Source organism: Oryza sativa, chromosome 3 (genome assembly GCF_034140825.1).
Source record: "Oryza sativa Japonica Group chromosome 3, ASM3414082v1".
Classification (NCBI taxonomy): Eukaryota; Viridiplantae; Streptophyta; class Magnoliopsida; order Poales; family Poaceae; genus Oryza; species Oryza sativa.
This window is the reverse complement of record NC_089037.1, coordinates 15,943,278-16,083,781: the sequence shown is the minus strand read 5'-3', so window position 1 is coordinate 16,083,781 and position 140,504 is coordinate 15,943,278. Positions and strand designations below refer to the sequence as shown.

General features: G+C 41.3%; 13 protein-coding genes and 2 pseudogenes across 17 annotated transcripts in view; 6 read left to right on the top strand and 9 right to left on the bottom strand.

The window, feature by feature from the left end:
* Window positions 1-1,005, top strand: part of LOC112938241 (putative cyclin-D2-3) — a 2,331-nt gene extending 1,326 nt beyond the window's left edge. The window contains exons 4-6 of the mRNA XM_026023908.2: window positions 1-136; window positions 248-375; window positions 461-1,005. The exon at window positions 1-136 is cut by the window's left edge and continues 66 nt beyond it. Coding sequence (XP_025879693.1) covers window positions 1-136; window positions 248-375; window positions 461-682 — 486 coding nt within the window. The 3' untranslated portion in view covers window positions 683-1,005. The remainder of the gene's footprint in view (window positions 137-247; window positions 376-460) is intronic.
* Window positions 1,006-10,719: 9,714 nt separating this feature from the next.
* On the top strand, window positions 10,720-12,652 carry LOC136355634 (protein FAR1-RELATED SEQUENCE 5-like). The gene is made up of 6 exons (XM_066308464.1): window positions 10,720-11,098; window positions 11,356-11,546; window positions 11,671-11,971; window positions 12,042-12,232; window positions 12,377-12,427; window positions 12,506-12,652. Exons 1-6 carry the CDS (start codon window positions 10,720-10,722, stop codon window positions 12,650-12,652), a joined length of 1,260 nt encoding a protein of 419 aa, XP_066164561.1.
* Window positions 12,653-41,826: 29,174 nt separating this feature from the next.
* Window positions 41,827-45,517, top strand: LOC4333025 (transcription factor bHLH144). The gene is made up of 4 exons (XM_015776301.3): window positions 41,827-42,111; window positions 43,078-43,456; window positions 43,542-43,689; window positions 43,782-45,517. The coding sequence occupies exon 4, from the start codon at window positions 43,809-43,811 to the stop codon at window positions 44,754-44,756; it is 948 nt and encodes a 315-aa protein (XP_015631787.1). The 5' UTR covers window positions 41,827-42,111; window positions 43,078-43,456; window positions 43,542-43,689; window positions 43,782-43,808; the 3' UTR covers window positions 44,757-45,517.
* A 6,816-nt stretch (window positions 45,518-52,333) lies between these two features.
* Window positions 52,334-57,507, bottom strand: LOC4333024 (phospholipase D alpha 1). Its single transcript, XM_015773393.3, has 4 exons — window positions 57,301-57,507; window positions 55,429-55,494; window positions 53,417-55,319; window positions 52,334-52,977 (listed from the first exon to the last, which is right to left on the bottom strand). Exons 1-4 carry the CDS (start codon window positions 57,394-57,396, stop codon window positions 52,487-52,489), a joined length of 2,556 nt encoding a protein of 851 aa, XP_015628879.1. The 5' UTR covers window positions 57,397-57,507; the 3' UTR covers window positions 52,334-52,486.
* A 3,896-nt stretch (window positions 57,508-61,403) lies between these two features.
* LOC107280375 (E3 ubiquitin-protein ligase Os03g0188200-like) lies at window positions 61,404-62,997 on the bottom strand. Its single transcript, XM_015774544.3, has one exon. The coding sequence runs from the start codon at window positions 62,889-62,891 to the stop codon at window positions 61,638-61,640; it is 1,254 nt and encodes a 417-aa protein (XP_015630030.2). The 5' UTR covers window positions 62,892-62,997; the 3' UTR covers window positions 61,404-61,637.
* A 2,453-nt stretch (window positions 62,998-65,450) lies between these two features.
* On the bottom strand, window positions 65,451-69,265 carry LOC4333022 (cysteine protease ATG4A-like). Of its 2 annotated transcripts, NM_001417803.1 has the most exons (10): window positions 69,116-69,265; window positions 68,640-68,833; window positions 68,268-68,557; window positions 68,101-68,186; window positions 67,960-68,010; window positions 67,444-67,829; window positions 66,936-67,074; window positions 66,239-66,294; window positions 66,052-66,122; window positions 65,451-65,958 (listed from the first exon to the last, which is right to left on the bottom strand). In NM_001417803.1, the coding sequence occupies exons 3-10, from the start codon at window positions 68,437-68,439 to the stop codon at window positions 65,753-65,755; spliced, it is 1,167 nt and encodes a 388-aa protein (NP_001404732.1). In that variant the 5' UTR covers window positions 68,440-68,557; window positions 68,640-68,833; window positions 69,116-69,265; the 3' UTR covers window positions 65,451-65,752. The 2 variants fall into 2 exon arrangements, with proteins under 2 accessions (NP_001404732.1, NP_001404731.1); NM_001417802.1 differs by having other exon boundaries at window positions 68,268-68,833; window positions 69,116-69,242.
* Window positions 69,266-69,616: 351 nt separating this feature from the next.
* On the top strand, window positions 69,617-72,255 carry LOC4333021 (uncharacterized; annotated as a pseudogene).
* A 1,098-nt stretch (window positions 72,256-73,353) lies between these two features.
* LOC136355633 (protein FAR1-RELATED SEQUENCE 5-like) lies at window positions 73,354-76,903 on the bottom strand (annotated as a pseudogene).
* Window positions 76,904-79,049: 2,146 nt separating this feature from the next.
* On the bottom strand, window positions 79,050-82,212 carry LOC4333020 (uric acid degradation bifunctional protein TTL). Of its 3 annotated transcripts, none has more exons than XM_015775047.3 (6): window positions 81,997-82,212; window positions 81,805-81,878; window positions 81,159-81,216; window positions 80,974-81,075; window positions 80,506-80,665; window positions 79,050-79,694 (listed from the first exon to the last, which is right to left on the bottom strand). In XM_015775047.3, exons 1-6 carry the CDS (start codon window positions 82,141-82,143, stop codon window positions 79,231-79,233), a joined length of 1,005 nt encoding a protein of 334 aa, XP_015630533.1. In that variant the 5' UTR covers window positions 82,144-82,212; the 3' UTR covers window positions 79,050-79,230. The 3 variants fall into 3 exon arrangements, with proteins under 3 accessions (XP_015630533.1, XP_015630534.1, XP_015630535.1); XM_015775048.3 differs by having other exon boundaries at window positions 79,050-79,634; XM_015775049.3 differs by having other exon boundaries at window positions 79,050-79,619.
* Window positions 82,213-82,970: 758 nt separating this feature from the next.
* Window positions 82,971-85,507, bottom strand: LOC4333019 (histone H3.3). Its single transcript, XM_015775051.3, has 5 exons — window positions 85,415-85,507; window positions 83,913-83,984; window positions 83,751-83,827; window positions 83,569-83,659; window positions 82,971-83,471 (listed from the first exon to the last, which is right to left on the bottom strand). The coding sequence occupies exons 2-5, from the start codon at window positions 83,982-83,984 to the stop codon at window positions 83,301-83,303; spliced, it is 411 nt and encodes a 136-aa protein (XP_015630537.1). The 5' UTR covers window positions 85,415-85,507; the 3' UTR covers window positions 82,971-83,300.
* Window positions 85,508-88,593: 3,086 nt separating this feature from the next.
* LOC4333018 (cytochrome c oxidase subunit 6b-1) lies at window positions 88,594-93,244 on the bottom strand. The gene is made up of 5 exons (XM_015775050.3): window positions 93,120-93,244; window positions 90,493-90,747; window positions 90,336-90,418; window positions 90,137-90,218; window positions 88,594-88,949 (listed from the first exon to the last, which is right to left on the bottom strand). The coding sequence occupies exons 1-5, from the start codon at window positions 93,153-93,155 to the stop codon at window positions 88,896-88,898; spliced, it is 510 nt and encodes a 169-aa protein (XP_015630536.1). The 5' UTR covers window positions 93,156-93,244; the 3' UTR covers window positions 88,594-88,895.
* A 5,531-nt stretch (window positions 93,245-98,775) lies between these two features.
* Window positions 98,776-103,132, top strand: LOC4333017 (serine/threonine-protein kinase SAPK1-like). Of its 2 annotated transcripts, none has more exons than NM_001402168.1 (9): window positions 98,776-99,149; window positions 100,126-100,200; window positions 101,268-101,369; window positions 101,453-101,506; window positions 101,591-101,683; window positions 101,791-101,883; window positions 101,987-102,091; window positions 102,195-102,293; window positions 102,417-103,132. In NM_001402168.1, the coding sequence occupies exons 1-9, from the start codon at window positions 99,030-99,032 to the stop codon at window positions 102,702-102,704; spliced, it is 1,029 nt and encodes a 342-aa protein (NP_001389097.1). In that variant the 5' UTR covers window positions 98,776-99,029; the 3' UTR covers window positions 102,705-103,132. The 2 variants fall into 2 exon arrangements, with proteins under 2 accessions (NP_001389097.1, XP_015633076.1); XM_015777590.3 differs by having other exon boundaries at window positions 98,814-99,149; window positions 101,299-101,369; window positions 102,417-102,911.
* Window positions 103,133-106,714: 3,582 nt separating this feature from the next.
* LOC4333016 (small ribosomal subunit protein eS6) lies at window positions 106,715-109,000 on the top strand. The gene is made up of 6 exons (XM_015774891.3): window positions 106,715-106,769; window positions 106,893-106,957; window positions 107,716-107,773; window positions 107,860-107,968; window positions 108,064-108,336; window positions 108,570-109,000. The coding sequence occupies exons 1-6, from the start codon at window positions 106,764-106,766 to the stop codon at window positions 108,794-108,796; spliced, it is 738 nt and encodes a 245-aa protein (XP_015630377.1). The 5' UTR covers window positions 106,715-106,763; the 3' UTR covers window positions 108,797-109,000.
* Window positions 109,001-109,800: 800 nt separating this feature from the next.
* LOC4333015 (lysine-specific demethylase JMJ21) lies at window positions 109,801-117,014 on the bottom strand. The gene is made up of 16 exons (XM_015774890.3): window positions 116,778-117,014; window positions 115,856-115,963; window positions 115,661-115,716; window positions 115,444-115,586; window positions 115,132-115,329; window positions 114,859-115,058; window positions 114,275-114,374; window positions 113,609-114,190; window positions 113,403-113,525; window positions 112,851-112,931; window positions 112,464-112,771; window positions 112,143-112,382; window positions 111,614-111,698; window positions 111,353-111,530; window positions 110,732-110,906; window positions 109,801-110,133 (listed from the first exon to the last, which is right to left on the bottom strand). The coding sequence occupies exons 1-16, from the start codon at window positions 116,903-116,905 to the stop codon at window positions 109,977-109,979; spliced, it is 2,862 nt and encodes a 953-aa protein (XP_015630376.1). The 5' UTR covers window positions 116,906-117,014; the 3' UTR covers window positions 109,801-109,976.
* Window positions 117,015-122,487: 5,473 nt separating this feature from the next.
* Window positions 122,488-127,411, bottom strand: LOC4333014 (phospho-2-dehydro-3-deoxyheptonate aldolase 1, chloroplastic-like). The gene is made up of 5 exons (NM_001402167.1): window positions 126,715-127,411; window positions 126,327-126,604; window positions 124,891-125,167; window positions 124,554-124,799; window positions 122,488-123,106 (listed from the first exon to the last, which is right to left on the bottom strand). The coding sequence occupies exons 1-5, from the start codon at window positions 127,297-127,299 to the stop codon at window positions 122,825-122,827; spliced, it is 1,668 nt and encodes a 555-aa protein (NP_001389096.1). The 5' UTR covers window positions 127,300-127,411; the 3' UTR covers window positions 122,488-122,824.
* Window positions 127,412-140,504: the final 13,093 nt, after the last annotated feature.

The window sequence follows — 140,504 nt, the reverse complement described above, 5'->3', positions numbered from 1 at the left end:
ACTCTGAAATGGAGAATGCAAGCTGTGACCCCTTTCACTTACATTGGTCACTTCTTGGACAAGATCAATGAGGGAAATCGGATAACCAGTGAACTGATATCTCGATGCACCGAGATCATACTCAGCACCATGAAAGGTACCATCGAATTTAATTTCTTTTGATGATAACTTACTCATCTGCATTGCTAGTTCCAGTATCAAGCACCAGCTGATTTGATTGGACTGTCTTGTGCATTTTGATTTGCAGCAACTGTGTTCCTGAGATTCAGACCTTCTGAGATTGCCACAGCTGTAGCTCTATCTGTAGTTGCTGACGGAGGCCGCGTTCTTGACTTTGGCGGTGTTCTTGAATCTTCTAAACTCCCTGTAGATAAGGTGTGGATCCTCTTAGCAGAAGAATCACATCATGTAATTTCCTTTCCATTGTTTTCTGAGAAATGAACCTGCATTTTTTTTGCAGGACAATGTGGGGAGATGCCATCAAGCAATGCAAGAGATGGCATTGGTGATGCAAAACAGCACTGCAAGTCCATCTGGTGTGTTGGACACATCATGTTTCACCTCTAAGAGTGATGATGACTACTCAATCCCAGGAACATCACCACAAGTCGATAACAACAACAACCAGGCCTGTACTCCTGCTTCCAAAAGGGCAAGGGTAGAGGAAGCACCAATGTCATAAGATCACACACATAAGGCATACAGGATTGATATTCTCTTTATCGTTTTGCCGAATTCGGCACTTAGGCATAATTTAAAAAGAAACAATAGGCATGGTAACTAGAAAAGAACCATATTTCTTCTTCAATCCTTTTTTCTTTTATGAAAAACAGTAAGAGAGATTCGATACAATTATGCTTTCTCTTTCTTTTAATACAGTCTTCTCCTGCAAAAGTGATATACAGAAAATCAGAGAAAAGTGCATCCATTTGCTTGTTCTTTGACTATATGGAAAATCAGACTCTTGTTTCAAAAAAGAAAGGGGAAAATCAGACTTGGCCTCTATGTGTAACTGTGTTCATCCCATGTATCTCCTCCATCTCATTACCCTTTTTTCCCTTTTACTGAGTTGACTCTTGTCAGGCTTTCCTATGCTTCCATCCATCACTACATGAAAAGGAGAGAGTCAATCTACACATCTGGGGTGTGGCATTGCACATCAAAACAGAAGGATACTGCTTTGCTATACCTGGCCCCATGTCAGTGCTTCTTGAGGTTTTTGTACCATGATAACTATGCATCAATCTGCAAGCAGTGAAGAGCCCATGAAACTCTAACCTTCTGACTGCACACACTGTAGTATGTGCAGAAAGTTCCAACAGTTACAATGCTAGTAGCTAGCTAGTAGCCTCGACGAATCACCTCGTATTGATAGACGCAGCAATCGATGAATCTACCTTACATGCCTCCTGCCACTGAATTTATATCGAGCACATTTCAAATTCAGTCACAGGCAGCACATGGTGAGGCCTTCAGCAATGGAACAGTGCAGCAGGAGTTACTGAAGATGCACATCAGGGTTAACCTTGTACTACCATTTGGTTCAGGAAATATAAATACATCTTGTACTAGGATAGCATAGGATGTGCTACTGCTATCTCCTGAGTCCTGTGATCATGGTCAATGCTCGAGGTCGACACAGAGTCTGCTCTGCTCACACACTGGATCTTGAGAACACGATCTTCAGTAAACAGTAGTAGAGATGAGAATGGTCACAGACATTTCTGATCGCGTCATTTCTGTATAAGTGATATCATTTCCGACCGTTTCCCTTTTTAATGAGTATAAACTTTGATTTTTTTCCTTAATTTCTTTAGTGTCGTATTGATGTTGACGTTGGATATTTCACTCCGTCCTAAAATATAGTAACCTACAACTGGATGGTATATCCAGATTCGTTGTGCTACGATATGACCAATCCAGTACTAGATTGCCATATTTTAAGACGAAGTAAGTACTCCCTCCGTCCCAAAATATAACAACTTGTAGCCTTCAGGATTTGTTCTAAAATATAACAACTTTTTCATCAGCATTCTCTTCCCAACCAATCATAACCCTCCACCATTTACTTTTCCTACTTACCTCCACTACTCATCCAATCACAACTCTCCACCACTCACTTCTACCTACTTTCTTAATAACCGTGTCCAACTCTAAAACTTTTTATATTCTAGGAAGAAAAGAGTAGTTTAAGTCATAAATGTGGTCAATTACCGACCGACCGCACCTTATTTTCGAAGAGATGCTATCGATTTCAGATGTTTTCATCCCTAGACAGTATTACAGGTGAGAAGGGGCCTGCAGGAGTGCAGGCTACAGCTATAGCTCCTTTTGCTACAGTATTATCAAGTACAGGGTAACCTTAGTGCAGTCCAGAAAGCTGAGATGGCTCAGTGTCAGTTTGATGATGGCTACCTGACTGAGCTCCATTTCATCTCATGCAGGGGAGTGTGTGTCCCTGCAAAGTGGGCCCAGGTTAGACGTCACTTCATGTTTCTCATGAACTCCTGATATTACCATGCAGGGACCAAAACCTGACCATCCAAATGGAATTGAATACAAACATCAAGAACCCTGAAATTTGGAGGTTCCATTTGTCATAATGGACACAAGTGGCTAGCTACTAGCTAGATTGCCTCTTGAACTTTTCTTTGCTTCCCACGATGTCAAATGAGGTATATACCTCCTTACTACTGGTAATTAATGGCGAGAGGTAAAAAGAAATATAGTGATTGAATTTAATTTATGACTGGTAATGGCGAGACTTTTCATATCTCTGAGAGGCATAGAGAGGTATATATTACCTCCTGACAAACACATATGCTTATAAATCTGCCAAAAAATGAAGAAAATCAAGATAATATGCAAAAATGAGTTTTCCGTCCTATTCCATTATATGAGATTAGTTCTTTTACCTCTTCCTTCGTAGAGAGGTACTGTATAATTATGAGAATGTATATATCTCTTCAAGTATGGAAGAAAACCTTTGTTCATATGGAGTATATATATAGTCTCCATACATAAACAAACATTATGAAATACTCCACTAGTCTACCTTGTAGCATTCAATTTCTTTAGGCTGTGTTTAGTTTATGAAATTGGGGAGAAATTTGGGGAAAGTTGGTAGTTTGGAAAAAAAGTTGGGAGTTTATATGAGTAGGAAAGTTTTGGATGTGATGTGATGTGTTGGAAAGTTAGAAGTTTGGGGAAAGTTTGGTGTGAACTAAACATGGCCTTAGTATTGGTGTTCCATATATACTCTCTCCGTCCCATAATATAAGCATGTGTTTGGTTTCGGGACTAGGTGAGATGGGATGAAACCATTCCTGATTTTGGGGTTGGGATGATTCCATTTACGTGTTTGGTTTGTAGGATGGGACAATCCCAATTTTTTGTTTGGTTGAAGGGATGAGCTAGAGATGGGATGGGCGCCGTTTGCTATCACCGTCAGCGAGAAAGAGGAGAGCGAGCGGAGGTGCGACGATGGCTGGCGGCGAGGAGGAGAAGCGGCGCAATATTGTGAGCAGGCGGACGAACAGAGGAGGAGCACGGATGGGCGAGCAGGGGTGCGGTTGGAGGAGCAGGCCGGCGGCGAGTAGGCAGAGGACGTGGATCCGCCTCCACCGCCCCCCACCGCTAGATCCGCCGTCGCCGTCGCTGAGCCCCCCGCAGTCGCCGTCGCTGAGCCCCCGCCGGTCGCTGTCGTCCAGTCCCCCGCGGTCACCGAGCCGAGCCCCCTCACGGCCGCGGTCGCCGTCGCCGAGTCAAGCCCCCCGCGGTCGCTACAGCAGAAACAGGATGTAGAGACGGCTTTCTTCTCTTGTAGAGACGGTTTTGCCCGTCTCTAGGTGTACTAGAGATGGCCCTGTGAACCGTCTCTGAGGCGTTGCCATTGCTCCCGTCTCAATAAACAAGAGACGGTTTTGCTAGCCGTGTCTACCAGGTAGAGTCGGTCCATAGAGACGGAAAAACCGTCTCTACACATATTTTCCATATTTTGTAGAAATATCATAATAAACACACTAGACACGGGTTCAGACCGTCTCTACAGATAAATTTCTTAGATATAGAAACAAACCTCCTCAATTCTGGCATCCACAATTTTATTTGGAGAACATCAGACTGCATCACACTTTAGCATTATAAATAAAAAAACAGGGAGGGACTTGTCGAAAAATCACACATTTCATTCACTGAATGGTAATTTACATCTTACATGAAAAGATGAACTTCTGGAAAAAAAATGTACAATTTCAGCTACAATATCATAAACAAATACATAACTTGGACTTCTCCATCTAATTGAAATATACTCTCTATTGCTACAGATTGATTGAACTGTTATTTCGTTAATCATCATCTTCATGCACCCTAAGGTCCTGAGTTCAAATCTCCTATGGAGTGAATTTCAGATTGGGTTGTTTGCGGGGCTAAGTTCCCTACTTCAATGGCCGTATATATCTGGTTGGATGTAGAGGCCGGGTAAAAAATACCCTTCTCTAAAAAAAATATAAAAAATCATCTTCATGCACCCGTTAATCATCATCTTCACACAAGAACCTGCTATACAATGTAACTTTACAATGTGAAAAAAAATAAATAGTGAAAGTGGACTAGAGTAGAGATTGTGAAGGAAGCTATTGATAAAATATTCTGTCAACAAAATAATGACAAGACTTACCGCGCAAAACAACATGGGATGGACTATGAAACATGTGAATAATAGATCAAGTTAACTCCATGGTTTATCTGAACATCTGAAACTGAAAGTAGATCACTCGATCAGAGTTTGTGAGAGAATCTATGAAAAAAAAATTATGTCATACAAGAAGCACCATGGATGCAAAGGAATATGCCTTTCAATCATCAAGTATATCACGGAGTTTCCAGGTTCAGCTTGTAGTGAAGTCTACAAAAGAAATCGTCTTTTGATCTGCTAAGGAAAAGCAAAAGAATAGTGAAACATGATTAATAATGTCCTGCATTGGATATATAGTGAAACAAAATATATATTGACAACAAGTGCAGAGTTGATATCATTTCTCATGATAAGGCAACATGTAAGTTAGCAATCATATATGCATAATATTTTATTGGGAATTAATCAACCTCACCTTGCTAGTAGTAACATGGAGGTGCTTCAGCAGTAACTGAAGTTCTTGAGAATTGATATTCGCATATGTGTCAAATAGCAGCAAAAGCCGTCCCTCTAGCTAGTCTGCTAACAGAAACCCTGCATTAAGGTAGGAAGCATATGAAAGCAATCAAAGTCAATATATATCTGTGTATATCTGTTGTGCCCTTTTTGAACTTCAGAAATTAAGGGATTCAGTTCATTTTCCAGAAACTAGATTTACATTGAATGCAGTAATGTTGACAACTTTGAACAACATACCTAACTTAAGAACAATGGCCTCTAACCACAGTCCCAATGAATGCAAATTAAAACTACCAAAGCACACCAAACCATATGTTCATCACGAATCGTCCTAAACCAATGTATACCTGTGTGGATTCTCAATAGAAAGGGAGAACAATGAAATTACCTTTTCTTTGATGAAGCTGTGCAACTCGATTTGATTCCTCACGGCAGGTCAATCCCTTGGTCATCCTAGCACTTTCAATCAGCCAATCAGGGGATCATACTCTGAATCAGCCAAAAATCAGAGTCTCATCCCTCCACAAATCTACTCCCCACGTGTTCATCTACCTAGCGACTCGCAAGATCTGAACTGCGCCGTGGTGGCTGCAATGGAGTGGCAGCGCAGTGGCGATAGGCAGCAACGGCCAGAAAGGAGAAGCGAGGGTGTAGGACTGGAGCGGCAGTGGTCAGCGGTGGCGCACGATGGTGGTGGAGGAGGCACGCCGGCGATCTGGGGCGGGCGCACGGCGGCGTGCGACTCCGTCGAGGGTTTCGATAGACCAACGATTGTACCGAGCAGTTCCAAAAATAAATAGTGATTATCCGATTAATTAATAATTTTAAAGGATATTATGATGGTGGGTGCAGTTAAGTGGGGAGGTAGCCATGGTTTATCTCTCCGTCTCTTTTATCCGACTCTAGGTGAGGGGGGATTTCTCGCACATACGTTGGGATAGTTTAGTAGCAACGGTTTGATGACCCGTAGTATTTTAGTCGTCTCTAGTTGCCTGTTTTGCTGTAGGCGATCGCCGTCGTCGAGCCTCCACGGTCGTCGTCGCCGAGCCCCCCGCAGTCGCCGAGCCGAGTCCCTGCGGCCACGGTCGTCGTCGCCGTCGCCGAGCCCGCCGCGGCCGCCATCGCCGAGCCCGCTGCGGTCGCCGTCGACGTCGCTGAGCCCGCCGCGGCCACGGTCGCTGTCGTCGAGCCCGCCGGTGTCTACCGCTGCTCCTAAGGGCGAGTAGGGCGAGCGCGCAGGCTGGCCTCGAGCTCGAGCGGGTCACGCCGTTCGCTCGTCCCAACTGGGACCAGTTCGTCCGCCAGAATTTGCCGGATCGGTTGGTCCCGGATCTGAGAGGAATATTCCTCTCCAGGGACCAACCCATCCCACTCACCCCTCAACCAAACAACCTTAAAAGTGGGTTCGTCCTATCCCATCCCATTCCATCCTTGCAACCAAATGCACCCTAAGGGATTTTGAGTTTTTACTTGTACTGTTTGGTCATTCGTCTTATTCAAAAAAATTTAGAATTATTATTTATTTTTTTGTGACTTACTTTATTATCCAAAGTACTTTAAGCACAACTTTTTATTTTTTTATATCTGCATATTTTTTTTAATAAAACGAGTGGTCAAACATTGCAAGCAAAAACTCAAAATCACTTATATTATGGGACGGAGGAATTGTCATATGAGCTAGCTCTTTTGTACCTAGCTACATGTGGCAAATACTGGATGCGTGGTTGATGTGGGGCTACCAGCTAGCTAGCGAGATCTGGTCAGACTGTCGAATTAATCACTCCATGGTTAATCTAGTGATGGTTAATAATGTGTTTCAATATATTCTTGGGGCAAGTTAATTAATTAGTACAATAGATTTGTACTTGCATTTGCTGATCGTACAGTAATTAATAACGATTCCTGAGTTTGTACTTGCACATGACATTAAGCACTGGGAATGACCTATTTTCTGCATCCACACATGTGCTCATCTTCTTCGATCTCTTCATTCTATATGAACGAATATACAAGGATTTCTGGACCGACTTAATTAGATAGAATATCAAAATGATGTTTTTTAAGAGGAAAATGATAATCGATCCTTTTGAACTTATTACCTTGTCTTGTTTTCTATCTCAATGTCATTTGGCAGTTGGCACCACCGTTTAGAGTCCATTCCAGAAGAAAGCTTCATATTGGCATGACTAGCTAGGATTTTTTTTATCATTTACTAGTAGTTTTGTATCACGTATTCTTTCCATCCCAAAATAAACCAATCTAAATTGAGATAGGATGTAACCTAATTCAATAAATATTGTACTAGCGTACATTTTAGGGAGGGAGTAGATGTTGGAAACATTAGTTTGTCACTTTGTATGCACTTCAAGAAAACAAAAGGTATTTAGTCAATAGTACTATGCAGAGCACATGCGCTACTCCAGCTAGCAAGCTCATATATATAATCCTATATGCATTTCATAATATTATTTCAGAAGGCTTGTAGAGATCTGATATATACCAGGTCATCTGTAGTTTACTACAAGTGCTGGTTTGTCGGGCATTCGATTCTTGGGTCAAAGACAATATTATTACTGCATACTACTACCTTCGTCCCTAAATATAGCTATTTTTAAGTAAAAGTACCACGTCCCAAAATAAAGTTATTTTTTCATCTACCCTCTACTCTCAACCAAACAGAATCATTCTAGTCACCTACTTTCTCATCTCCACCAATCATATATGACCCGGATGCGGCTTGCCTGCTCCCAGTGCGTGCTCCCATCCGTGCTCCCGTATACGTGGCACAATCCTAGCGTTTCCCTACCTTTTCTCTTTGGCCCACAACCATATCAGGTGAATCCCATCATTAACGGTAAGTAATTAACAATATATCACGGTGTTTTGGAGGGAAAATTATTTCTAGTTCGCGCCAACAAAACTAGTGATATCTGTTTCAACAGAAGCATCACCCGAGGCAAATTTCTCTCGCACATCTTCACATGATTATACGCGATCAAGCCACCGATATCCACACCAAAATTTAAAGCAATGGATGAGACTCTAAATGATCCAGCAGAAACCCAAAAGGTAAACATATGATGCTCATGTTCTTTGTGATTCTTGATTTTAACTTCCGATCAACCCTGTTTATGAGAAAAATATCTCTCTACTAATGGATTCATCTACAAAGTACATGAATAATGTTCGGCTGCTCATTTTTTTATTCTCTGCTTGTCTTCTCGAATCATTACAACAATTATTTGATATCTCCCATGGTAGAAATGAAATGTGGAGAAGAGTGTGGGTTGTAAACACTGGTGGAGAAACCATCTTTGGTCGGTCGCCCGAAATCCACAATAGTCTCGGTTCCACTAAAAACCGGGACTAAAGATGATCTTTAGTCCCGGTTGGTGGCTACAGCGGGCATATTTAGTCCCAGTTGGTAACACCAACCGGGACTAAAGATCCTATCTTTAGTCCCGGTTGGTAACACCAACCGGGACTAAAGATGATCTTTACTCCCGGTTGATAATATCAACCGGGAATAAAGCGTACGCACCAGCCCACGCACAAGCGCATGCGTAGCCCATCCTTATCTCTTTTTCTTCTCCTTCCTTATCTTCATCCTCTCCCCTTCCTCTTCTCTCACCCCCTCTCCTCCTCCCCTCCCCCTCTTCCTCTTGCAGAGGCAGCCGACGGCGGCGGGATGGGGGATGGGCGCGGGCTGGCAGCGGCCGGCCGGCGGTGGCGGGATGGAGGCGGCCGGGCGCGGGTTGGCGGCAGCCAGGTGCGGGCTGGGGCTGGCGGCGGCCGGCTGGCGGCGGCGGGATTGCGGCCGGGCGCGGGCCAGCGGGATGGAGGACGGGCGGCGGTGGCCCGGCGTGGGCCGGCGGGATGGAGGCCGGTCGCCGGCAGCCTCGCCCTCCCCTCCTCTAGATCCGGCCAGAGGGGAAGCGGCGGGATGGAGGACGGCCGGCGGCGGCCCGGCGCGGGCCGGCGGGATGGAGGCCGGTCGCCGGCGGCCTCGCCCTCCCCTCCCCCAGATCCGGCCGGAGGGGAAGCGGCGAGATGGGTGGCCGGCCGGCGGCGGGATGGGAGGCCGGCCGGTGAGTCGATTTTTTTTTGATTTTTTTAAATTTGTGGTTTGGATGTTTTGATCTGTGAATGAATCTATGAATCGATATTGTGAATGAATCTGTGATGTTGTGAATGAGTATGTGACTCGATGTTGTCAATGAACCTTTGAATCAATATTGTGAATATATTTGTGATGTTGTGAATGAATATGTGAATGGATATTGTGAATGAATTTGTGGTGAATTTGTGAATCGTGCTGTGGAGTTGTGATGTGGATTTGGGGTTTGATTTGATGATATGCATACCACTCGATTCGGGAGAAAATAAAAAAGAAAAAAGGACTAGCTGATGGACTGCCGCTACCCTCTCTTTAGTCCCGGTTGATGACACCAACCGGGACTAAATCTTTAGTCCCGGTTGGTGTCATCAACCGGGACTAAAGATCGATCTTTAGTCCCGGTTTTTTCACCCGGGACTAAAGATAGCGATCTTTAGTCCCGGATTGGTAGTCCCGGTTTGAAAACCGGGACTATAGGGGGGTTACGAACCGGGACTAAAAAGCACTTCTCCACCAGTGAAACTCTGAAGTTGAAACCTGCAATGCAATCAGATCTTATTGTCAGAAACCAATATATAGTGTGTAAAGTATTAATGCAAAACTTTATTTATTAAATTTGTAGTAGTTGGCTGATTGACCAATTTCCTTCCTATTATGCCTACTTTTCGCAAAATTAGGGCATTCAGGAAACTATAGATACATAAAATATAGGTCCCGTTCAAGAACATTTACCGAATATAGGTATGCAATTTTCATCTGAACAAGAAGCTTATGACTTTTATAACAAGTATGCTTTCAAGATGGGTTTTAGCATCAGAAGAGGCAATCGACACTTGGTAAAAAACTCTTCTACAATACAACAACGGACATTTTTTTGTTCCCGTCAAGGTATTGACTAAACAAACTTGTTTTCATTACATTCATTCAGGGATAAAATAAACCAGTTGTGTATATAATAAACAGGAACACGTGCTGAGGATAAAAGAGAGGAGACATTCAGTTACAGCAGGCTTGAAACTCGATGCAATTGTGAAGCACGTATGAAGATAACTCTTAGAAATGGATTCTATTGTGTTTATGAATTTGTAGCCACACATAGCCACATCCTTGCTCCTCGAGATCAGGCCCACTATTTAAGATCCCAAAGGAAAGTCACAGAAGCACAGATTGCAAATGCTGAACTTGTAAAATCGGTTGGCATTTCAAACAAAAAAACCATTGATCTTATGGCCAAAGAAGTAGATGGACTTCACAACCTTGGATTTACTCGTGAAGATATGAAAAATCGTTTATATTCGAAGAGATCACGAGAGCAAAGGAAGGCGACATAGGCAGGGTGCTAGAATATATGGAGAGGAAGGCATCAGATGATGTCGGGTTTTTTTATTCTATTCAAGTTGATGATGATGATTTGATAACTAATATTTTCTAGGCTGACTAAAAAATGATCACTGATTATGCAACTTTTAGTGATGTTGTTTGTTTTGACACAACATACAGGAAACTTGATGATGGGCGTCCATTTGGTTTAATTGTTGGGGTAAATAATCACAAGAAAACCATTGTTTTTGGTGCTTCACTTCTCTATGATGAGACTGCTGAAAGTTTTGCTTGGCTTTTTAAGACATTTCTAAATGTCATGTCAGGAAAGCAGCCACAGACCATTTTGACTGATGAAGATGCAGCAATGGCTAAGGCAATCAAGTTGGTCCTTACTAAAGCACACCACAGGATTTGTGTTTGGCATATGAACCAAAATGCATGCAAGCACCTTGCTGGAGTGGTGAAAGATTATAAGAAGTTCAATGCTGCATTCCAGCACTGTACCTATGATATTGAAGAGGAAGATGAATTTTTGAATGCATGGCATGCAATGCTCAATATGTTTGAATTACAGGACAATAAATGGCTCGAAAGACTATTTGACAAAAGAGAGCATTGGGCACTAGTGTATGGAAGAAATACTTTTTCCGCTGACATGAGTAGTACCCAGAGGAGTGAAAGCATGAACAATGAATTGAAAGTAGTATTAAGTATGACATGCTAACATTCTTTGAGCATTTTGATCTATTGGTGGCAGATAAAAGATTAGAGGAGGTGAAGTGTGACTTCAAAGCAACCCAAACTACTCCCAAATTGAAGGCAGAACTAAATATATTGAGGCATGCATCAAGAGTTTATACTGCAGCAATGTTCAAGATTTTCCAGGATCAAGTGCTACAGACATTGAATTGCGACATATTCTTTTGTGCTAGTAGCGATGCAGAGAAGGTTTATAAAATAAAAGTTAATGGCAAGCATCATGAGCATGTTGTCAAATTTTTCGCACCAGAAGTAAAACTGCAGTTGCAAGAAGTTTGAATTTGCTGGAATTCTTTGCTCTCATTCGTTAAAGGTGCTTGATATTAATAACGTAAAGTATATCCCTGAACATTATATCATGAAAAGATGGACAATTGATGCAAAAGCTCTACAGATTACAAGGAATTGTAACCTGCAGGAAGATTCAAAAACAATTTTGTCTAACCGCTACAAGGAGTTATGCAGAATGTTTGTTCAAATAGCTGCACGAGCTGCAAACTCAAAAGAGTCCTACTTTATGGCTGCTAATTGTGCAGAGAAATTAGCACAGGATGTGGAAAAATGCTTACAAATTAGATCTGATCCAGATATGGATGACTTGCCTACTTCACAAGGTGTGTATCACAATTTTGCATAGCAAAGTATTTGAAAACTTAAGTTGATATTTCAGTTTCTTAAATGCAGATGCAACTGTTCACGCTAGTATAATTCCAAAACAAAACGAAGAGGTTGTTAAACCAAGAGGTATAAAGGTCAAGCCAAAGACTATTTTAGGATCAAGAAGACATGTTAGTGGTTTAGATAAATCAAAAAGAAGGAGAACAAAGAACAAAGTTCAATCTGTACCAGAAGCACATCACATTGACACACTGACGGTATAATAAACTTATTTAATTATTTCAAAACAACGTTGTTACTGAATTTTGTTCTCTTGCTTATAGGACTCTTCGAAGAATTAAACGGACCATATTCATACATCTTTGTCACAATACAACTCAATGTTAAATGCTTCTCTGCAGCCAATAGCAACCACTTCTATTCGAATGCCTGAACAATATGATAACTTCATGGTATGGAAAAAGTTATTTTTTGTCTTTTTTACTTTTGATATTTTATTGTTGCTGAACTTTGTTGCATTTTTTGTATAGGGTCATTTTCAGGTCCCAATGACGCAACCTTACATGTTTTGGCCACATTACAATTCAGTCCCAAGTGCTTCACCGCAGCCATTCGTTGATATAACTGCTCTGATGACTGAACAAAATAAAGGCTTGCAGCAACAGAAGCCATTTTAATGCATAGTTATCCATAGTTATGTCTCGTCTTAAATGTACAAGCACAATATTTTTTCAATTTTGAGGAAAATATGAAAGCATGGATTTAAAACCATGTTTGTTCCTTATCTAATAAAGCATACATTTTGCATTACTGGAGCACATATCAGTGCCTTCAATGGGGAAAAAAAGCCCTCATTTGCTTTTTATCTTATCAAGAGTGAATCATTTTGTGCTAATTGAAAAGGCTCAGTTGTTTTAGATCAAATCATGCTGCTAAGGACCCCTGCTTGATTGCAGTCATTTACTTAGGAAATTCTACAGTGCATAGATGTTACCTCAGAGCTTCGAAGTGCTGTCTAATTGGTTCTTGCACATTCTGGTGTACTGCTCCCTTTCAGACCTATCAGCAACGATGTCTTCAGCCAGCACGGTCGCACGTGGATGCGCCACCACTCGTCGCTCCGCAGCTTCCTCCTGCCCAGCCCTCACTGCAGCCCCGCCCCGCCGGCTCTGCTCGCTTGTTTCTGGTCGCCGGCAGCCGGCTAGGCAGCTACACTTCGCCACTGCTGCCAGGATAAAGAAATCTGGAAGAGGAAGCAGCTGGAAGCGGTGGAGTGTTAAATGCCTGTTTTTTTTCGGTTTGATGGAACGGGGGTCACAGGATTCTCTAAATCTTCTTCCTGGTTGTGGGCCAAGGGGAAAAGGCAGGGAAACGCTAGGATTGTGCCACGTATACGGGAGCACGGATGGGAGCACGCCCTAGGAGCAGGCAAGCCGCGTCCATATAACCCTCATCCAATCATCTCTACCTATTTTCTTAATACTCGTGCCTACATTCAAAACAAACATCAAAGCATATCTGGTTTTACAATTTTTTAAATCAAAATTTACCATGATATTGATGCTTGAAAATATAGGGAATAATAAACATCTTTCTTTTATATTAGAGCATCTAAACTAAGCCCCAAAATAATTTTTGGGTGAAGGGAGAAAAATCAAGGTCCAACACGACTCCTATTAAACCCCCAAAATAGGAAGGCACCCAAATCCCCCTCACTAGCCTGCAATCCTAGGGGCTCTACATCAACCCTCATCTCATTTTTTTTTGGCGCAGGTGAAAATTCCCGCGCTTCTCTTGTCGTTATCGCGTCCTCACTATGCCGCCACCGCCCTTCTCCTTTGTCGTGCCACCTGTCGTTGTCCGACTATCTTAACATTCATATTTGTTGAATATGTTATTTTTTAAATTATATATTGCTTGTGAACTTGCATATGTGTGACTGTGGAAATTAAATTTTTTTTATGCATTTTGCAATGTTGAAAATTTTGAACCTAAATTTAAATTGTGGTCTACAAAATTGTAAATTTGAATATGGTTGAATTTTACGTGTTCGGAATATTTATGTTTGAATTATTCTGGTGTTAAACTAGGTATAATTATAGTGTGTAACTATGTATACTGAAATAGAAGAGAAAGAGAAATGAGGCATGAGAAATTGGGGTTGTTGCTGAAGTTTAAGTCAATTTTTGGATCCTTAGAAGATGGGGCAGTTCCCCATTAGGCCTCTAGGGGCTTTACAATATGAGCTATTACTGGATATGCTCTTAGAAGCACTAGCTAACTAACTCAAGAGCACTCAAGAGATAAGATATGTGTTTCTTCAGTCTACAAGATATTCCTTCTGATCATAAATATTTAACGATTAAGATAATATATGGTTCACGTTTTAAAATTTTGAGCATTATTGGTTAACTTTGTGCATATTTTTCTTTAAAAATATTATCATAATAGCATGAACTTGTTGGATTTTATAATGTTATTCTAATACTAACTAATCAAATCAATATTGTCTTAAATCTCAAATATCTATGACCGGTCGGACTAAGCGAATTAAGAAATTAAGACATGTCCGATCGAACGAAGATATCTGTATTATCTTATTATTACTCCCTCCGTCCTAGAATAGAATATAAGTATTTTTAGAGTTGGACACGGTTATTAAGAAAATAGGTAGAATTAAATAGGGGAGAGTTATAATTGGATGAGAAATGGAGGTATGTAGGAAAGTTTTGAATGGTGTAGGATTGTAATTGGTTGAGAAGAGAATATTGATAGAGATGTTGTTATATTTTTAGACAAATTCTATATGTTTGTCGGTTATATGGGCCCGGGGGTACGCACAATAGAGGAAAGTAACATTCCCACCTAGCCACGTGGCCGTGTGGCCTGGCCTCTCCCCGCCCCCTCGGGGGGCGATCAGGTAGCGCTGAGGTGGCTAGGAGGCCTCGGGGTGCCACGTCACGCCCCTCGGGTCCCCTGGCGCGTGCTGCCCCGAGGCCCACGTCTGGCCACCACATGGCAGGGAGAGTGGGCGGAGCAGGATGCGCTGCTCAGCGCCTTCAATGCGCGGCGCCCCAACCGTCCCTCACCGCATTTAATGCGGCGTGGGCGGCCGTGCGGCGCACCCCGATTGACCCATGTCAATCGGGCTTGACCAGTCTGTGACCGGTCCCTAGCAATTGGACGGGTGGCAGTGCCCCCACGTCTCGCCCTGTGTCAAGCGGAGTGGGGGCAAGTATGCCCTGTCCCATCGGCACGCTGCCAAGTGCGCCGCTTGCGCATGGTGAGTCCACCAAAGTCTTCATACATTTATGAAGGAATGACAGGGATGTCCCCCGTATCATGTGGAGGACAATGCATGGCCCCATCTGGGTGCGAGCAATTGCTTTGCTTTCGGTTGAAGCAAAGAATGTCGATCTGAGCAGGGCCATGTGGGCCCCCCTCCTGTGGAGGGGGAGGTATGAACGGTGCATGTGGTATCCCCTTGAACTATAAAAGGAGGAATGTCACCACCGAGAATAAGGACGACTCTCAATAGCTTGAGCTCTAGAGGAGGAACAGTTAGGTTTCCCCGGGTGCTCAAGATTTCTTGTAAGAATTCATCATAATCCCACACACAGAAGTAGGATATTATGCTTCTCAGCGGCCCGAACCTGTATAATCCCCGACCTCGCACACAGATTCACAGCGATCTAGTAGTTAGACCACAAGCGGAAGTAGACTCGTGATCATCGCGCCATATCCTCTAGCTGAACTCATAAAGGGGGGTCTCACGACCACCCACTAGAGAGGATCACTTCTCGACAATGCTAGAGCTGTTATATTTTAGAACTGAGGGGAACCTTTGATCGATTTGGGGACCTGACTTGTTAATTATCAAGAAGTAATTAAATAAATATCGAGTGCATATTTAGCTAACTGTAAGCATTTAGCTTGTTCTGAAGTGGTCAGAATGTGCTGTACGATCTGAACCTTTGTTAATTGGTAACTACACACGATCGAGTCGTTTTCTGGGGGTCAATATATAGTTAGTGACCACGAATAAATCGCTTATGGTACCTGTTAATTAGGATGTCCAGATCAGTCACACAGATTTAGTTTAGTCATTGCTTAATTCAGTGCGCATCTCAATGCTGATCAATATTCCACACACACAGAGTGAGAGAGAGAGAGAGAGAGATTGATTTCAGTTTCATGGTGGCTAATCTAAATCCTACATATATTTATAATTTTATAAATGGCAATCACGTTGCTACACCCGATAATTTTGTGATGCATAGCAGCATTGTATTAGATGTTGAAGATAAAAAAAGGGTTAGTTAAGAAACCACTCGGAATGCAAGCTAGATCTCTACACGAAATTTAGAAACTTATTACTCCCTCTGTCTTTTCATTTGATGTTGGCAGTGGCGGACCCTCTCTTGTGGCATGGTATGGCAGCTGCCATAGCTATGCCACAGCCAAACTAAGTAGCATATCTGGACATTTAGATGATTAATTGACTATTTGGTTTGGTAGAAACTCTATTTATTTGATTACTTGGATGTAAGGGATATGGTATAACTGTCTTGTGTCTCTAAAAATGAATGAATTGTCTAATAAAAAAAGTAACCCGTATAAGTGCAACCTCTAGTTTACTGCATTCTTTTTCTTAAGCATAACCGTTGATTGGACTGACCGTCCGATGCTCTAACCAAAAGGCACAACAGGAAGCAACAGCGGAAAAAAAATTAAAACAAGAGTAAGCACACATCTGTAAAATGGGGAACACATTGTGAAAATTATTTCACTCGTCAAACTTACATAAAAAATTCAGGATTATAGCTTTGTTAATTGTGTGTAGTGCTATATTTTCTAGCTAATAAGTGTAAATATAGTGTGATTTATGTATAAACAAATTTTAGCTTATTTGTTGAAATTACAATGTTGTTCGATATAGCACGTTAATCCGCCATAGCTAAATTTTAACGCTAGGTCCGCCACTGGATGTTGGTTTATTAAAATATAAACTATAACCAACGTTATATTAAAAAAAATGAATGGAGAAACACCTTGGTTGCCGGGTGAGCGTGAATTATTTTGATTTTACGATCCTGTTATGGGTTGAGTTACTAATGATTTTACGTTTTATAAATGTCACCGGGAGGTAGAGCGCTACATGTCATAATATTGACAATATTCTAATAATATCTTTGAAACTGGACAAAAAGCATATGTATTAGTTGATTTTGTTTGGTTTGCCATCGCTCTTTTAACTTTACCAAATTTTGATAAATAAGGAATGAACCAGAAGTATCCTAAACATTGCTACCCTACTAAGTTTATATCTTGTGAGGAATCGAGTGGGCTCCTATTGGGCCTGCACATCAATTCACACATGATGGCCCAAGCAAATCCAAGGAGAGAGATACAAAAGCAAACAACATCAGCTCTTCCAGGAGGATCGAACATTTCAACCGGCAGCGACGGCGACGGCGACGGCAACCTGGGCGGCCGGTGGCACCCCTTGTCGATCTCTTCTCCTTCTCCTCCTCTTCCTTCTTGAGTTACTAGCAACTTGTATCCCCCATTTTATTCATTTTTCGTTCCACCAAATACTTGAGTGTCAAGGTGATATGGTTGCTAATTGAATTGGAGCAAAGGGTGCTAACATATCTTTAGAAGTTTTCACTCTTTAAGAATATGCCAAAAATTGACAAGACTTGGATCATGCCATTATAAATTTATAAGTTTGGAAAAATACGCTTACTATTTACGAAATTAGAAACATGCCATTATAATTTAATAGGTCTTCGAGATGTACTACCGCTTACCCCTTTGTCATAAACTCTAAATTTTTCTGATCAAAATGTGCTCGTCTTCTTCCTCTTTCCATTTCTCACTCTCCTCTCACCCCTCGTCTCTCTTTTGGCGCCTCCCCTTCGAATCCTGGATCACCGCCCCCCACCCGACGCTCTCCGGCGAGGAGGTTGAATTCACCGAAGTCAACGACAGCATGATGCGTGTTGCCAACACCGTCGTCACACACCCAGAGGAGGAGGCGACACATGAAGCCATGAGCGGAGAGGCCAGTGCCGCCGCCCACCGCGAGGTGTCAGATTAGGGACGGGGTTCCCGCGACTGGGGTCTCACGACTAGGGTCTCGCGGGCCTCCTCTTGCCGTGCTCCATCCAGGTCTATCCATTGCACCGCCGCCTACCATAGATCGGGTTTCGAGGCGATGGGGGTGATAGGAGAGAAAGAGAAAGGAAAAGGAAGGAAAGGATGGAAGAACAGGATGGTAATTTGGTCAGAAAAGAATTTCAGCGAAGGGTGGTATATCTCGAAGGCACGTTAAGTTGTAATGACATGCTTACAATTTCATGAATAGTAACCTGCAAATTTATAATGTCATGGATCCAATGAACCCTTAAGGGAACATATCCCAAAACTATCAAACAATAATAATGGCTAAGTATGCCAAAGTTTGGTGGTGTCAAATTTTGATAGGGTTAGAATGAAAAAAAAATCAAACAAATTCTCTAAATCATGTAAAAAAAGGAGTTGCTAGGGTTGTGAGGTGTCTGATTTATTTATGGGTAACTTTTAGCGCTACCAAATTTAGTACGAAATTATTGATGGGTAACTTTTAGCGCTACCAAATTTAGTAGGACAAATTTTCTACTACTTCTATCTACTTCCTCCGTTTCACAGTGTAAGTCATTCTAGCATTTTCCACATTCATTTTGATGGTAATGAATCTAAATAGATATATATGTCTAGATTCATTAACATCAATATAAATGTGGGAAATGCTAGAATGATTTGCATTGTGAAACGGAGGGAGTAAGAGATAGCGTTGACAAAAATTGGCACAAAACCAATCATCAAGAGATCACACTATTTTAAAGCAGCGTTGAATTGTAGGGCGTAATTTGGCACCAAACCAAACAAATTTGGATATATAGACATTGTTGGGCTCGAACTGCTTGCTGCGTTGGGCTGGCCCTCGTGGATGCATGTGGCCGTGTCCAGTTAGCACGCTGCGGCTGTTCACGGCGTCCACTTCCACCGGGAGTACGCATTTGATTTGGGAATAAGTTCATCTAAGGTCTCTTAACTTGTCAACGAATCCAATTTTCGTCCTCCAACCAGAAAACCAAATATAATTGGTCCCTCAACTGCCACGTCAGATGAAGACCGAGTCAATTTAGCCACGTAGGCGCTACATCAGTAAAAACCGCCCTCCAAACCGCCATCGGATCTATATTGCACCGGTTTTGATAGTTGAGGGACCAATTGTATCTGGTTTTCTGGTTGAAGACGAAAATCGGATTCGTTGACAAGGGACCTCGAATGAACTTATTCCTTTGATTTGGTGGGCTGCAACAATTTATTCTGAGCCCATTAAGGGCCTTATTAGTAGAACGGTAGCCCATTTAATTTCTCGGCAGTTATTATTTATGGTCCAGGACCTGCCAAAATTAAGAGGAAATGAACTGCTCAAACAAAACTTAAGAAGAAGCCCGGGTACTAGGACCGGTGTGGCGGTGTATGAATGCAAACTACGAAAATGAGTTACCCCTCCTTTCGAAAATATACTCCCTCCGTTTCACAATGTAAGTCACTAGCATTTTTCACATTCATATTGATGTTAATAAATCTAAATAAATATATATGTCTAAATTCATTAACATCAATATGTATATGTGAAATGATAGAATGACTTACATTGTGAAACGGAGGAAGTAGTAATCAAACTAGTAAAATATGTGATATATTTAGTACGTAGTACTATATATTTTAATGTGATCACAATGTTTACGTATGTGTTATGTACACTTGTTTTTATGGAAGGGGCATATCCTCTCCCTACCTTGGCAGGGAGTAAAATAAACTTTTTTACTAGCAAATATGCTCGTGCATTGTAATGGGTGAATATCTAACAAATATGGATGGTTAAGATTGCTTGTGTACTTATAACACATAGGCACAAAATCTTAAATATGTACATGCCTCGCAAATATACCTAAATTTTATACCGCTTTGCAAATTAAATGGATGTGATGTTCAAAAAAAAAAAACTGGTTACCGAAAGAGATTTCGTGTGCGATGGATGACTAATGAAATTTTTTACCAGAAGCCTTACTTATTATTTTTTTTTAGGTTCTTCATGTTGGTTCCATTTACTTAGAAATAAATTAGAATGCACATACAAAATTTACAACAATTTTATATCTTAAAATGATGGCTTAAAGTGATTAAAAGTTAGCTCTGTAAATATAAATTTTTTTTGGCCAAAAAAATAGAGGGAAATGAATAAGACTTGAAAGCTGGTGGTGGCCCAAAACAGCATGCGTTGGCCCGATAATGCACGAGGCTCGGTTGGTGCGGCCCGTTAGGCGAGGAGGCCCTTCATCGCGCACGGAGGAGCACATGGCCCGTAGCACGTGCGGGCAGCCGAGCAGGCAGTGGGCGAGCGCGGGCACCAGATGTGGGTGAGCACGTGTGGCCTCGTTACCACCCGCAGGCCCATTAGCTTGTGTCGTTGGATCATAATCAATGGCTAGGATTGCTTGCGGCGGTGTGAGTTTGCGTGATTGATGGCGTCTGTAGGATCTTGATCGAATGATTGAGATTTTGTGAGCTTGGGACAACGTCCCCTTGCTGAAAAACCCTAACCCTAGGCCATTTCTCTCCTTTTTCCCAATTCCTCTGGCGTGAGCGAGGGAGCCGACGGCAGTGGTGATTTGGCAGAGTGGCGACGACAACGTGCCCATGCGCGATGGGCTTAGGCCACGCACGACTCAGGAGAAGGTCAAGCCGGCGGTGCGCCGCAAGTCAACATCCCCAAGTCTACTGTGTCGAGTGCCCATGGGCTAAGGTTGGCGATCCGCTCCCTGTTGATGCGAAAAACACAAATTTTGGCGTTAACACTCCCCCGCCATGGTTCCTCTCCTCGGTGCGGCTGAAACTATAGCCGAGGCGAGCCTCGGTCTCACATGGCCAACTTAGGCAGGCGCGGCACTGGTCGATATGGCAAAGTAAGATATGTACACGGGGGAGCTGAAGCCGCCCGCACCCACTTGCATGAAGACGGAGGAGGTGCTCAGAGATGCACACGACGACGGAGTTCATGCCTCGCATGGCTGTCTCTGATGATCCATAAGTCCCAATCCGATAAGCAAAGGTCCTAATTGCTTCGGGATTTGATCAATTTGGTGTTTTTCGGTTAGGGATTAATTGATTTGGGAGTTTAGGGTTCTTGATTTTGGGGAAAATGAAAGGCAAGCAACGGCGACGGTAGTGACCTCAGCATGTTATCGATTTGAGAAGTTAGTTTCTTTTATTGGGATAGGGACATGAATGATTCACATCTTTTCAATTTGATTCAATTCTTAGATATGATGATCTTGGTGATTTAGGCATCGATCTAGCTAGGCATGCTGTGCGCATTGATTTGAGCACCAATACATGATTTGGATAGTTCAGGCTAGAATTTATCTTCTTCCTATTTTGAATAGATACAGATCAAGGCTTAGGAAACTTTGGCGATGCGATCCTTTTTCAAGGTTGGTTGGGCCTTTTGGATTTGTGTGATTTTTTTTCCTTTTTCCATTTTTTTCCTTTTTGTTTAGGTTTTCTAAGTAGTGATTACCCGATGCAGAGCTCAGAACAAACGCGGAGGGCAATGGCGAATCCCAATCAAACCGGTTAGACAAGATGGCAAACATGCAAACGATCGAAAACCAGAAAGTTGCGTGTATGAGCAAAGAGCCGAACTGCGGACGAAAAATTTCATCGGAAGCCTTACGTATTTTTGTATTACGTATATAGAAGATATAAAGCTGCCTCGTCCGTCACTGGGCTAGAGCTATTAAAGTATTTTTTGCGGGGCGGACGAAGGCGCGAGTGCACGTACAAAGCTCGTAGGACTGTATAGCAGCAATCGATCGATCGATCGATCGAGCTCATGATATCAAAGCATCCACCCTATGCAATCTCTCGCTCGTGCGGCCGCCCACGAACACCGCCTACACCTACATGCATATGCACGCACCGCGCCTCATGTATATTTGCCTCCGCGCGCGCCGGCCCATGAATCCCCCCATGATCGACAGCCACTCCACTACATGGTGTTGCCTGCCTAGCTAGTTTCTTGTCGGTCTCTCTGCCTCTCTTCTCCGATCGATCTGACCTCGATTATATACCCTACGTATATGTATGCTTATTTTTCTTCTCTGTTAATTAATTCACAATAAATTATGATTACCTCTCTGTTATTGGTGGTGCCATGTCAGCATTTGCGATGATGGGGTAAAGGAATTACTCCCTCCTTACCAAATTAATCATCATATAAGTTTATGCACCAAAACTAAAAATAATTTAAATCACATCAATCAAGACACCATGCACATATTCTCCAACAATGCATGTATCGATAAAAACACCATGCCAATTACACCATACCATGTACACATTCTCTCATGCTGTATTAATTGTATTATGATGAAATCCGTATCTATACAGTTATATTATGATCAATTTAAGAAACTTGATTAAAGGAGGGAGTGATGAAGTAAAAAATAAAATGAGTTTTTATGTTAACTAGAAAAGAAGCCCGTGCAGATGCACGGGCAATTTATTTATTGTTTATAAAAAGAATACTAAAAGAAGTCATGTATCACTATATTCACTATAAGAACCCTAGATTAACATATAATCGTAAAAGAGAAAATATTTATACTGTTAAATAGATCATAGACTTTATATAATAAATGAAAATGGCTATCGTATTCAAACAGAATCACTTATTATATGTAAACTCGCCTATCACCATCCTTCGCAAACATAATATGGGCTTTGAGTTTTTTCTTTTATTATACATCTAATTCACCTATGTATGTTTATGGGTAATATACGAAGGAATAATTTATATTGTTGAAATTATTTGTGCTAATTGCTAACGCTATTTTCATGAGAACAACATAATTAAAAAAAGGATATAATGTGGTTCCGTATGACATTTCCAATTGTACATATGTATATATATATTTTCTAGTCAATAGTAATCTCTCGTACGCACTTACTTTTTCCCTTTTTCTGAACAAATATTTTTCTCTCATATGGAGTAGGGTGTGTGTATATGTATACATGGGGTGGGTATGTACACATTTATATGAGCGCCTATGATTGCCTTTACAGTATTTTTTAAAAGAAATCCTTTCAAGAAAATTGGTGGGATGGCGTGAAGCGGCGCCATAGCGGTGTTGCTTCTTTGACAACATCGCCAGGAGTGGTTGCTACATACATGCATAATTTGAAGAAAACCTTATGGCTATAAAGAAACAAACATAAAACTACCAAGATGAGACAGATTGTAAGCACTCTTCGTTTTTTCTTCTTTTCGATATCTCTTGTGTACATATGTATATAGGGATAGATTAGCTGATTTTTTGGAGCAAGGGATTAGAATAGATCTAATCTAAGGGTTGAAAATCATGGATTGATCGGATTAAGTGTAAATTGATGACCAGATGTTTTGCCTTTTCTTATACTTTTTTTATTTATTAGAGCGTCACATAGCATCTTAGGAGTGTTTGTAGGAGTGTAGGAATGCTATTACTCATACTCACAATCTATTTGTAATTAACTATTATTTGATATGGTTTGGTGGCACTATCTATTTACTTAGGCTGAGTTTGGCAATGAGAGTTCCCAACTCTCCTCCCTCATTTTCCGCATGCACATTTTTCAAATGGCTAAACGGTGTATTTTTTTTTGCAAAAAAAGAAAATCTATAGGAAAGTTGCTTTTGAAAAATTAATTATATTGATCCATTTTCAAGTTTTTTTGCTACTACTTAATTAATCATGCGCTAATGAGCTACTCCGTTTTCCATGCCAGCGGAGAACATTCCCAACTCTAACAAATGAAAAGCAGCCTTAGTATCGTCCTTTATCCTCTGTGCTTCATGACAAATGTTTTCATTGGATGTCAGCTAATTATTAGACACACTGTGCATAGATACCATGTAAGCAATATGACTTGGCAATTGGCGGATAGTGGTTTGTATATAGAACTTATATACATAACGATAAATTAGTGGGGACATTTGGTTGATATATTAGGATATTCTTTATTGACAAATTATATATTGTATACTACATATTAAGTGTTTTAGTACATAAGTAATAAATTTATGCTTAAGTTCTAAAATGCTTATCCGATTGGCTACTCACTTAGTTATCGTGACTACGTTTACCGAATTGCTAAATTGTGCGTATTTGCAAAATATTTTCTATACATTTTTTTTCAAAATCAAATAAATTCACTTTTGAGTTTATAATATTTAATACTTAATATTGTGCTAATGATTTATGTCGATTTGTGTGCCCTGGACATGCTCAACCAATGAGCAAGATGGAACGAAGGCTAAGTAGGAGATAAAGAAAATCAATATGGTGTCAAAAGAATATATTTGTTCTTTAATTTTCCAATAATATATGAATAAAGAAAACACAAAATACATGAAAAGTATATTTATGATAAATTTAGAAGTGTCATATATATATATATATATATATATATATATATATATATATATATATATATATATATATATATATATATATATATATATATATATATATATATATATATATATATATATATATGTGTGTGTGTGTGTGTGTGTGTGTGTGTGTGTGTGTGTGTGTGTGTGTGTGTGTGTGTGTGTGTGTATTTTTAATTGTTGGAGTTATTTTTTATTTTCGAAGATATAGGTCTAATTTAGTTATTATATAATCTACATTTTTCAATTCATTTATTTTTTCATGGATTTTTCGATGACATGCGTCTAATTAGAATACAACTCGAAATAACATATTCCCTCTATCCTAAAATGTAATAATTTTTAGCAGTGAATCGGGACTAATGCTTGTTCAGAATCATAGTTAAAAGTTACTATATTTTGGAACTGATGTAGTACATGTTTACACCTTAAAGCATAACACCCAACTTATATGCGTATTATTATTCAGTATGGTTTTAGTACATTTTTATTGTTTCATTGTTATTTGGTTGTCACGCAAATGGCAAAAGACAGTGGTACATATATGTTTAAAGTTAGAAGAGTGTTTTCTTATACGTGGATTTAATGGTTTCACCGGTATAATATTATGGTTCTACTGATTTAAATGGAAATTAATGGGTATTTTTTTCTTTGTAATATTTTTTTATAAATTTAAAATATTAGCTAGAAAATAGGAAGGTGAGAGAGAGGATTATTGGAGCATGGAGGTACGTGCCTATGTGGGGCGACGCTAATGGGCGATCGATTGTTTGGAGTGATCGATCCCCATCCCCCTATACGCTCCTCTCCTCCTTCCTCCTCCCCTTCTTCTTTTCCTACTACACCATAAAAAAATAAAAAAACAAAGTTAGAAAAAAATATGTATAGAAATACTATATATAAAAAAATATTTGAACTTAAATTCGAATTTGAAATGGGTATGTAAACTTTTGACTTATAAACTTTGGGTCTATAAATTTTAGGTGTATAGAAATACTATATATATATATATATATATATAATATTTGAATTCAAATTCAAATTTGAATCGGGTATATAAACTTTTGGCTTATAAACTTTGGGTCTCTAATCTTTAGGTGTATAAACTTTAGATGGGTAAACTTGAGGTGTATAAATTCACTAAAATAGGAAAGTAACGCGGTGCTAAAAACGGAAGCCAGCCACATGGGGATGGGGAGGGTGATCACCCAGGGCGATCGATCACCAACAGAATTTTCGGCCTATGTGCGTGCATGGGGTGTTTGGAGGGATTAATCTGCTTTTCATCTAATCTAAATAAAAAGAAAAAAAAGATGTGCAGATGTGCAACCGGGAGAACATAAGTACGTACATACGTTTATTTTTCTTTTTTGGCAGGAATACTATGCACATACTTAATCGGCAGTTTTTGATAGATATTTTTCTGGAATACTTACGTGTATTTTTAAGCGGATTTGCTAGTTTATTGTCGACAGTAAACGAGGGGAAAAACTGTCGAATTTTTGACTGTTGGATTCGCCTCAAGATTAGTGCTGGCCAAGATTAGTGCTGGCACGTTCGTGTAAAAAATCCATGTGATAACTAAATTTGTGTGCTGCATGGGGTTCGAACCCAGGACCTCAATCCCACTAGCTATGCGTGGTAGCCACTTCATCTCATTAAAGTTTTCTAAAAAGTTTGCAAGTTATAGTTAGTTATACTCCAGTTACACCCTAGTTACATTGTAGTTACACCCTAGTTACATTGTAACTATATTGTTATCTCTATATAAATTATATATAAAGTTGCATATATTATTTGAATACATATATACAAGTTATTATTATTATTATAGTATATAGTTCTAGTGAAATTATATACTGTAGTTAGATTTAAAAGTTTTCCCCTCAAAAAACTGTTTCCCCTCAAAAAAACTCGACAGTTTTTTAGCTAATCCCATTTTTAAGTAGGTATAAATGTATATAATCTAATTTATTTATATGAAATAATGGGTCCACCAATTTAAGTGAAAATCGACAGCAGGTATAGATCTAATCTAACGGTATAAAATAACGGGTCCACCAATTTAAATGAAAATTGATGGTGAGATTTGACTGTGCCACATGGCAGCCTAAAAACATTTGTAGAAGTGCCACATGGCGGTTTGAGAGCGTTTGTAGGAAGTTTAATAGACTTTTAATATATAATAGATTAGCTCCTAGCTAGCTAGCTAGTAGTGCTCACTAGTCACTACTGCCTCGATTGATCGATCGCTTTAAGGTTAGGTGTGGTGACTTCGCTTTGCTTGTGGGGTTGCATAAGTATCATATTATCATGTATATAATATATTGCTTGCCGCATCCACGCAGCAATGGAGTGCGCATGGCATCGAGCACCAATGCACATATATGCTTACTTGGCATGTAGGAGTATGTATACATGCATGGATGGATGACCCGCACGACACCCTCTTTCCTTTTGTCACCTATCAAATTATTGTCCATCTCGATGCCTTTACGTGTACATATCATGTTAGTGTTTTTGGCTTTTCTTTCTTTCTTTCTTTCTTCTTTTATCTCCAGCAAGCGTTCATGCTTTGCATGCAATTCCACGGAGGCATCCATGCACATCTCCATGTCTGGCCTGCATGCCTTTTGCTTCTTTGCTTTGATTTTTGTGAGGAATGAGTTAGGTGCAAGCTCAAATTTCAGTCGCTCATGGACGGTCTAGTCTGCTGGGACTCTGGGGTGGAACTAAAAGCCCGTTTTGTTGGCTTGGTTTAAAATTGTTCTGATTGATCTAGTTTTTCGTTTAAAGTTAAATTTATTTTATTTTGAAAGAAAATTGTTTTTACCCTGGCTTAGCTCGGCTCGGCTTGTTGGCTAATTAACAAAAAAAAAGTCTCAAATGATTGAGAAAAATATAACCAATCATAAATATAATCGGCATCGGCATAACATGATTCAGTGATTATGCAGTTGCATAAGAATTGGAAAGCATGCACAGGAAACATCTGTAGCAAATAAATTTAGGTAACACTTTACATTTATTTGAGTATGATGCTACAATCCTCTAAATTAGCAAGGAACTGTACACGAGTGTTGCAGGTTAAATATTGTACTGTGGCATTTTATTACAGCAGGTCATCAATATTTATTTTTAAGATAAGGAACGTGAATTATGATGAGGATATCACTCCTTCAAATACACACTACTTCTCAAGATGTTTTGCAATGTCCAACCACTATAGCTTGCGTCCGATAATTAAATTTACAGGTGAGCTCGTTCCTAAGTATTTCTTTATGTGCTTTTAAGGATAGATTGTTACCTAATGATTTAATTGTGATTAGAAACTACGGAGATGACCATGGAGCACTTGGAGAGAGGCTAGGAGATGGACAAGGACGTCATGAACGTTCAAGTCAAGAAGGAGGTTAAACTCATATCAAGTTCGAGTTCATCTGGGGCGTCAGGAGCCATCCACACTAAATTCGCCGTCCAGGTTGCATTCGGACTCCGATTTCGACATTCTACATATGTATGAAAAGTTAACGAGACTACTTTTCCAAGGTCCCACGTAAAAATTTCTTCTGAGTCAACGGGAATCTTCGAAACAAGAAAGCATTCAAAATCTGTCTGGGTGCTGAGTTGCTGTCTTTGGGCCCGTTGGGCCGTGTATCGTGTCAGAGTCCAATAGGGATGCATCAGGGGTCCAAGGTCGACCCTAGAACCTATATATTCAGTAGTCGTCATTGAGTTAGGGTTGGGTTTTGCTTAGATTATTTTTGTCATCGCAGTTTTGCCGCTAGATCAGTCTGTAGAACCCTAATTTCGAGTTCTTGATTAATCATTCAATTGTAAATGAGTTGTTGTATTTCATATTCTTGCTTGTGTTTTTTGATTCACACGCAAGGATTAGCCTTCTTGGTGAGGTCAATCAGATTTCGGCACGGTTGATAACCAGAGAGACGTGGTGCTGCTATTGCAGGGTTCGAATTGTGTTGATCAGAAGTCAGATCGTGTGTGTCAAGTTTCCACCAAATTAATAGTTATCTTCACCTGGCGGGAGATCGGCCATCCCGTTGTCACCAAATTGCATCCCCAGCCTCTGCATATATAGGATGTACACAACCAAAGTTCATGGATGACGATTGATCCAAGCGTGTGTTTCAGATAGCCACACTATCTTATTTCTAACACGATATCATGGACCATGTATAGTGCCAAGTTGGTGTATATATATATATATATATATATATATATATATATATATATATATATATATATATATATATATATATATATATATATATATATATATATATATATATATGAATTTGGCCTACAATAATTATTTTTTCATCGAGAACAAAACCATTAATTGGAACAAAGCCAAATTGAGCAATATCTAATACATAAACACCCATTGAAAAAAGTAGTTATATTTGTAGCGTCATATTTTTTTTAACAAAAAAATAGTTAAAATGTTTTTACATTGTAAATTGTCTACACTTGTATTGTATTTACACCGTAAATTTTAAAATTTACATTGTAAATTAGAATTATGATTAAAATTAATTTATTACCTACTTAAAAGAGGAGATATGAGATATAAAAACATAGTTATATATAGAGGAGAGAACAATTGTATAGAAAAACAAGTGACTGAAATTAAGTGAAAAATTTGGTGCCATAATTTTAGCAATTCTGAAACAAATATAGCTAGCATCAAACATTATATGCAAAAGAGCACTACAAGAAAAAGGGATGTTGAATTGTCTAATCTAGAGGTGCAAACTAAAACTGCAATTTTGTTACCTCTCGTTTTCGTTTGGTCAAATATTATCTTGAAGTTAAAATCCCACCTATAAAAGCCATATAAAGATTTATAACTTTTAGGAGGTTTATAAGAGCAGGTCATCGATAAATATGGGACGACGTTAATTACTTGCTAAGATATATGGACGATGACGATCTGCTTTAATCCAAACCATATGTATACGCTGTTCTTTTTCAATTCAGACACCAAACTCGAATCCATACAAGCAGATGGAGTATATGCCTAGGTATGTAGAAACCAGAGAATATATATAATTACCAAAAGGCACTTGGGAGTTGTGTACATATGGTTGGTTAGCGCTAAATTAATCAGATTCCAACAAAACGTCCACGCAGGAATGGTGTGGCATAGTAGTACCAAACTACCAACCCACGCTGATTGATTAGTGCTACCGTTTGTCAAACAAAACAGGCATATTTGTCTCCCTCCCCCCCCCCCACCCCCCCCCCCCCTACCACCACAACAAAAAACAAAAAAAAAACCACAACAACAAAAAAAACAGGCATATTTGTTCACTAATCACTGCGCATGACAATGGGGTCTTCAACTCACATGTAAGAGTCTGTTTGGCATATCTCCAGCTCCAGCTCTACCTCTCCTGGAGCTGGAGCTCAGTCAAACAATTTCAGCTCCACCAAAAAAACTGAGAGTGAAATTAGGTGGAGCTCTCTCATAAAATGAATTAGAGTTGTGGAGCTAAGTTTAGACAGCTCCACAACTCCACTCCAGACCCAACTCCTGGAGCTAAATTTAGAAGTTGGAGCTGTACCAAGGGCCTATTTGGTACAGCTCCAGGAGGGGTGGGGAGCTGTGCCAAACAGACCCTAAGTAGCTTTATACCCTCTCTTTTTCTATATTTACTGGTTTCCAAAGGGGCACCGCGAGTTGGTGTAAACATTGTGTTGATTTTGGCTTTGGGGCGGTGCGTTCCGTGCATGAAGCACGCGCCGGCCGGGCCGCCGAATGCAAGACATAAATTAAGAGGCCAGAGATACTACAGATGATAGCTAGCCCTTGTCGTTAAACCAACTGGGTGAATAGCTAATACGGTCGTTGAACTTCATTCCGATCCAGACCAATTTTAATTTTAGCTCTAATGTCTCATTCATATATATTATCCACAAAAGTATCAAAATCTATTATCTTAATAAAATAGTAGAACAAAAATCACCGTGTTCGGTCTCACTATCTAAAAATTCTCACGTTAATAGTAGAAAATACTCTAATTAAGCCCTTGATTAAAGTGTGGGTCTAGATTATAACGCCCTATATTAAACCAAACGGTCTAACTTAAAAATACAATTTAAAATATCTAAAATTCAGAATGAAATTTAAAAAAGAGTACATACATAATACAATATGGGATTAACTGAAATTCCAAATAAGCATATATATAATAATAATCGATAATTTCATTACAATACTAATTCCAAGATAAATCTTAACATCACTAATATGTGGAATAAATAATTAAAAAAACATATGGAAAATGGCATTGCCAATATGGAGTATGTAGCTAGAAGAGTTTCGGTATCACGGTTTGCTAAAATTTAAATTTTAAAACTTTATTTTGAACATGATTTATCTGATTTTTCATCGAAGTTTTTTTTTAAGCATTGACTTTAAATCTATATATATATATATATATATATATATATTCTAACAAATTATTATAAAATAAAAAATACTAATAAGCAGTATGGCTTATAATCACTATTAGGCCAACCAACGGCTATCTTCGTACCAATATACATTTTATAGATATAAGAGATTAATTAGGATGGAATATATTAAAGATATAATTTACTCTATGCCATTTAGTTTTTACTTGCTCAACTATTTTTCATCGATTTGTCCCTTTTCTATAATATATGATACCAAGTTTATCAATTATTTCTACAATATAATTTGAGTCACATATAATTTCTAAAAATACCGAGAATGTCCTTATAGATATATAAGGTTGACAATTGATTCATCCCATTAATTAGAATATTAAAAAGGGGTATGGCTTGTTTCCAGTCACCTAGCTAAAAGCCTAAAATCTGCTACAATATATTGTCAGTTTTTTTTTGTTTGGCCGTCACCACATACTATATCCAGAACGATTTGCTTTCCTATCTGGCTTATCAGATAAGGGAAACAAGAGTTAAGCATATATAACAAAGAAAGCACTACAAGATTAAGTCGACTATAAGTTACAGTACTAAACAAAGAACCCTATCATATTCTAATTCCAGTTTATACTAAATTAATTATAAGCTGAATTCGGTATCTTGCTGTGTCCATATAACTAAATATATAAGCCCCTAACTTATAGAGTATTACTAATGTTCAAAAAAAAAACTTATAGAGTACTAGCTAGCTGAATCCTCCTTTATCAGCACAGCATGCTTAAACTAATCGCCACGCGACACGTCGCGTCAAAACTCTCCTTTGATTAAACATTTAGCTACCTGAGATGAGCCGCCTAATCAAAAGACAAAAGCTTTACCAGTAGTAGTGCTAATTAGGGGATGTTTAGATGTTGCTAAAACTTTTTAGCCCATGTCACATCGGATGTTTGGACGCTAATTTAGAGTATTAAATATGGACTAATAAAAAAACTAATTTCATAAATGAGAGCTAATCCGCGAGACGGATTTTTTAAGCCTAATTAATCCATAATTATCAAAAGTTTACTGTAGCATCACATTGTCAAAATCATGGCGTAATTAGACTCAAAAGATTCGTCTCGCGAATTAGCCCAAGCTTATGGAATGGGTTTTGTAATTAGTGTATGTTTAATACTCTAAATTAGTGTCCAAACATCCGATATGACAGGGACTTAAAATAAGTCATTGGAAACCAAACAGCCCCTTAGCAATCCAGAGTCTGAGACTGAGTCACTAGCAGCCTAGCTAGCAGGCAGTCCGGCCCCCTGCACGCTAACGAAATAATTAGCGCGGCTTAATCAAACCGCATGGATGCTTTGCTAGCTTTACTAAAAGCAGCCATGTCTCTCTCTCTCTGGCTCGCTAGCCCATGCTTAATCTGCTAATTAATTTAGTTAATTATAATTAATTTGCTGGTCAAGTTATTTATCAGTGGAGCAGTGCTAAAGAAAAGTATAATATTAGAAATTCTATGGCTAAGGATTAGCTTTATGCGGTTGCTACCAAAAGAGTAGACCTCCACATGTTGACTCGCCGCTGCCTTTGTTTCCTCCGCTCTTAACAAACAAACTACTTGTGATACTATAATGGCGCAAATTAATTAATTATGTGATTTTAAAAAGCGACCATGCATCCACACGGCTGCTTTTTAGCCTGCCGGCTTTTTTATCATCTCTCTTTTGTTTGTTTGGTGCGTGTGTGTTAATTAATTGATCAATTGATTAATTAAAGTGGTTAAAGGTGATAGTGTAATAGTGGGTGTGAGGGGAACAATAAACAATCGGTGGCAAAATCTTCTGCTTTGGGGCTCCTAAGATTTGGTTTGCATAGGCATGCGTGGCTCCGGCTTTATGGAGTAATATTGTACCATCTTCTCCTTGGCTTTCATATGTCGGCCAGATTATATATTCACCTGTACTGGTCTAGTACAGTGTGGTGTAGCCAGTGGTTATCTCTCAAATTTCTCATTGGCACGGATAATTCAACACCTTGTGAAGTTCAGCCTTATCCTACTTGTACCAGTTGTCAACCTCTACGTTGCACTTACAATTTGATATGTTAGATGCTAAACTTGTAGTCATACACCGAATGTATAGGATATTAATTTCTGAGTTACACAAGATTAGACTAAAACAAGAGTTGATATTTATTGCAACTCACCAATCATTAATTTGACATTTCAAATTTTAATTAGCTAAATACTAAATTTAGATTCGAAATATGAATACAAGTCTATATTTGTTAATTCTGAATTTAAGAAAACTGAAAAAGGTTAATGTTATATTTAACACGAGTTCTTAATATATACTCCCTCCGTTTCACAATGTAAATCATTCTAGCATTTTCCACATTCATATTGATGTTAATACATCAATATGAATGTGGAAAATGCTAAAATGACTTAGATTGTGAAACGGAGAAAGTAATATATAACTATGCTCATATGATCCACCTAATTAGCAATCCGATTCTTCTTAACCTGGGAGTCCAAGGTTAGTGTCCAAGCCGGTGAGATCATCGATCGAGTCAGGACGACACAAAGAGCTAACGTTTATCAGTGATCGACAATCTTTTACATGTGTTACCAAGGATTGGGCACCAGCGGAAGCCTGGGCAGCCAACCGACAAATTGGGAGATCGTTCTGCCAATTCCTAAGTGCATCCAATTAAAATAGCAATATATGGGTTGTTTGGCAAATTGACCGTGCCTACGCCGTGTGCGTGCAGCACCATTGTTGTTGGCTGCGTCGTAGCCACATATATTAGAATTACCTATCAACAGACGGCATATAGTTTTTCTCTTTGTCAAAATAGTATAAAATCTCTTTCCACTGTCAGTTTTCATGAAATAGTATTTTGTTTCTTGCTGATTAACCGTCGAAAACCCGCCGTATCTAATGTGTCTTTGTGTTTAATTTGATCCTCTCTAATTGGCTCTGAGAGGAATCTATCAAATGTCCATTAATTAACAATACTTCCCAAGGGATTAGACATCAGTGTTAGTTTAGCCATAGGTCCGACGACGAGGAGGAAGATGATCGAGAGCGAGATGGAGGTGTACACTACACACACTGAGGCAATGACAAAATCCACGCCTCGCGATTCGTGCACGCGCATGCATGACCATGACGCTCGCCGATGATCTAGCCAGCAGCGTGCCAGCGTGCAGCTCGTAGCAGCAGCATCGATCGATCTCTCGGATGGATGGGTAGGGATACGCGTGCAAGTACGGCGCGAATCACGATGACACGTGGGACCCCCTGCCCTCGCTCGCTCTACTGTATTGGTTGTAGCTAGGGCAGGAACCCCGGCTAAAAAAGTTGACTCTTCTTCGGGCGCTAGCCTCGGAAGAAGCGAAGGACCGAAGGTAGACGCCGTTGCGTATAGGCGTGCCATGAATGAGATAATCGTGCTTTAATTTGCTTTGCTTGCATCTCCTCGAACGGAATTGCTAGAAAACTTGCAACAGTTTTCTCCAAAGAAAACGGTCGAATTTGCAGCCCTTAGATCCGCTCCGTGATTCGTGCGTGCAAGAAGGAAGAAAACAGCTAAAAATATTGTCGTAGACAGGATTCGAACCCAGACCCTCCCCTTAAATAGGACAGCATAACAACCACTAAGCTAGCTCAAGTGTACGTTGAATGTGAAATTAAATTTTGGTTATATTTTACTTACGCTTTAATTAACTACACAATTAGTCCCCTGTTTTCATCTAATTTTTGGATAATCTTGTTATATTTCACTCTCTTACGGGCTTGCTAGCAATGACGTCGCTGTTGGATGCAAAGGCTAAAAAAGTTTGAATGTTTGGTACCTCGTTTCTGTCGAACGTCCTATACGTATTCACGTGTTTTAATCTACTTACATAATACTTACACTCTAGTTACATAGTAGTTACATAGCACTTACATTCTAGTTATATAGTAGTTATATAGCACTTATATCTCAGTTATATAGTAGTTATATGATAATTATAGGGTAATTACATTGTATAAAATTAGGATTTGCAATTTTTTTAAGATCATGCGGATTACTTTTAAATTATTTTTCCCTTATATATGTTGACCAAATTCTTACCGTTCAATCAACCTTGGCGTAAGATTAGTGGTTTGTACTTGTGGACCCGTTTCAACCATTGATGATAGATCCTATGGTTGAAAATTTTGAAAGTTTTGAGTCTCAAAAACTGTCGACAACTCACTAGCTACTTCCCTCCTCGAATTGCTGTCTGTCGGTATCGATCTAACGGTAGATTCCATCAACAACCGCGATGGCTTCTGCTTCGAACTACAGCTCCCTCCATAAAAAAACACAATTTAATATAGGATCTCATTCTATATTAGATTGGATTTTTTTTTTAACAAAGAGAGTAGATCGATGGAACATAATTAATCCATCGATGAAAATGGTCACGAAAATTCTCGATCGACCGAGCATTATTTCTACATAAGAGATAATGTTTCCGACCATATCATTTTTACTATTTGTAAATTTTGTTTTCTCTAAATTTTTTTTATCGTATTAATGACAACACTAAGTAGTTTAAATGATAAATATAGTCAAATGCTGGCTGATCGAGTGCCGTATGCTATCGATTCTGATTGTTTTCACCCCTTCCAATGGTGTATGTATGTATTTTTCTTTGTTTTTCTTTTGCGACAAGAAAGAAAATTAAGGCCCAGTTTTGAATCAAGGATGTGGTTTTCATTAATTAATGTAGGAATAATATTAAAAAGTACTTATATTTATGATAAATTATTTCTAGTGATAGACAACAAATTTATCAACAACAAAGTGATTGTGATAACTTTGTCAATTTCAAGATACATAGATTCGATCAGTCTTCGTGAGTTGCTCACAGAGGTAGAGTGTGCGTACGTGTGTTCATAGGCGGTGACCGGTGAGTGTATACGCATTGTGAGTGTGTTTCTTAAAAAATAAAAGTTGCATTATCGCGTTCGTGTTTTGAAAATAAAATAAATTTAAAAAAGGAAATCCAATACTTCTAAAACGCCTCGTGCTCGCGAAAAATAAAATTATCGTGTTTGTAATGTGCTCAAAATTAAAATGATTATGATTTTTGTTATTGAAAAAGGAGAAACGAAACTTTTTACCTTATTGTCTGCATATGACAGGTCCATTTAGGGTTTGTTTTAAGAACGAAAAAGTTTCCTCATCCATGAAAAACAAACTGGGTGTGGGAGGGTGGGATGGGGTGGCAGCGGCGTGGGTAGGGAGAATGACAAGCTCGGTGACCTATGCAATGTCTTCAAAATGGTGAGTCTCGCATGGAGAGTGTTCATGCATATATGGTTGCATGGAGGCAACGAGATTGCTGGATTTTGCGATTGCGTGGAAGCAATGGGAGAGGTTGAGCTCCCATATTGACATGGAGGTAATCGCGCATGGAAATACATGTGCGCACAGATATATTTAATATTCCTAGGAGTTGTTTGTTGGATTCTTTGGCTCACCAGAAATAACATGGTTTTCAGATATAAATTATTGTATTCTCCCCTAACTTTACCTTTCCAAATTATTTTAAATCTGTTGCGGTGGAAGAAGCTCTTCCGATACGAGGAGGAGGATAAGCCAACAGAAAGGATGAAGCTGGTGGTAGCAAGTTTAAGACCCCCAAGAACACGGGTCGGGTAGCTGGACTGTGTTCTCAGTTGCCGCCCATTTTGAGTTGTTGTCCTGGGTTTTTTTTTTTTTGTTAGAGTCCTGCTGGTGGTTTTCTGTCACTTATATTCGCCGTCCTCAAACTGTAATCCTGCTTCCTTAGTTCTGTTGCTTTAATTAGCAGAGTTGGTTGGGGGTGTTTTCTGTAATCCTATGTTGTTTCTGAACTCTTCTTGTTCGCTGGTTTTCTAGCTGAAACACTACCGGTGTGGCTTTTAATTAAAAACCGGGTCTCCGACCTTTTGTCTTAAAAAAAACTCCTAACAAAAAAAAAGTGCTAAAAGAGCCCAAAAGATCACTGTCTATCTAAATCAATATATTCGGCCCAAAATCAAGTTCTGAAATGGATATCGATCGAGACGCTGCACAGTGGCTAATACTATGCACAACAGTGAGTGTGAACTGTGTGAGAAGATGCTGAGGAAGCGGTAGTCTAGCTAGGATGCTACTCTCTCCGTCTCATAATATGGGATTTTAAGTTTTTGTTTACAACGTTTGACCACTCATCTTATTCAAAAAAATTTAAAATTATTATTTCTTTTATTTGTGACTTAATTTATTATCTGCAGTACTTTAAACACAACTTTTCGTTTTTTATATTTATAAAAAAAATTTGAATAAGATGAGTGGTCAAACGTTGCAAGTAAAAACTCAAGATCTCTTATATTGTGGGCGGAGGGAGTATTCTATTGGCACTGCACTAAACATTTGCAAAGATGGAGTGGGAGGTGAAGTGAAGTGAGCCCTCACTGGCACGCGAGAAGTTGGTACGTACAGGCGGGGCGTGGGGGCTCGTCGGTGGCACCATCCATTGCATGCTTCCATGATCCATAGTAGTATGTCATATATATGTGTCAGGTCCAAAAGCGGCCATGGGGGCAAGCATACAAAATGCTCATGGCTTTATTGGCCACCTGCAGCCATGAATGGAGGAGCATTTATATAGATAGGCCTTTTTCTTTTTCTCTTCAACTCCCTTTTCTTTTCCTGCGGCAGTTCATGCATTGCACACAAACAAACATAATACTCCCACCGTTTCAGAATACGTTCCAAAATATAGCAACATATCCTAGAATATTATCCTAGAATATTTTCTAGTACTATAAATCTATAGTACTGGGAAAAGTTCTATCCGGATATAGGTTGCTATATTCTGTAACGGAGGGAGTACAGTACATACTAGTGAGTCTCTCTCTCTCTCTCTCTCTATATATATATATATATATATATATATATATATATATATATATATATATATATATATATATATATATATATATATATATATATATATATATATAGAGAGAGAGAGAGAGAGAGGGGTTTTCTTTCTTTGGGTTTCTTTTTGGTTTGGTTGGGGCTAGAGCTGGTGCTGCTTTAGCTTAGCTCTCCCTTGAGGAAGAATGTGGTTGTTTTCTTGTACCCAGCCAGCCAGCTCCCAGCACCGATCTCTCTTGTACAGTTGTACTACCTTCTTCTCCCATGGCATATACTCCTATCTATCATCACGACGACACTAGTATTGCATATGCATGGTCCTGGGAGAGAGTGGCAGGGAGCGAGCACAGCACGGCACGCGTGCTAGCTACCTACTGGGCTCTGCACGCCCATCTTTCCAGTACTCCTGTAGTAGTATATATGGATCAGAGTAGCTAGCTTTCCCCTTTCCTCTATCGATCGGCTTCGCATGCGGCTCAATTATTCTGACGACGCCATGCACAGCATCAAGCCAAGGGTACCCACACGTCTCTTCTTTCTTGTTCATCTTCAACTGTTCCCGTACATTAAAGGTCAACAAAGTGAGGATCGATCAGCTAGCTAGCTGCTAATTCAGGGCCTGTTTAGTTCGCGAAAAGGAAATTTTTCGGTGTCACATCGGACGTTTGATCGGATATCGAAAAGAGTTTTCGGACACGAATAAAAAAATTAATTTCATAACTCGTCTGGAAACCGCGAGACGAATCTTTTGAGCCTAATTAATCCGTCATTAGCATATGTGGGTTACTGTAGCACTTATGGCTAATCATGAACTAATTAGGCTCAAAAGATTCGTCTCGCGATTTCTTCCCTAACTGTGCAATTAGTTTTTAAATTTATCTATATTTAATACTCAATACATGTATCCAAAGATTCGATGTGATGTTTTTGGAAAAAAGTTTTCGGGAACTAAACAGTACTAGTCGCATTCCTTGCTAATATATACCGTTCCACTGAAATACTCCCTCCGTCCCATTAAAAATTAACTTCGAGAGATAAACTTGGATAAACATTTATCTAGATTCATTTCTAAAAGTTGTCTTTTTTTTTACTAAGTGTGCAGTAGTGTGTGAAAAATCAAGTGAGCAATAATTCAGACATACATGCATCCATTCATCTCCTGCTCTCAGAAGATTCCAATTCCATGCGCATGCATGCATCGTGCACGCGTGGAAGCTATGCTAGCTAGAGCGTACCAGTACTACATGTAATTGGAAGAATGAAAGGAACGAGATGTATGTGTGCATGCGTGTGTGCTCGATCCATCATCGAGTCGTCCACTGCCGCCGGCGCCGCGTGTGTTTGGTGCCTCCGCCTACGGAAACTTGCCTCCGACTTCATGCCACCCACGCCGAAGTGTAGTGCTCCTAGCACCTAGCTAGAGCTAACTAGCTACTGCTAGGTACTAGCAGTGTACTAGCATTTTATTTTGATTTTGACAAACAAATACTAGTATATACAATTGATAAACAAATATATACTGTATCCCGTCTCCAAAATGGCAAAACAAAGGAATTTTGTCACCTACATTCCGCGACTTCTGCCGCTACTCTTTGGCATATAAACGCCTATATATACGCTTGAAAACTCTACCGCTTGCTATGACTCTTTCCAATCATCTGTAATTGAAAATGATGCACGGTCGGTGCTCTCCTCTATCGTGCCCTAAAACGTTTGAGCCTCGTTACGATGTTCTCTATTGGTAATAGAAAATGATCTAAATCATCAATCTAATCCTATGCAATGGTTAAGATCTAGGGCATGTTTGGCATAACTCTAGCTCCAGCTCAGCTCCACTTAAAATGGGAGCGGAGATGTAACTATATCACAAAATGAACTGGAGAGGTGGAGTTGGGTTTAGACAACTCTATTTCAAACCCAACTCCCAGAGCTAAATTTAGGAGTTGGAACTCTATCAAACATGCCCCTATTTACACTAGCATATCATTTGACGGTAGTAGAAACGTAGATGGGGGCATAATTGTCTTAAAAAAATTGGACGCGGGAGGTAAAGTAGTACTTTTACCACTACCTATTTGGAAACCTAAGACTGTACAACCGTGAATCACTCGATCGAAGCCACCGCTGCCGTTGCCGCGATGCTTCTCTTCCCCAACCGGTGCCGCCGCCTTGCTTCTCCTCCTCAATCGGAGGCGGCGGCGACTGCGAAATTTTACCGAAATAAGTTGCATGGCATGTGTGTTTATTTTGATATAAAACTATTTAGTTAGTACTCCCTCCATTCCAAATTGATCTACATATGATTTTTTTAGATTATTCCTAAATGATCTACAAAGTGTTTATTTATTAGAGTTTATTCGTTATTTGTGCATTGGAGTAAATAGACATTGATACATGCATCCATGCACACAAGTATTTATAACCCACATGCAATATCTTGATTTGTTATTGGCTAGGAAATATTGGGGATGGTGTATGCATTAAGTTTGTTGCTAGAGTAAATATAGTATGAGAGAGTTATTAGGGCACCCGCAATGGTTATCTATAGACTCTCTATAAGAGATCTATGTCAGCATATTTTCCTACTTAGAAGAGATTAAATGAAGAGAGAGAACAAAGCTATCTACTAACCTGGAGATAGTCTATAGAAAAAAACGAGGCAATGTATTAGAGAGCTATAGATACCCATGTAGACATACTATTGATGTGGTTTACTATTAATCTAGTTTATTGCTGAGATGTACATGTTTTATAGAGAGCACCTTACTTTACCATTGTGGGTGTTCTTAGCTTTTCTTGGTCTTGGTGTACCTATGAAATATGTAGATCAATTTAGAATGGAGGGAGTCCTAGTCATTCCTCGTAAACAAGCGATTCATTAATATTTACATTTCTCGATGCCCATGTAGCCAATCTTGTGTGTAAGAATGGAGAGTCATGCATTAAATCCGAGAAAGTCATTAAGATGATAGGTTGTTAAATTGAAATATACCTATCAAAAATAAATTTTTCAGATTTGAAAATATGACTATAAAAATAGATGGAGGGGAGTATAAAGTAGAAAAATCGGCACTAATCAGTAAATTGGTTAGTGAATATGCTGCTGGAGAGTTCGGACAATGGACATTCGGCGGTTGCTGAGCAGGATGGTGACAAACTTACTATTTTTTTCAATTATATTTCACTCGGACTCTTTATGTTATTTCCAAAAACATTTTCCATATAATTTTGTAGCGAACCCATATATTCTGACCCCCTCTGTACTACTTTTAACTATGAATATAAAGAGCCTATATATTTTAGGAGAGAGAGAGAGAGTAAGAAATTTCTAATTGATGTTTGTGATAATGTTAGGAATCCGGAGGGAGGGAAAATTTGTCCATCATAATTAATTCCTTTATCCATTTCTCATCTGTACACTCCAACCAAATGGCATATATGGTGCATGCAGCCCCAGTAATGCTCTCTCAACCATGATTTGCCGCTTCCTCCCGACCAATTAACACACCCCTAAAAAAACAAAAGCACTACCTTCTCTTCAACACCCAAAAGATCATCTCTTGAACCGCTTTTGAAAGGTGAGAGAGAGGAGCTTTGCTTAACCAGCAGGGTTTCTTCCTCCCTTCCATTCCATTCCATGTCAGGATCCAACAACTGAACAACATCTCCTTGTGCTATGCAGTGCATGCATGCACGCAGCACACACACCATGGCACCAACCAGTGGCTCGATCAAAAAAAAAAGAAAAAGAAAAAGATGACACTACAGGTATGGTACGGAGTAGTAGTAAAAGAGGAGGAGAGAAGGGGAAAAAATCAGAAAAAGATGGCGAGTAAAAAGGCGAGTCCTATCCTCTATCTCTCTCTCTCTTTCTGTGGGCCCCACGCTATAGGTGAAAGCGAGAGGTCGAGGGAGTGATGAGTCGGAGGAAGGCGTGAACGAACGCGCACGCGGCGCCGCAGGGGCATTTCCGTCCGAGGGGGCCGATAAGAGAAGCCGCGCCGCGGCGCACGCTCTCGCTGTCTCTCTCTCTCTCTCTCTCTCTCGTCCTCGTCTCGGTCTCGCCGTGCGGCTCTCTCTCGTGAGCAACAGCACGCGCCGCGGTCGGCCTCCCCTTCAATTCCTTCGGCTTTGGCCCGGGCGGGTGTGTGAGTGCTCAGCTCCTATCGCCGATTCGTCGTCCTCCTCCTCCTCATCCTGCTCGATCTGGTGAGTGCTTGATTTGTTTTTCTTGGTTGGGTGGGGATGTGGTGCTCTGCTCGATCGACCCCGTGATGTTCTTCTCGTAAAGATTCGTGGGCTAGTTTGGTTCTGATTCTGTATCGACGTGTCTCGCGTTGTCTGTCGCTGCGGGTAGAGTTCTTCAGCCGCTCGGATACTTTCGGTCTTCTTCCCCATGGATAAAAGAGGTTTGTGTAGTAAGTGTTAGTGGTATGTATTCTGTGTATACTGTAATAACTGTTGTGTTGTTGAGTCCGGATGGTGTCAAATCGGTTGGTGTTTTTGGAGATTTTAAGATGTTCCTCGCTAGGTAAAAAAAGAACAAAACAAAGAAACTGGGGAAGTTTTGTTTCTTGGCTCATACAGGGGATATTTGCATGCTGAAGTCCGGTCAAACGACCAAATTTGCTTCTTCCCTTTTCTCTTTTGGAGGCTCTGCTTCTTCCCTTTTCTGGTTTCCGGAGCTAGATTTGTGGTTTCTTGTAGTCAGGTCGAATATGGTGTGTGAAGTAGCTACATTGATACCGATTTCATTGTCAAAATCACATCTTGGGGAAACTTTGGAGCTTGAGGTGGTTTTCATTTAGATGGATGCTTGTGCATAAGGATTTACGTTGTGCCCACGTTAACAATGCCGAGCATATCTTTCCCTCTTCTGTTTTCTTTTGTAAATTTAGGCCTAGTTAGTTTTTTTTTAATCTGGAATGTTTTAGGAATTTACTATGTTATTAGTTAAGTTAGGAGGTTCAGAGATATCTTGTAATCTTATCCACCAATTTCACTTAACTAATGGGAGCTGGAATTTGAGTGTAGTGCTTACATTCTTGCCCAAATGTTTGACTGCATCGATTTATGTTACCAGGCAGGAGTTTGACATAAACATCCTGTATTAGGTTTGCTGCATGGCATGTTTACAGAAACTATTCAGCTAACCAAATTTTCCTCTTAATGCAGGTAATTCTAGTGTTGAGGGTCTGAGGAGCTGAAACTAGCACGGGTACCCTGGCAGCATGCGGTGGCTGGCTCTCTCGGTAGACATCTTCCGCAAAGGGATCTCCTTGAACCTGTACTGCCGGGTTATTCTGTAAATTGCCTCCATTATTGCTCTACTCCAATCCTGATCTTCTAGTCTCTGAAGTTTGGGATTGAAGATCTGGTTGCTGGCATTGCTGTTTGGGTTTCTGTGGTTGCCTGGCAATTCTTTCAAGGAGAACGGGCAGGAGTACTAATGGTGTGGCAACCGGTGGCTCAGACGAGATTCCGCGTGTTTAAACATGAGAATGGAATCGCTGTGAGAGTTATAGCTTGCTTCCAGCCATCCCAAGATTGCCAGGTAATGTAGAAACAAGTGACCTTTTTAAGGCTTGCTTTTCTTTGCTCTGAACAATTCTAACATTGATTTGATATGCTTGTTGCAGGCCGAGTACTTCCGCCATCTTCTTAAGCCCGTGACGTAGTTCGACTCCCTCCCTTCCATTTGCTGTTGAATAGAACCTGTGCTGCTCTAAGTTTTTCTGAAGCAAAAGTAAAGCAGGAGAATTTCCTGTTCATCTCAATTTTCTGGTGGTAAGAATCTCTTTTTCATCATCATGTGTACCTATCTGTTTTCAATTATGGGTAGATTAATAATCAGTTTTTTTTTTTTTTTGCAATTTCAGAAGATCCTGTTTGCTGGTTGTTTCTTGATGGGGGAGAAGGTTAATCCCTGGTGCCATTGGTCTAATCCCCCATGGACCGAGAGCTCTGCAAACAATCTCCACCCACCCGATGTTAGCCTCGACAACACAAATTCAGTGGCGTTGCCAACATATCTGAACAGCGATGGCTACATTTATTCTGGAGTTGCTGCATCTATGCCGTCTATTGCAGCATCAGTTACTGACAGACCTGTTTCATTCTCTTCTAGATTTGTCACAACATTGGTACCCAGTGTAGGCTTATCAACAGCTGAGACACTGAGAAAGAGACCTCTGGTTTTCTTTCATAATGTGAATAATACCTTCACTGTAGGTCCTCTCCTGAGCAAGGGGACATTGGATACAGTTCCAGAGCTCCAAGGTAGCAATGAGACCAATGTAACTGATGTTGGAGCACAAAATACTGAGTGTATGCATGAGAATACTGAGGAGATTGATGCACTCCTGTGTTCCGACTCAGATGAAGGGTGCTTGAAAGTGCAAGAACTCAACAACAGAGTCAGGAAATACCCAATGCAGAATGACACCATGAGTGTGGAGTCGGTAGCAAGCGCTGGTGCTTCCCAACCAGCAAAGAAAAGAAGACTAAGCTCTGGTACCGACAGATCTGTGGTTGACACAGCCAGCTCAGCAAGGCCTGACCACTCCGTTGATCAGAAACATCTCAGCCATGACGACGACGCACAGTCGTGTTGTATTGGTGAAGTGGAAAGCGATCACCAGTTTGCTCTGAGGGAAGGTGAAGAAGCAGAAGGTGATGATGGCCCCGATGATCGGAAGCGGAGAAGAGAGAGGATCCAAGAGACTGTTGCTGCACTCAGAAAGATAGTTCCTGGAGGCATTGCCAAAGATGCCACAGCCGTTCTTGATGAAGCGATATGCTATCTCAAGTATCTAAAGCTCAAGGTCAAGACACTGGGAGCTGTTTCCCTCTAGCTCCTCGATCGATGACGGTTCTGTTCTGGTTCCTGAACCCAATACCTATCCCTCTCTCCATATATACAAGTAATGAGCTAAAACTATAGCAGCAATAAGGTGAAATGAAACTCAGTCAGTTCCATTCGGTGATTCTGAGGACTACTGGAGTGAAAGCTCAATGGTGCTTTGCTTACAAGGGTCCAATGATTTGAGTGGTTACAATGAAGATTCAGTATTGCAGTATATTACTAGTGAATCACCGACCACTGCACCTTCATCCATCCATCCACTGATGGAGAGTACTACCTAGCAGCAAGCCGGTGTCACATCTTTCTTCTGGGTCAGTTCAGTGCAGTGCCTCTTGGTAGGCACCTCCTCCCTCTCATAAAAAAAGGCTCTCATGGCGTTGATGGCGCAATAAGTAAAACAGGGAGGCTAAGCTATAAAGATCTTTTTTCTCCCCTCCATTGTGGTGTGATCCAAAGCAAAGGAAGGAAGGAGGAATGAATGAATGAAGTCCATGCAAAGTGCAGTGCTGGTGGCCTGGTGCTGCATGCGTCGATGGCTTTTTGACCCCCAAAGGTTGAGAGATGAGATGGCGGGGCCGCGCCCGAGGTTAGTTCGGGCTCCTTGTGTGTGTTTGTATGGTGGCGTGTGTAGCTAGCAGAGTGTGCGTGATGGCGTCGTCCCTCGCGCTTTTTCTGCCTTTCTACTAGTACTATACATATATGCTACTGTATACTGTACTCCTATGTATGAATACTGCATGTGTTTGTGTTTGTGTTTGATCCCCCGCTACTTTAAACTCTTTTTACGCGTTGTGATGATACCTGTATCTCAATGATTCGACTTTACGCTGGTAGTATACATACATGTAGGCCTAGGCTGGTATACATACATGTAGTAGTAAGAAGTAAGAGAAGCCGTGGTAACATGGAATGCTGTTGTACTATACCTGTAGCAGTAGTACAACAACAACAACTAGAAAGTGTGTGCAAGGTGCAGGGGCCACCATGGAGAGAGGGGGATTGATTTCGTTTCGTTTTTCAGGGTGTTTTAGGATTTTGGTTGGTTGGAACGGGGGACGCGGGGCTCTCTTTCTTTCCGGGCGGGTGGGCCCAGCGGGCGTCGTTGACAGCATGATAGGGCAGGCATCCCACGCGTGGGCATGGGGTTCGTTTTCACTTGATTGCACGGGCAGGATGGCGAAGGGCTGAGAGTTGCTGCTGCTGCCTGCTGCTTTTTTTTGGGTTGCGACTTGCGAAGTAGTAGTGGGTGGCGTGCATGGCCATGGAGTGGGAGGAGTAGGCGTGTGGGAGGGAGGGAAGCGTACGTGCAGGGTGCAGCGGTGGTAGGCAGCTTTCTGCATGCGGATGCGCGACGAGCGAGCGGAGCGACGGGTAGTTGGAGTAGGGGCGATGCGGAGTGCGGATCTCTCCGTACGAATCAGCCACGCCGATCGCGGGCGGGCGCCCCCACCCCACCACCACACAGCACGCACTCTAGCTACGGCGCGCGCACGGCGGCACGGCACGCGGTGCTGGCTGGCTGGGTGGGTGTTGGATCAACTGCTCCGCTTCGTCCCCCACGCGCGCGTGCGGCCTGCCTGCTTGCCTATCTCTGTCTCGCTCTCTTCGCCTCCTTTTTTCTTCCGGTGGTGTCGCTGGTGCGGGTGTGTGTGCTGGGGTGGGGATCAGTATTATTATTGCGGGGAAATTATGCGGAGACGGGGAAGGGGAATGCTCACTCGCTGCGCAGCGCGTTGACCGTCGCGTGCGAGAATGCTAACGGGCGGGTGATCGCTCCCCCGTCCGCCGAGCGATCACCCACCCGCCCCCTCCCTTATACGATACACTCCTCCCCTTCTTCTCTTCCTATTACATTACACCACACAAATTTTTTTAAAAAAACAAAACGATAGCAAAAATTATGTATAGAAATACTATATATAAAAAATTTAAATTCAAATTTGAATCGGGTATGTAAACTTTTGACTTATAAACTTTAGGTATATAAACTTTAGATGTATAGAAATACTATACATAAAAAAATATTTAAATTCAAATTCAAATTTGAATCGGATATATAAACTTTTGACTTATAAACTTTTGGTCTCTAAACTTTAGATGTGTAAACTTGAGGTGTATAAACTTTAAGTGTATAAATTTTCTAAAATAGGAAAGTAATGCGGTGCCAAAAAAGGAAACCAGTGGAGGGGTGGAGGGAGGGAGGGGGGAGGGGATCGATCGCTACCCCCCGTCTCCGGGGGGTCGATCGCCCATTAGGATCCCCCGTCGCGTGGGCGTGGCGTTTCCGGCCCTTCCTGCAGGCTGCAGGAGCCTTGTTATTACGGGCCATCAGGGTCTAATCCCATCCTAAGTTGCTACATAATGAGATGTGTTAGAGTTTGTATCCAATATGTGTATAAAGTCGGTTATAGTTTAGAACTTAGAGTTGTAATAATAGGTATTAGGACTAGAGTATGAGTCGGACTCTATCGTAAGATCTCTCATAAAGTATGCGTGTCTGTTGTAACCGTATGGCAACTTAGCATAGCAAGAAGGAGCGGCGACCGACAACGACCGGCGTTGAGTCGTTGTAACTCTGATAAGCTGTATATGCTGGATTGGAGAGGAGCACCCGTAATCGATTGGAGATGACCAGACGTGGTGCTCGGGTTGTTAGAGTTTGTGTCGAATATGTGTACAATATCGATTACAGTTTAGGACTTAGAGTTGTAATAGGTATTAGGAATAGAGTATGAGTTGTACTCTATCATAGGATCTCTCATTAATAGAGGGGCGTGACTGTTGTAACCGCATGACGACTTAGCATAGCAAGAAGGAGCATCTGTTGGCGGCGACCGGCCGTGAGTCGTTGTAACTCTGATAAGCTGTATATGCTCGATCGGGGAGGAGCGCCCGTAATCAATGCCCCGGAGATATAGGCCTCGGCTGAACTCCATTACCAAATATTGTGTCCCGGTGTCGTCATCATGTTTGGATCTCCTATGGCGTTTCTTCCGTGTTTTGCTACCGATGTTGATTTCAAGGCTGGTTTTATAACCGGACGGAGGGAGTAGTTATAAGTAGTATAAGTATATATTTGTATAGAAATCTTAAGAATATGTTTATTAATCTATAGCTACTATTTTTTTCTATGGACCAGAACAATTGAGCATGCAGTACAATCATATCACGTTCTACCATGAATCCGCTTTAGCTGTGGGTGAAATAACTTGCTCTCGCGTCGCCCTCCACACGGGGCGGCATGGGAGGCGACGAACTTTGGCCATCCCTTCCCCCCATCTTCCTCCTCCGCCTCGCCGCCGCCTGACTTAGCATCGTTTCTCGTTTCTCGCCGACTTAGCATCGTTTTGGGCGGCTAGGGGAGCATCCCAGGACGGCGGCGGGGATGGCGACGACGATGGTAGGGGCACGGCTCGACGGTGGCGGGGACGTCAATGGCGCGTCGGATCCAGCCGCGGTGGAAGCGGATCCGCCCCGCCCCCACCCGGAGGCGGATCTGGCCACCCGATGGCCAAATCGACCGAACTCATGGCGGGGGTGGCGGAGCTCGCAGCGGCAACAGGGCGAGCTCGTGGCAGGAGCGCCCGTCGTGGCAGCGATGGTGGTGCGAGGCCCGCGGCGACGGTGGCGACAACCGTCAGTAGGAGCGGCTGGAGGCGTTGCTGTCGGCGGCGGTGACAGCGGCGTCTATGGCGGCTGGCGACGGCAATGGTGGTTGTGGCAGCCGCGACAGCGCCTGTGGTGGCGGCGGCGGTGACTGAGGCAGCATGTGGAGGCAGGGAAGGTGTGGACACAGTGTCGATGATTGGAAACGAGCGACTGTAGGATCGAGATGTCGACTAGAGGGGGGGTGAATAGGCGATATAAAAAACTAAATGACACCTAATCAAAACTAACCTAAGTTGCTAAGCTCGGTGATGGTTTAAGTCTAACTAAGCAACTAAGTTATATTTTATAAACCTAGGGTGATAGTGGCTCATGTATGTCTCTAGGAAAGTAAATCACACTCCTAAATCAAGTTTAGCAATCCTAGGGTGATATGAGCTCAAGTATGTCTCTAGGAATGTAAATTGCACAAATGTAAATGCGACAAATAAAAGAAACAATGAGACAAGGAATTTTTCACTGAGGTTCGGAAACTCGTCGGTTTCCTACTCCCCATTGAGGCGAGCCCAACTCCACCGCTCAACCACGAAGTCACCACACACCCCCTTCGTCAAGGAGTAGGCAAGGCGGGAGCCAGCCCACGGAGAGGACTACCCAAGCCTCGATCACTCAGGGTAGTTCTTCCTTCACTCAAAAGGTGGTGAACTCCAAACCACTCACAACCGGCGTCGGGCCTCCTTCACAATCTTCTTGGAGAGGTCACCGGGCAACTCCTCCAAGAGCCATCTAGGAGGCGGCAACCTCCAAGAGTAACAAGCGATGACCCGGCTCGGAGATGATCAAGTGCCACACTAGCTCTACAAATGAAAGCAAATGCACTTGACTCTTAGCTAGACAATCCTCAAACACACTAAGTGGATGAACACTAAGCTCAAATGAGTGTGGGAGAGGTGCAATTGAAGTGGGTGCAAAGAGAGTCCCCTTGCTGCTGGTGGGGGAGTATTTATACTCCCACCCACCAAAACTAGACATTGGGGGCGAAATCCCCCAACTCGGTGTACTGCCGGTCTGACCGGAGGTGTGTGGCCAGTCAGATTGTGCTACTCTACAACGGCTAAAAAGCCGTTGTAGGCCTGACATTGGGCCCCATTGGCCCGGCCGGTCAGACAGTCATGGGGCGGCCGGTCAGACCGGCCTTGGCTCGGTCAGACCGCCATCGGCTTGGTCTGACCGACCTCGGCTCTGGCGGCTCTGGATCGGCCACCCTAGAGCACACCACCCAGGGCATATGATCGGCCGGTCAAACCGGCCAACACCTACCGGTCAGACCGGCTCTGAGGCGGCGGTCAGACCGGCTAGTCCGGCCGGTCAGATTGACACTTGAGGCGGCGGTCAAACCGGCTACACCAGCCGGTCAGACCGGCACTTGGGCAGCGGTCAGACCGGCCCTGGTCACCCAGACCGGTGACAACAAGAGATAGCAATGAAATTTGATTCTAAATGCAAATGATCTAATGTGGCAATTTAAATCATCTTTTTCTATGTCATTACCCCTCTTAGTAGTACGGCGAAGCTAAAAATAAATTAGCAAATTTAATCGCCCAACACCTCGATCAATTTAGAATTAAAACACTAGTTTACCGTCTTTTTTCTCTTCGCTTTGCGCCACCAAATTTTAATCCATTGGTAGTCATCCATGCGCACACATAATCTGAATCTAACTTAAAATGTATAGCTCAATAGAATGGTTAGTCCATAATTAGCGCTTGTCATTAATTACTAAAATTAACAACGATGGCCTAGATACTTTAGCGACGACGATTGCGAGAGGAGGCACGAACGGCCACGGGCGGCTAGCTGGGAGGCATGGCAGACGACCGCAGTTAGCCGGCACGGCAGCGGCAGGAGGAGTGCTCGGAGGCTAGCTTGGCGCATAGACGCACAGGCGGTGGCAGCGGAGCTCGGCACGACGCGAGGAGCCGCAGCTGGCGGCGGGAGGCTGGCGTGGTGTGTGGAGGCGTGGCCGGCGGCGGGAGGCCGGCCTGGCGCGAGGAGGCGCGGCCGGCGGTGGACGAGGCTGGCCTGGCGTGGTGAGGCGCGGCCTGCGGTGACGGGGGCGGGCACGGTACAAGGAGGAGGAGCTGCCAGTGAGTGCGGTGCGGTCTACGATGCACGAAGGCTGGCCGGTGGAGGGGTGCCGGTGCAGTGGTCCCATATGTCGGTAGAGGATGGACGGCGGTGGAGCATTGGGGCGCTAGCCGTGGACTCACAGGTGGTGAGCGGCGAGTGAAAACCCAGCCCAGCCTAGGCCGGGCCAGCAACAATGACGCTAGAAGCGTCATTCCCCTCCTGAGGGCGTTGTCGTGCCGTCTTATCCCTTATGTGTGGATGCCAGGTGAAAGCCCAGTCTCGGTTCCCTTTTAGACCTTGACGGACGGCGGCGGCGGTATTTTCCGTCGTTCCTCTCCTCGGAGACGTCGTTTAGGTATCCTCTAGTCGAAACCCCCCAACCAATTGGTGCAAACTCACTCTAGATTTCATCCTCTTGTGGCGGTGACCTAGTCTCTACAAGTTGGCCACGTCGGAGGGCCTAGGGGGTGAGGAGTTCCATTTTTCTCTCTCACTCTCTCTCCTCAACTCCTGAAGACTTGGATAGAGCGGGGCTTTGTGTTGATTGTAAGGGTTGGGTTTTGGGCGATCTCGGCCGTGTTTCTTTGTTAGCCTAGCGGTGGTCGGTCACGCTTAGCAGCGGCCGGTCCGGTGCTAGCCTTCTCCTGGTACGGTCTATTGGTGGCTATCGATGTGTGGGTGGTGGTATAATTTTTTTCTTTTTTCTGGTTACGACCCTCAAGGGTTGTAATCTTATAATTTTTTTTCTGCTCTATCAATAGAACTTTGCACCGTCTTGTGCGAGTCGTTAAAAAAAAAGAATCTGCTTCAGCTCATTGATGCTGGTCCTCGGCGATGGAGGCGGCGGGAGGAGAGCATTGTACTGATCTGATGTGGTGTTTCCATTTTTCTTCTTTTTTTTTGTATGTAGTGAGGAGTGTCCTAGTATAGAATTGAATAGGAAGCGTTGTTCAAATACCATATGAATACCAACCATATGGAGGTAGTGTGCGATGCAGAGTTGCAGACAGAAACATTGGTGGTGAGAGAATTGGTATGTTGGGTCAAACATGAGTATTTGGAAAAGGAAAAAGTTCACTTTGACTCCCTTGAAAGATAGGCCAAATCTAATAAGTGCCCCTCAACTAGAAAACCGGATAGGACGATTCCTCGAACTACTACAACCAGTGTAATTTGACTCCTCCAGCGGTTTTGGAGGACGGTTTTACTGAAGTGGCGCTGACGTGACGGTGTTAACCCGGTCTTCATCCCACGTGGTGCTTATGTGTTATTAGAATTTAAAAAAGAGTAAATTTCAGAAAACTGCAACTTTAGTGATAAAACTATCAGTTTGCTACAACATTAGCGACATGTTTTAGTTTGCTGCAACAATAGTGTGGGGAATTCGTTATATGTTGCTACGGTACATATAGTTGGGGTTGTCATCCATAACGTAAAAAAGACAAAATTATCTAGTTCAAAGTGAAAAGACTAGGTAAGATGATATGAAGTGAAACTTCACCAATAAAAGAGAGCCCAAACTGCAATTCACCATTCATTTTTATTTTATCTATGTCGTATTTGAACATGTTGCTAAATTTTTCTGAACATGCATGGTTATAGATAAATTTTGATGAAACCTTATACTATAATAATAAATCTATATAACCTTTAGATGGAATCGACAAAATTGGTTAATAAAAATTATTTCACTTTTATTTTTTTTACAGCTATTTCACTTTTATTCACGCAAAGCATGATTGCCTTGCTCGTTTTTCTGTTTGATGTTAGTTAGTTTAAAACATTATGGTATGGAGGGAGTATTTATTTACAAGTGAAGAATTTGAGCAATTGATCACAATCGAAACATGCACGTTTGTTTGACGTTTAGAGCCTGATACAGCATGTACACTTGTAAGTTCACAACCACCTTGCATTGCACGTAAACGAACATTTCTGCACTCAGCAAGCACAGCATGACGACGCATGGGGACTTCCTCATCCTCATGTGGTGAGGATGGGCGGGAGCACGTCAGACTTGGCACCCAGCACCTTCGCCTTGGTGTCCGGGAACGTCTCCGTCGCCGCGACGAGCTTGCCGTCGCTGCCGTCGCTGCCGTCGCTGCCGCCGCAGCCCGTCCAGCGCACCGGGTACGCCATCAGGTGGCCCGGGAGGTCTTCCGTCGGCGGCGCGCCGTCGCCGTCGCCTCTCGCGAACGCGTCCCAGTGGCGCCGCGCCGCCTGGTTCACGAGCCTCACGCTCGCCAGGCTCGACGGCCGGAGGAGTTCGCCGGCGGCCGACGCCGCAGCCGCCCTGCCCAGGTGCTCGTGCCACAGCGCGAGGCGGAAGCCGTGCACCTGGCCCCTCGCCGGCCGGTTCACCGACGCCAGGTGGCTCGGCTGGTACGCGCCCATCGCGATCTCCGTGTCCCGCCCGCCGTCCATCGACCTCTGGTTGATGTTCGCCGACCCCACGATGATGTACTCGTCGTCCACTACAAATAGATCGAACAGAAACAGAGCATCACGACGACATGTTCTTAGATTGATTAAGATTGTCAATTGATTACTCCATCCGTTGCAAAATATAAACATCATTTTAAGAATAGTAATAAGTAAAACATTTTAAATTTTAAATATTAATAACAAAAATTAAAAAAGATTAATTATATGAATTTGATATTACTATATTTATCGTTAAACGAACTGTCATAATATACAACTTTGTTTATTTAAAACATTTTACTATTGCAAATATTTTTATCAAATTATTATCTCAAAGATCGTGTAAAACTTTAAAAATAATTATATTTTACTCCCTTTGTTTCACAATATAAGTTATTTTAATATTTTCAATATTAATGTTAATGAATCGGTCTATCTAGATTCATTGTGAAACGAAGGAAGGAGAATGGAGGGAGTACCCCGTATTACCTATCATCGTCTTGGCGTGGACGTAGATCATGAAGCGGCGGGCGTTCTGCGCCCTCATGTAGTCGGTGTCGGGGTCGGGGCGCTCCGTTGGCTCGTAGCTGTACCCGCCGGGGACGGGGAGGCGCTCGCGGTTGCCGAGGCAGAAGAAGTTGAGGTAGTCGGTGGGGTCGGCGCGGATCCCCTTGGCCTGGATGGCGGCGTCCACGTCCCTGTACATCATCTCCATGGTGCGCCGCTGCCAGTCCAGGATGGCCTGCACGGAGTCGCTCTCCGGCACGCCCTCCGGCCACATCGGCACCACCACGTACACGGCGAACCGCTCGCCGGCGGCGATCTTGCTCGCGATCTTGAGGGAGAGCTCCCTCGGGACCAGGTGCAGCGCGTTGATCCCCTCCACGCTCGCCACGCCGCCCTTGCCGCCGCGCCACGCGTACGAGCTCCCCAGGAAGTACTGGTTCTCGACGTAGATGAAGTCGCGGGCGCGCCGGATCGCGTGGATGTACGCGTCCTGGATGCTGCGCTCGATCACCTGGTCCTTGCCGGACACCAGCCCCGCCGCCGCGGCCTCGTCGGGGCTCTCCGGGAACCCCGCCGCCGCGCCGCCGTCGATGGAGCGGAACACCTGCACGTTCCAGTGCTCCGGGTCGGCCTGGTCGGCGTCGCGCGCGGCCATGCTCCGGTCGAGGGTGACCAGAAGGCTGTCCTTGCCCCTGCCGGCCTGCTTGCGCCACCGCTGCTCGAAGTTGTCGAGCACGTCCCAGGCCGCGGGGCCCTCGACGCGGCAGTGGATGTCGTGCCATGGCTCCCTCGGCCCGCCCTTGGCGATGGACGCGCCGGGGAAGTTGGGCTGGTGGAAGTCGCCGCGGTGGGTGGTGTCGAGCGTCCGGAACAGCGGGTGCTCCTGCGTGTCGTACCTCCCGTCGCACAGGTCGATGCCGCCGAGGAAGCTCACGAGGCCCGGCGCCGTCTTCCCGCCGCCGCCGTCGACGATCACCGTCTTCTGGTGGTGCGTGAACATGGTGGCCGTCTCGACGTCCTGCACGTAGCTCCGGCCCTGGTCGGGGTTCCGGGGGCAGAGGACGCAGTGGACCTTGGTGCCCTCGAAGTACCTCGCCGTGTCCTGGTCGTGCGTCGCCATCAGCCCGTCGCGGCGGATCGGGCCGAGACCCACCGACGTCCGGTCGTTCCACACCAGCAGCAGCACCATCACGCCCTGCTCGGCCTTCCTCTTGAGCAGCTCGCCGAGCGTCTCCGACGACGACGACGGCCGCCGCACCAGCACGACGTCGGTGTTGACGGACCACCCGGCGACGTACACCATCCTCCGGGCGCTGCTGATCGCGTCGAACACGTCCTCCCAGCACCGCCGCGGCTCGTACCACCTGCGCCCGGCGAGCTGGATGCGCGGCGCGAAGCCGTCGGCGATGTGCGCGTCCTGGTACAGCCTGACGCGGCACCCGCGGCGCTGCGGGAAGAAGGTGCGCGGCACGCCCTGGTACGCGCCGCTCCCGACGCCGGCGCCCCAGCGCGCCGCCGGGTCGGCGGCGACGCCGGTGAACCGGAGCTGGACGCGTATCTTGTCCCCGCCGTCGATCGGGCGGCGGCCCTCGCCGCAGATGGGGAGCCACAGGTCGGACACCGGCGCACCGGCGGCGAGGCCCTCGTCGACGGGGAGGTAGGCGCGGCCGATGAGCGTGGCGCCGACGGGGTTCTCGGCCTTGACGGTGAAGATGACGTCGCCGGCGTAGTGCGCGCAGTAGATGTGGAACGACTCCTTCCACCGCGGCGTGCCCGTCGGCTCCACCGTGCGCGTCCGCGCGACGCGGGCCTTGTCGATGTCCACCGTCGCATACAGCTTGCCGGACAGCGGGCCGAGGCCGACGGCGTTCTCCACCTGCTGCGTCTGCACCGCCGCCGCCGCCGCGTTAATATAATCATTAAGATACAATACAACACTGGCCTTAATTTGATGGCCTTATAGTATTAGGGTTAGTTTGTGATCAAGCTTAAACCTGGCAGCTGTTGCAGAAGGGCAGCTTCTTCTTGATCCATGAGAAGACCTTCTTCTTCATCAGAGTCTGGTTGAAGTGTTTAAATTTTCAGTTTGGTTAATTAGATTGCATTTTCAAACTGTAATGACTAATGAGAATCATATCGCAGCTCACGGTGGTTTATGTTCGCTCGGGTAAAAAATATTTGACATTCAGGATATAATTCAGTCATGCTTTTAAAATTCTGACCATCAATGTTTTCTCAAATACGTAGGCCGTGTTTAATTCCACAGTCAATTTTTTTTTAAGTATACGGACACACATTTGAAGAACTAAATATAGACTAATAATAAAACAAATTACAAATTCCGCATGTAAACTGCGAGACAAATTTATTAAGCCTAATTAATCATTTATTAGCAAATGTTTACTATAGCACCACATTGTCAAATCATGGTGTAATTAGACTCAAAAAATTTGTCTCGCAATTTACATGCAATTGGTTTATTTGTCCACATCTAATACTCTATGCATGTGTCCAAACATTTGATGTGATGGAATTTTGGAAGTTTGAAGGAACTAAACACAGCCGTAGTTTAAAAACAATCTTAAAAAGTAATACTATTAATTTATTGGATTTTTAAACTTATTCTAATGTAATATTAATTACTGAAATTTTAAAATTTTGATCGAATATTGTTTCAAACGTCAAATATTTATGACCGGAGGAAGTAACTTATAAGAAATTCAATATACATTATTATTGCATTTATGAGGATGATTCTAATCAGTCGAGGATTGATTTTTATCTCCTTTATGCATTTTCTTTTCTCTTAAATGCAATACAAACTGTGTTGGAAACTTCTAAAAACAGATTTGACGATATACTAGAATGCTAAGAAGTTCATCTAACATGAAATTCATACAATTGCACAGCAGCATAATCCATGCAATTATGTCACAATAATAACATGAATTGGATATAACTTTTTTTTTACGCTTAACCATGTTATTAATGGTGTGTCAAAAGTACAAGGCCAAGAGGCCGAAAAAAACACAGAGGAATACAGCAATTGAATGTTCGTTTTATTTTAAATGGAATTGAATGTTTTTCTATCAAATTCGTGTAAAATTTAGACATGTTGAAAAGCAATGTTCGAGATAGGTCCTCTTCCATTTCCTCCCCCTCTACGCAAAATAGCCTCCCGGCCAACTTGTAGTTTGGCTGTGTTTGTTCCCTCAAGCGTTAAGACCCGTGTTCTTTTTCGTAGTTCTACACGTCCACATCACACTCTCACACAGATAAATATATCTCCTAACACATACTAAAAGAGATGGAGACGACAACAAATCATTTGTCTCATTAAGTTCTTATTAAATACGCAACCATGTATGCATAATATTTATAAGTATTAGGATTTAAACCTTGGTGGGTGACGTCATACATGCATGACACAACAACACCACCTTAGGTGCTTCTCTGGTTACCTTCTCTTAATACAACTATATGCAAACCTTTTGTATATAGTCTAAGGATCTAAAATTCCTAAGCTCAGTCAGGAACAGGAAATTGTATTCTTTTGGCAGAGCCTGCCACATGTGCTATTCCTCTTGAGCAAAATATTATGTCAATCGGAGTCCAACCCATTGACTTCATTAGTCTTAAGATAAGCTGCACTAAGAATTCAGATAATGTTTCCCTTTTCCTTTCTCACTGCAAAAACAAAAAAGAACAGCAGGACATGTCTGTCTATATTGTCATTCAGAACCCCAACTCAAAACATTCACACTCTCACTGAACATTCAGATGGAAACAACACCTGAACATATAGTACTTTCCATCTTTCAGATACAGGAAGAAACTAGTTAGCTGGGAGGAAGCGTTAAGCGTACCTTCCGGGACGGCCTGAGCTGCCCATCTGACGTCACGGACAGGTCTGCTTCCACGATCTTGGCGTCGATCACCCCGTGCAGCAGCATCCGTGCCATGGCGCCCGGCTTCCGATCTCCTCCTTCTGGTTCAGTTCTTGCACTCGTTGCCCCAAAACCTAAGATTGTTCAGAGCCTAACATGCCAAGACAAGTGCAATATATACTACTACTCTGATCAAACCCAGATTGCAGAGCATGTTGCGGCTGCAAAGGATTATCCATGGAGAAAAAGGTGCCAGAAATTTGTTCTGTGGGTCAACAGTCTACTAAACTATGCATTCTTTTCTACCTTCCTTGAAGAACAATTCAGAAGAGAAGACAGCTCGAGGGGGCTAATGGAAGGGTATCGCAGCAAGGGATCTTGAGCAGTGGAAGAAAAGTAAAGGACAAGTTCGTTGCTACTAGATTTCCCTTGCTTTCGCGAGATGATATTTCTTCTAGATTTCAGGTACGCTTTGTCTAAAACAAAATGATTTCAGGTACGTGTAAAGATGAGCGAGAAAGTGGTGAAGATTCGAGTGCAGTGTCATTTTATTTTTGCAGTTTACTGCTCCAGCAAAATTATGTGTGCTTTCTATTGAGTGTTGCACTTAGGTTGGACTGAATACAAATGTTCTCCCTTCAAGATAGAATTGATGTCATTTCCTTTTGAACATCAAATAAACAGATTCACAGTAGTATAAAGTAATAGAGCAAGAATCTAATGAAAAGAAAAGGAGGGGATTCTGCTGGAGTGCAGGGATTGCCAAGCTTAGCATTCTGTTATATTCTGACAACAGAACAACTAAAAGGCACAAGCTAGATTACACTCTCCAGAAACTAAACCAAAAAGCAGATTTGTACAGCATCAGCAGCTCCTAGAAGACCAAATTCAGAGTCCACAAAAAACACCAGGGTTCAGGCAGGGACTTCATCATCAAAACACCACCATCTTCAGTTATTGGGCCTTGGTTTTCAATCTTCATAGATTGCTATGTAAACATCATGGAACTTATAGACAATATTCTTTTTGGAAAATGTATGGAATATTGTACATAACTGCATATCTTACCTCATGGCACAAGTGGCCAAATTTCTTTGCATTGCCAATTCCCAACAAGTGATATGAATCATTTTTATTTGATGAAGGAACAACAATCTGCTCCGATTATCTCTGTACATAATATTAAGAGGATAGCAGTCATGTACTTGATAGGCTAATCAATTTGACTTGGACTAATGAGCACTAGGAGTAGGAGGACTGCAAGATACTTTGACTTCCCTGAGAAGATGCATATGATAGCTGGGACTAGTTTACTCCTTGAAGAGGTGAGCTCGTTTATCAGATGAACCTGCATTGTATTTTTATAATTTTTTTCTCTTCCTGATTGGAAGTACAGCAAATGGAGTAACAACTAAACAAGTCAAGATAACTAATTAAGCACAAGCTGTTCTGCAGTTTTGAAAAGAACATGGAATTAGCACGACCTGTTTAAGATAGAGATGGCCTGACTAAATTATACTATCAGGTATTTGTAGTTCACAGCTGAATTTCTAAGGTAATACCCAGTGAAATATATGTTTATTTTTTAAGAGAATGCAATGCATCTTGCTTGCTCTGTTGACCAAAGAAGGCTTTGTATTTGCTACTTGGATTTTAAAACCATAATTAGATTTGGTGGCATCTTGCTGTACAGATACTTAAATGACTGATTGACTTTGCACAATGTATTACATAAACATGTTTTCATTTTGGAATATGGAAATAGTGAACTATTCTTATATTGAGGAACTTCAAGACTGAAGTATTCCCTCTGTTTAAAAACAAACGTTTTTTCCCCTAAATATTCGAGACATGACTTTAATCGTAATTTTATATTATAATTAGCTTATGAATTCTAATTAATGATATTAATTTTCAATATAAATATACACATACAACTTATATTTTCAAACGATCTATTTTAAAAGTCGCTGATAGTTAAAATTTCAAAAGTTTAACATAATCTTATATAAAATGATTTATTTTGTGATCAAAGGGAACCTAATAATAATAGCATGTTGATGTAAAATATCGATAATCAATCATGGTTCTACTATTTGTTGACTCCCTCCTATTTAAATTGTAATGTCCCTGAAAAAGTCATCAAGGTTTATATACACTGGTTTGAACTATAGAATATGCAACAACTTGGCTATCCAGTTTGCACCTACCTCTAAACAATTCCAACCAACTTGTTTCTAACCAATGATTATTTTTTATTTGTGATGAACTATGTCAGATTCAGAGAAACCATAATTTAACAGAGTCTCTGTCGGTACAGTGGAAAAGAAAGTATTTGCATTAGTGGCCTTGAATCATTCTCCACTGTATTATTTGTTCATTTACTGTCAGACAATTCTCATGAAAAGGTCTGAAGATTACTTGCATTAGAAGTTGAAGAGACCTCTTTTCCTGCCTTGTTCTTGGGGAAATAGATATGTATATTCATGGACTGAAAGAAGTCGATTGCGAGTTAGTAGACTCGTAATACTGTTTTCACCATAGTTATTAGGACCGGATCGGACGTTAAACCGGTGAAGCCGTCGGTTCACGGTTTGCATGGTCCGACCGGTTGGACCACTGGCTCAACACGGGTCAAATAGCTTCACATATTTATTAAAATCATAACTTAGTGGTGGGAGATTGCTTCCTAAGAGCATCTCCAACAGTCTCTCCAAATGATTCTCCAAGCTAAATTTTAGCCATTCCAACGAAAAAACACCCTCCAACAGCCTCTCCAACCGGATGGCTAAGCCATCTGGCTGGCCAAAACCCTCCCTCCACTAGCCAAATTTGGCCCGCCAAAAATGACTGTCCAACTGTGGGCTCCACGCACATTAACATCAGGCTATTGTTTCTCGTCGTTGTACGCGACCGCCACGGCCGTCCGCGGCCTCCGCCGGCATCGCCGGCCGCGACCTCCGCCGCCGACCGCGGCCACGCCGTCGCCCGCTGCGACCGCCGCCGCAGTACGCGCCGTCGTCCGCCACGTCCGCCGTCGCCATCTGCGTTGTCACCGGCCGCGGCCTCCGCCGGCGTCCGCGCCATCGCCGGCCGTGGCCTACGCCACCGCAGTCCGCGCCGTCGCCCGCCACGACCGCCGCCACTGGCACAAGCTCTGCAGAAGAATGAGCAGAGGATGGGAGAAGGGGGAGGAAGAAGAAAGAGGAGAATGACAGGTGGGGTCTATTGGTTAATAGAGAGTGGAATGTGGAGAGTCTATTGGAATAGAAGACAAATTTCACTCTCTAAATTTTTGTTAGACTGGCTAAATAGGTATTTTGAGAGTCAAAAATGGCCACTCTGTTGGAGATGCTCTAAGAGCACAGGTTGGCAGTTTGAGTCCACCGCGCGCCTCTTTTTCCCCTAATTTTCTCTTCTCTCTCCCATCTCACGTTCCAACTGCCTGTTACCAGTTTATGCTCTGGTCTAATGTCCGGTTTTTCTCCGGTTCATACCTAAAACCGGCAGTTCAACCGGCTTTCTTCCGGTTTGATTGCATGGCTGATCTTTTGGCTGGACCGGACCGGTTGAGGCCCTGGTTCCGGATTTTTTCGGTCGGACCGCCGGTCTGGTCCGATCTTAATAATTGTGGTTTTCACTACTGATTTTCCCCAGAAGTTTGTGGAGCTAATCAACAATTAGGGCATCCAGTTTAGGCTCTGAATTCCATGCATTGCTTGATGTCAGGGGTCATGGTAATTGCTCATCATGTCAAAGCTTGTGATGCACTGTCCTCCTCAGATTTCTGAATTGATCTTGGTGTGATGCTGCAGATTTCCAAGATAGATCTCCCATGATTGTGCCCTTGTACTTTATTGGGAACAAATTAATTTGTGTAAACAACCTTTAATTTATTTTCCTTGAAAACTGGTGCATCCACTGTTAACTGCATGGACATAAAGTCTTTTATGCTTCAGCCTTCAGGTAGGTGCATCTTTTGTGGTCAATGGTGATGATGGATGAATTGGAATGTTGACTTTGATGAACATTACATGTAAAATGACCAGAGTTAAGATCAATTTAGAGTTTCATGCCAGAGGTATCCCCATGAATTAGAGATTGTTAGGGGTTTTTTTTCATGTTCTGTAGTTCTTGCAAAGATTACCACATACATCAACAAATTGTCTGATCTAAAATGTACAGTTCCTATTAAAATTAGGGGTACATTCACCATAAGCATTTAATCCCCTCTTCTACTTCTAAAAGGATTGCTGGAATGAAAAGATTACCAAGGAAAGAAAAATGTGTACAGCTCCTATTGAAATTAAATTTCATCAATATGAGTTGCATTTCATCGCTGTGGCGCCGGCGGCGGCTGGAACGGCGGTGGACACCTGGAACACCTCGGGGTTCCAGTCGCCGGCGGCGACGTCGCCGTCGATCACGAATCCCGCGAACGTGAGGCTGTGCGCGTAGTACTTCTCCACGTCCGTCCCGGCGTCGCCGTGCACCACCACCACCTCGACGTCCTCCCCTTCGCCATGGCTCGTGCCGGTGGCGCCGTGGGTTTGCAGCGGCGCCACCCTCCGGCCGCCGCCGCCGCCGCCGTCCATGTCGCTGTATCGCGGCCCGGACAATGCACGGAGCAGCGCCGACCAACGCCGGCTCGGACGCGCCGCCGACATTGTCCGCGACGCCGCCGACGCCCACCGCCCGCTCGACGCGGCCGCGGGCGCGGTGACCGCGCTCACCGACCGGCGGAGCAGCTTGGCCTCCTCGATCTCCCTCTTCAGCCTCTCCGGCAGCCGCAGCGTGTACCGGTCCACCCGCTCCTCCGCCGTCAACGACTCCGGCGGCTGCTGATCGGACGGCGAGTCCTTTCCGATCGTTGACTCCGGTGTGTCGACGTTGACCACCGTGTGGTTGGGCGCCTCTGCCTGCGCGGCGAGGTCAGCGGCAAGGACGTGGCCGGCGGCGGCGACGGCCGGGTCGGCGAGGTCGGCGCGGCAGACGGGGCAGGTGACGTGCGCGGCGAGCCAGACGTCGATGCAGGCGGCGTGGAACACGTGGCAGCACCCGGGGAGGAGGCGGAGCTTCTCGCCGCCGTCGGCGAACTCGGCGAGGCAGACCGCGCACTCGAGCGCCCCGCGCCCGGCCTTCACCGCCCTCGCCGTCGCGTACGTCAGCACCGGCAGCGCCTCCATCGCGGCGACGTCGAGCCCCGCGCGCCCCCTCCTCCTCCCGGCGCTCCCCGCGAACGCCGCCGCGGCGGCGGCCGCCACGGCCGCGCTGGCGTGCACCGCGCCGCCGCCCCCGCCCCCACGGAGACGGTGCGCGGCGGTGGCGGCCTCGGAGCAGCGGCGGAGGTACGCGGAGAAGAAGCCGAGCAAGAAGAGCGCGATGACAACCCCGACGAAGAGGAGCGACGTCGCCACGTTAAAGCCCGCGCTCCCGCCGCCATCCGCAGCCTGTACCGGTGGCGGCGGCGCCGGCGTGAAGAGCTGCGACGAGGCAGGCCGAGCAATGGCGAGGAGGAGGAGGAGGAGGAGGAGGAGGAGGATGCGTTGGCATGTGGTGGTGGGCGCCATGGAGGTGGAGGTGGAAGTGGAGAGATGTGTGATGGCGAGAGGAAAAAATAAGGAGAAGGCGGCGGGAGAAGAGGTGGAGACGTGGGAGGAGTGACGTGCGTGGGAATTGAAACGGGTTGGAGACAAACCTCACAATTACACATCTCATGTACAGGTAATAATAAGTAATTAAGGTAGGACAACTGATTAAGACGCATATATACGAACAAAAGATAGCGTCATTGTAAGTACACACCCATTCAGAAATAATTGTGTAAAGAAATGTAATCTAATCTAAAAGTAGTTACATTGTAATATCCCTATTCACAAATAATTGTGTAAAAAAAAGTAATCTAATCTAAAAGTAGTTACATGGATGTAATATCCCTATTGTATAAAGAGTAGTGCTATACATCTAACTGAACTGTACGGCTCTTATACGACTGCACCAAATCAACCAATCACAGGATTCATAAGCATTCACGTGGCCCAATCAAAACAAGTTAAAATCTGTTATGTGCGGTCGTATGCAGGTCGTACGTATAGAGTCGTATGTACAGTCATTCTGTTCTATAAAACATTTTGCTACAGTTTCTTCTATCTTTGGGGATTAAAGATGATGACGATCGAACAAAATGGGGCTACGCTACGTGGGTGGTGTTCAGTGTTCTCCATTGTGATCGGAAAGATAGTCAATGGTTACGCAAGATGGCTTGTAATAAAAGATTGTTTTTGTTTTGATTCGTATAATATAACGTGTCTAAAGTATACTCCACTAGATCGCTAGTGTGTTTTTTTTTTCATTGCCATTTCAGTGGGCTGATCAGGTATGGAAGAATTTATGTTCTTCGGTGATGACATTTTGTCATGAGTTTTAAATGGTTGCTGCAAAGGTGATTACCAACTTAAGTACCTGCTAAGCATATGTGTGTGATGACTAAAACACCCTTACATTCGATTAACAAGAGAAAATAGTTACTGTTTCTTCTCGAAGCACCTGCTGCATTGGAGATTAATTACCTGTTTGGATATGCCAACCACATAAATTACAATTCTATATGGAGAGGGAGGAGTACCAGGGGGAATATGGGATCTGCCATTTGTTGACTTTGTTAATTCAGGAGTAATCCAAAGTGTTCAGTGCTACTCGATCGTACGTACTAGTAACATGGATGTGTGTGGTTTAGGCAAAGTCAAACCCTTTCTTGTGGTTGGTGATTAGCCATGTGGTGTCGTGGATGGAGACATTTTTCTTTTTCAGCTCAAAACTTAATCCATCTTTTATTAAAAACATTTTTTTTCTTTTTCAGCTCCAAACTTAATTAATCCATCTTTTATTGATGAAACAAATCTTTGACGACACACCTAACTTCATTTCCCCACATTTAGCTCCCCCGGTAGTTCACATGGAATCTCCCACACGGCATTGTTTCTTTTAATATTGAGCGTACGCGTACGTGATTATGGTCGTTGAAATAAAAAACATAAGAAGTTTGGATGGTGCTAAGGGCACGTACAACGATTGTTAACGAGTGTTCTCTATCTGATACTATGTAAATAAATCTCTGCTGATGTGAAAGAGAGAGCGGAGAAAAGAGAATACGTATACCAACGGCTTATAGTCGACTCGTACCATCTATCAAAGAAAATTTGTTGCATGAGATGAAGAAAAGAAAAAAAAAGATAATAAAAAATATTTTAGTGCATTAATGGTTAAAAGTTCTTATTGTCACCATTATATTGCTATGAAGTTTTTCACTAAGATTTATTTAGTTTGTTAATCTCCACTACTTATTTACCCTCTGTCTATATATAAATCAAGAAGTTCTACAGTAACATGACCCCAAAAACTGAGACCCCCACTACCGTAGCAACCAGAATATACACTAAACAAGATCGCGGCAACCTCAGGAGTTTGAAGCAAACATGTCTCACCGCAAATATCAAGTCCTTCACAGTGCTCATACGTGACGTGTAGCCATAGCTCAACAAATAGGATAACGGTTATCGTGGTGGTATGGGACAATTACTTCATAGGACGCGGGACTAACTTGAGAGACGAGAGCCTCAGCTGAAAAAAAGTTGGGATCGTGCTGCAAGGCTGCAAGAATCCCCACCATCCCATCCTTGGAGGAGAAGAGAGGGGAGCCTGCAAGGGACAACGAGGAGGACACCAATCCGTTGCCGATCTCCATTATCAACGCTAGCTGCGCCATCGTCGCCCTCCGAGCCCTCAACGCTCCGTCTATTAAATGCTAATAAAAAAACTAATTTGAATGCATTAAATGCTAAAATTCCGATCACATCTTGCACAGCGGGTAGTGTGTCGCCTCTCCCGTAACAGAACAACCACGACCTTCTAATATGGTAACAGAATAAGGGCACAAATGAATCGACCAGCAAACCCACTTAGGCTTTGTTTGTTTAATCCTCAAGAGAGAAGGAATGGAGGGGATCAAGGGGAATAATTTCATACCGTAATAGTTGTGGAATAAATCTCCTCCAAATCCTACTCAATCTTCTTTTGGGAGGGATTAAACGAACAAGGTCTTATAGTATAAATAAGTGGGCACAGTATAACAGAACATCGTGTAATAAATTCATTTTCATAACCAACCACAGGAGCACGTATGACACAAGAAAATTTCCAACGAATGAGCGATGAACTGATCACATTTTTACATCGGTAGCACGTACCCAACGCCGATTTTTCCCAGCTCCCCTGGGCTATTGAGACAGTCCAGCTTGTTCTCTACACACTCTAAAATAACGAGTCATTTCTATTCATTCACCCACACATAAAACAAGGGCATTCCACCGATGTGTTGGACGCAACATTTTTTTCAGTTTCCTCGTGAAGTCAGTTTTTTTCCACTTCATCACTAAAGAATCTGCCATTCCTCCTCTCCCGTTTCACCAGAGCCATCGAGACCCTCAACGTTGATGCTGTCCATGCCATCCCCTGAGCTACTCTCCTCATTATACATTTGTTTTGAAGGTTGAACCGACTGCACAACGGTGAAGAGTGGTGCTCCATTGGCTTTGTCCACTAGCTCAGAGGCCCGAGAACAGAAATCATCAAAGTCGTCTACATAAGCAGACAGACAGAGTAAATAAGAAAACCAAGATTGGAGTGAACTTAAATGATGACCCAACATTTTATCTGGCAATAACAGTTCACCTTTGTCACGGCAGTAAAAACCGATAGCCAATGACGGGTCTATCAGGTCTAGGGCCAAATCTCGTACAGTGCTGTCAATGTGCGGTTAGAGATGAATAAGGGTTTTACTATTTAAAATTTCAAAGGAAAAACAAATGCATGTACCATTTACCAGATCCTAATTGCAAATTTGCAATTGTGAACATACCTGCAGTGATATGAGGAAGTGCCTGCCTCTAAGTTATCAGCTGCAATATCAACTGCCTGAGATGTAGAGAGCACCCACTGTCACTACCATAACTCCAAAATGAAAAACCAAAAGCTCCCTAATCATTACATTGATAAATATACTTCCATATGATTGCTAACCAAAAAGGGATCCCAAGCAGAAAACTGGTACTGTAACAAGATTAAGAACACACATGGCTGAAAGACATAGACAGACCATTTAATCTTAGCAAACTGGGATGCTTGAGGCATTAATAAATGGAGTACAGGGCTAAAGGCTATGCAACCCAACAGTAGATAAGCCAGAGTGCCTTCCGAAAGAGATTTTCAGTTTAATCTGGAACATGAAAAAAATCCAGAATGCCAGATGATAGCAATCCCTGACTGCACGCATAGTAGACAAAGGTGCATACTAGTAATACTGTTTTCTTTTCTTTTCCTTTTTTGTGAACGGGAGGGCTTGGGAGGACGGAGCAATCAGCGGAGCACCATTGGAAAGGCATGAATTGCTGATCATATTGGTGCATGTGACAATGTGACATCAAGACTCTAATTACACATAGCTACATGAAAGTCAATCTACTTATTGAGTAGATTGCTTAACTCACTGGAGGCAGAAAAACACAACATCTGTCAAACTGGTGTTCATATATGCTAAGAAAATAATATAGTTTTACCAGCTGAACTTCATGGGGGTCTAGGTAGAGCGCCCTGTCATCCTGTACCCCAGCAATGTAGGTTGATGTTCCAGGCTTTCCACCCAAAATGCCCAAGCTTTGAGGAAATGTCAATGTCTCCTTTAGTAAAGGAATGTACCTGATAGAAAGTCCAATGACAGGAAATGGTTAGTACTATAATCAATCGTCAGCAGAAAGACCAAACCGTTGTCCTTGTTCATAACATAGTTTAATTGATAGCTCTCTAGATTTAAGACGAGCTTTTGTTCTTTCTGATAAACATACGGAAAGCTACTAAGACACCAGAGTAGAGTAATAACACAATGGATGTTGTATTTAGAAGATAGTAGAGTGTGAGTAGATGCCCAGGCCCCAAGCCACTTCACTATCCTTACAGGTTTATAGCGTACATGTAGAAAAAACCAACTTGGACAACTCTATATCAGATAACCAAACACTGTTCCACAAAAGTCTACAAAGCATGGTATTTTAATAGCTTGGTGATTACCTTGGATTAAGTTTGTCAAGACCAAGAACCAGAGGGACCAACAAAAGAATCGGAGACCAGGTTGATTGATTTTTGTTGAAATCACAGCAAAGCTGAGCAGCAACATCAATACAAACAACTGGAGCTCCCCCTCTTTCACCATCTTCATCACCAGATACCACATAAAGAGCCATAGGAAAATTCCCATTCCCATCTACAGCTTCATGATGCTCCCTATTGGTACAGACAAGGGTTTGCCATGCCCGGCACATGGCGTATGGACCTACCCATGATCCAGCAGCCAGACCGTAACTCTTTCCAGCTTGAAGTAAATTGTGAATCGAGAAAGCACAAGCTTCAGAATCACCAAACATGTGTAAGATCCCTATATATTCAGGGCTATACGGCTGCATATGAACATTCGATCATTATAAGCAACCCTACATTACAAATTAAAAGAGGTCCATCACCTACTACAACTAAAAACAGAAAATTTTATTTAGTCTTAAGATCAGAACAGGTAGTCATGTATCTCACCTTCTGTGAGGGCTTTCTCCAAGACCTTCCAAGATGGTGGAAAATCAATGCCTGCAAAAATCCATCCAAATACCATTTTATTTACATCTGCAGTGGTAAAAAAAGGAGAAGCGCTTTCAATTAAATATAGTAGGGAAGGACCTGAGCAACCAGCATTTGGCTGCTTCTGACCATACAGCCCCAGTTGACATCACTAGTATATTTGGAATCAGAGATGGCATCAAAGCCTGAGACAAAAAGATCATGCAAACAACTCATCACTGATGTCCATTAACTTGCTGTACCAGGCATATGGTTGCAATGCCTACCTTTCCTGTAAGTGATCCATATCCTTGATGAGAAGTCCTCTAAAAATGCGGCATTCCCACTTTCGCAATCCGAGCTATTAGATAACTCCTCGGACGACAGCTTGTAACATTTACCAAGGAACCACACATCACTTGAAGTGAGAGCCTTGGAGGCGCCCAGGAAACGCCACATCGAGCCGGTACACGCGATCCTCCTCAAAAACCTCGACCAAGCATAGGATCCAGAGTGCGGTTTCAGCGACCTGTTCGCCGACGAATCCTGGTGCGCCTCAAATATACTGAAAGGGGAGCTGAAAACGCAGGACAGGATCGAGTTCTTCAATTGTTTCAGGTCCTGCCCCGAGCTAGAAGAAGAAGAAGGTGCAGCGTTACCCTCGCACAACGGATCAGACGAAGACGGCGATACACCCCTACCAGGCAAGCTCGTCATTACCTAACACACATATTACCTAACATAACACGGGCATGTGTGCATATCACATCCACAATACGGTCAACTTATCGAAGCGAAATCCTACAATTTCCCTTTTCTTTCACGATTGTACTGCAACACGCACCAACCGAATCTGAAACAGACAAGCTTCGATAGGTTAATTCCATCCATTCGTTCATACATTCATTGGAGAGGAAGCTAATAATATGTGGATTAGATTAGCCCACAGCAAACAGGAACAGAAACATAATTTGAACAGAACTAAACGAAGCAACGTGAGCAAAGCTAGACCGCTTAGAGTTGTTCGTCACCAACAACAAAAAGAGAACCTAAATTCCAGATGAATCTCTGCAGTTCAAGGCGGTAGTACGGCAGTGAGAAATGGCTAGCTAGGGTTAGGGATGGGGAACCGCACCGGTGGTCGCGCCGCCGCCGCCGCCGCCGCCCGAGGGGATGGGGGGACAGCGGCAACGCTGCCGCCGCTGTCGCTGCCGTCGCGCGGAGGCGAGGGATGGAAAGGAATCGAGCGATGGGGATGTGGGGGGGATTCGTCTTCTTTCATTTTAGACCTTTGACTTTGTAGATATTAGTACATAAACTTCTTCATTCGTTTGATTTCTGTCGAGCTTTCGTATATACTCCCTCCCTTTTATATTATTAACTATTTACTCTTTTTACTTAATCAAACTTCTTTAATTTAATAAAAAATAAATAATATTATTACAAAATAAATGTATTATCAAAACATGTTTTATGTTAGATTTAGCTAAACGTGCTAATCTTTTTATAAAATTGATAAACCTTAAATATATTTAACTATAAAAATCAAAAGATCTTATCCTTCTTTCTATATATCCTTCTTCACCTGTAAATCTCAGCCATTGGATCTAATCTTACATCGCATCTCAGCCGTCGGATGAAGTGCTCGCTTCTCCTCCCCGCGCCTCCCCCATCCCCACGCGCCAGCCACGCCGCGGAGCTGCGCGCCTGTAGCGTCGGCTGTATCGTGAGATGGAGATATGCGCCCGCGCCGGGAGCCCTAGCGCCATGCCCCTTCCCCTCTCCTCTCTCGCCTCCGCCGCCTCCCCTCCCTCGCCTCCGCCGTCGCTGCCGCCGTGATCTCCTCCTCCTCCCCATCAAATCCCTCTCACGAGCTAAGACCCCTCCACCAGCTCTCCTCCAGGTTATTCTCCCCACTGCCCCCCAAACCCCATTCCCTCTCCTGCTCCAGGCCACAAGCCCCACGTGCCACCACCACCGACGGATCAGGCGCGGGGGACCACGGGAGCGATTCCGGAGGAAATAGCGGCAAGGGCAGCGGCGGCGGCGGCGGTAGCGACGATGACGACTGTGAGGAGGCCGAGTTCGGGCCCCTGCTCAGGTTCGATGAGGTGCTGCGCCTAGCCATGGCACGCGGTGTCTCGCTCCCGGCCGATATGGAGGCGGCCAAGGATGCTGGCATCTGGGAAGTCCTGTTGCTCCGCTACTTCGATCTGCAGGTAATCCGAATTGTAGAAGATTTTTTTGTGACAAGGGAAAAAAATGTTTGTGAGAAGGTATTTTCAGTCCCCTTTTTCATCTCTTAGGCAGCACCATGGCCTCTAGCCGCGATGATCCGGGCATTCTCGATGCTCCACAACCGAATGTTAGCCGACCCATCATTCCTCTTCAAAGTTGGAACCGAGGTGCGCGCGTGATTGGTTTGTTGTTTAAGCTGAGGAGTTCAGATTGTAGTCCTACAGAGTTTTGAGGATTTCGCATTCGATGCAGGTTGTGATTGACTCGCGCTGCGCCACGTTTGCGGAGGACTTCTGGGCGGAATTTGAGCTGTACGATCCATAGACAGATATGCATGCTACAGTTTGCTCGCTGGCCCATGTTCCTTCATCAGTTCTACTTCATGGAGTAGATCCCTAATGCATGAAGCACTACTTTTGTGTGATCTCTGAGACTTTGACTAATACTTTGGCCAATCCTTTTTTTAAAGCATATGCTTTAATTTCGTCTGATCACTCAAAGTTTCTTTCACATCGTTAGGATGTTTTGTTACCACTGCGTGTAGAAATTAACTTTGCACCGGCTAATTGAATTTGTTTGATTTGCTTTGTAGGGATTCATGGATACAGCCATCACCCCCAGTTTCCATTCTCTTATCCTGCACAGTTCATCGGATGACATATTTGTGATTCCAAAAGAGTAATGGATGGTTAGTGTTTAGGTGTTCCAGCAATTGATGCAAATGTCAAAATTTATCTGCTTTATCTCTTACTTCAATTCTTTCTTTTACATGTGAATATTGGTTGCATAAAATCTATTTTTGGTTGTTTACGAGTTTACCGACATTCTGAAATTGTAGACTGAAGGGATTTTTCATTTGTTCTTACCACTGTGACTTATCTTATGCCTTTGTCTCAGCCTTTTAGGTCTGAATTAAACGCAGAGAGTTGGAACAGTCAAGACAGCAAGCAGATTATCACTACGTTTCAAGGTGTTCCAGAAATCCTGACACAAGATAAAATTTATAATTCTGATTAACCACTGTAGCACATCATCACCATTAGTTGTTTGGCACATCGTCTATTTCAGCCTCTTTAGCAATTCTGTACGACAATTGATGCAGTTTAGTAAGTCTGAATTCATCATGAATTTTGTCTGCATACTATTTGAGCATACCCTGTGATTTTGTCCATGCTAGAGCAATATGAAGTTCTGTTGAATTGTTTCTCTTAACTTGAAGAAAGTAACACTATCGTTAATCGTATGCACTGACTGACTATTGTTTTAGTTTCTTAAGAAAGGATTTCTTCTAATTGCAACCCCTACTTATTTGTCCCATCAACAGTGCATGTATCCACGCCCATGACCCAACCTTGGATGCTACCTTGCTCCAGTGGATGCCGGATTTCCTTTGTTGCATTGTCCATCCTCCTTCACACTGAAGCTACGCAGGACCTGACACCAGTCCCCACAGTCCAAATTGACTTCAGGTTTGCAGTTGTTACCTTCTACAGTTCTACCACAATGATCGATTTTACTTTTCTCAGTTCATTGTTCGTTACTTTATTTCTAATTTTGTATTTGTAGATATGTGTTTCCAGTTTAAATTACAGGGTGGAATAAATAAGAAAAGGATCGAAGCGAGCTGGACATTTTTATCCTTTTGATTTTATCAGGAGTACATGATTCAGTTTGCAGATCATCTGCTTCAAGCAAGTGATTGTATTTGTTAATTAGCACTTTCAAAGTTACAATCCAATAAAGAGCACCTGAGCAGGACGGTGGTTCTCAGCAGTTGTAGCCATGTCCTACCTGAATATTTGAAAAAAAAAATGCAGGCCATCAAAGATGAACGGCAATGCAACATCGACAGCAGCGAGCTCCAGCCACCAGTCTCCTAAATACAAATTTGTTCCTTTTCTGGCACAATTGATTTTTATAAGAATGTGATCAGTGAGATGAACAGATCAAATACCATTGATTGCTTTGACCCACATGATCCGATTCAGAAGGTAAAATCAAAAGTCTGATATAATTACAGTTAGTATGTTCTGTTCATGGTGTTACCTTTTTCTCCCTGTATGCCCAAGCACATGATTTTGTTTGAGGAATCTATTTACTACAGTTTGCATTTTTTTCCCTATATTGCATCATATTTATCGGTTCCTCAAATGAGTTGACAAATTCCTGGTGCAGAGAAATTTTAAGCTCTGAATGTTGTAGTTTAGCCTTTCTGCAGTACAGAAGAATTTCTTTGGATTAATCATGTAAGGTAACAAAGTGCAATTACTAATATGCAATTACATAAGTACATATTAGTATCTTCATAACATCTTTTTGACACGTATCTTTTGATAAATAAATTCAATATCATACTCTGCGCTCAATCACACTAAAGCATATCGCTTTCTAATTTGATCAAACTTGGTCATTATTGAATTCTACAAAAGCCCACAGCAACGCGTGGGGTATCAACTAGTATAATATAAAATAGATGCAGTACAGTTATGTTCGGCTTATTCTTTGCATGATGATGGCATTCTAAAGTTTCAAATAAAAAGGCTTTCTAATTTCTGAATTCATTCAATCAGTGAAATATAGTGACCAGTCCTTAAGATAGATATTTGTAGAAAAGGTAATCCCTATGTATTATATTTTTCCATGTTATGTTCTACTCATTAGCTCGGGAGCTTTTGTTACTAGTTGATACCTCGCATGTTGCTGCGGGATAGCTATATCGTGAATTTATAAGATGTAATTCTAGAACTTTTGACTATTGGTAAAATATCATTACATAGAAGGGAACATATAGCTGTAAATTTATCATAATTGCATGATCAGCATGCTTGAACGTTCGATATGTACATTGGATTACTATATGAATTGAAATGACATGATTCCAATTAAGATACTCCCATTTCGAAGAACCATGAACGGTAAGCAAACAGGATACTATTTTTATTATGTACTAAATTGGCTTAAGATCTCTAATAAAATATTTCTTTTTGCGAGAAAACAAAGAGAAAATACGGATAACTCTGCATGCATATGTTGGTATATGATCTTAAAAGAAACAACTATTGGGTGCATGAATCTAGTAATTTCAAGAAACATGTTCACCTATGAGTAAATGGGAGGAATTGTAGAGAAACAAATTCAGTGATTGCCAGTCTGAAAAACACAAAGATTTAGCACAACCTTTTAATTAGACGTAGATGGTCAAATGTGAGAGTGGACCAATCCCTCAATACTTAAAGTTACCAAAAATTGAAGTTACAACACCAAAAATTGAAGTTACCATAGTTGTGGTACATTGACATAATAAAGCTTGGTGATAAACGAAGAAATCAGATGTGAAAAGAAGCAAGATCATGATAGAGTACCAAAAACCAATCACCATAGGAGATAGACATAGATAGACATCCTTGCAATTGGTAAAGATCATCGAGTGTTGTAATTTGTACCAACAAATTTTCGATGTCATCTATGACAGTGACAAACCAAATTTTCATTGGACCATTGACATTTCCTCCTTAGATGATTGAGGAAGCCCGTTCAAGCATAAATATTTCAAGAAAATCCATTGGATCGACCTAGATATGGCTAGTAGATGCATTAGGAAAATTAAAGGGAATGAGAAAGAGGTAGACACAAATGTAGTGGTGTAGGATTCGGGTGGGAGATGTATTGGTTAGTGGTTAGTGATAAAGAGAGATATAATGATGCATGAGGTAATTAAGAGGAAGACAAAAAGCATTGGTCCTCTCAGATGCCATCGGCTAAGAAGAACTTGATCTAATGGTTGATTTGCATAGACGCAAGATGATCTAATGGTCAATATAATCATGATTATGTGGCCTCACAAAATTTGAGCTTTATAGCATAAATGACTTGTTGAGGGTACCAATTATATAGGAAGAAAGGATTTAGCCGATCGATAGGAGATGCAATGACGGGAGGAGAGGAGAGGCCACAGCGAGGGGATTCAGATCCTCTGCCTTCGGGGGGTGAAGGCACGGTGGTGCAGTCAAGCCATCCTCACCGTCTAGCAAAAACCAGTGGCTCACATTCGTGTGTGTACACAGAGTAGAATGGGCTAGTCCATCAAAGCAAATAGAAGAAGGCTTGGCCCAAAAAATGTCAGCTTATGCATATAAAGCCTTTGCTCTGCTAAACATTATCTGAAAGCCTCCAATTGATTAGTGCTAAACTGCTAATTCACCTAAAAAATACGTAGAATTTCACGAAAATAAAATGCAAGGCAACTCATGAGTTTTAAAAAACATGTTTCATTACACAATAGAGTGACAAATCACATCACAAGGCAAAAGAAATTGTGACTAGAGCATATGATTAACAAGAACAAAAGCATTGCCATAGCTAAAATGTCTTCAGTGCCAAGCTCATTGGTGTTTGGCCCATGTAAAGTTGAACCAGAGTAAAAAAAAAACTTAGTAACATTGCAGTCACTAAGTTTATGCGTTTAGCTTATTATTTTGATTACCATCAACAATTGGGTGAAGGTATTTATGACCCCATATTGTCCAACATCACTGATGTTGGTCCTAGAACTGCTCTCTTCTACAGCTTGTGCCTGCAGTCCAGCATTCTCAACATCTTGTTGCTGGAAAGAGAACAAAATTTATAATGCAAAGGTCATTGGCATGAACTAAAATATAGCACTAGGATGAAATTGGTACTAAGAACTTACCTTAGTTTTTTTAGTTGTACTTTGTTTTTTCCTCCTTGTCCCATTCTTATCTGTCCATGATCTATTCCTCTTCAAATTTCTTGTACGGAATTCTTTCTTCTTTAGGCTTGCATTAGTAAGTGAAACATTTGGTTCTTGAACATCAACACGAGCTGCACATGGGTCTCCCAAATTAATACATGGACTTGTAGCCATTTTATTTTCAACTTCCTTGGTGAGGATGTTAAGCGTGTTGTCTACTAGCAAGAAACATTATGGTGAATTAACTGCTTGATGTGCCAAACTAAGAAATTTGCATGAGAGATATTTGTAGCGAAGCATTTCATCCAATCTTGGACCTTCAACTATGCTTCTTCCTTGGTTATCTTGTATAGTTTCAAGACGTGCTTCTTGCGTCCATCGCTTTAATGCGTTCATCGCTTTAACACATAATGTGTTGGCAGTGACTTGATATTCATCAAATCAAGAGCTTTTAAAGCATGGCCACAGAATATTCGAATCCTCTTGAATTGACCATAGCTACATATAGCCATTTGCTCTAAAGGATTACCAGCAACCATGTACTCCTCTTCAAATGCTAAATTCTCATCTCCAATTGCAACAAGATATTTATTATCTCCATCCAACACTTCAGCACATGCTGCCATGAAACGTTCATATTCAGCTTGGAATGCTTCAAATATAATGGGTGTGTACAGCTTGCTTGCTTGCAACAATATAGGTATTTTCATTTTAATTCTTGGCAACTTTTTCCTCGACTCAAATAGAGAATTCAATTCCTTATCTCTTTTCAGTTGCACTACCCTCTCAAAGTGTTGTAGAAACCAAATGATATTCAAAATTAGATTTAAAATGGTCTTTCAAGTCATTATTCAGACTATCACTTAATTGTGTGCTTCTCATCCCCAATGTATGGACATCCTTCATATAACATTTAGCCCACTTTTTTTTGAACTTGTAGATACTATATAACCAAGTCTGCTTCTGCATCTTGCTTCTCATGGTGTCAAATGTTTCTTCAAATTTTGCCTCGTCCTTGTACTCATACATACAAGCACTAAAATCAGATAAAATACTTGAGCCTTCATTCTTCGGTTGAGATAAATCCTTGATAGCATTCTGTATTATGTGGAACGTCCATAATCCATGCCATGCTTCTGTGAACACTTATTCAACAGCTTTGCCCATTGCACTATCTTGGTTTGTATAAATTGTTTGAGGTTGCTTGCCATTATGTGATTTTATAAAGGTCTCAAACAACCACTTGAAAGACTCAAATGTTTCATCATACATAAGAGCTGCACCAAAAACTACTGTTTCTCGAAAATGATTGAATCCAACAAAGACACCAAAAGTCTACTCTCTTTATTTGTTCCAAAAGTAGTACCAAAAGTGACATCACTAAAATGTGCATAGTCTATGATCATTTTAGCATCAGCCTAAAATATGTTTGCTACTTGTTCATCACAATCCATTTGCAAAGCATATTGGAAGGATGGATTCTCAGCAATTTTGACTTGAAAATACTTCAACATACTTCCGGCTTGACCATATGCCATCTCCCTCCGTCGCTTGGTACGCAAATAACTTTTTTGATCATGAAGGGTGTAGCTAAGATTAAATGTTCCACCAACTTAACGACTAGCTAGCTCATGTGCAGCTTTTGGTCCAATTCCGGAGTCATCGGCTGTCTCAATTTTAAAAGGTTGCAAATCTAAATTATTCCTTTGTGATGACATTAGGTGGAATGTTTCTCGTGGATAAAGGATGTGATTGTGGTCTAGAACAAGATCAGTCATGGTCTAGTATAAGGCCAATTCTTACTTGACAGCCGGTTCTAGTTTCAGCTCTAGGACATTTTTATTAAATAACCTCTTTTATATTGTTTCCGATGACCCTCTTTTTGAGCAAACATATCTAAATGATCTAACTACCAGCAGACTTCCTCTTATTTGCATACCTCTTTGTAACCTCGAAACCAGTGTTACCTCCATAAGATTATTACTACAGAGAAAATACAGCCATGCTTGAAGAATGACAAGTATAGAGATGGTATTTATTTGCCTCATGGACTCATGGTGCTCGCCATCCACCTTTTCTTCCATCTCTCTCGTAGAAACTGACCAACCACGGTGGCAAATACGTGGTCTTCAAGTGGTTTCTTCTGCCATACCTAACCGATCACAAGCTTGTTGCATCTCAAAACTAGGCTGTGAAGAGGTGACAAGAAAAGGGCATAAATTCTTTTTACAGCTAAGGCTCCGTTCAATACCTCACTTTCCCAACCTATCTCCCTCGTTTTCCGCGCGCAAGCTTTTCAAACTGCTAAACGGTACTTTTTAAAAAAAAAGTTTCTATATGAAAGTTGCTTAAAAAATCATATTAATCTATTTTAAAAAAAATAGTAAATACTTAATTAATCATACAATAATAGGTGCTTTGTTTTGCGTGCCGGGGAGGAGGGGTTCCTAAGAAGAGAAATGGAGGTGAAAAGGGTAAACGAAGATAATTATGTAATTACGGCGCCAAAATAGAGTAAAGATGCCATTTTTCCCTCCGCGACTCCATTACCGCGGACATTTTCTCGCCATAATGCGCCAACCTGGCTAGGCCTCATTTGCTGGCTTGATTGCACGGACTAATGGGCTGGCCCATTCTACTCTATGTATACATGCACGAATGTGAGCCACTGTTTTTTTTTTTTTGACGGTGACGATGGCTTGACTGCACCACCGTTCAGCGCCCGAAGGCAGGGGATGGGGGAAGATGTGGCGTGGCAACGGCAGTGAATTAGTGATGAAGGGTACAGTGAGAGAATTTTATTTTACCTCAATCATTGCACGGGAGTCCCCCACAGTTTCAAATTTTATTAATTAGAAATGAAACAAAAATTACAACGAGTCCAACCACAAACTTAAAACGATTTCTCGTGGAGATTTAATCTATATACAATAACATATGGGGATCACTTTTCAAAAAAAAAAAACTCTAAGATTGCACTGTAGGTACTATATCTTCAAGTGCTAATAGAATTAAACTGTCAACGAATATAATATCAAATCGTTAAATTTTACTAGTTACCCTGGCCTGATAGGTTGGTGCGTCTGTTGCTTGCCGATAGAACAGATACATGCTATTCGCTTAATTATTTTGGTGCCTTTTGTATTTAATTAAAAGTTGTTTTTTTCCTCTTCCAACTAAGGCCCTGTTTGGCACAGCTCCAGCTCCAGCTCCACCCCTCCTGGAGCTGGAGCTCAGCCAAACAGTTTCAGCTCCACCAAAACTGGGAGTGGAGTTGGGTGGAGCTCTCTCACAAAATGTACTAGAGTTGTGGAGCTGGGTTTAGGCAGCTCCACAACTCCACTCCAAACTCAACTCCTGGAGTTATATTTAGGAGTTGGAGTTATACCAAACAGGCCCTAAAATTGAGTTTGCGAAAGTTGTTTAATTAAAAGTTGTTTGCGAAAGGGTCTGTAACCTAGTGGTTACAAGAGCCTCAGTAGCACCTGAGGTCCTGACTTCAACTCCCTATGGGAGCGAATTTTCCAGGATTTAACGGCGTTGTGCTTTCAGTGGTAGACGACGTACCCGTCGACAGCGAGACGCCTGTGGTGACTTCGTCAATCTCTCCAGGATTTGCCGGCCCAGTCTTCGAAGATGCTCATAGGGGTAGAGTTTGCGTGCGTGCGTTCATAGGGGTGAGTGCGCGTGCGTTGTGAGTGTCTGCGTTGTACTGTGTAATTCTCAAAAAAAATTGAGTTTGAATTTGAAATTTGGTGGTGGTGATATAATTCATTACCTATTTTCATATCTAGTTTTTTTTTCTTAATAATTTGCATTGGTATTACACAAACCTGTTTGTTGAATGGAATTTAGTATATAAACTTGTAAAATTTTTGTTTTGATGCCTTTAACAAGTTTTCACTTATTTGATGGTTTTCAGCAGATATTTCCCCGTATCTTTCCAGAGTCAATAATATCAGTATCTGCAACTCAAGTCTTGGATTAGGAAAAAAATGGCAAATGAATCAAAAAAGTGGTCATACAGGTATAGATTGATAAGTGTAATATAATCCATCTACTAAGTGGCATGTGTCGTACCAAACCATGCACTGAAACTTTAGTACTATAGACATCAAGCTTCTGTATACATTTTAGTATATCAAATTTATTCTTGCATCATAATGTCAGTGCACATAAACAGGCAACCCTTGCTACCAAAGCAAACTTGTTTTCCCGACATTTTGCTACCAAGAGGAATATTACACACGAACTTTTCAGATGGAATATGCAGCATCTCGCAGACTTGGGGACAGGCTAACTTAACTGCCACGGTAAGTGGTGAATGAAAAAGGAGAATGCAACAGAGGGACATGGAAATGCTCGGTCGTCTGGTTCTTTTTTATCTCAAATATGATGCTCACATAAGGGAAGAACCCTGAAGGTGCATACTTGCTGGTGTTGAAACTTATGCGGTAGAAACCAGGAGCGACGTTATTGACAATGTCCATCAGTTGACCGCTGCGGCCATCGTTGTTCGTAACCGATGAGCCCAGGGTTGCCCATCCATTGAAATCTTTGTTGTTGAATGATGGGGGTGTTGATGCATCCTTCCACATCTCTAGGTGAACTTCAATTCCTGATGCTGGCGATCCACGAGCGACATCCAAAACATGGGTTGTGATCGGAGGGCGAGTTCGGTTGGAGCTACCTGTAATTTCAGGAGCTTTATTGGCAGAATGCTGGGTGTGAGATCCAAGATGTGCTCCAATAATCCGCATGCGGTCTTTTGAACAATAAAATGGTAAGAAAGCAGAATAATTATAAAACCATTAGTAGTATGCTACACTTCCACAACACAACATGCGAAGGAAAATAAAGTGATGTTAATTATAACGTACAGGTTAATTGTCGCAGCTAGTTCAACTTTCAAATATTGATGATAAGCGATGCCCAGGAGATGCCTTTCCAGGATATGCTCATTCCGTAAAGTTAGTTCATTACTTATTTACTCCACATATGAATTACTTCATTTCTTGTTTTCAGTTACAGTTTTATATGCCAAGAGATAATACATATAGATAAGAAAATGGATCGGAGGTCAATAGTAAGCAAAGTTGCTGCGTGTAATCATGTCAACACTAGGTTGCTCATTAACATCAGAAAAAAAAGTTTGCAACTACTAATCTATACAGTACTACAGTGCGTTTTTCTGCAAATTAAGTGAACCAAAATACTAGGTGAACTGCATTTCTTTTTTACTTTTTTAGAGTCAGAAAAAATATAGTTCCTTTAGTATTGGATATCAGGACTTATTTCTGAGAAAAAAAATGATGTACTAACCTATGAGGTGCAACCATGACCATGGAAAACATCAAAGTGTAGCCTTCGTCATGGAAAAGACTATATGCGAAAAGCCCAAAAATGCACAGCACAGCTGCTCAGTCAAAAAATAAATGTGGGCATGGGAACTACCAATCCAAGAAACTTAATGAGGACCATTGGGATAAGTATATTGGATAGGTACACGGAAAATCCTCGAATATGTTGAATAAAGAGCATGCATTTATTAACAGCAGATAAAACTGTTTCAGTACCTGCTGCTTTATCCGATTGGCTAGTAGGACCTCCAACCGTTGAAGAAGGGGGGGCAACAGGCTCTGATGCAAAAAGCTTTGCAAGACGCAGTTCAGTTATCTTCAGTTCTTCCTGTGCTGCGATCTCAAGTTCAACAATTGGCCTATTTTCATAGCGCCTCTGAAAGAGCAGGATGGTAATAAGATAACTTCAACAATGGAAAGGAAGTCATTATATGAAGCTTAGTTGTATATGAAATGCTTGTCATGCTAAGAAATAGGTTATCCAGCAAACAGTGTCAGAGATAAATTTAACATGTGTATCCCTTAGAAACAGTGTTACTTCTATGGCTCTCATTTTACTGTTATTCCACAGGTCACAGTTCGTCATTACTCATAGAGAACAATCATCTAAACATACGAGCGCTAGTTAAAAAGAGATAAATAAGCACAGAATACTAATCAGGTAATAGAAGAGCATATCCAGACCTTAAGCTCCGCTAAGACCTCAGGGGCAGTCCTCCCAGACGCGCATATCATGAACACAAACCCAAACTTCTCCCTATACCTGGCATTCCAATCTGCCAACTCCTACAGCAGGTGAAAAGAAGCATATTGAGCCTGCAAGTACTGTAAAACATGCAAGAAAATGATGGCAAAGAAAGCTGCAGCACCTGCGCGGTCGAATCAGTGGCAGTTGCAAGCGCTGCTGATTGCTCCTCCTTGCACCACCTAATACCCCCACGAAGCAAATCAAAATTTTCCTACCATGGTACTAGCTTTTAAAGGGCATATACACTCAAATAATGCAAGAGCTCCCAACCACCAATTAAGCACTTTCTACTTGTCCACCCTTGTGTACTTGTTGATGAAAACTACCTGATTCTCTTTATTCATTTGTTTATTGGCTTTGGCTAGTGTGATTTTATATATCAGACTAGACTCGTCTTGAACCACCTTACATTAGTGGCACAATATGTAAGGTTGTAGAGGTCTGTAAATTAAGGTAGTTGAGAACACCATGAACATGTACTATGCGGCTATGCCTCTCTGTATTGTAAGCCAGTACGGGCATTGATAATTCAGATCTCTCTATTCGTCAAAACTGATAACGCCGCAGAGTGAATTTCTCCATAGGATGGATGATTTGAACAAGTTGAGCAAAGCATCTTGGCTGAGGGAGTTTCCTTCTAGGAGCTCTTAAGCAAATCAATCCGCTCTCGGCGACAGACAGTGGAGATCGACAACAAACAAACCCAAAAAGAAAAAAAAACTACTCCACTAAAAAAACTAAAGGAAGAAGGAAAGAGAGGCACCGACTTGGGGGCGGAGGAGGAGGTGGTGCCGATGGCCGGGTGCGCGGCGAAGGCCTCCAGCCACCCGTTGACGTCCACCTACGATCCGATCGGCGGGCCAACAAACCATATCCAGCCATGAGCAGCGAGCATCATCATCATCATCAACCGCGGGGGGATGTGGTGGTTAGAAAGGTAGGAGTATAATAATACCTACCTCGTTGAGCCAGATGCGGCGGGCGGCGAGGAGGGCGTCGGCGAGGGAGGCGAAGGGGGAGGCGGCGGCCAGCGCGGCGGCGAATCGCCGGCTCCCGTTCACGCGCAGCACGTCCTCGACGGGCAGCTGCCCCCGCGTCGTGGCCATCTCGGAATTAGGATCTCTCTCAGCCGGTGATGCGATGCGAGCTCCGGGCGTACTACTCACTGGTTACTCACTAGTACTCTTATGTGCTGTGCTATATAATTATATTTCTCTCCTCTCTTGGAATTGGAATGAATAAAAGCTGTTTGGTGCAGGGTCCACTGGGACTTGTGGGCTTCTATTCTCAAGGAAATCACGTGTAGGCCCCTTTGAATCAAATAAATAAAAAAATAGAGAAATAGAAAAAATATAGAATTTTAACATAAATATAAGTGTAAAACAGACGATTGCAAAACACAGAAAAAACGCGTTTGATTGGACCACAGGAAAAAACACAAAAATTTGAGTAGAGATAAAGACTCAAAAGATATTCCATAGGAATTTCATAGGATTTGATAGGATTTCATAGGGTTCATTCCTTTAATTCAAGGCTTTGTAGAAAAAATTCCTATAAGAATAAAATCCTCTAAAATTCATATATATTTCCTTCCTTCAATTCAAAGGGAGCCGTACTTTCCTCATTTAACGTCTGCAATCGTCTGAAATTCTGAATATTCAAAATTTAAGATATGTTTGTTGTTCGTAAGCAATCGACCACCTCGCACAAAAATGTGACTTTGTGAATTTGAATATAACCTCAGCATCCGGCCAAAAAATTCAAAGAATACCACAAAATTTCAAGGGTACCAATAAATACAACATGAATCATCAAAACGGTCTATACCACACAAGATTCTTTGCCCTAGTTAAAACATAGTATAAATTTGAACCTAATCTTTGTGGTTTACAGAGCCAAAGCCAAGCGAAATTAGCATCACACAATTCACACGGACAGCAACGGAACACTTACATTAACACGGATTAGAGACAGGTGAATTACAATGTAATTGTATCTAGCCATGCACAGTGCCAAAGAGGCAGCACCGCTAGAATAAGACGCAAACGAATCAGACTAACAAAATAAGAGTCACCAGACACACTGACAATATGCTGAGTATTTTTGACAGATCCACCAATAAGACGAATACAGCACCATCATGAGAAACATATTGTTCCACAAAATACACCCTACTCAGATTGTTCTTATAAGCAAAAGATTAAAACCCACTACTAACACTACGACGCATGCTTCATTTGTCAAAGGAATCGCCGAGGGGAATTTAAGCCCTCTCACCACGAATCCTCCTAGCCAGCTGAATGTCCTTAGGCATGATGGTCACACGCTTGGCATGAATGGCGCACAGGTTGGTGTCCTCGAAGAGACCAACAAGGTATGCCTCCGCAGCCTCCTGGAGGGCAAGGACAGCATGGCTCTGGAAACGCAGATCGGTCTGCAAAACAACAAAGCCAAGTTCAATCGATAAGCCATCACAAACAATCCAAATTTGAAAGCAATCAAATTATGCCATGAACTTTTGAGATACCAACCTTGAAGTCCTGTGCAATTTCCCTAACAAGCCTCTGGAAGGGCAGCTTCCTGATCAAAAGCTCAGTACTCTTCTGGTACTTGCGAATCTCACTGTTTTATAAGCACAATAGTAGCAAAACAAATAAGCAAAAGCATATCAAAGACCACATGGAGGTAACCATCCCAGGAATTTGATACTAACCGGAGGGCAACAGTTCCAGGGCGGTAACGGTGGGGCTTCTTAACTCCTCCAGTGGTGGGAGCAGACTTACGAGCAGCCTGCACAGAGATGGTGATGTAAGACCATCTGTCGAAATCACTCTGTGTTTAACAAAGCAAAAGGCAAGTATGAAAAGAATTATACCTTGGTGGCAAGCTGCTTCCTGGGAGCCTTTCCTCCTGTGGACTTACGAGCGGTCTGCTTGGTACGGGCCATCTATGTTACAAAAAGGAATAACATGTTACAGACAGAATATGCTGTGACAAAAATGTAATAAAATTCTAGAGTGGAAGTAAGCACTTTCTGTAATAACACCACAGAAACAAGTAACAATTCAAAAAAAAAACAATATGCTAGAGATTGACCTAAGAAAGCAACATGTTTCTGTCAAAATTTTGTGAGTTCCATTGAAAACATTGATTATGGACACAATTTATTGTTCTTAACCTGATTAACGGATGGCAAAGTAACTATATAAAAAATAGTAAGCAGGAATAACAGCCTATCTCTATAAACAGATTCAAATTGATGGTTTCAAGCAAAGCAACAACTCTACTTACTAATGGATAGAAACCTAAAGAGAACATCTGTAAGTTCCCGACACAGTAAAACATACAACATTGAATTAACTGAACAAACTAATACACAGCACTCTCCTAAATAAAACAAAAATAAGAGTGCCATTATGCCAAAGCAATGTATTATATCAATCATAGCTTGATTTCTGTACATCCACAAACTAACATTGAAACAGAATGAAGGAGAAATAGACCTTACAATTACAGGTCTAATAACAGAGGATTGAGAGCCTCTGGCACAAGTCATTAAAAATATTGGACAAAAACTTATAACCCAACAAATATAGAAAATGCAGCATAGCTATACCAAGTAAACAATAAACAATTGTACGGAGTATCCATATTAACGCAAGTTGCAATGCAACCCAGGGGAGGTACAAACTAACTACTACACAATGGCATCAGTATAACTACTATGCTTTTTCAATCATAACATTGCGATATCATCGAGCAGTGACGCCATATTCATCCGTTCATATCCAGAAAGGGCACGGCAACAATAAAATAGCTAGTCTAAATTCACCCGAGTAAATAATTCGTGCCAATCACATACAGCCGCCACTCGCCTACAAAATCCCAAGGGGAATCCTAAATACAAGTTTACGATGCGTATCCACTATATCACCAATAAACCCTAATTCCCAAAACGTTGCAGGTAAATTAAAGCTAAACAACCTAAAATTCACCAAGAAACCCTAATTCCCAAAACGTTGCAGGTAAATTAGAGCTAAACAACCTAAAATTCAACGGCAAATCCCATCAGCACTCCAATTACCTAGTCAAAAACTACAGGACTACACAGCCCTGGAATATCAGACGATTAGACCACAACCAAACCAGCAAATCACACGGGGCTGGCATTCACCGGGCGAAACGGCGCAAAAACAAGCAGATCACCCGAGAAAACCCCCCAAATCGCCAAATTCCCCCCACCCCCAAGCCCTAACCCACCCAATCCCCCAAGCCCCCAACCAACCGACCTCAACGGAGAATCTCAATACCCCGCCGGGGTCGCAGCAAACGAGACGAAAAGAAAGAGAGAGGGGGAAACTTCGCCGTGATGCTTACCTCTCTCCTCTCGCAAGCGCCGTTCCTCTCTTCACGCTTCGAATCGGGGGAGCGCGAGGAGGAGGAAGAAGAAGAAGAAACCGCAGAAAAATTGCTCAGCCAAGCGGCGGCCTCCTATTTATAGCGAGGAATCCCCCACCCCCCGCCCGGTTGGTATATCCGCCCGCGTGGTCGGACGGCCGAGATCGTCCGCGGGTGTGTTTCCTCCGCCACGATCGGACGGCGGTGGGGGTGGGAGCCGGGGGGTGAGTGACTGCCCGCGGATCGCCAGCGTGGATCCCTGGGCTCTGATTGGCCCGAACTGGCGTGCCGCGGATCGGTGGTCCCACGGATCAGTGAGAGGCGGAGCGTGTCTCTGTGTGTGTGGGTGTCCGTACCGCAACGTGACGGGAGTGTGCGGCTGCGGAGAGGAGGGGGAGAGGTTGGTTGTGGCGTTCCTCTCGCGGGGGCCGTTTGATTTGGTGCGGGGGCCATCCACGTGGCACGATGACGCTGGGGGTGTTCTTTTGCCGCATGTGCTCAACTGCAGTTTTGTCACTCGTCAGCCAGGGAAAACCGAAGGAAAAGGCTATACGTAATAACTTTTTTTACTAAATTCTTACTAACACTGATGTGTCATGCTATGAGTGCATCTAGATTTTTTGTAACTTCTATCTACTTAAATCAAACGGTTGAGATGATTGTTAGTAAAAGTTTAGTAAGAAAAATTTAATACGTGTAGCATTGCTCAAAACCAAAAGGTTAATTCGAGCCATGTCATTATCGATATGCCATTTGGCATAAAAATATCTTTATAATTCATCTATCCGTAACTGCGTCACTGAATTTTAAAAAATTAGAACCGTACTGCCGTCACGTTTTCCATTCATTCTCCATGTTCTTTCTTCTCTCTTCCCATCCTTTTCTCCATGTTCTTTCTTCTCTCTTCCCATCCTTTTGTTTTGTGACAGCGGCGGTAGCTATGCAAGCAGCGGCGCGACGGTTGGCGACACAGGGACCCACTGCCCCCATCCCTCCTCCTCCCTCTCCCTCGCAAGTCGCAACATAGTGGCAACGGAGTAAAAATCGACGAGATTCCCCCAGCACAGCCTCTAGGGTTGGAGGTGGTGGGGGGTGGCCAGGACACCAATGGGGCCTACCCCCATCGCCAACCATCACACGGAGGAGCGTTGGGTGGCTATGCTTGGAACACATCCCCAGCGACAAGCTTCCACCTGTAAGCTTGTTTGCTTGCAGTGCCGCTCTCTCTGTCGCCGAACTCCTTGTACTATGTGAGGTCATGCCGCACGGTGCACAACAAGATATCACCACTCTTCGCGGTGGAGCTCGAGCTCCTCCTCTGTAGCAACCACTACTTCATCTCCACCTGCGGCAAGGGTTACATGTTCCCATCCCCACTCAGCTACGCTATGTGCTCCTTCTTCGTGTTTGGCTCTGGTGCAACGACAAAGGACATGATGCACCAATGGGGTCCGTGTGCACATGAGGAAGAAGTGTGGAAAACATGACGGTCGTGGCATGGTTTAAAATTTGTAAAAATTTAGTAACACAGCTACAATGAATGAATTGTAATAATATTTATCTGAAATAATATATTTGTAGTGACATGAATCGAATTAAAAAAAAAAACACTTTAGGGATGATGGGAAGATCTCGTACTCCTATACTAGTATCAATGGCTTTTCAAATTAAAAAGGGAAAAACATGCCAGTGCTACTAATATATACCCCTACGAGGTGTTTTAGTTTTATCTGAAATTAAAGTTTTTTCAATTTTTTTCGAATTTATAAAAGACAATATTACTAGCAGTAAGGATTTCTTTAGAATAAATGCTAGTGATGTTTTTTTATTCCTTCCAATAAATAATATTGTTCTTTTAGTTCTAACAATACTTAGCATGCGTTCGATTCTTCGGTTGGAGGGAGCAACTCTCTTATTTTATGTTAGCAAAGCTACCTGAACCGCTAAAGATGTGTTTTATAAGTTGTTTTAAAAAAAACTAATAGCATCATCGGTTACCCTAATAAGTCAAATGCAAAGCCAAAACCAAAATTTAAATTTTTAAACTTAATTTTTAAAGTTGATTTTTCTTTTTCAATATTATCTTTTAAATCACGGAGACATATATAAAAGTTGTACCTATAAATTAATTTTTATTTTTTAACCGTTTTGGCTTATTAAAAATATGGACAACTGATGAATACCTAAATAAATATATTTTTAAGTTGTAATAATTAATATTCAATTAATCATACACTAATGACTTTGTCTCATTTTAAGTGCCATCGGAAAATTCATCCAAAATCTCTCCATAACGCAGCCTCACGAGTATTAACAACACGTATTTGCATGTTTAAAATAGAACGCTATAAAAATATAGCGAACATGGGAAAATATACTATACTGAACACGGGAAAATATAGCAAATGGGAGATCTGAAAACCATGGCTTTATATTCTTTACAACCTAGTGAGGATTAAAGCATGTATATTTCGTATAGGAAGAAAATTTTACTCCAAAAAACTCATATTTTATATTCTTTTTTCAAAGAATTCTTAACGCTAGCGTTCAGCCTCCATCATAAATGCTAGTACAAATTAATACTACAGAATAGACGTTTCCTAATAGTTCAGATTTATTGTAGTAGTAAGTGTTTCATATGTCCAAAATCCTTACATTACATTTTAGGGGGGATGGAGGGAGTAGTATTGTAAAACCTAACGTCTCGAAAATTTTCAAAACCATTCTCTACATTTTCATGAGATTGGAGACTATCCCGTGTATCCGATCAGCCATCTTACCTGATCTGTCAGTCGGCAAAGAGAGTTGTTTAAACCGAATTAGTCCTTTGGCTTGGTTGGACTGGAGCGTAGGGTTTTAACAAACGCACAAACTTCTACTGCTTCAGAGTAGTCCTGCTGATTAATCCCCACCGTTTCGCATATAGCTAATCTGAAGAGCAAACGGGGGTGCTTTGGCACTCAAAGTAGGTCATCCAAATTTCAGATGACCTGATCAACCTGCTGCTTAGCAACTGGTAGGTGCAACCACACGCACTACCAACACTGCCAAGTTGGCTGAACAATGGTCATACTCATGTAGAGTGCAAAGTCACTCGCGTCTAATTGCCGTGCACCGCTAACTCCATAGCGTAGACGACAATACATAAACAGAGAAAGTAAAGAACTTAAGATTTATGTCAACACATTTTCCCAAGCGAGCAACCACATTATCCTGAGAAAACAGTTATGGAAGATCAGTCAAGGGAGGAAGATCATAGCTGTAATGTGAGTTTCTCAGCAGTGCAGAGGATGATCGTTTAGGTAGAGTCAACAGATGTCATTCTTCAAATAAAAAAAGAAATCTCTTATTTGTAAATCTCTCCAAAAAAAAGGACGATCCCTCCGATTCTGATAACATGACGCCAGTTACCAACGAAGAGAGCCCGGACAACAACGTATGTTCTCCCCTTTGCACATGCTTACAGAGGTCCAGGGAAGGTGCCGTTTTCCCGTTGCTCATTCCAACGCTCAACCTGAAAATCAAACACGTTAATGGTGTTAAGGTGTACAGGATCAAATCATTGAAGTTCTGATTAAATGATAGTGCTATGATCTTGATTAAAGGGTACCCATATCAGCCAAGTAATTGTGGATCCAATTATGGTTTGCATGTGTGCAAGTAGAAAACTTGTATCGATTTGCTTATATTTTAAGCACATGCATAGACCAAGTTGCACAAGCTAGTATGTACCAATAAAGCCAATGTGGAGTAATTAGGCTGAAACATATCATTCACAAAGAAACCATACATATAGATTCACACGTAAATGCAGTTGTGCTAAACACAAGACAATAAGAGCAATCGCTTCAAAGTTGAAAGAAGGATATAGCATTATCTCAAGAAATTATCAGAAGCAACTAAGTGTGTAGCTCAGATATTTCTTGAATATAGATGTACTGAGTCATCAATTGCCTTTGCCATTTGCCGAAGGTAACAATTTAGCACTTAAAATCAGAATCTACTATCGCCATTCAGTCATGTAACCGTGTAGGGCAAAACTGGCCATGACATGAACAGCCATAGGTAGCCATAACAAATCTCGGGAGATAATTAACATATCCAACTAACAAACTTAACAAACCAATATTATGAGGTGACCAAAATTCACTGATCCTTAATAAATCGTGGGTTAATAGCTAAACCAATACAAAGGCAGATTAACTGGGACACCACAAATTTTTAAATAATATTTTAAAAAGTTATTCAAGCAGTGTCGTGTATATCTAAATAATCATTTTAAGAACTATGTGCACATGCATTGCAATGGGAATTCAGAAGTTGGTTTTCTTATAATGGAGAATACCGAATAAATTTTCTGACAATACATGAGATTTGTATAAGGAAAGTTGGCTAAATGGGGAATCACAGGCCGATGGAGGGATGAAGGGCCCACATGTTGCCGCTTCTTTTTTTATGAAAGAAGAGGTGTGAGGATTTGGTTTGGAACCAATCATCAACTTCACCAACTCTAACATTAAAGTAGTTATGGCAACAGTATCACTCTAGGCTGTTATGGTGAAACTGGAGTAGATACAAAAATTGTGATGAGGACCAAAGAATCTCCACAAGTCACATGAGTACCTATTTTACTTACAGGGACAGAAGGAAGAAGAGTTTAAAAGTGCTGAAAGCAATGTTCAAAAAACAGGAGATACATACCCATTCGCCTGGGCAAAGAGATCGATAGTATTTTGCAAACTTATCACACTCAGGAGCATCCTCCCCTTTCGCAGCTACGCACCTGATAAATAAGCACATCTTTTGATAATCAAGTCATCAACACAACTAAACCAATGGATTTCTTTCATAACAGTAAACCAACTAATAAACTCAATTCCCTGAAAGAGCATAGTTGTACCTGTGATACTCAACATAGCGTGTGAAACAGTGCCTTGTTTGATTTGTTGTTGGGAAACGGAAATCTGCTGGAGCCGTTTCGATCTGTATATTAAAACATGCTTAGTATAATAATCATTATAACAAATATCCTATCATTTTCTTTTGCAGTAGGAAACCTTAATCTCTGGTTTCTCCTCAGCCTCTTCCTCAGCAGTCTCATTCGTTTCCTCTGCTGCAGGGTTGGTGTCTTCAACTTCTGACTTGTCAGCAACTTCTTGCACTTCAGAAGTTTCAGGGTTCACTTCCACAGCTGTTGCAGTCTCATCAGCTTGAGGGGTTTCATCATTCGTTACAGAGATACTTTCAGCCTCCTGGGGCTTATCCTCAACTGCCTTTTCAACTGGGGCTTCCTGTGGAGGAAGTGAGTATTCCTGCGAATGAAAGTCAAGTCCAAAAATCATTCTTTCTAGATTGCCAAAGATCAATAGCATAGGGACTAATATATTAAATAGTAATCAGATAATGAAATGGAGAAGTGACCACTTCATTTGAACACCAACAAGCATATATTACTTATTCAAGAAAGATCGCGGGTACGGCTATTGGGAGGTTTTCTTAGTTTGAAAACCTTATTGAATTGTTCAGAGTACAACTGTACAAGTATAATACTCCCTACGTCCCATAATATAAGGGATTTTGAGTTTTTGCTTGCAATGTTTGACCACTCGTCTTATTCAATTTTTTTTTGCAAATATAAAAAACGGAAAGTTGTGCTTAAAGTATTTTAGATAATAAAGTAAGTCACAAAGAAAATAAATAATAATTCTGAAATTTTTTGAATAAGACGAATGGTCAAACAGTGCAAGCAAAAACTCAAAATCCCTTATATTATGGGACGGAGGGAGTAGTGTTTTTTAGGGGTATTGTTGTCTTTTCCCATCTCTCGTACAAAATATATTTTATACGAGAGAGAGGAGAAAAGACCATAATACATTAATACCCTAAAACACACTACGACACTTGTACTCTTAACAAGAATTAGGTCACAACTTCTATGACATGACATGTGATAAACACCTAACTGTCCTTCTAAACTGTTGGACCAAAATATCACATAGTAATCAGATAATGAAATAGAAAAGTGACCACTTCATTTGAACACCAACAAGCATATATGCTGATTCAAGAAAAATCGCAGGAATAGCTATTGGGAGGTTTTCTTGCTTTGAAAACCTTATTGCCTTAGAGTTGTTAAGAGTACTAAGTATACTAGAGTGTGCTTTAGGGGTATTATGGTCCTTTCCCATCTCTTGTACAAAATATATTTAGCACAGAAATATATATTGTACAAGAGACAGGAAAATACCAAAATACCCTAGAACACACTATTATACTTACACTCTTAACAAGAATTAAGTCCCATCTTTTATAACATAAGCTATGCTAAACACCTAACTGTCCTAAAATGTTACTTGGTACACACCTATGTTTCCTTCATATTGAGAAATTCCTATCGTTAAAACATAGCAATTCACACTCAAACCAATGACCCAGAATTCGTTGATACAAACAAATAACCTCCCCACTTTTTCTAAGCCAATGGCAATGGGTTAGTTCTTCATGCAACATTGTCAGACTTTTCTCCTTTTATTTTGCATTTTCAACTAGAAAAACAGCACAGATATCAAACTACGTAGATTGTATCAAAAAATATCTTGTTGAGAAGTATTAAAGCATACTTTTTGGAACAATTTGGTATTATTAGGAACTTAACTATGGTAGATTACTGTCAGTAAGAAGAAGTTAGAAATCCATTCTGAAAAATAGATGTTTTCGAAAAAGTTTCTAGATATTTACATATTTCCATGCAAGACTAGGTTCTTACAACACAGAAAATATCCAACGTTGGTCTTTTTTTTAATAGATTAGACCAATAGTCATTTTCCATGCAGCAATATCCTAGTCCTACAAGGAAACATGTTTGGAACTTGACACATAGAAACCTCACCTAAAATATCTAATCTCTAGAAAAGTTCCTGCTCCCTGCGTTCCTAAATACTTGACACCGTTGACTGCACTATTCAAGCTCAGAATACTTGGATCACTTGTGTATTGTTCAGTTATGTTAAATGAAAATAATATGGTTACATCTATGATTCAACGTGTTTTAATAGCATCATATTGGTTTAAGTATTTAAAAATCTATTGATAAAAAAGTAGTGGTTAATATTGTGACAATGCAGTACACAGTGTCAAATAATTAGAAACGGGGAGAGTATACTTTTCAGGTGTTGTAAAAATCCTACCACAAACTACTTACTTTTTTACTACAACGAATCCTTCAATTCCCATCACACATTCAGGTTTTCATCCTGGAACCTACCACATTACTCAAACCTCCACACGCGCAGGGGCCAATCCCCTCCAACCCTGAAGATACAGCACCTAGATGCAAATTTCGAGCCCAATCACCACCCAGCACGAAATTAATCACCATCAGGAGCAACCCAAACCCCAAAATTCCAAACCCATCCAGAAACCCTCCTAATCCTACCTACCTCAAAGGCCTTCCAGTGCCAGGACGAACAAAGCGAAACCTAATCACCGAGCCAACCAACCACCCTATCTCGGTAGAGGAGACGGGGAGACGCGCAGATCTGGGAGGCGACAGCGGCGCCTTAGATCTACCGAATCACCGAACAGTGAAAGGAAAGGAAAGGAGAACACATCGCGCGCGCGCGCGCGCGCCAGGGGTTACGCACGAGAAGAGGGGGATGGAAGGGGTGGAGGGGATTCCGCTTACCTCGGCGAGCGACGGGGCCTTGGCTTCGGCGGCCATGGCGGCGCGGGGCGCTGCGGTGGTGGCGATGGAAGCTTCTAGAAGTGGCGGCGGCGGCGAGAGAGTGGGAGGAGGGCGAGCAGGGAGGCGATAATAAAAGAGTAGTAGTAGTAGTAGTAGTAGAGTTAGGTGGAGACTGCGAGAGGGGGATTGATCGGTTGGTAGGCCTGGGCTGCAAAACTCGGGAGGAGCAAATGGGCCCGGAAATTTTAGTTGGGCCGAAGAAATGGCTAGCGCGTGTCGCTGTGTGGGTATATTGTTTCGGAAAAAATACACCGTACTCTAAATTATGGATTTTCGTGTCCAACTTTGACTGTCTATCTTATATGAAATTTTTTTATAATTTATATTTTTATTGTTGTTAGATGATAAAACATGATTAATATTTTATACGTGAATTGTCTTTTTATTTTTTTTCAAATAAGACAGACAGTCAAACGTTGGGCACGGAAACCAGGGCTTGTCTTTTTTTGGGACGGAGGGAGTAGGTCCCTTGACTTGTCATCGAGTTACAAAATCGCCCCCCAACCATAAAACCGGATACAACACATCCCCAATTTACAAAACCAGTGCAAACTAGATCCCTCGGCGGTTTTGACTCCGGTTTTATCCGATGTGGCAACTGACTCAACGTGGGATCCACGTGAGCCCCATACGTCTGACCACACCATCATCATCTCTTTCCTCTCCTCTCCCTTCCTCCTCCTCTCTCTCTCCCTTTCTAGGAATAAATTTCTAAATTTATCACCGAGTCTGAATTCCATCACTGAATCGTAATTTTTTTGCGGGGAAGGGTAGAAATATATTACTCAATCAAAGTGTCATCACAGACTAATTGTGATATGAAATTACAATTCTCTTCCAACCAAAAATCAGAAACATTTTCAGACTAGGCTGTATTCGCTAGCATATGGCTAACCGCCTAACCCGATTCTGGCTTAGAAATATCTGATATGACTCATCTCTACTTCTAAAACCAGTGCAAATTAGATCACAAAACGCTAAGGACAGAGTTGAAACAAAATAGAGAGATGTGCCACTTGCTTGCTTTACTCTATTTTAGACCAAGTTTAGACTAATATTAGTGCCTGAGTTTGAATTGAGGTAGATGTACATATAGTGAAATGAATAAACTATAGATAAAATATTTTTCTTGACTAGGTTCCTAAGCACCCCCTCTCTGCCCCTGCAAAAACGGTTTGGACGACGATCACCATCCCTCTCTTTCCCCTCTTCTCTCCCTTCCTTTCCTCCTCATCGGGTGACGGTGGTGGTGGCACTCTCTTTCGGTCTTTCCCCTGCCATCACCGCATCACCATTCATATAATACTACCTCTTTCTCAAATTATAAATCCTATATTTTTTACATGGTATTTAATAATATAGTTTGACTAGTATTTTATTCCATTTTACGATCCCAACAAATATAAAATTAGCATCACATGAAGTATTTTAAAATATGAATATAGTAATATAACATGAATAATACTTAGTATAAATAGGATATACAGTAGATAGTATGATTATTAGTTAAAAGCTATCTAGTTTAATTTTTCATAGAAAGGGCACGGAGGGAGTACATGCTCTTTTGCTTGGGCGATACCGGCACAGTTTCGCGTGCACGTTCCAAATTAAACCCCTCATACGGTAACGAACACGCACCCAGCTAGCTAGAAGTAGACACACGCTAAGCTTGCTTGCTACGCGTGCGGCGTGCGCGACACCATCGAGTCGGCGAAAGCGACCGACCGACCGGGCGGGCATGAACAGTGCATCTCATACCGGGCGGGCATGAACTGTATACACGCTTCCAGGCTTCCAGCAACTTCAGAACAGTGTACGCACCTGTGTCGCGCATGCAGGGCAGGGCAAGGACAGCAGTTCGTATAGCTTTTTTTTTTCTTTCTTTTCTTGGATGAACACGTACGTACCTGTGAACCGCTACAAATCTTTCCCCTTCCATTATACAGCGAGGAGGTTGAGGGCTTGTTCTAATAAATCAAAGCTAAATACAAAATATGAAGTTTGATCAACGTAGATTTTTTATATTGATTTTCAAATCGTTAAAAAAATATATAAAAACTTTACCTATAAATTACTTTTCATTCCTAATAAATTGTTTTGACTTATTAAGAAATATGGGTAACCAATGAGGAGCTGACACTGTGTTTCATGTTCTGTGTGGCTGCAAAGATCTCTCATTATTTTTAGTGATATAAATATGTACGGGACTACGGGTCATCCTTTATAAGTGGCATTAATTTGTTTGGTATAAGAAGAATATATGTCAAAACCTCATAAAGTCCTCTTTTGCTTATCATGTGGCCTGGAGTGATGACATGTACTCCCTCCGTCCTCATGTGGCCTGGAGCGATGACATGTACTCCCTCCGTCCCCAAAATAAGTACAATTTTCAAAATAAGTATAATTTTATATTGTTTGTGTTGAACTTTTGACCGTTCGTCTTATTTAAAATTCTTTTATGGTTTGTACTTTTATTATTACTAGATGATAAAACATAAATAATACTTTATGTATGACTATTTTTATTTTTTTTAAATAAGACGAATGGATAAATGTTAGACACAGATATTTATGGCTGCACTTATTTTGGACGGATGTAGTAGTTCGCACTCGTACATGTTCCAATATTATTATTATTTTCTGCTATTCCAAGATCTCGAGATGTGTCTCCATCTTGTCCAATGATATATAGTTTTCTAACGAGGGAATTTAGGTGAGCTTTCATTACGTCAAAGATCGTGCGCTCGGGCCTCGGGGTATAGGATACATGATTTTATCACTAGAATTCAAAGTTTGGTGTTCACTCTATTACACACATGCAGATATATTCAATTTTTGATGTTAGGAATTTTTACGATTGGCCTTGCATGCTTTATTATAGTGTTAAGATGGTGCGCTTGTGGCTATGTGTGCGTAATATAATTATTAGAGATGCCAATTTTGCTCACATGGATGGGTATCCGCGAATACCCGACCTTATGAACACGGACATGGGTGTAATATTTTATCCGTGTGCAGCCCACCTAATACCCGATAATATAGTAGGCAGTAATCGGGTCTTATTTTTACCCGTAGATAACCCATACCTAACCCGATGTATGTATTATTGATTTTGGCCCATCTCTTCATCCTCATACCCCTTTCTCTTGGTCTATTTAACCCATTAACCAGGGACATATATATATATATATATATATATATATATATATATATATATATATATATATATATATATATATATATATATATATATATATATATATATATATATATATATATATATATATATATATATATATATATATATATATATATATATATATATATATATATAACCAACAACATACAACCCTAGGGTTGTTTCTATCCCTCCTCAGTGCTTGCTTCAAGGTGGCAGTGGCGCAACTAGCGGCGGCGACATGAGCAAGCGACGGCGGTGGCTCTCAAGGCAACGACAGATCCCAGAGCAGTGGCGTCGGGTGCCCTCTGGGTATCCACCGGGCATGCCTGTACCCATATGGGCATGGGTACGAGCATAAAGTTTTGCCCGCTGCTGCTATCCGACATGATTCGGGTGGGTATTGACGTGCATGGTATTGCTCCGCCTGTGCCCGATCCGACCTGTTGCCATCCCTAATAATTATGTTTATGAGCCTTTTATGTAATTGAAAACAATCGGCTTTTTTTTGGAGCTTTTAAATTCTGTCCCAATTTCAGTCTTCATGAATGCGATAATTGGATGGAAATCACAATGGCTACAAGTAAACAATGGAGGTTCATTACTTAAAAATACCCACGAATTTCATTCAGTTTTATATGGTTTAGTTTCGCTTGGAGAAAAGCTAAATTGACTTCAATGTCGACGGAAATGTATTGGAGTATGATCAAAATTAAAGGTTTAATAGTGATGCCATTTCCAAGAGGGCGAGTCCGAGTAGTATTTCCTCCGTTCTAAATTAATTATTTTTATCGTTTAAATTTTGTCTCATAAATTTATAAATTTATCGTTTTAAAATACTACTTATCTCGTCAGTTATATCTCATTTCAATTTTCTCTTACTCCGGTCTCAATTACCCTTCTATTCTTAACCATAAATTATTTTGAAAAGGTCATAAAAGTATTTTACGACAAACCTTATTATATACCAATCAACCCATAAAAATACTTTGTCCGTATAAAAAATATAAGGGATTTTGCTCCCATTAAAATATCTTAAATTTTGAAACAAAGGGAGTATAATTACTTCATTCGTAAAAAAACTTAACCTATAATCTCTATGATCTCTACTAGTATAAAGAATTTAGATAATCCTTTATCCAGATTCGTTATAGTAGGATGTGCCACATCTCTGAGTTTTCTTTTAAGACTCATGGAGCAATTTAATTAAGGATTGAGGTATTACCTTCATCCTAAAATAAATTAATCTAATATGAGATATGATATATCATATTATTACAAATCTAAATAGGTGTATTCTGGACAACTAAGGCCATGTTTAGATCCCATCCCAAAACTTTATACCATGTCACATCAAACGTTTAAATACTTGTATGAAGTATTAAACATAGGCTAAAAAATAGCTAATTATACATATTGCGACTAATTTACGAGACGAATCTTTTAAGCCTAATTGCTTCATGATTTGACAGTGTGTTACTACAATAAATATTTTATTAATGACAGATTAATTAGGCTTAATAAATTCGTCTCATGCTTTACTGACAGATTATGTAGTTAGTTTTTTTATTAACACCCAAGCACCCCATACGACATCCGATAGTTAAAACTTTGCACCCCGGATCTAAACACCCCATAAGGCCTTGTTTGGTTAATCCCCATGAGGGATGGATTGAAGGGGATTTATTCCACACCTATTGTGGTGTGGAATTATTCCCCCTCAATCCCCTCCAAACCTAACAAAGCCTAAGGGTCTGTTTAGATCCCCTAACAAAATTTTACACTGTCAAATCGAATGTTTGGACACATGTATGGAGCATTAAATATAAACGAAAAAGTTAACTAATTATACAGATTGCGTGTAAATTGTGAGACGAATTAATTAAGGCTAATTAATCTATCATTAGCAAATGTTTACGGTAGCACCACATTGTCAAATCATGGCGCAATTAGGCTTAAAAGATTCGTCTCACAATTTACACGCAATAATTAATTTTTTTGTTTATATTTAATGCTCCATGCATGTGTCCAAACATTCGATATGACAGTGTAAAATTTTGTTAGGGATCTAAACAGACCCTTAGGCCTGGTTAGGTTTAATACACATTTGATGTATTAAACATTCTATAATTTAGTCTGTTATTAAGCTACGTTTGATACATCAAATGTGTATCCGTATATTCGATATAACACACCAAAACTTTACACCCTTAATAGCCTAAGTATTATGATACTCCGTAACATAATTTCAGCGGTGGTACGTAGTACGGACGACGTGTCATCCCCTTGCGGCGCGTTTCCCGTCTCCACGGTAGTACTATGCATAATTTAATAATAAATCGACGATGAGGTCGACGGCGACCTCTCGTACGGCACCCACGGCGACACATGGTCGGGACTCGCTCGCCTGCCGCCGCCTATACAAAGGAAACGTCTCCCTCCTCCCAACCTCCCCTGCTCGATCACCACCACCACCTCTCGCTCATCCCAATCCCCATCACGAGCGCCCCAGAATCCCTCCCCTCCCTCGTGCACCGCCTCCCGTCCCATCCAGCTCCTTCTTCTTGGCGGGCGAGAGATCGATCGAGCTGGCTGCGTGTGAGCGAGTTGCCACGAGCGGCCAAGAGATTAACGGAGGGGGCGGACCAGCGGAGCGAGGTCGTTGAGGGGATATGGAGCGGTACGAGGTGATGAGGGACATCGGGTCCGGGAACTTCGGGGTGGCCAAGCTCGTCCGCGACGTCGCCACCAACCACCTCTTCGCCGTCAAGTTCATCGAGAGGGGACTCAAGGTAAAATGAAAGCTTCACCCTCCAAACTTTTTTCTTTCTTTCTTTCTTTCTTTTTGTTATGGTATGCACATCGACTGTGCGATCTGTGCTGGCTGTGAGATGTTTGCTCCGTTCGGCCGGGGCTTGTCTGAATTGCTAGAGCAACGCTGCTTGAAATGTTTCCTTCACATTTGGAGTCCTGCAAAAATAGCCGAATTTTCAGCATCCGGGAGAATCGGTTAGCGTTAGTTTTGCAGTAGGATTTTACATTTGTTCCCCCATCTTTTTAGTGCAGTTGATTGGTTGAAGCTTGCGCATTTCTTTCTAGATTACTTTTAGTTGTAACTAATTTGCTTCTAGAGAAGGAATATATCCCAAAATGCTGGTACCTTTTGTTAGGCCAAAAGGAACCCAAGAAAATTGGTCAATCCCTTTGACTATATTTGGTCCCTGACTCTCTAACACCTGACGAACTCTTATCGGTGACATTTGCCTCAAGGAAGCTAGCAGAGCCAAACTGTTCTACGCATAGTGATTTTTTATTTTTATTTTTTTGGCGTGAAGCACTGGCTATGATGACATAAGTTTCAATCAATTTTATTACTTATGTAGCTTGCTGTCTTTTATATTCAAATTTGTAGCTGCTTTTGATGGCCTTTTCTAAGCTCACTTTGGCATTTGGTGGATGTTTCTAGCGTTTTCGCTAGCCTTTCATACATGTCACTCGTCATTTATTAGTTCATTAATTGCTCTACTGTTACTGTGTGCTATGCTGTCCGTTTCTTGTTCTTCTTCCTCGTTTACTGTCGAGGTGCTGTCCATTACTATTTCGGGCTGATGATATTTTTGTTGTATTTTTTGTTCTGTTCGAGCTGTTTTTTTTGTAATATTAATCTCTCTGTAAAAAAAATGGTACTCTAATAAGGGCCTTTGGTATCCATCATTGAGCGTCTTTGGTTCATTGGTTAACTCCACTTTTTTTTTTATCGTTGTGTAGATTGATGAACATGTTCAAAGGGAGATTATGAACCACCGATCACTGAAGCATCCAAACATAATCCGGTTCAAGGAGGTAATCTCTTGGGCCTCTAGGGAAGTAATGTGTAATATAATCTCTAGTTGAATTGAGTGTTATGATTGTTTCTGCTCTTTTCGGGAATTTTTTTTTCTACTGATAGAAAGCGATAGTTATCTGTATTCTTCCACGCCTCTATGTTTATAGGAGGACAGATGGAATATGTAACGTGAAAGTTTAGTTGCACATTTAGGAGGACTCTTTTGATGGTGACTTTTATCGCTTGAATGTCACTGTTTTCACCCCTGTTTTGTTCTTTTTCTGTTTTGAGTTCTCTTTAACTTCGAATATGCTGCTCACTTTAGTGTGTATGATTTGCATGAACCTTGTACTTTGTTTTTTCCACGGGCAGACTAGTAGGCTAATTGCCTAATTGCATAGATTCCTTTTTGAAGGAAAAAAAATCAGGGCAGTTTTTTTACACTCTGCACAAATGAAAATAGTAGTTATTTCTAAAATAACAAAAATTAGGAGTTATTATTATAAAAACAAGTTATTTACAAAAGAAAAGGAGAAGTGCATGAAAGCAAAAGTTGCTAATCTGCTATTTTCAGGGAACTAAATGTACTAGTGTCTGGCATTAATTGTTGAGTCATGTTTTTCAGGTTAACTCTGTCTTACTACTGTCTGTGTTCTGTGTAACTCAGGGAAGTTGATTCTTATTTAGATTGACAATGCGTATGTGTCCTTTTATGCTGCCTTTTACTGTATCGATGTTGTTATAAAAAATTCTTTTGTGGGGAGCACGCAAAAGCTTTGCATGGCATTCCATTAGAGAAGAGAGTTGAATACAACAAGTTGGCCCAAGGCCCAAAACAGACCTAGAAAGTCTTAAATTAGGTGCTAAAATTTTCAGGGCTATTTTAGGTTCTTTCGTCATTTTTTCTTCCAAGATCTGTTGAACAGGGTTTTTAGAATAAAGCTATCCTTGTGAATATTGCGAGCACTTTCCGCAGTTCTTTCTCTGCATTCATCGCTGAACACATGTATTTGACTGTTTGACGAGGTTTAACATTCAAACTTGTATTGAGAGTTGAAAAATTAAAGTAGTCCTTAGTTTTCAGGTCGTGCTAACTCCCACACATTTGGCAATAGTTATGGAATATGCTGCTGGTGGTGAGCTATTTGAAAGGATTTGCAACGCAGGGAGATTCAGTGAGGATGAGGTAGAGAATATTCTCCACAATCTTTGGGACTCTTATGCAGATTTATGTCATTGCATTGACAAATTATTCATTATCCTCATCAGGCAAGGTTCTTCTTCCAACAGCTGATTTCTGGAGTGAGCTATTGTCATTCTATGGTACATGATGTCTAGTTGACTTAAAAATATCAACTCTTTTGTAGACTATTGCCCACATTTGTCCTTATCTTTTTCTGCTTGCAGCAAGTATGCCATAGAGATTTGAAACTCGAAAATACTCTCTTGGATGGCAGTGTCACACCTCGGCTTAAGATTTGTGATTTTGGTTACTCCAAGGTATGATTTATGCAGATACTATCCTCTGACATTCATGTTTTCTGTTGCCTAAAATTAGTACCCACCTGGCCACCCCTCCCTTTGGGCCTTTCTTTTTTAATTTTCAGTCTTCTGTCCTGCACTCTCAACCGAAATCAACTGTTGGCACACCGGCTTACATTGCTCCAGAGGTCCTCTCTAGAAAGGAATACGATGGAAAGGTAATTTTGTTCGCATGATTTGGGATGAGTCTCTCTATGATCCTACCAAATAGTCTTAATTTCCATGACTGGACTGTTGAAACATAATTACTTCGAATCTTAGGTAGCTGATGTTTGGTCATGTGGGGTAACACTCTATGTGATGCTTGTTGGTGCGTATCCTTTTGAGGACCCTGATGACCCAAGGAACTTCCGCAAGACGATCACTGTGAGTAAATCCGGCCATTGCCCATAGCCCCCACTCCTGTTAATTCAAAATCTGTCTCAATTCTAGTCAGTCTGATCATGTAGCCTATTGACCTCTTTTGCAGAGGATACTCAGTGTACAGTATTCAATTCCAGACTACGTTCGAGTTTCAGCGGACTGCAGACATCTCCTGTCCCGGATTTTCGTTGGAAATCCTGAGCAGGTGACTCCTCGTCATGAAATAATTCACCATTTCACCTAGTAGCTTAGTGATCAATCTGCATTGGCTTTCCAACATGGTGTCAACCGACAAACATTCGTAAATTGCATGCATTTCTCTTTGTAGAGGATAACTATCCCAGAGATCAAGAACCACCCATGGTTCCTGAAGAACCTGCCCATCGAGATGACCGACGAGTACCAGAGGAGCATGCAGCTGGCGGACATGAACACGCCGTCGCAGAGCCTGGAGGAGGTCATGGCGATCATTCAGGAGGCCCGGAAACCGGGCGACGCCATGAAGCTCGCCGGCGCCGGGCAGGTCGCCTGCCTGGGGAGCATGGATCTCGACGACATCGACGATATCGACGACATTGACATCGAGAACAGCGGGGACTTCGTGTGCGCCTTGTGATCGATAGATGCCAAATTCGATCGATCGATCATCAGCTGGTTGAAGACTGAAGTAGCGGGGCAGCGAGCTTTCTTTGTGGCTGATGTGTTGCTGTCATTCATGCCTCGTTTTTACTTCTGGGATCACATATGCTTTGTGACCAAGAGATTGCCATCGCTGTGGATAAATAAGATGAATTTAATTGCATACTTAGTTATATTCTTGGCAGAGTGCTTTTGTGCTGCTGATTCTGAATTTTAGTTGTCTGATCATTTCTTCTTTATGCAAATTACTATCGTCTCTCGCAATTGACAACCAGCTTGGAGCAGATTCTGTTTTACTATCATCTTTGCACCGCAGAGTATGGACATATATCGAGTGCACATTTACATATAGGGAATGCACTTATATGTGTAAGTAATAATACAATACTTTGGGGTTCATGTGTTATCGGATAATATATCGCATATATGGTATTAAATACTTCTTTCCTCTCAAGATATGAATATTCTCCAGTCAAAAAAAATATGAACTTATGAATCGACAAGTGTTTATTCAGATTTATAGTTCAAAGCTATTATATTTTGAGATGGAATTCGGATTTATATTTAAAAGTTGTTATATTTTAAGAGAATTCAGACTAATAGTTAAAAATAGTTATATTTTAAGATAGAGTTAATACATGTTTACTGTCTAAATAGGAATGTTTACTGTCTAAATAGGAATGTGCTTATATATACTACTACTCTACTACCTCCATATAGAAAAACTGTTTTTCTTTCCAATCTCACACATACTCGTACATAAAAAAAATTCACACATATCAATACAAAGCCGAAAGATTAAAACTACTCTACCTTTTCAAACTCAAAACCTCTACTTTTCAAACTCCTATATATTTATCATTTATTTTCTCAAACTCCAATATATTAATTGCTTTAGAAATAAAGTATATGTGGCATAAATGAGGAAGCCCAAAATAAAGTCTTTGTGGGAGCAAAGGAAGTGGATTCAGAAAGAAATAGCAAAATGTATGGTAAAAAATGGTTAGCGAGGGATTCGTGGGGTTTGAGATCCCGAAGCCCTCGTGCAGGATCCGCTTTAAGGGAGCATGCAGCAAGTTTTACAAGGTGATTCTAATCATCGTATTTCTTATCATATTGTAATGATAGTATATAATCAAAAGATTGAAAACAACACATTTGTCACATGTCCATTGTATACTCCTTTTTACAACATGCATGAACATGTGCTAAAAAGAACTGAAGAAACAAATTAGGGGGGAACAAAGAACAAATCTACACATGGCTATTTTCTTCTCCCGGATGACACACCGGCCATCGTTCTTGCGTGCTATCGAGCATGATCTGATGCACCACGCCGGCGTGATGCTTGCAGCGGCGGCGCCGTCGCCGCGCGCAGGCACAGCACCACCATGGGAGCAGTAGGCGTGGGCTCCAACAGCGGCGAGGCTTCCCGGCAGGGCGCGGAAGAGAGCCGCTCACGCGGCGGCGGGTGCCCTCGATCTTCGCCGGCGCCGCCGCCGTCCGCCCCTGCTGCGGCGGCGGGGCGGGCCACCACCTCGTCCTGCTTGTGCTCGGCCGTGGCGTCCAGCCGGCAGAGCGCATCCCTCTTCTGCTCGCCTACAGCCAGGTGCGGCGTCGGAGGCGGCGGCCGCGGCGGCGCCGCGCGGAGGCACAGCACCACCATGGGCGGCTCCGGCGGCGGCGGCAGCGGCGGCGAGGCTTCCCGGGGCGTGGAAGTGGAACACGGCCTGAGCAAGAATCGCTCGCGCTGGTAGCCTCGATCTTGGCCTTCCTCCTCCCCGGCGGCGCCGCGAGCCGCCGCCGCCGCCGCCTCCTGCTTGTTGTACTCCGCCGCGGCGTCCCGCAGGAGCGCCCGAAAGAAAACCTCCCGCGCCGCCACGACGTCGCGGTCGATGACCTCTTCCCACAGCCTCACCAGCTGCTTGCTCGACATTCCGTCGAATCTCGCCGGCGCCGCCGCCGCCGCCATCCTCCTCTTCTTGCGATCCATATATGCCACGCGCCTCGACGCGCCGCCCCCGCTATCTAGGGCACGTACGGCGAGGGATGCGAGTGTGATTAGTACAACGTGCATGCGGCGGCTAATCTAAAGAGAGATCGAGCTTAATCATGCGGAGTCGATCGATCATACTCTGACACCAACTAGGTTAATTAGGTCTCTTCTTCTCTTCCAAGTTCCAAGCGTGGTTTTCCCAGTTTCCTGGCCACAAAGCGCATGAACCGGCGTGCATTGTTCATCGAGGGTTCGGACCTGATCACATTGTTATCCTCATTACTGCGTGTTTCTGAAAAAATAATAGTAAATCCTATAGAGCAACTCATCCCTGATCTTTTTTAGTGAGGAAGCTATGAATTTAACAATGTTGGATTAATTATTATTACTACTTATTTGTATTTAAGTGCAGTCATCTATCTAATTATTATAGATTTATACATGAAAACCAATGTTGGCTGGGTGTTTTCTAAAAAAAGGGGTTAGCCCATCCCACATATTAGAGATTATATATGGATATGTTACTGTCTTTAAAAGTATACAAGTTGGCCACACAAAGCAAGTGAATTTGGTTCACTTGTAGTCCCTAGCGTGACTACAACTTAAGCAGTCACACTAGCACCATTCGATGTAAATCCAACGATTAGATCATCCAAAAACACTTTCCTACCAAATAAAGCACTAAGTGTTCAACGTAGCTCCGTTACTGTAGCTTTAAATCAGGACCCTCCGTATAAAAAATGGATGGCCAAGATCACATGCAGTTTTTATCTTGTAGTGCCTAGTCTAACTGTAAGTGATATTAATCCATAGCCAGTATACTCTTATACTGATTTGTATTTAATTAGAGACATAGCCTCACATGGAGTAGCGTGGGTATGTGTTTTCCCACTTAGGGCAGTAGCAGTGCGTCCGCCCGGGGATAAGGAGCCAAAGCCTCCACATAGGCAAAACACGGACGAGGCTTCCATTCCCACCGTGCGCGTAGCTTTTGTGTAGACCCATCATCATTTTTTTTCTAGGCCGGCCCCACCATGAATCATTTTCCCCACGAGTTCTCTGACAACCTTTTCTTTTGCTGAGGAACGAGTTTCCTACTTTAGCTCCGCGTTCCTCACTTGCTAACGGGAGAAACCAACGTGGCGTGGAATCTTTGAGGTGGAACGCTGAGGCTGAACGACACCTCATGTCACTGTGAAATCCCTTAATGCTTTAAAATGGCATGTACTATCTCCAAAGATTAGATCGATCATAAGGAAATAAAAACACCAATGGTTAAAAACTATGAGCATCAAGATTTAAGCCCCAGTAGGATCTTGCCAAGTTCTTTTTTAACCAAGGCATAGTTTCCTTATAGACCAAAGATTTTTGCCTATGTGATGCAAAACCAAATATTTCAATTTGTTCACAAAACCATTTTTAGTTATGTTTTCAATTTGCTTTGTATAAAAGTATGGTTTCGTAAAGTCTAGGGTCCCATCGAACGAATGGGAAAACAAAGTAATAGAAAAAAGATATGATTCTAAGTATAAAACAGAGAATTGCACTAAAAAGAAAAAAAACACAGAAACAACCATTCGATTTGATTGCAGGAAAAAAAAACAAAAACCGAATAAGAAAAATAGACTCAAACATATTCTGTTAAGAGGTTGGACTTCTTACTAACTTTCCTCTAAAATCTATATAGAATTACCCATTTTATAAGAATTTTAAAGGATATGATAGGATTCAATCATTTGTTTAAAAAACTTTCATACCAATTTTTTCTATAGAATTGAAATATTCCAAATCTCTATATTTTTTATACAAAGTTTGCCTAGAAAATCACCGAGCGACCGCACACGCGGCCGGACCCAAAAGCCCAAGACCCGGAAATCCAATCCGACGGTCCATCAAAACCTCCAACGGCTGAGATCAACCCTCGCCTTCCCTCACAAACCCCTAGCTCCCAACGCGTCCACTATATAAGCCCGCTTCTCCCCTTCTCACCCACTCTCTCCCCGAGCGAACCCTAGCCCTAGCGCCGCCGCCGCCGCCGCCATGAAGGTACCCATTTCTCCTCCTCCCCTCCCCGCGGGCGACGTGGTCGTCTCGATCCGGTCCGGCTGGTTGTTTCTTGTAGCGCGGTTTGATCTGATTTTGTGGTCGCCCTGATGATGTTTTGCGCAGTTCAACATCGCCAACCCGACCACCGGGTGCCAGAAGAAGCTCGAGATCGATGACGACCAGAAGCTGTGAGTGCTCCTCCTTCTCTCTCTCTCTTGATGCTGATCTGTTCTGAAATGCGTGGAGATCTCTTGCATCGTGTTAATCTAGCTTGTCCGCTCGGTCCTTCGTTGTGTAATTTGTTACTATTGTTGGCAAGTTGGGCTCCGGCTTTAGTCCCAATATGAACTGGTCTATGATCGCGTTGTGATGTTTAGATCTATGTGTTTGTGCGGCTCGTAGATTATTTTTAGTCTCTTACTGGAAGATGAAGAATTGGTAGGTGCTAAATCAGATTTCGGAAATATTCGAGGGAAATATGTTTGGAAGTTTTTTGGGAAAGGATAGTGTGGAATGGGTCATTGTGTTTGAGCCTTCTTGCTCTGATTCAAATTCTGAATCGAGTGTTCAGTCCTGTAAAGTAGAAGCATTGTATAATAGTCAGTAAATCTTGAAGGGAATGCCATGTTTCATCAGTGTTATGTTAGTTTTGGTGGATCTTTGGCAGCATAGAATGCATCAATTTTCCACTAGATCAGAATGTAATTTTGGTTTAGCTGTGTTTAGGTAGTTTGAAACATCTATGGTCATTTATAGTAATACTGAAAAAAGTGCTCTCTCTTGCTTAGGTTTTATCTTGTAATCCTGTATCAGTTAGTGTGGGTGTTATTGTTGTTATGTGGAAGAAGAACTGTTATAGTTATCTGTCCGTTTGGTGTGTTATATATTTGTTCAAGCTCTCCTGTTGTAATGGTATGTAATTAGTGCTTTCCTATCAATTGTGCAGCCGGGCATTTTATGACAAGAGGATCTCCCAGGAAGTCAGTGGTGATGCTCTTGGCGAAGTAATTTCTTTGGCAATTTGCTCCATGATTCTTCAACTGTCTTGCTATTTAATGAGTTGGATGACTAAGTTTGTCTGTTTGTACAGGAATTCAAGGGCTATGTATTCAAGATCATGGGAGGCTGTGACAAGCAAGGTTTCCCCATGAAGCAGGGTGTGCTTACTTCTGGACGTGTCCGCCTTCTCCTCCACAGGGGTAGATGTTTAAGATGCTTACATTTGAATGGTTATGTTTCATTTTGCTTTGCTGGCAGGTGTTCTAATGTGAATGTTCCATTTTTATACTGACAGGTACCCCCTGCTTCCGTGGATATGGCAGGCGTGATGGTGAGCGCAGAAGGAAGTCAGTCCGTGGTTGCATTGTCAGCCAAGATCTCTCTGTTATCAACTTGGTGATTGTAAAGAAGGGTGATAATGACCTTCCTGGCTTGACTGACACTGAGAAGCCCAGGATGAGGGGACCCAAGAGGGCATCTAAGATCAGGAAGCTGTTTAACCTTGCCAAGGATGATGATGTCCGCAAGTATGTCAACACTTACCGCAGAACCTTCACTACCAAGAACGGTGAGCATTCCTAACATTCGGTATTAACCTTGAGTTGCTTTGCTATTATGTTTGTTGTGGACTGCATTGTATGCCTCTGGTGCTTGTGTAATCAACACAAAAAACACACTCCTAATCAAGATAATAAGCTAAGATATAATCTGTAATTTTTTGACATAGCCTAGCATATGCAGTCAATTTAATGGTTAGTGTAGAGCTGACCTATTTACCAACCATTTATTTTTTTCCTGCAGGCAAGAAGGTTAGCAAGGCTCCTAAGATCCAGAGGCTTGTCACTCCCCTGACTCTTCAGAGGAAGAGGGCGAGAATCGCCCAGAAGAAGCAAAGAATTGCCAAGAAGAAGTCCGAGGCTGCCGAGTACCAGAAGCTGCTTGCCCAGAGGCTCAAGGAGCAGAGGGAACGCAGGAGTGAGAGCTTGGCAAAGAGGAGGTCCAAGCTTTCTGCTGCCACCACCGCATAAGACCCCTATAAGACCTTAAAACATTATAGATGAGGAAGTGTTTGTCGTTGTGATGGATAGACATGGTGCTGCTAGTTTTTCTTCGGTAATTGGAGCAGTTTTCTGTGGACAAGATGATGCTTTGTCACAATTTTTGAGCACTTGCAGTTGCTATGTATTCTGATGATATAACTTGTGCCTACTATTTTCTTGGTTTTTGTGTCATTTGATGTCTCGTAATATCTCTCTCCTTGACTGTTTTATATCCCTGTTATGCATTTCTAGTGCTATTTTCTGTGAAACTCAAATTTTGAAGAACTGTCGTCAAGTTCTCATCCTGTGTGGCAACGTTCTTTATTTGGTCATATCTTTACTTTTGAAGTTGAAATTAGCTATATCATGACTTGTTCGGATTATATCTAATCAACTTGTAGAAAGATCCTTTTTTATAAAACTTGGCTACCGGTCGTAGGTTTTATATTGCAAATGTTGTTTGTTCCAATATGATGTTGCATCTGAGGGAAATCTGTAACGCCAGAGCGCTTCAAAGTCGAGTTCTTTCGATGCAATGTGAAACAAAACGGTGTCACCAGTCAGGAGTCACGACCAGCGTTTACGATCCAATCCCGGGGGAAATCAGTTCAGTTTTCGGACCGGTTGAAAACAACAGCTGAAAATTCAAACTAGTTTTTGATTTTTTTTACTACATTTACTTGGCTTTTATCGTTTAATCGATGAATTTCATGAAATCTGATGATATGGTTTGTGTGCTGTTTTTATCTGCATCAGTATTGTGAACCCCGGTCAAAGTTTGTTCCAGTATGTTGCACCTGAAGTAATGCCAGAGAGCTTCAAAGTCGTTCTTCTCATGCATTGACTACATATTCCCTGTCTCCTAAAAATGCCAACTCCTGACTATAAATCTGAACATATGCTGTGCTTAGATTCATAGATAGTAGTTAGCTTTTCTAGGTGGATGGAGTATCAAGTTTGTATTAATGTAAAATAACAGGGTGTAACATATGTTTGTTCCAATATGTTGCATCTGAACGAAGTTGTCCTTTCGATGCGTTGTTATTGCATATCAAGCATGTGTTAGTGTAACATAATACACTGTTTCGATGGTATACTTTGTGGTACAGTTTCAGGTTACAAATCAAATTTCTTGTGCCTTTATCTTAGTATGGAAAACTCTATCGCGTCAGTTAATTTCGCCCACGCTGCATGACTGCTGGTATTGATTCAGCTCTCCCCAAACCAAGTGTTCAACATCTTCCCATGACGTCGCGGTGCCCAGATCCTTCCACAGGCTAAATATGGCTCCCAGGACGTTGTCCTCGTGAAGTATGCAGTAGCACCTGCAAACAGAGGAGATCAACAATTCAATGTATCATCGTCATCCGTCAGGTGACAAACCAAGAGAATCAGCAATGGTTGCAAAGTGTTCGTGCCTTGTTCATCAACAAACCAGCTATAAATGGATTACTGCAATGATACACAGAACTTGCAGAGAAGTGGGTGAGTTCAGCCAAATCTATGCTTGAGCCACTGCTATAGTTATATGCACATGAAGAAGAATGAGGGATGAATTTTTTAGCAAATGCGAGTTAGCTACTTAACTAGGGCCATGTTTGTTTCAGCTTAAGATTATTGTAATCTAGATTATAGAACTAGATTACCATAAGCTGGATTATAATAAGCCGACGTAGAATAAGCTGCTAGCTGTTTGTTTCTCTGGATTATTATCTATTTGTTAGCTACTAGTAGTTATATATATCATGCAATTTGAAAAGCACCAAGTCGATACTCTGAGAGGCCTCTAGTAAGACGGATTTTGCCAGCAGTTACAATTTCCATCAACCAACAGTAACCTACACTGCCAATTCAAGATGCAATGGAAAAGGATAAAACAAGAAGAATGAGATTATCTTATTTCAGAGAGAGAGAGGTACATACATCGCACGATACGATGCCCTGCTGAATTTAGAATTTTGTATTGACTTGTATATATCTTTATTTGATTCTGCTCTCAGAAAAGGAAGCTGATAGCTTCGTAAAAACTGCCTGAGAAGATCAATATCACCACGGAATACATCCAAGTGCAGTGGAATTAAGTCACATAGAGGATCCCCTGTTAAATGAAATAACAATCAATATAACAGATCAACACAGAAATCAATATAACAGATCAACACAGACTTCATTAGAATTTGCTAAAATTTTAAGGCTTATTCGGATCTGTGTGGGCGGAGTGTTGAATTTTGAACTAAATCCCCAAAACCAAAAGATCACAACTAAACCCTCCACATCCAGTTCACCAAGATTTGCACAATTGTAGATCTTGTTCCACGAGGAAATCAGTGAATAACAGAGATAGGGTAACTCAATTCAATAATTCATACAATCTTTCATGGTTATCCTATCTTGAATTTAATCAACTAGTGATGCACTATCACATTTATTTTATCTTGAATTTAATCAACTAGTGATGCACTATCACTTTATTTTTAAAGTAGGCATATAAACAACTGAGCAATCAAGCTTTGTTATTGTGAACAAAGTTAGCTGGCTGCTCACCAATGGACAGATCACTGAAATCAATGATATGAATTGCATCCATTTTGTTCAGATCTTCAACGGCAATGCAATCAGTGGAAGTTCCTGGTTCTGTGGTCCCCTCAATGAGAATGTTATCATCCATTATATCTGAATGTATCCAAGAAGGTACCACATAGACTGAATCACCATCATCGTCCTGATTATTTGATCAGAAAACATTACACTCAAAGTTTGAAAGTGGATAGTGGATACATATAACAACAAACCCACAAAACTTACCTTAACAAACTTGATAAGAAAGCGGATGTCGTCAGGGAGATATTCTTCAGCCTTCTCAATTAGAACCTGTGGAATTGAACCACCCCTACACAGATACGTAAAGAATGTTATAGTATCATTATGAACTGCATCTAGTGATTGCCTGTCAGGATATAACAAGTCAACTCCAAATAAATGCATAGTCATTGCATCTTAGATTTTGCTTATGTTAAATAAGGAGAAAAGAGATAGGACTAGTAATCTAATCCACGACTACCACTGTATTCTGGAGTCCTGGACAAGCCTCGAACAATGTTTCCGGAACTCCAAGGGCACAATCTAAACATAACCTGTACTGAACCTTTATATAGTTTGATAATATCTTTGTATTCACATTCTATGCAATTTATTTCGGAGGGAAAAAAAATCTTTTCCTCAATGATTAAAAAATATTACTTTTTGGATAAATAAAAAACAGAGCAAAACAAAAATCATTTTTAGTGACTAAAAATATATACCGACAAACCAGCTTCAAAATATTTCCACCTACCAGTTACTTAGATGCTTCTTTATACTTTTCTTTCTCCTGTCTAGAGTAGAAACTACTTGTTTCCATTCAGGCGGAACATGAGTGACATCAGAAATTGAATTTTCCTTTGCTTTGATATCTTCGTTCCCAGATTTGGATATGTGTTCCACATGTGGAAGGGGTAATTGATGAATATTTCGCATTTGAACTCCCAAGGATGATGCAAGATTCAAAACATCAGTCTTGGTCAATTTATCACGTCTGAAAAAAATTAAAAAGTTTTAAGTACAATTTCTAAAATTAATTAGGAGAACCACACTTCCCTCAAGTAAACAAACTTACATGCGAGCAAAAATATCCCCTTTGCATTTTCTGGTAACCATGTAAGGACAAATTGGTCTGTCTGGAGCATCAGTTGAATTACTCAATCCAAACAGTTGCTTGCTCCATAATCCAAGAGGAAAAGAGCCGTTTGCATAAGACACCTCCAAAGAGTAGTATTTAGCTAGAACATCTGGTATTCCGTTTCCATCCCATGGAACTGTCTTGTAGACACCATCCAGGTACACAAGAAAGCCACTTGCAATGATCTCAGGGACATGGTTGATCAATGGCGAGCCAAGTTTTTGCAGAAGATCATAGAACTCAAGCTGCAGCCAGAAAAAAAAAATCAGAAGTGTGGCATCCAACGAGTACTAACTTCCTAAGCTTTAGGACGAAATGCAATACCTCTGTGCCCAAACCATGTATAGAATAACCCAACCCTCCTTCAGCATAAATTTTGATCACATTGCCAGAAACAATGAAGACCTGAAAAGTTCAGAGTATAGGTTAAATAAATTACCAAATTGACCGGCAAACATATGAGCTATAACATGTCATGGTACCATAGAGAGCAACTATGTACCACCTACAAATCTTCTTGAGTTAGCTTCACTAAACAGAAGGACCGAATGCATTTAAATTGGTAGTTTGTGTTGTCTGTTACTGTGTTTGTATGCTTGGCCAATGAACTCTGTTTCTTGCTTTATGCTTTCAATATAAGCAGCGCATCTTCCTTTGGTTGCCCCTAAAAAATATAAATAAAATGTATATGAAATTATGGATTCATCGCTGTTGTGATATCTGTAGCATATGGACTTACTGGAGTTAATTATATATAATTAATATGATACTATAAATATTCTCAGTGCTTTGGTTACTTTAAGGTTTGCAGTGCTAACAAGCCACAATAGCTTATCGATAGTTTAAACTTAACCATTCTCATAAGAGTACACTTACTGGGTTGCTACCTGTGCCAACAGGAAGCTTCTCATCTTCAGAAGGTGGTGGTAAACTATGGCATGCACTTATTTCCTCTAAGCATGAATACCACTTGTCTACATTAATTGCTAGACATGCACCCTGCAGGACCAATCAGATGTCATTTGCATACACATAAATTCAAGGACTATAAAACTTCATATAATTGTGAGAACAAAGCTCACCTTCCATATTAGTTCTCTCAATTCAGGTTTAAGAACCCATAGCCTACGTAGCCATTCTCTTGCTTCTCTCTGGCCAATTGAATTAGTAGGGCTCCAGACAGAAGAATAGTGATCCTTTTCTTTCTCAAGGAATTGGGATAAGAAATCTATATCATACGAAAAAACTTGGTCCCCCAAGTTTTCATGAACATCTGAGAACTCAAATGCAGAACACTGATTTGCATTATTTGAAGTTCTTATAGGCTCTGAACTTTTCAGTCTTTTTTCCTTACAGGCCATGTCAGAGTGGTTCAATCTACTCGTTATACTAGGAAGATTTTCAATATCTCTAATAGATTTGTCTGGAGCAGCAAGTAAGCCAGCACGGCAAACTCCTTTGTGACAGTAACCAGGTGCCATGTCCAAACATACATGCTTAAAATTTGATTGGTTGACAAAATTTTGCGTGACAGCAATTGTCATGTCAAGGTTCAAAACACAATGCCACCACCCACTAGGAACAAATATGGTCTCTCCTGGTAATTGTGTGCATTCCAGTGGTTTCTCATGCTCAGCAAGATTTGGGTAGATATCTAGCCACCACTGCAAGACAAACAAATTAATTTGAGTAACATGGAGAAACAAGAGAAGTCTGAAGGAAAGCAAAGGCAGTAGTAAGTAAAACACCTGCAAAGATGTAGGAGTTTCAATGTCAACATCACCATCTTCATCACTGACATGTACTGTGACACCACCTGGTACTCTTCCAGGAGGGTACATTGCCCACCTATGAAATAGATGGACACTGTTAGTGGACTATTCATTTTAGTTTTATAACATTTTTTAAAGAAAGATAGCATGGCGTGGGTGCACACATTCAACACACACTACAAGCACACACTTGTGTCCACTACACGCACCCACTGACTGAGGGTCTCCAAAGGTGCACACACTTCCCACTGAATGTGCCCCTAAAAGTGTAAAATTAGTGGACGCCAGTCTACGACTTGAACCCTTAAATACTATCGGGTTTGGTGCACATCTGAATGCCTCATCATCTACAGATGAGCCTCCAACATATACATTACATTCTTCCATCCAAAACAGAAGTTGCAGGATTGATGATAAAATCAATATCAGTATATCAAGGTGTAAATATTGCCACGATAATTTTGTAAAAGCAAAAATAGTAAAAGTGTTATAAGAACACACCAATGACTCAGGAGCACCGTTGGGTAACAACTACTATATGTAAAAATAATGATCCTAACCTTTTTCGGCCACAAAGAAGAGTATTCCAGGCACTGGTCAACCCTGGATCAACATGCCAAGAAGCACCTGATCTCTCTGGTCCAATAATAAGCCATCTGAAAGCTGGTCGTTGGTCGTAATCCATGATTTCAAAGAAATCTTCTTGAAATAGATGAGGGACACTGTAATCTTCCAATAGTGTAGGTGCTGATTCTCCAAACTGCAATGATTTGTCAACTAAGATTCTCTTTTTGAAACTTCAACAACACAAGCAAAACTAAAGTTATGATCACCTTATCATCAAATATGTAAAGTGGATCTTCGTCATGCTGGAGTTCCATGTAAAAAACATAATCTTTTAGTTTCATTTTTATCTTTTGAGGGCTTCTCTGAGATATCCTAAAGGGAACTTCACCATAATCATGTGTCAGTTGCTGCGCTGTCCATTTAGTCCTTGCTGGCCAGGTTTCAGCCAGTTTAGTAAGCAAAACCTATCAGTGCAACATAATTAAAGTGCTTTCAGGGAGACAAACACAATAAAGAGAAGAGTGTACAAATTCTACGTTGTTCAATATGAAGTAAACAAAAGGTTAACCAGTTCTTACTGGACATTTTCCATCATACTGAGCGCGAAATTGGTCTAGAGAAAGGTCATCTTTCCTTTCAACGTGCCCATTATCAAAGGAAAAGCTACTCAAATTAGTAAAACATCTGTACCATCTCCTGTATAAGTGCATGGAATTGAACCCTGAAGGAAATTAAGTGTATAAGCAGCAGATTATATAAGCAAAATGAATGCTAACAAAAGGAAACGTATCTTACCATCAAAATGGCGAGGCTTCTGGTAAATCTCATCATTTTCTGAACAAAGATTAAGTCTGGAAGGCGAAGCAAACAGTATGTAATCATTTTAGTGACCATCATAGTTATATGCAAATGGTTTCCAAGATACTGAGCATAACATAACTACATATCTCTGCGCTAAAAGTAACATCACAATATAGAATTGGCACATACCTAGACAATGCTGTTTTCTTCCAAGAACCTCTATACACAAGAAGACCCCCAACTGAAAGACACTTGCTCATCCAGAGAGGCTCCTCATTGCAAAGTATGTACATGACACTGTCAAGAAATTTAAGTTAATGCCACAGTCACATCCTATTAGCTATTGCACAACAAGGCAGTGCAACTGCGCAGATGCTATAAGAAAGCAAATAATCATAGCAAGGTCAGGGAAGAAGTTAATAGTGTAGCATTTATTTCCTTATCCCTATGAACCACTTTATTACATCTCACAATTACAGAAAGCATGTAGTGTATTCATTTGGCATGACAGTGCTGCCTAGAAGAAAAACCAAAACAAGCATGCGGAAATCAAAAACTAAACTGCTGACATCTAATTTAGACTTAAATGTAAATTCATTTTTTTCCATGAGTCGCATGTTTTAAACATTACTTAAAGTGCAAATTCATTTTTTCCATGGATGGCCCATGCCTAAAAAAAATCCACAAGAGTCTCACTGAAACGTAAATGTTTCCTCTCTGATTCTTTTCCCCAAACACACATACCATATATACCATCATATTGTAAAACATATAATGTGTAATAATTTAACATGGCTTCAGCTCTTCAATCAGTTCAACTGATTAAATAGATTAAACTACAATTTGTGCAAATTGGCTCATTTTCCACTCTTATAACTGACCACGATCAAACAAAATTCGCAATCAGATACACTTTACTAGTCATCCAGAGCGATCATGACTCATCACATACCGAAGCATCACAACCTCAGCATTTCCAGCAAACTAACAAAAAAGGGAGGCTGAGAAAGAAAACCCAGCATAAACAAAGTAGTACTACTGGTAAATAAAAGGAGGTGGGGGAAGGCAGCAGAAGGAGAGAGAGAGAGAGAGAGAGTCCACGGCGGCGAACCTGCTGACGCAGGCGAGGCGGCCGACGTCGGTGGGCGGGAGGAGGTCGACGACGGCGCAGAGCACCTCGTCGGGGAGCGCCGCGAGGCAGCCCAGCGCCGCCTCCATCCGGCCGTTCCCCGCCGCCATCGCCGGAGCCCGGAGGCCGAGGCGGGCAAGGAGAGGAGGGGAGGGGCGAGGTGGATCAGATCGGTGGGCGTGGGTAGGGTAGGGGAGGGGAGTCGGAGACCACGCGGCTGTGGTGGTTTCGCGGTGGGGAATTTTTATAGTGCCCCAGATTTTGAAACCGTGGACTGTTTGCTTCGCATAGCTGTGTTCAGCGGATTGGGAGAAAAACTGACTCATTGGTGGTATTGTGTACGCTTTCCTAGCGGGGTGTGTGTGTGTGTGTTTTTTTTAAAAAAATTTGATTTAAAGTTTATATTAATTCATTTCTTTAAATTTAAAAATTAATATTTATATAATTAATCGTGCGTTAATAACTCACTTCTATTTTCCTTTACTCGCAAACACAACCCCGTACCCAGGAAACGCCAAGGGGTTTTCCAGTTAGCTCCACACAATATGGTGGGCTAGTTTCGAAGCCTCATCGGTCATTCCCTAATATTAACGATTTTTATAACCCCGTCTACCTACATCAAAGCCAAAAGGAAAAAGAAAAAAAAGTAATGGAACCTAGTACGGAAGTTCTGGTAAAAAAACTACAAGTAGGCACCCTAATAAAATTTAAGCGACATTCATATCTTGTGATTGCTAAACTTTGATAAAATCCGCTGTGATAATCAGCCCCATCGTTTACTCTTCGACTTATCAATCACAACCAAAATTTGAATTAGTTGATTTATTTTTTTTTCAATTGTAGGCAGTGTTTAGTTATCTTCAAACTTTCAAAAATTCTGTCATATCAAATGTTTGGACACATGCATCAAGCATTAAATCTGGACGAAAAAAATCAATCGCACAGTTTGCATGTAAATTGAGAGACAAATCTTTTAAGTCTAATTACACCATGATTTAACAATGTGATGCTACAGTAAATATTTGCTAATGATAAATTAATTAGGCTTAATAAATTCGTCTCACAGTTTACATGTGTAATCTGTAATTTATTTTGTTATTAGTCTACGTTTAATACTTTAAATATGTGTCCGTATACTTCAAAAGAAATTTTGGCACACTAACTAAACACGGCCGTACTTTACAGGCTTATTCAGTGGCGGAACTGAGGGGGTGCTGGCAGGGGCCATGGCCCCTCCCAATAAAAACAAAATTTTTTATTACCCCCATATATCATAGCAGATTCAGTGAACAAGCAACAGAGCTTCTCACTTTGTGTACATCTTTGGATCCAAGTGATTCATTCAGTTCATTCAATATTGATAAAGTGTGCTCTCTAGCTTCAAAGTTCTATCCTGCTGATTTTTTAGAAGAAGAGAGAGCCAATTTGAGATGTCAATTACGTCACTATGAACTTGATGTACCCACCAATCCTAAATTTCAAAATCTGACATCTGTAGCTAATCTTTGTCGTCGACTTTTGGAAACTATTCGCTTTTATATATTACCAATGCATGAAAAAAAAGAGAAATTGCTAATTTTTTGAACTGTCAAAAACCGGCCCCCCTTTGATTATCTTTGTCATCCTACAATTTTCATATTACAAGTAAATTTGACTTTTCAAAAGTTACCCTTTTTAAGTTTTCTCAAATTTATAGAAAAATATAACAACATTCATAGCACTAAATTAGTTTTTATCAAATCTAACATTAAGCATATTTTGATAGTTTTTTATGCTGAAAATATTATTATATTTTTTATAAACTTAATCAAAACTATAGAAGTTTGATTTAGAAAAAAGTCAAATAATTTATAATATAAAACGAAGATAGTAGTGACTTGCAAGCACATCCAGAAGTCTTAAACTCTCTTCTTCTTCTTCTTTTTTTTTAAAAAAGAAAGATTATTCAATAATCCATATTTTTAAGACGTCAGAGTTACCTAGTTTTAGGTTTTAAGGCCATGTTTGTTTCAATTTAAGATTATTGAGTCAGATTATTATAAGGTTGATTATAATAAGTTATAGTAGAATACTACTCCATTCAAAAAGAATCTAATCCTAGCAATAAATCTGGACACGTAGGATTGGTTTTTTTTTGACGGAGGGGGTAAGTTATGAGTTGTTTGTCTGTTTGCATTATTGGAAGCATAGATTATTGGGTTTGAAATACTAATGTCTATAATACCCTTAGCTATTGCGAGTGGGAGGAGGATGAGACGGTGGCGGTCGGTAATTTGCATAAAATTTTTAAGGGTAGTAGATCTTTACCTACCAATAATCTTTAAAGAAAAGCACATTTAGTGGAGACTACAGATTATACTAATCTAGCTTATAGATTATAATAGTCTATCATAATAATTTATCTGGTTGTTTCATAATATTGTAAATAATCTAAATTATAAAAATCTTAAGCTGAAACGCCAAGTCACGCGTTATAGTTACTGACGATTATATGTAGTTATGCCACTGCAACTCATTTGTCTCTGTAGTCTTACTTTCACAAATAACTCCCGGGTCGTTCTCAGAACTTTTCTTTAGGAAATTCTCAGAATTTCGATAAACTTACTGTTTTCACCGTATATATATACTTCCCCTTTGATGCAGAGCTGTTATGAGCTGTCTGATGCCGTGTTTTTTTTTCCCTCTTTCTATCGTGGCAGGTGATCTGATAAGTTGTATTCCGTTCCGTGCCAGCACTATCGTACGCGTGTGGCGAATCCCATTCCTATCCTACGTTGACTTGAGATGCTCTCTCTCGTGCGTCCAGATGCTGCTCCCTGGTCCGGTTGGAGTCTTGGGCTCTTTTTGGCGTCGTGTGGAATCTGTCGATGAGCTTTTTTTTTTTCAATCAAAAAAATTTACTCTAAGACACTCTATGATATTGTTATATGACACTTTAGTTTTAGGGCTTTATCATATGACATTTTAGTTTTATTGTTTTTCTCTTAGTCCATTATTTTAATGCATCCCTTTTAAATGGAGATATAAAACTTTGTGAAAAATGATTTGTAATTTAAATTTGAAGGAGGAGGAGAAAAGCAAGAGAGAGGGAGAGAGGAGGAAGAAAGTGCTAGCCACCGACATGTGGGGTCCGTGTGGGTCCCATTGACTCAGATTTTCATGTTCGCTAAAACTGGACATAAGGGCAGTAGCAATGCAAGTCACGCTACGAAATCGGCCCAAAGCTATTCAACTCCATAGTGCATGTTACTTCTTTTGCGTGGCTTTGATTTGGGGCGAGCTACTGTAAAGGCCACAAAGCCCAAATGCAGGTGACCAAGGCAAGGAAGGTGCCCCAGCCCAAGAAATTAATTCCGCCAACTACCCTTCGCCTTTCTCGGACCCATCGCCATAGTGTCCCTCAACCCGTCGGTCGTCGTTGCCCAGTCCACCATGATTGCTTCGCCTTGCAGCAGAGAGAGTGGGGGGGGGGGAGGGAGGTTGGGGGGGGCAAAGAGATGATTTTGGAGAGGGGGAGAGCCTCACCGGAGTCGTTCGCTAGACGTACGCCCACCGCCCGAGCTCCCTCTCCTCCATATTGCAGGAGCCGTGGCCGCAGATGCACTGCCTCTCGAGGAAACCCAGGGCCTAGGGCTGCGGTGGTGGCAGCGGGGCGGAAGCGTGGCGCTTGGCCTCGTAGTGGATCCGCTCCGTCTTCTTCGTGGCGTGCAAGAGGAAGTCGTCATCGTCATCCAGCCTGTCAGCGGCAAACTCAAGCTGCCGCCTCATGGGGCGGCGCGGTGGGGGTCGGACGCCACCGGAGGCTTAGGGCTAGCGGGACCGGGATTGCAGAAGGAAGCGAAGCTCTCCGCGTAGGTGGAGGTGGTGGCGCCTCACATGTCGAGCTCTATTGCTGGTGCCGCCTCTTTCTCTCCCCCCCTTGTTTTCTCTTCTTTCTTTCTTTCTTTCTTTCTTTTTTTTTTTAAAAAAATCTGTTTTCTCTTCTTACTCGCGCTACAGACCTACAGTGCTCCATTGCCGTCGGCTCCAGCAGAGCTTGGACTTGTCAAGGCGAGAGATACTGCTTGCGCGGGAGTGAGCAAATCGTGGCGTGGGAAGGCGAATTTGGGGATTGGTTTTTTATGCGGTGCCGAGGGGACGACGAGAGGGAGGCACGACCGCCATAGTGCAGGCGCGATGCGTTTTCTTGGCCGTGTGTGGACTTGCAAAAGGCGAAGCACGCGTATCCTTGTGTAGAGGCAAGAGGCTTAGCAAGGTGACACGTTTAGGCGGCACGTAGGCAAATATCCTCGCTGGCGATGCAAAGGAACTCACCACATCCTCGTACTGTGAAGGGCCTAATACTGCTTTGGATCTCATTTGATCTGGTTTTAAAAATTAAGGGAATAAGGGACACATTATATGTTATAGTATATGATAGTTAGAGTCATATAAGGATATGATTGATTTGTGTGGATTCCTTCCATATCTTTAATCCTTTCTTATCTCCTCCCCATGTACTTCTATATATACCGGCCCTCTGAACCTCTTGTCCCAGGCTACAACAACATTGTCCGACATTGTGTCTGCCCATCATCACCAACGTCTTCACGCTGTGGTCACCATAGTGCTCTTTTTTTATTTCTTTTTCATTATTTTTTCTTTTGGTCGTCGTGTTTGTTGGCTTCTCGCCTGCACCCACGCACTCTCGCGCCTGGCACCACAACCGCACACTATTGAGTGACTTGTGCTGCATCGATATCAGCGACGATTGGCTACTACGACTACGATAACTTCATCTCGACTACGGCACAAAGGGCTACCATCCATATTGAGCACTCTTACCGATTTCTTCTCTAGTCCAAGTGTCCGCATTGCTCACGTTTGGACTGCAGAGGGATGTTAGAGTATATGGTAGTTAGAGTTATATTAAGAAATAATTGATTTGTGTAGATTCCTTCCATATTTGTAATCCTTCCTTATTTTCTCCCCATGTACTTCTATACATACCTGTCTTCTGAGGCTCAATACAATGCATCCAATATTCGCAGTATTCCTCTCCTCCCTATATCTGTTATTTCGGTTTAAAGACGAATTTTAGACTCGACGACATATAGAGGGACCTAAAGTGAACTTATTCCTTTCCCTTTCAGGATTATAATCGGGGTTAGCCCAGTTATATATGGGACTATTGTGGCGTGGGTGTCCAGCCCTCCTGTATCTTTCGGCTTAGCCATGTCTGTCTGCTGGAGAGTCCTGGGCGGTTTCTGAGGACAAGAGTGCAAAGCTTTTGGTGCTGTTAATAAACATAAGTTGAATTTGGCCTTGATAACAGGGTTTCTGTGTGCTCCTTTACCTGTTCTTTTTTTTTAAAAAAAAAAACCGTGGAAAGAGAAATACACATGTTCTTACTAAGTAACTTGTGTTCTTACTATATCCTTGACAGGACAACCTGTTCCTTGAAGAGAAGACTATGCAATTGAATCCTCCAATACTAATGTTATCTAAAAATTTGGCCCGCTAACACCAAAGATTGCCTGATTAAACTAACTCTACTGGCGTTAATTTCCTAAGGTGCATTTCATATCTACAGAAAGTTCATGCTCCCTGTTGCAGCACTGCAAGTCTGGAAGAACAATCCGTGCAAGAGGCCGTTTGCTTGGCTCCCGTGTGCAGATTCAAAGCTCCAAAACCGCATAGCACATTTTGAAACTAACCAAGGGAACACAGCAAACGAAGATAGGGGATTAATCGCTTGCAAGTAATTATTCACAAAGCCTTCTTCTATCTTGCATTTTATTCTCTTATCCATGATAGAAACATAGAAAAACCGAAATGTCAAAGCCTTTCAGCCTGGCATGATATTACAGAGCATATATATACCAACTGAAAAGTTACAACAGAAAAAAAAGCTCGCAAAATATAGGATTTCACCAAGAGCATCCCACCAACAAATGGAATAGGCGTCGTCGAGTTCTTGCTGCAGCTATCTTATCTACCCCGTTCGTCATTCCTCCGTCTTCCCCTGGTTTCCCTTACCCATTTCAGATTCAGACACCGAAGGGTGGCAACGGCAACATGTTGTTCAGCTTCGACGACCGGATCCTCTTCCTCCTCAGCCTCTCGGCGATGATGAAGGAGAGCTCCAGCGACTGGGACGCGTTCAGCCTCGGGTCGCAGTGGGTGTGGTAGCGGTCACCCAGGTCATCGAAGGTGACGGTTCGGGATCCGCCGATGCACTCGGTTACGTTCTGCCCAGTCATCTCGAGGTGGACACCTCCTGGGTGGCTTCCTTCTTGATCATGCACATCGAAGAATGCTCGTACCTCGGCCTGTCATAGATTACAAGCTCATGATTAGTCAGTCTGATAATTGCATGGGCCTGAATGCAGAATACAACATTTTTAAAAGGTACATGTCAAACAATCAGTTGAGAATCATTGAGCAGATATATCTATCACTGGATAGCTATTGCCAGTCTTGCGGTTCAACGACTAAAGTCTTATTAAGTAAATATTGACGAGTCTTGGATTATAGTTTGTGACCAAATCTCATTTTTTTTCCTTCGTCATTCCAACATGCAGAACATCTGCTCTTTCAGATTTGTGTTGTCAGCATCTTCCAATAGAATCCTAATATCCCATAATCAACATTAAGGTGACAAGGACTGTTTTGGTCTGTACACTGTTACACCAAATCGTTCGTTGAATGCGACAAGCAATTTTCTATCGGCATAATGTATACTATAAGAGACCCATTATTTTTAATGCCTTTCAGTTGATTTAAAAATCCTGAAGACTCATGAAGTCCAGAAGTCCTGTGATGTCACCATCCTCTGCCCTTGAACTTACACTACCCACAGATAGTATTTCTCTATTCACTACTACCTCTATTCTAGGATGCAGCAATCTAGGATGGAATGAGACCCATACTAGGATAATGTATGTCCAGATACATTATCCTAAGATGGTTGTTACATTCTGGACGGAGGGAGTAGCCATTGTCACCATGGCATTAGTTGCAGGAAAAAACTCAGTAGATGCCCCATGCGCCCAAATATTCTTGAATGACAAGATATTTCAACCTCCAATACTCCCCAATCAGTTCCCACATCAAGAAGTGGTTTCAGTAGATCAATTTCTATCATACCATTGGACCCACTTCACTAAAAACCATTTAACTGACATGTACCACTTGTGACCACCTATGATAGAGACCAAAAGATCTTTTCTCTATTGTACGGCAGTACTAGTCCACTAGCCACCTTCGCAATGAAACAACATATGATAGTTGATAGGTGCCAGCATCTATACCTAACACAACATTCTACTCCACCATTAGTATGTCTTTTTGTGGTCTAGATTATCCCCAGGGAATACAAATTTGAGCTAACACTGACCACCCACCAACCTTTTTTATTATAGACAACTAATGATCATCTAGTTAAACGAATAATTTTCAATAGCAGTCCCCCCTATGGATTCTGAACTGGAACATCTGAAACAAGTAGTGGAATATAACACGCTACACCATCATCATCAACATTGCCATTTGACAATGCATCAGCTAGTTAGCTCATACAATGCTCCCCAGAAAATTCTTCTATTTTCATGAGTACACGCCCAAAACGTGTTCCTCTTTCTGTTCTTTTATGTTGATAGGGTAGCATACCAGCTAAGAACGTCAAGAAAATCTAAATCTTCTTTCGAATTGTTTATATATTTTGTGGATGCAATTGTACAATAAAACAGACACGGTGTATCGAAAAACAGAACTTACCAGAATGGAGTCAAAGGGGCGTGTCTTCAGACCACAAGGAGCCTTGATGGTGTTCCCGTGCATTGGATCAGTAATCCATGTGACAATTTGTCCAGCGTGGCGGACCGCACGGATAAGATGAGGTAACTTGACCCTCATGTTCTCTGCCCCCATCCTTGTGATGATGGTAATTCTCCCAGGCTTGTTTGATGGGTTCAAAATCTCAATCAGCTTCACCAACTCGGTTGGGTTCATTTTGTCACTCACCTGCAATCCATATTTTGTGAGCGTTTTTTCTATGTCAGCAAGGGTTGGGTGAATTTAACTCTGTAAATATGAAGTTGGGTCTAAAGGCAACCTTGATGCCAAGAGGGTTGGCCACACCCCTGAGGAACTCAACATGAGCACCATCGAGCTGGCGAGTGCGTTCGCCCACCCATAGCATGTGGGCAGAGCAGTCGTAGAAATGACCAGTTGTGGAGTCCTGACGGGTCAGAGATTGTTCATAGGGTAGGAGAAGGCACTCATGTGAGGTCCAGAAATCAGTACTTGTCATCAACGGGTGGTCCACTGTTAGCCCAGCAGCAGACATAAAGCCAAGGGCTTCATCAACCCTGTGTGCCAATTCACGGTACCTGCACCAGCATACCAACAATTGTCAGATCATTGGATAGCATGACAACTTACCAAATACTACCAAAAGCCTTTAGCATTTTAACAACTGTTATTGATAAATGATAACAGAGATTGACACAGAGCAAGATGGAATTATGAGGAGGACTAATTTCATATCCAAACAGTAGTAAGTGGAATCTAACTTCCCTTGAGTTAGAATGGATACGATGAATGGTCCAATGCTTTCAAAGCCTCTCCTATAGAAACAACAGTACTAGAATAGTAGCAGAATGATGTAATCCAGTGCTTGTTTCTCCATTTAAACTATACTGCTTAGCCCAAGGAAATATTGCAATTACGTACCTTTGTTTTACAGAATCAAAGAAATTTATTGATCAATTATCAAACGTCAATAAACAAAAGACTGGTAATTTCTTTATATAGAGCACCTAAATATTTAGAAATTTGGATAACATGTTTCGATGACCAACTCTCATGGATTCCCTACCCGAAAGAAAAATAATATAAATCATAATTTCCAATCCTAACCTACATCGTAAGAATGTATTATGCTGTAGCATCAATCGTTTGCAAACCAAGTTGTCACGTTATCTTGACAGGGAGGTATGTGGGAGCAATTGAACAACAACCCTTTAAATTCGACAACGACGCGATGCCAATTTTATCGCAGCAAAAGTTGCAAAACATCTACTAGAATCACCAAAAGCTATGTCAAACGAATTTGCTATATATTTGTCGACAAATTTTCCTCCAAAAATTTGTCGGATGTAATTACAGTACAATCGTAGTGTAATTACACTGTAACTTGTATGTAATTACACTATAACTATAATGTAACTTTTAAGAATCTCTCGGTAACATGTTATTTCAGTAAAATAGAGATCGTGGGAACAAATCCTTTCACATATATGTGTGCTGTGATTTTTTTCTTCCTCACCAGAACAAATCTTGTAATAGATCTAACGATTCAAAATTACGTGAACTTATATACAAGTTACACTGTAGTTACAGGCAAGTTACAGTGTAATTATATATAAGTTACAATGTAATTACACTACGATTGTACTATAATTACATCTGTCAAATTTTTAGTAGAAAATTTGTCGATAAATATATAGGTGGTCCCATGTCAAAAGTGCATGGAAGATCTCTTCTCACCTGTCGCCCTGCTCGCTGTGCTGGGTGAAATCGAGGTTCCACTGCGTCACGCGCTGCATGGCGGCGTATCCTCCGGTGGCGAAAGCGCGGAGGAGGTTGAGCGTGGCGGCGGACTGCGCATAGGCCCGGACCATCCTCTGCGGGTCAGGGATGCGGCTCTTCTCGTTGAACGCGTCGCCATTGATGTTGTCGCCCCTGTAGCTCGGCAGCTTCACCCCGTCCCTCTCCTCGAACGCCTCCGACCTCGGCTTCGCGAATTGCCCCGCCATTCTCCCAACCTTTTCAATCATACACACACGAATCGAATCGAATCGTAGAAAAAGGAATTGAGGGAATGCGTGATTGGATTTTGTTTTGGGAATTTTCGGATCGGGTGTACTAGTACTACCTTGATGACGGGCATTTGGCCGCCGAAGGTGAGGACGGCGGACATCTGGAGGAGGACGCGGAAGGTGTCGCGGATGTTGTTGCCGTTGAACTCCTTGAAGCTCTCGGCGCAGTCGCCGCCCTGGAGGAGGAAGGCGCGGCCCATGGCGGCGTCGGCGAGGCGCTCCTCCAGGTGCCTCGCCTCCCCGGCGAACACGATCGGCGGGAACGCCTCGATCGTCTTGAGCACCGCCTCCAGCTCCGCCGCGTTGGGGTACTCCGGCAGCTGCAGCGCCTTCTTCGTCCTCCAGCTGTCCACCGCCCACCTCGCCGGCGCCACCTGCTTCGTGGCCGCCGGAGCCGGAGCCACAGGCGCGGGCGCGGCCGCCACGGGGGCCTTCTCCGGCGCCGCCACCGACGGCGACGACGTCTTCGCCGCGGACGGGACGCCGACGGGCGGGTTCTTCGACGGCTCCGCCGCGTGTACGGCGCGCACGGCCGTGGCGCGCCGCTTCATCGTGACGAACGCCGAGGCCGTCGTCGCCGTCGCGCTGCGTGGAACCACCGCCGCCCCACCGGCCATCGAGGAGCTGGTGGCGAGCGACATTGCGGCGTGCGGGTAGGTAGTAGTTGGATCCAACAGTAGAAGAGAGGTTTCTCTTCTTCTCGGTAATGGAGGAGGCGGCGGCGGCGGGTGGTGTCTCCTGAGGAGGAAGGTGGAGGAGGGGGGAGGGGTATTTATAGGTGGCCGGAGCCGGTGAGGCAGCCGGGGTTGGTGAGCGGTTGTTGAACGGGGAGAGGGGGGAGGAGAAGGGGTAGTTTGGGGATTTCATCTCAGCTCGCGTTGTAGTAATTTGCTAGTTGCGCTCGCGTTTCGCCACATGGAGGCGGCCCCCGTGAGGTTAGGTGGGGGGAGGGAGGATGACCGGTGGGACCGGGTCGTGGCGGCCTCGCGGGTCGCGGTCGCGGCGCGGGTAGGTGGCTCGCGCTGTGCCGGCTCAGCTCGGCTCGTGGAGCTGGGCTCGATGGAGATGGAGACGTGTGGAGTTTGGAGTTGTTGGTGATGGCGATTAGAGAGGGAGGTTAGTGGGCTTATTAGTGCTGCTAACTGCTGGAGCAGAGAGGAAGTGTGGTAGGGGCTATAGGTGATGGGAAAAATGGATATTGCGGCGATGTTAACGTGGCAACAGACGACACGTGTTGGTTCATGGTCTCGTGAGTTAAACAGGGTAGGAAGCATCAGTTATGTTCATACCTTAATTAAGGCTGTGTTGTTATTAATGAGTTGAGAAATAATCTATCACGCACGTAACAAAACAATTTATTAACAGTAATTAATTAAGTGTTAGCTACTTTTTAAAAAATAATTAATAAGATTTTTAAAACAACTTTCCTATTGATTTTTTTTCAAAAGACAATCCGTTTAACATTTTGAGATGTGTGCGCATGGAAAATAGGTTCCTAAGAGCAAGTTTAATAGTATAGTCCACTACTAGCTCCAAATCATCTATAGCCAATGCAATAGCCAATTCATACAATAGTTGCTTACTATACTATTAATATCTGGTCCCACTTGTCATACACACATTACGTCTTAAAGTCCGTGCTGCAGCTGGCTACAGATCTGTAGCCCGCTGCTCTTCTCTCTCTTCTTTTATCTTTTTAAAATATGTTTATAGCTGGCTTATAGCCTGCTATTGTACCTGCTCTAATTGGTGATGGTTTTCTAGTTAAGTGTGTAGCAATGCTGCTAATTTATATTACCTCCGAATTGTCGTTTTAATAGCGAGCCAATTTCCCGTGCACATGTTTTACTTTTTTGTGTTTCCCATGCACATATTTCCCATGCTATAAAATATAGTAACAAATTAACTATCCGTAAAAGTATTTTTTTCATGTCAAATTCTAACTGTTCATAAAATATATATCATTTTCTCATGTCAAATCTAATATTTTTTCATCAATTAATTATTCTAGGACATCATCTATTTGATCATGGAGGTAGTACAAGTATTTGTTTGGCATTGTTGTGGATTTTTTTATTTCTTTTACATGATTTAGAAGTTTTTGAATTAGAGTTATATGGGTAAATATATAGTGGAAACTCAACTCATGTGAAGATTTGTGTAACCTGATAAAAAAATAATCTAAATTCACAAAAAAACAATAACACATGTAGATGAGATGATGTTACACAACTATATAAAAAATCTTTTTTGAACTCGACTTCGTTTATAAGATCTAAAAAATATTAAATTTTGAAAAAAAAACCATAGGGAAGTTTTGTTTGAAATTTGTTATTTTTCTCCCAAATGAAGTCGAGTTTGGACAATTTTTTTACATGGTTTTGTACTTATGTTACATCATCTTAGTGTGATTCTTTTATGGATTTAGATATCTTTTTGATTGAGGTTTACAAGAGTTTTAACCCAAGTTAGGGTTTTCACTATATATTTACAAGTTATGAATAGCAACAAAATAATATTTAGTTTTAGAATACTAGCCTCCCCCATCCAAAAAAAAAAGACTACTCCATCAGTTTTAGAATGTAAAATGATGATGACCCGTGAGGGTTAGTGTCCTGATCTTTCGATGAGAGACAGGGGATAACTCGATTGGATGACGACGACGTTCACGACCCAACTACAACCGTCTAAAGACGCTGCGCCTTAGCAACCGATACACCAACACTAAATTGCTAGATGAAGATGAAAGTTTCACTATAAAAAAACACAAAATGGCGGGGTTCCGATTACAAGCAGGCGGACGGTTTAACCAACACGCTCACTGCGATAAGGTAGTAAGAAGCTAACTCTAATCATCAAAACCCAAATGTTCTTGGCAGCAGCTAAGGGTATAAGAAGAGGGGGAGAACGACCACAGGGGTGCTGGGGTCATGCTCTAACCCTAGGACGCGTCCCTAATGGACCCAACATGGTACAAAGCCCATTGAGCCCAAATAAGGTGACGCAACACCTTTGACAGGAAAGGACTCGTAGTGAAACGATGACTGCGGCCGCTCCAAAATAGATATGGACATGAGGCTGTATCCATCTGAAAGTAGACTTGATAGGCTTTCCAAGAAGTGCTTGCACACCCAAATCGGAGTTCGCATGAAGTCGTGGCGGCTGTCACAAGTTGGTGATGTCCTGCAGTCTGCATCCAGCCCGCGTGAAACCTCTCTCCTTTGATCCACTCCATCATTCCTAAGTAAAATAAGAGTGTACACATCTTTTGGATATAAATAAGATGAATATGAACTCACCTGATAGTTGAGTTGGCGTGCACGAGCGCGGGTAATCGGACCATGAAGATGTACTTGTGGAGACGTGAATGTATCGATGGTGTTGATGTCCTCAGGGGCGTATCTATGGTTGGGGCTTGTTGGGGCTTAAGCCCCAGCTCTGCCCGCCCAACCTATGAGCCATTCCATCTTTCCGAGCTGCAATAACGCAAAACTGTTTACTGAGAACCAATGAGTATGGAAAACTTTAAAAGCTGTGAGTATTAATTGACCAGATTGTTTGTTAGCTCGTTAATCCTATCACATGATCGATGAGCAGATTATGAGATAATGTACCTGATGTGCCAATTAATAAACATTGAGAATACCAATTTGTTAATTTTGGATGATTTTTTTTTAATGTTCCAAAAACTATAAAGTCATTGATAATTTGGGAATTTGGTCATACGGTTAAACTATTGAGATGGCCATGGGCCACACCAACAAATTTGAATCATAATTTGGCTATACGATTCATCTTTTCTTTGTTTTGTTTATGTATTAATTGATTGAGTTTAGAGAAATGACATGCATAAATATATTTACTTGGCGCCAAAATAATTTACATATGTAAGAGCACACCCTTAAATTTCATTCTAGATTTGCCACTGGATGTCCTCATCGTAAGATGTTTGGATTTGTCATAAGTTAAACTACTTTAACTTTGGTCAGGTTTGTAGGAAAACTAGCAACATATACAACACCAAATTAATTTAATTAAATTGATCTTTGAATATATTTTTTGTTTTAAAAAATATTGATATGTTTTCCTATAAATTTGGTCAAACTTGATGAAGTTTGCTTAGAAGCTAGATCACCTTATATTCTTATGGAGGGAGTACTATATCATTCTGTAAGTTCCTTTGACGCTTAGTAATTTGGGTAATAAAACACCATACATATACACAAATTAACAAAGACCGATCACCTTTGGTTGACTAACAAAGAAATTAATATCTTGGATACAATAATTCTAGTTCCTCACAATATAGACAACACCTCAAAATTAAACCACACCTTCATAATAATAAGATATTTTCTCATGTACACATGGTACAATATGATGATATATGATGTTTTGATTGAAATCGAGGATTTAACATCTTGATCCACGTGTTAGTAACCTTACATGATCTCGCATGTCATTGCTACAAGAGGAAGTTCTCAATTTTCAATATAAACAAAGGATGCATGATCCAATCTCCTGATGTATATGTTACCAATTTTCATACAAACTACTTCTATCGCATAATGGTTTTTTGCTAAGCCAAGTAACTAATCCACAATATATTCTGTATCAAGTAGAGCCTTACAAGCTAGCTCAAGCAATCGATATTAGGTAGGAGTGCGATTGCGAGTTCAGTTTATGTTCTCTGCTTCATTGACTAACCTTCCTATGGTAGTTGGTGAGGCATAACTAAGAGGACTTTGGCTTTATATTAGGGGACCCTACTCATCACGAATGGCCTCATAATTAATCACAACTCTCTCTTTCCCTACCACACTAATACTACTCCCTTCATTCCATTTTAAATAAAGCGATGAGTTTCTGTGTCAAATTTTAATCATTCGTCTTATTTAAAATATTTTTATAATTAATATTTTTTTATTAGATGTTAAAATATAAATAGTACTTTATGCGTGATTCATATTTTTTATTTTTTAAATAAGTCAGACAATTAAAATTGGACGAAGAAACTGATAGCTGCATCTAAAATAAGACGGAGGGAGGAGTAGTGAACCACTTGCTGTGCAAAGGACAGAGCCAAGCCGAGCCGCTGCATACTCTGTTGGGAAGAAACTGGCTGGCTGGCTCGCTCGTGCAAGCCAAGCCGAGCAGAGAGACAGTAGGGCCCACACAGGGAGGAAACTGCTATAACCACCAGGAAGCAGTACAGCCACCTCACTGCATGGTGGGGTCGGTTGGTCCCACAGCTAAGGTCCGATAGATACGGTCCCACTGTCCCAGCGGAAGAAACAGGTGTCATGTTGTCGTCTAGTCATGTAGGAGTATTGTGGTGCACCAATGACCTGACGAAGATCTGAGCCGTTGGATTTACCATCCCTGTGCTACCAAACCGGTATGGTCTGCCGTACAGTTACATGCAGTGCTCACCCGTCACTACTCCTACTCACTAGCTGTGGGACCAACCGGTGAGTACTTTCAGTGCCCAAATCGTCATAGCAATTAGGGTGTGTTTAGTTACACGCTAAAATTAAAAGTTTGATTAAAATTGAAACGATGTGATGGAAAAGTTGAAAGTTTATATGTGTAGAAAAATTCGATGTGACTTTTTGGGTTCAAAGTTTGGAACTAAACTCGGCCTTAGCACACATGTAGTCCCTCTGTCCCTCCATTTTAATTGGGCTTCGGCATCCAATATTCAACCGTATATTTTATTTTTCAAAATATGATAATTTTTAAAAAATAAGTCAAGAATAAAGTACTATTTATATTTTATCATCTATTAACTATAAAAATACTAGATGTATGGTCAAATATTGGACATAGAGACCGATAACTACAAAATAAGATGAAATTGATTAATACGACATGTGCAATATGTTAACTGATATATTTTTTATTATAGAAAAAACTTAATTTCTGAAGATGAATTTAGATAAATATCGTCGCCCTAGAAATTATTTTTATGAGTCTACAAAACTTTAAACGTAAGTTTTCTTATCTGCATATCAAGAATAAAAGTACAAGTCTAACTTAAAAATGGAACTTTGGAATAAAGGGAAAATCAAGAACAGTTTTTGTAGTATATATATGCTACTGTTATTCTTTTCCTCTAAATTTTTACATGTATTTTTTTTGGTTGGTTGAGAGCACCTCAATTTTATGGTCATCTACCCATCCATTGGTTATGCATGTATTGGGGGGGGGGGGGGTCTTTTGATACTTCTTATCCACTCTCTTGTTATCCTCGCCTCTCTATAGGCTCATTAAGTGCCGTTATGTATGGACAACCACTACTGCACTTACACTTATTTTCAGTTAGAGATAATAAGAGAGATTAGGTTTTTTTCCATTAATTTTTTAAAATTGAAATTTAGTACCTCATACCAACCTATGGCTGGAATCATAGTCACTGAGGGCATTTCGGCCCATTGTCTACCAACAACAAATTAACTATCTATGACTAGATTTCACAACTAACTAGCTATGACTAAGATTTCACTCCACAACACACGAACCACAAACTAGCTTAGATAGCATCAGTAAACACAAGAGTTGGTGGATAATATCAACTATTTATACATACCAAAGAAGAGATCAATCAGCTATATATAGGCTGTGTTTAGATTCAGGGAAGTAAAGTTTTGGCATGTCACATCGAATATACGGACACATATTTGAAGTATTAAATGTAGACTAATAACAAAACAAATTACAGAATCCATTTGTAAACCGCGAGATGAATTTATTAAACCTAATTAATCTACCATTAGCAAATGTTTACTGTAGCACCACATTGTCAGATCATGGCGCAATTAGACTTAAAAGATTCATCTCGCAATTTACACGCAAACTATGTAAATAATTATTTTTTTTCATTTATATTTAATACTCCATATATGTGTCCAAATATTCGATGTGATAGGGTAAAAAATTTTACCAGAGATCTAAGACCCTGTTTAGATGGGACTAAAACTTTTAAGTCGCTATCACATCGGATGTTTGGACAATAATTATAAATATTAAACGTAGACTATTAATAAAACCCATCCATAATCTTGGACTAATTCGCGAGACGAATCTATTGAGCCTAATTAATCCATGATTAGCCTATGTGATGCTACAGTAAACATTCTCTAATTATAGATTAATCCATGATTAGCATATGTGAGACTACAGTAAACATTCTCTAATTATAAATTAATTAGGCTTAAAATATTTGTCTCGCAAATTAGCTTTCATTTATGTAATTAGTTTATAAGTAGTCTATATTTAATACTCTAAATTAGTATCTAAATACAGACTAAAGTTAAGTTACTTAATCCAAACACCATCTAAACAGGGCCATAGTTCCGGAGAAACAGATGGATCTATCAATCGTCCCTATTGCTAGCTATTGCATCGCTCAAGTAACCTAACTGGCTAGTTGGCGCGCACAGACGTACACCTATTCCTCTCAAAATCAAAGAGAGAAAAACTTAACTTTACCATAAACATACACTTGCCGGCTGCTCTCAAACAGCTTGAAACAAAAAGGCAACGTTTAGTTTGTGCCAATGAAATGTAGCCAAATCAAATAAATTACTCCCTCCCCGCAAAAAAAATAATAAATAAATTACTCCCTCCGTTTTTTTAATAAATGACACCGTTGACCTTAGAACACATGTTTAACCCATTCATTTTATTTAAAAAAATTATGCAAATGTATAAGATATAAATCATGTTTAAAGTAATTTTAGTGATAAAATACCTCATAAAAATAAATTATACTCCTTCCATCTACTTTTGATAGGCATATTTCCAAATCTAAAAAAAATTATTTTTGATAGGCATATTTCAATCCAACAACCTATCATCTTAATGACTTTCTCGGATTTAATGCGTGACTCTCCATTCTTCCACACAAGATTGGCTACATAGGCATTGAGAAATATAAATATTAATGAATCGCTTGTTTACGAGGAATGACTAGTAGCATATTTAAATGGATGATAAGTAGAATTACTTATCCTTGGTCTGTGTGCCAAGATGAAATATAACTATCAAAAGCAGATGGAGTAATTACCTAAAATTCTTGAATAAGATGAATGGTTAAATATATGTGAAAAGTTAACGGCATCATCTGTTTAAACAGGGATAGTAGTAATCATCTCAGTTTTGTTTTTTTCCCTTTTTTCACTAACGTGCAAAAGAATTGCACGTCAATATATTAGAGGAATAGAGTTTTTGTTACACAACGCAATTGGCTAGACCGGCATACACCAGGGAAGGGGATTTTTTTTCTCCCTATAGTATCTCAATTATCCTATCTTTCTATAAAGTTAAGACCCACTAAATCCTAAAACTCAACATGTAAAGATGGCACATCATCCACTAACAATTACAGTATTACATATCAAATCTCATGCAAGCATGCTACTCTCTCCGGGCTAATAATATTAGTCGTTTTGGACAAGGGTAAAGTCAAACTTTAAAATCTTTGACTACAAATAATTTCTAAAATATTTATCTTAAAAATATAAAAACCATATATGTAGATTAGTCTTAAAAAGTACTTCAAAAACCATATATTTGTTGATATTTCTATATATATTATAATATAAAATAATTGTCAAAGTTACTTTTTGGAGACCGTGCCCTTCTCCAAAACGACAAGTATTATCAACCCGGAGGGAGTAATTTATTAAGTTTTAGAGCTTTAAAATGCAAGTATGTTAAATTAAATTATCATCCCACATAATTCACATAATATTTCAATATATCTCTCCACCACTTTTTATAATATCCTAGTTCATCCCCACTTAAATTTTAGAGCTTTAAAAATCCAAGCATGTTAAATCATCATTCCACATAATTCTCAAAATATTTCAATATATCTCTCCATCATTTTGTATAATATCTATATACCTATACAATTCATCCTCACTTAGTTAATGTTATTTCTCTCTTCTCTCATTAAGCCATATCACCTCAGTTGTTTCTAGCCCTCAAATGGTTAATCTATGCTCGGAATTATATCCCTCATAAAGCCACATCGTATTACTTCTACATTTGGATTATCATTCTATATACTACTTAAATTATGATAAACCACATCAACTTATGCACGTTTATGTCGTCTAGCTATCTTACATAATATTTCTATTTATTATTATCATACCAAACTCCCGCAGTAACGCGCGGAATTTCACCTAGTTATTGTCATACGTGGCCCGGCAAAGTTGAGTGGGGAGGGATCGGTGAGGCGCCAAAATCTCAGCCGCCCTCCGATCTCCACCAGCGGCTGGCGTTCCAAATGGAGGCCCGGGTGCATGCATATTCCCTGCGTTTCCTCACCGGAAGGCGCCACAAAACTCACCAACCCAACCCAACCCAACGCACAAGTCGTACCAACTTTCTTGCGATCTTCCTTAGCTAGAAATAGAAGAACTGTGAAGAACTCAGCTGTCGATTGAAAGGTGAGAAAGCAATTGCAAATACGGTGGTCTACACCACTGTTAGATGATATACGAGCTGCACAGCTAGCTCATGACATGATAAAGGCGTGTAACAGGGGCGGATGCAGGATAAAAAATAACTGGAGGCATGCATCTGTAACTTATATATATAGCACGTTGGAAAACCAAGTAAAACTCACATTAATGTAGCTTATAAAAACTTTAAGATTGTTGGGGAATAACCCTATACATAGAATGTTGTATAAACTAATGTAATAATAGACTAGAACGCCCCTGGGCATTGCCCCTCTAATGTAATTGATCAAGGGTAATATTGTAATTTCCTGTTACATATGAATAAAATGAGTACCATAGAATTTTCTTAGTATTGGTCTTGATGCATTTGCAGACTGCAGTAGAACTCCCTCCAGTGGTATTTATAGCTACTGGATTTCTAATAAAAAAATTATCCATTATCTCTCCCTAGGAAATCATGAGAAGGTTGGTTAAAGAGAGCACAGGACAGGAGGGAACCCAAGGGATTCATCCACTATTGACTGTAGGAGAGAGAATCAGGATATATATATATATATATATATATATATATATATATATATATATATATATATATATATATATATATATATATATATATATATATATATATATATATATATATATATATATATATATATATATATATATATATATATATATATATATATATATATATATATAGTAAATTTGTTTGGTGCTCCATGGTGCCCGGGCACCATTGTTGAAATTGAGTATATACCCAATTCAAATGAGTATGAAACTTTTTCAATTACTTAGGTATTAACATTAACTACTTTACTAACTAGTTTAAAGCAAGTTTGAACTGAATTTGAACTTGTTTTTGTTAGATTTTGATTCTAGGTATATAGCATCCATACATATAATTAGTTAGGTATGTAATCATGGATTGTGAAATAAAGTTAAATTTGAGTTGTTTTGTTGATAAGTATATGTATGAATCAAATTATTATAACTAGATATATACTCACAATTTAAAAATTTTGAAAAATTTGAGTAATTTTGTGCATTAGATACCATGGTGCCCGGGCACCATGGTGCCTTATATGAGTGTCCATATATATATATATATATATATATATATATGTATATATGTATAGCGCGCGCGCGTACCAAGGGAGGCAGAGAACAGCCGGCCTGATGTACTGCTTCTCTTCTTGGGATGGAGTGCGCCGTCGATGCACCGGTGATGATGAGCGATCAAGGAAGTGGTAGAAGGCGAACTGTGGCCTGTGGCGGGAAAGCGCAACAGATGGGGCACGATGACGGTGGCCTTACGTTTCCTGGAGTAGTTCCTAATTTACAGATTTACCGGTTGGACTTGGGGATCGAGAGACGGGGAACAAACGTTCAACGCCTCAACACACACGTGCTCGCGATAGAAAGAACGTAAATCAATCAGGGGAGTGGGGTCCTTTCCAATTGAAGTGGGGGCCCATAGGCCATAGGCCATAACTAGAGATATACCTAAGGAGTAAAATTTTTGACTGGGGTCCAAAGCCCCCATAGCCTGTAAGTTACATCCGCCCCTGGCGTGTAAAGTTCGACCGAACCTGGCTAGTCATGTATTTTACTACCAATATTATCATCAGTAAGTAAAAAAATATTCTACTAATAATATTTAAGTGGTAATGTAAATATATATGACTTAAAAATATGAATGCATGGTAGATATTAATTGATATTAATTGTACTACCATTAATATCCATCGTAAAAGGCGCCTAATTCGTGATCAGAGATATGAGTAATATTTTATTTCTATATATTACCACACATGATTACATACATGACATATATGGATATAAAGAAAACACTTGAACGTAACTCTTCATTATTACACCTATAGCTAGAAGGATTCACTGCCATATGGGCCCACAGTAAGGTTGAGTTTGTTTCTCACTTCTCCCAACCTCTACTTTCTTATTTTCCACGCGCACACATTCTAAACTGGTAAACAATATGTCTTTTTAAAACTTTTATTAATATATTTTTTAAAAAATAACTAATACTTAGAGCAAGTTTAATAGTATAGCCAACTATTGGCTCCAAATAATTTAAAGTTAATTTAGTAGCCAATTCATACAATAGTTACATATTTTCTGGTCCCACCTATCATACACACATGTATCTTGGAGTCTACGCTGCAGCTGGCTATAAATCTGCAGCCCACTGCTCTTCCGTCTTCTCTTTTAACTTCTTAAAATATGTTTATAGCTGATTTATAATCTGCTATTATACCTGCTCTTAATTAATTATATGCTAACGAGTCATTTTGTTTTACATGTATGAGGGATTAGTTGCTAATCCAAGCTATCGAACACAACCTAAGTGGAGTCCATATATCAGTCTTCAGTGTTGTTGTATATATCTCGTTTTGAAATACTATCTAGCTAGTTAGCACGTGCAGATATTTACTACTAGTAACAATTAAGCACGTACACACATCGCAGCAGAAATTCGTTGAACACGTTTTGCCTTCATTTTTTTAAAAAATGATACTGATATTATATGATCTTTTGGAAAAGGAAAATTCCGAATAATAATTTTGACAGGTGAGAGGCGGCTGTAGAAACAGTCCATGTCAAAGTGTCGCTGGCTTGAACTTAGCATGTCACAAACAAATGTAGCTGACGACCACAAAATTCAAGGAAGCTTCGGTCTGGTCTGCGTAGACTGCGCTGGTCCTTCTTTTAATCTTTTTGACCAACTGGTGCGCAGCTTATAATTAATTAAATTGGACATATATAATTAGGGGCAGTCATGATGTTGTTAAATTAGTTTCGAGTGTAGCAATAATTTTCTTTTATAATAAGCTATCACACTATCTTCTTTTGTTTAATTGTGAGAGAAGGAGGGAAGAAATTATAGCAAAGCAAGTTTTTTTTCCCAAACAAGATTAATTGTATTAAACACAAGGAACTATTCTGTTGAAACGTAGAAATAAGACACAGATACTATATTAATTGAACCTGCCAATATACTACGAAGATGATTCACATCTTCGAACGTCGTGAGAGATCACAAATACTCCCTCCATCTACTTTTGATAGTCATATTTCATCTTGACACATGGACCAAGAATAAGTAATTCTACTTATCATCCATTTAAACATGCTACTAGTCATTCCTCGTAAACAAGTGATTCATTAATATTTACATTTCTCAATGTCCATGTAGACAATCATGTGTAGAAGAATGAAGAGTCATGCATTAAATCTGAGAAAGTTATTGAGATGATAACTTGTTGGATTGAAATGTCTATCAAAAATAAATTTTTCAGATTTGAAAATATGACTATCAAAAGTAGATGGAGGGAGTAATTACCAATTCTGATTTATTCCCAATTAATGATACCGCCATTAATTTTTTCAACAAAGTTCATCCTTTATGTCTAATAACAAATTGCGATGAAATTATGTTAATAACTAAGGCTAGTGGCTTACTAGTGTCTAACCAATTCACTCACAGGAACATATTCAAATCCTAAGATTAATTGATTAGGACATGGCATATAGCAACAGGACATTTGTTTAAAGAAGAAATGAAAATTTGATAAACTCCTCCAAACTTTGTTAAGAGATGGTTCATGCATACTAACAGAGACCACTAGAACACCGATTTAATTAATAATCACATCGTTTTTTCCTTTTGTCTTTCACCATAAAGACATACACGCACGAGTACATACTCCACATGTGTATATCCAACAAGTTGTTGGTGCACAAGTGTTGACCACATGGCTTGCGTATACCATGACCTATACCAGTAGGCGGTAAATGTATTATTCACACGTGAGAAACAACAGCAACTCACTCCACTAGCTTAACCACTTTCAAGTTTCAACAATACTAGTACTCCTGCGTAGAGAATTGAAAAGACGTTGGCGTATCTAAATTCAAAAGGTGGTCTATTTTGAATTCGGTACGACATATGAATATGACAAGGACATCACTTACGCTTGATACGTACAGTCCCGTTCTATTTTTATTAAGACCTTATTTTTTATTAACACACTTTCAAAACTAATAAACGATGTGATTTATTTTATAAAATTTTCTATATATTGCCACTCACCTGTTTTTTTTTGGGACTAAGTAAACATTTAGGTATAGTGCTAGCGACCGGTTACATGGAATTGTGTTAAATTCACTGGTGGAGAAATGCTTTTTAGTCCCGGTTCGTAACCCCCTGTAGTCCCGGTTTTCCAACCGGGACTACGAATCCGGGACTAAAGATCGCTATCTTTAGTCCCGGTTCAAATAATCGGGACTAAAAATCAATCTTTAGTCCCGGTTGATGTTACCAACCGGGACTAAAGATGGGAGAATCT

What these genes read in the sequence shown, in the direction of transcription:
- LOC4333020 (XM_015775047.3), bottom strand. Translation starts at nt 82,143, where the DNA reads ATGGCCACGACGCGGGGGCAGCTGCCCGTCGAGGACGTGCTGCGCGTG. An exon ending in CCACTGATTCGACCGCGCAG is followed by an intron (nt 81,076 to 81,158) that starts GTGCTGCAGCTT and finishes CACCTGCTGTAG; the next exon opens with GAGTTGGCAGATTGGAATGC. An exon ending in AGGTCTTAGCGGAGCTTAAG is followed by an intron (nt 80,666 to 80,973) that starts GTCTGGATATGC and finishes CTGCTCTTTCAG; the next exon opens with AGGCGCTATGAAAATAGGCC.
- LOC4333018 (XM_015775050.3), bottom strand. Translation starts at nt 93,155, where the DNA reads ATGGCCGCCGAAGCCAAGGCCCCGTCGCTCGCCGAG. An exon ending in CGCTATGTTGAGTATCACAG is followed by an intron (nt 90,219 to 90,335) that starts GTACAACTATGC and finishes CTTATTTATCAG; the next exon opens with GTGCGTAGCTGCGAAAGGGG. An exon ending in CTCTTTGCCCAGGCGAATGG is followed by an intron (nt 88,950 to 90,136) that starts GTATGTATCTCC and finishes TTTGATTTTCAG; the next exon opens with GTTGAGCGTTGGAATGAGCA.
- LOC4333025 (XM_015776301.3), top strand. Translation starts at nt 43,809, where the DNA reads ATGGGGGAGAAGGTTAATCCCTGGTGCCATTGGTCTAATCCCCCATGG.
- LOC4333014 (NM_001402167.1), bottom strand. Translation starts at nt 127,299, where the DNA reads ATGTCGCTCGCCACCAGCTCCTCGATGGCCGGTGGGGCGGCGGTGGTT. An exon ending in CCAACCCTCTTGGCATCAAG is followed by an intron (nt 124,800 to 124,890) that starts GTTGCCTTTAGA and finishes TATGGATTGCAG; the next exon opens with GTGAGTGACAAAATGAACCC. An exon ending in GCCCCTTTGACTCCATTCTG is followed by an intron (nt 123,107 to 124,553) that starts GTAAGTTCTGTT and finishes AATCTATGACAG; the next exon opens with GCCGAGGTACGAGCATTCTT.
- LOC4333017 (NM_001402168.1), top strand. Translation starts at nt 99,030, where the DNA reads ATGGAGCGGTACGAGGTGATGAGGGACATCGGGTCCGGGAACTTCGGG. An exon ending in TCATCGAGAGGGGACTCAAG is followed by an intron (nt 99,150 to 100,125) that starts GTAAAATGAAAG and finishes ATCGTTGTGTAG; the next exon opens with ATTGATGAACATGTTCAAAG. An exon ending in TGAGCTATTGTCATTCTATG is followed by an intron (nt 101,507 to 101,590) that starts GTACATGATGTC and finishes TTCTGCTTGCAG; the next exon opens with CAAGTATGCCATAGAGATTT.
- LOC107280375 (XM_015774544.3), bottom strand. Translation starts at nt 62,891, where the DNA reads ATGGCGCCCACCACCACATGCCAACGCATCCTCCTCCTCCTCCTCCTC.
- LOC4333016 (XM_015774891.3), top strand. An exon ending in GTGGTGATGCTCTTGGCGAA is followed by an intron (nt 107,774 to 107,859) that starts GTAATTTCTTTG and finishes CTGTTTGTACAG; the next exon opens with GAATTCAAGGGCTATGTATT. An exon ending in CCGCCTTCTCCTCCACAGGG is followed by an intron (nt 107,969 to 108,063) that starts GTAGATGTTTAA and finishes TTATACTGACAG; the next exon opens with GTACCCCCTGCTTCCGTGGA.
- LOC4333024 (XM_015773393.3), bottom strand. Translation starts at nt 57,396, where the DNA reads ATGGCACGGATGCTGCTGCACGGGGTGATCGACGCCAAGATCGTGGAA. An exon ending in AGCTCAGGCCGTCCCGGAAG is followed by an intron (nt 55,495 to 57,300) that starts GTACGCTTAACG and finishes CACTTCAACCAG; the next exon opens with ACTCTGATGAAGAAGAAGGT. An exon ending in CCTTCTGCAACAGCTGCCAG is followed by an intron (nt 55,320 to 55,428) that starts GTTTAAGCTTGA and finishes GCGGCGGTGCAG; the next exon opens with ACGCAGCAGGTGGAGAACGC.
- LOC4333019 (XM_015775051.3), bottom strand. Translation starts at nt 83,984, where the DNA reads ATGGCCCGTACCAAGCAGACCGCTCGTAAGTCCACAGGAGGAAAGGCT. An exon ending in GGAAGCAGCTTGCCACCAAG is followed by an intron (nt 83,828 to 83,912) that starts GTATAATTCTTT and finishes ATCTCTGTGCAG; the next exon opens with GCTGCTCGTAAGTCTGCTCC. An exon ending in CCTGGAACTGTTGCCCTCCG is followed by an intron (nt 83,660 to 83,750) that starts GTTAGTATCAAA and finishes CTTATAAAACAG; the next exon opens with TGAGATTCGCAAGTACCAGA.
- LOC4333015 (XM_015774890.3), bottom strand. Translation starts at nt 116,905, where the DNA reads ATGGCGGCGGGGAACGGCCGGATGGAGGCGGCGCTGGGCTGCCTCGCG. An exon ending in TGAGAGAACTAATATGGAAG is followed by an intron (nt 113,526 to 113,608) that starts GTGAGCTTTGTT and finishes TTGGTCCTGCAG; the next exon opens with GGTGCATGTCTAGCAATTAA. An exon ending in TACATGGTTTGGGCACAGAG is followed by an intron (nt 112,772 to 112,850) that starts GTATTGCATTTC and finishes TTCTGGCTGCAG; the next exon opens with CTTGAGTTCTATGATCTTCT.
- LOC136355634 (XM_066308464.1), top strand. Translation starts at nt 10,720, where the DNA reads ATGATCACTGATTATGCAACTTTTAGTGATGTTGTTTGTTTTGACACA. An exon ending in CAATGCTGCATTCCAGCACT is followed by an intron (nt 11,099 to 11,355) that starts GTACCTATGATA and finishes TATTGGTGGCAG; the next exon opens with ATAAAAGATTAGAGGAGGTG. An exon ending in ATCACATTGACACACTGACG is followed by an intron (nt 12,233 to 12,376) that starts GTATAATAAACT and finishes GCTTCTCTGCAG; the next exon opens with CCAATAGCAACCACTTCTAT.
- LOC4333022 (NM_001417802.1), bottom strand. Translation starts at nt 68,697, where the DNA reads ATGACGAGCTTGCCTGGTAGGGGTGTATCGCCGTCTTCGTCTGATCCG. An exon ending in CTTGACAAACTTAATCCAAG is followed by an intron (nt 67,075 to 67,443) that starts GTAATCACCAAG and finishes ACTTTCTATCAG; the next exon opens with GTACATTCCTTTACTAAAGG. An exon ending in ACTTCCTCATATCACTGCAG is followed by an intron (nt 66,123 to 66,238) that starts GTATGTTCACAA and finishes GCACATTGACAG; the next exon opens with CACTGTACGAGATTTGGCCC.